Source organism: Colius striatus, chromosome 8 (genome assembly GCF_028858725.1).
Source record: "Colius striatus isolate bColStr4 chromosome 8, bColStr4.1.hap1, whole genome shotgun sequence".
In the NCBI taxonomy this organism is placed as follows: Eukaryota; Metazoa; Chordata; class Aves; order Coliiformes; family Coliidae; genus Colius; species Colius striatus.
The window spans coordinates 6,581,937-6,726,115 of NC_084766.1; the positions used below are offsets into that span (position 1 = coordinate 6,581,937).

Genomic DNA, 144,179 nt, shown 5'->3' on the forward strand with positions numbered 1-144,179 from the left:
TCTGATGTGGAATTGAAGCAGATACTGCAAGACTTATTTTTCTGGAGAGGCAATAATAATAACAACACACATGCAAATTATACCTAAAATTTCCCCGGAAAGGGTTTTTTTGTTTTGTGGAAAATTCTGGGTCGTTGACATTTTGTTTCATCCCATGCTGGAACAGAATGTCGACATAGTGGAACTTCAGGCAAGACAGAACAATGTGTTTCAAGCGGTTTTTTTTGCAACTGTGGTTGTTCCCTAGCTGAGGGCTGCCTGACACTCTGGCCTGGTGCCCAGCTGGCTGGTAGGCACTCTGGAAAGAAGCCAGACAGGCAAGGCAGCTGGTCAGGCAGCGGGAAGTGCCTGCCTGCTTGGCTTCTCAGGAGAATTTTAGCAGAATAAACATGTTCTCAAGGAATATTTTCTATTCTCATGAATCAGCATTTTTATCAGAATATTGTTGATCAGCTTTAGTAATTCACTGTAGAAGCAGGGGAAATAAACTCAGGCTCTGGTCTGGAAAGCTCTAATTTTACTTTCTCACCAATTACCAACCGGGTCTGAATTTAGAAATCTCTGGAGGTTGAAGTACAAAATGCTTTTTTAACAGAGCTGAAGGACTAGATTATTAATTCACATGAATGTGTGCATAAGCTACGGAATAGAGGCATAGGAACCAGATTTTTGGTATGGGAGTTGATTTTTGATCATCCTAATGAGAGCAGAAACAATAACACATGAAACACACTGCAGCATGGAGATTTCATCTGGCTTCTGCAGTGGGGTAAAGAGCCATGACGTGTGAGCTCTTCAGATCCCATGGACCATTGCTGTGTCAATTCCCAGCACAAGTTTTAACCTATAAAATCTTCAGAGGTGTGTGGGATTTCTATTTTTCAGTGACTGATTAACCTCCTCCTAAAACAATAAAGCTTTATCTGATTTTTTTTCCCTCTCTCATTCTATCACTTTTCACATGGATTAGGAATAATTTTAGGGTTTTTTTTCTAGAGGAAATGTAGACCCTATTTTGCAATGTCAAATGCTACATTGGGTAGTATTTATTACTGTTTTATTCATACTGAGCACTAAGAAGTCAGTATGATCCAGTTTGTTTGAGGACTTGACGCAAGTTACTTTGGTCAAATGCCTAACCTTGTGTGTCTACTGCTGCCTCTTCCTTCAGTAATTTCACATACTGAACTTACTCTTCTGGCACCTTGAGCATACTTTAGAAGATTCTTCCATAGACTTATTAATGCTATTAGATGGAAAACCAGTTAATGTGGTTTTTTTCCCAGAACAAAGATGTAACAATTGTTTACTTTAGATGTCTGTTTAGTTTGGTTTAGTGTTTCTAGCAATAACTTCTTTAAAAACAATAACAGATAACAGCACATATTCTTTCCCTGGTATACTTTCTCAACCTTTAGTAGTAACCTCTGTAGGTATTTCCTTTAGTGGAAGTTTTACCTCCTTTAACTGCACTTATATTCATGTAAGAATTTATTTTGAGCTTGTTTGTAATTTAGCTTCCCGAACATAGATGGTTGATGGGATATTATATTTACCTCATAATGAAACATAAAGGTATGGATTAGAGATAGAGAAATCTAGAAGGGCTGATAAGTGTATGTGTGTTAAGAACAGAGAGGGACTTTAAAGTCAAATGCTTACATTCCTGCTGACTGACAGATGATTCTAGCAAGGGAAGCAGAAGTCTTGGTGGCCCTACCAGGGAAGGGAGGAGAAAAGTGCAATACAATTTGAGGAAAAGTTTTTTAATTTCTCCAGTGGTGAATTATTCTATCTGTAGAAGGGCATGTTACTGTTTTGAAACTGGGCTGACTTATATTCTTTCCAAGAAAACTGTCTTATCTTGGTGCCTGAAGTGAAGTACTGGAGGATCTCTTCAGACTGTCAAACCTATGGCAAGAAAATTGTCTTATAAATCAGATAAGCTATTATCTATGTCTCCGTGAAGAGCTACTTACATCCATGTTAAAAGATATGGTTTTTGTCTTTGTCACTACACTCAAGGGTGATGAGATGTAGGAGAAAAAAATCATTAGATTAAGAAGGAGCTGGGGAGAAAATTTAAAACCAATATCCTAAGAGTGACAGGGATATAATTATGAACAATTCCTCACTTGACTTTTTTTTTTTTCTCTTGTTTCTCCATAAAGTTTTAGAATACTCATGTCTATTCTCTTGCCATAAAGAATTTGCAATAAAAGTGAATTTAAAGATTCTGTTTGAGGTTTGTAAACATCTCCATGGAAGTTGCTTCACAGAAGATGTCTGTGGACAAAAAAAATAATTCCACTCTGTGTACACATTTGCTTTATTAAAATTAGTAAATGAAGAAATATTTTGAAACACTTTGGAAGCTTGAGATGGCATTTTAATTTACTGTTCTCTGGGTGGATGATCCCTGGATTGTCCTTTGTTGAATTAACAACAATTGTGGTGATATGATCACGTGGGTGCATATAACCTTTGTATCTTTCTTGCTCCTTCATTTCTCAGCAGCCTTCTTCAAAGAGGAAAGGAGTAGGCATGGATAGCTAGTATAGGTTGTTTGGAAGGCTGGAGCCATGTCACTATCTGGGAATTCAAAGTTCTCCTTCCCACTCTCACAATCTTGAAAGGGCCGTATTTTCCCCAATATTCTTTTCTCCCAGACTAGCCTATTGGGAAATATTCTTGATGTTCAAATACGTACAGTTTCTAAGTGTGCCTTAAAAATACTTGTTGCTGTTCTGGTTTAGCAAGGAGCAGCTTTTGGCTTAGTAACGGGGGAGCGGGTTGCAGTGAAGACCCGGTAAAGAGTTTGCGGACCCTCCCCCGGCTCCTGGGTTCACACCCACCTCCGGCCCGGCTGGGCCAATCTGGCGCCTCTGCGATCACTATTTAGGGGACGGGAATTTGAAATGCGAGGCAGGAGGTGTATGGGTGATACAAGATGGAGGCGACCACGCGGACCCTTCAGCCAGAGGAGGAAGGAAGGAGGAGCAGTAGACCGGAGACCCTTCTGCAAGCCGTGGCGAGAATGCAAGCTGTGCCCCTGAAACCTGTGGAGATCCGTGGCAGGACTGAGAGCCACCAGCAGCTCCATGTGAGTGAGCCCGGACGGGCGAGGGACTTTGTGGGGAGACGGCCATGGCCCAGGCCGTGTTGGAGAGCCTGCACGTCGCAGAGCAGCCCCACACGAGAGGCAGAGAGGAGCTGCAGCCTTTGGAATGGGTGCACGTCAGAGCAGCCCGTGCAGGGCTGCCGTGTGTGTGAGTTACCCCACGGACTTGCAGGGAGGACTGGTGTGGAGTTCACCCGTCCTGAGGAGGGACAGACGGCAGAAGCTATTGGGAGCAGACTGACTGAGACCTCCACTGCCTGCCCCCCCGAACCGTTCAGGGGGGGGGCAAGGTTAAAAACCTCGGGATCAGGGCTCTGAGCCCGGGAAGAGGGGAGGTGTGGCGGGAAGGTGTTCTTAAAAAGGCTGGTTTGACTTTCCATTGATGTATTACTCTGTGTTGTTTCGTTTTGGTTATGTTTTGGTTTTTTTTTTGGGGGGGTATGTTTTAGTTGATGTTGCATTAAATTATTTTCTGTTTTCTTCCCCAAACCGAGTGGCCTGGTCTGTTTTGTCCTGGACCTTAAGCGGCAATTAAGCCCTCCCTGCCCTCGAGCAATTCTCAGCCTCTTCGGTACTTGAGGCTAATCGTGGTCTTTGTTCCTTGATGGGCCTAAACCACGACAGTTGCCAACAACTGTATAATAGAACCTGTGAATAATTTTAACTTGAGCAAAATATAAATGAGCTATGAAGTTCAAAATGTAATCAGTTAAAGGAAATGTAGAAACATGGCATTACTTGGGTGGAAATTACTTGGCTGAATCTCAGAATTTCAGTGCTATGAATGAAATGCAAAGGAAATTGTATGTGTGTAAAGCTAAGGGTAAAAAACAGATCCTACTGGCCCATGACTTATACTGTGCCCTGTGGAGTCGACAAGAAAAATGGGTGCAGAACCCTGACTGAAAACAGATAAGAGGAAAAAAATGATTATCCAAGGATAACCTTAAAACAGGTCAGTGAGATAAGTCGGAAGAGAGCTAGCTGAGTGCAGTCAGGGAGAACATATGTGCTAAAGAGATGACCTGTAGCATGAAAAGCTGCTTAATCATATACTGCTAAACTAACTTCTTTTTTGAGGGATGGAGAACAGGAATAAAATTTACTTTAGTGTAAAGGAGTCAGTGTTGTAAAGTTGTGTACAGGCATGCACCTTTTCATGTGCCCAATTAATCTAACTCTGACACTTAGTGCTTACAGAATAGGTCTGTTTTACCCAGGCTAATGAAGAGCCTGAGCTCCCACGTTCTCTTAATTCCTTATCCAAGGTAAGGGGACACCATCTTTTGGGTTTAAAAACCAGACTTGCAAGTATAGCAACAAATGTACTATTTTCAAGTTTTTCATTGTAAACAAGAGAGGAAACTTGCTGCTTTAAGTCAAGGTTCAGCTTTTTCCATAGCTTTTTAGTAGTTGCAGGAGATGTTGGTTTTTCTAGTATTGTGAAACGTAAAGCTAAACTGTCAAGAGCTGACAAAGCTATGTGCTGACTAAATGTAAGCAGGTAAGTAATGGGACAAATTGTGACACCTTGTTCACAAATTGTGAACTCGATTGAGTTCATTTATGGAAATTAATGAAATCCCTCTGTCTTGCCTGCTCACTGGAGATCTAGCTTTCTGCATTTGTTGTAAGTGCTGTTGGTCTCTAAAGGTAGCTTTGATCATGCAGTTAATATACATCTGAGATAGGTTATGTTTTAGGCGGTGGGTTTGCTTATTTGCTCATGTTCTGTAGTTTTCCAGTACAAGGTGAATTAAAGGAACCCTTCCTCTTTGTCGTGATGTGTGCATGTGAAGTAGGCCATAGTCTCAGCTAAATAGCATTCAGTCTAATTTCCTTGGCTCCCTAAATTTAACTTAAAGAGCTGTCAGTAAGGCAAAAAACAACTACACTCTATAGCAGAGAGAACACTAATTTCCTTTGGCTGAAAAACCCCTTGTATGAGTTATCAGCCAAGTAAATAACAGCTGTGAAAAAAATAAAGCTGTGCACCTGTATGAAAGCATTAGCTCAGTCCTCAACTAGTTCTGAAGGTGGATGTTAAGAGACTGTAGGCACTGACATCAATAAAGCTGGTGGTTGTAAGAGAAGATGCTGGCAGGTGTTGGAGGTAGACTGCAGAATGGTAAGCTGGGTAGCAAGGAAAATGTGGCATTCCCTGATCTCCTACTGTCTGCTGCCTCTGCAGTGAGGCACGGAAGCCTCAGCCCTGGCCACAGCAGTGCACGTAATCCAGTTCTCCATAGGGACTTGTTGCAAAGCCATCTGGCTGGCTGTAGATGTCTTGGCTGGTGTTATAGGTAAGGGCATGGTGATGCGTGACTGAAACCAGATTTGTCTACAGTGAAGAGAGCATCACCAGGTAGAGTCTTGAGATAAGCACTGGCCGCTTTGGACGACCCAGCTGTGTGGTGTGGCTGATGGAGCCAGGAGGTCCCCACAGGGAGTACAGTAGCATGGGAGCCACATGGACAGATAACAAGTAATGAGTCAAAGGCAATCATTGGCCTTTTGTGACTGGTTTCCACCTAAACAGACACAGCATAAGGGTTCTACACTCCAAGCTAAGACTCCTGAGCTTCTAAGGTTTAATTAATGACTGTTGTCTGTGCAGGAAAACTCAAAGGCCTTGTGTGTGACAAATGCTGTTTGAGGTAGATGTATCATGTAGATTTAGAAGGCTACAGTACAAATCTATGTTGTCAGACTTGAAAGGACATTCCTTTCTCCTTTACTTCTGTGGTACAATACCAAAACAAAGAGTATATTTCTGTATTTCTTGAAAAGACAGAGCTTTTGTCTGCAGCTTGTGCTCCACCTGCACCTTTCTTGTCCTTGCTAATTGCTTGTGTGATACCGCCCAACATCTGGGAAAAAGCCATTGTGATAGAAGGATCTTGGCTCTGCACTGTGTAGGAAGATAAGGGTGGCATACGATCTACAGTGCAGTTAAAAAGATTCCTTATTAATATCAGAAGTTTCCAGAATGAGCACTATCTGAAGCTTTTATAATACTCAGTATTAGTGTCAATCCTGTTGTGCATTTGACCCATTTTATAACTTCATGGAGATGTAAAGAAGATGGAAGCTGATTGCGTAATGGTGTCAGGGATGTGTTTGGCTATTTCTATGCAGTACACAATAGCTCATACTGGAAACAGGATTATTTTGATGTCTGACACACATTTTGAAAAACTGTGGCCTTACAAGATCTGTCAGTGCTTAATACAAGTAATACATTGCTGTAAAACAGGATCTATATTTCAGATCTCTGCTCCAAAACCTGAGTTGCTCAGCAAATCTTTATTAGCACATCACTTTATGGATAACTATGAAGTGTTACTTTTGTGCTCATTTCCAATAGCGCAAGAATGATTAGATTTTAAAGGTATGTAGACAGGTATAAGTGTCCTAACACTCTTGAAAACTTGATTTGGTTATTTTATATTCATTGTGTTGACCTAGTGTTACCTGTGGTGGATGAATAGGTTTGAGCTCTGCTGCACAAGTGGATTGGTATTGAAGTGGGGCATGCAGGGAGGAATGGAATGCAGCTTGAGTTCTGCAGAGGACTTGCTTCTTGGGCCTCCCAGTAGCTATTCTCTGCTAGCAGTGTAAGAAGGTGATTATATCAAATAATACTGTTAGAAGATGCAAGCCTATTACAGATGACACCTTGGGAAAACCCTGGCTGCATTAATGAAATTCGATACAGCAGTTAATACATGTTCAGTTGTAAAGCATTTTAGTCAAAGATCATGTCTACAATAGCTCCAGCTTATGCAGGATAATATGAGTAACTTCTATCTTGGGCATGTTTCTGGGCTGAATATTGCAATAAGGTTTTCATGCACAAGCTTATGTTTATATAATGCTGACAGACTTTTTTGAGAATATCAGGTTCAAAAGTCATTGCAGGTCCTTTCATTTTCCTGGAAGAAATGCTTTGAAACATTAGAAATTATCTATGTTAATTTTTTATTTCAAAACATAGAGCGTATGGGAGAGGATCTGGGGAAAGGAAAAAAGGAAATATTTAATAAAAGGAGGAAGTGTCTGTGAATAAGTCATAAGGTACTTTTGCTGTGGTGAGTTTGTGAATTTTGGTCTAAGTGGTTTGTGACTGCGGTGTTGGGTTTTCTTTCCTGTTGGTCTACTTTTCGTGCACAACTAGGTTAAAGAATGATAAAAAGCTTTTGATGCAAAAGTTTTGGGGTGCTATTCAACATATGGGTTTAATAGTGCTGATTCTAAATGCTTCTGATATTTCTTACTATCTTAGAAGCAAAATGTTCTCTAACTTGTGACGTGGATTAGTGTCTCTTAAATGGGTTGAAATGACGCTGAGAGGGTTTGAGGAGTTAGCTCAAAAACATGCTGTTTGGGACTGTCTCCCCTTCTTCTGCCCATATAGGTCAGGATAAAGTATTGACTTTGCAGCAGTCCAGATTCTAGTTCTACAGAACAAGGGATGGCTGATTTCCATTAGGTACTGGAAAACAATGAGCTTTGACTCCAATTTATTTAAGTGCATCTGACATAATGCTTTAGAAATCTATAAGGAAAAAAAAAAAGCTTGAATTAAAAGCAGTAGCTGTGTGATTTCCCTGTGGTATTGGTGTGTTAAGGATGTATAATGCAATTGAAGCCAACGGCACGATGCTTGGGAATGAAAACTGCACAGACAAGGAGTTTGTAACATTGTTGAGGCCAGCCTTAGTTGAAAGGAAGGTAACACAACTTACATCTAGAACTTGTCTGTTGGGTTTTTTTTTTACATAATTTTACCTGAATGCATGTTTCTTTTGAAAAGGAAAGTTTGATAAATGTACTTAGAAGTGTATGGGTTTGTTTGTAATTTATTATTCTCCTGTCCAAATTTTCATACTTGGAGAGCGGAAACAGTGCTGTGTGACCAAATGCGTGTTATAAAGAGCACTAACAAAAGTGCAAATAAAAACTTTGGGGCTGAATCAGTCAATATCTCAAAAGAAAAAGCCTTCTGAATGTTTGGAAGCAGGACAGGTACACATAAATGATGTACAGGTAGGAGGAGAAACAATCTACCGAGTTCAGTTGTATGCACCTGGATTACAATAGAAAGTCAGTCCTGCAGAAATAATTCTGTACAAATAGAGCTGATTTAGCCAGAAACAATACCTGGCTTAGTCAGCCTACATTTTGTGTCCATCTCTCTGGCTGATTCATGTGCTTCCAAATTAAATTTTGACCTGCTTTTTTTAACAATGTCCCAAAACTTCTGAGATGTTTAACTTCTCTTGAAGAATTATTTAATTGACTAGGAAGGTAATTACTCTAAATGGCTGCTCAGTTGTCATACTCCACTTACAAGATAGATTGCTTCACCTTTAAATGTCTTGAGCCAAGATTAGTTCCTCTGATGTCATGAGGTCTAATTTTGGAGTAAGTTCCCATCATGTGAATGCCTGTGGAAAACTTACCCTTTGATCCAGTTACGTGATACCTTTGAATGACTTGGAGAATAACAGAAACTAAAATCTCAGGTATATTTTCAATCCAGTATGATTGTTGTTCCTTTCCCAAGGAGGGATTGAAAGACTTACACTCCAACTTTACCTAGGCTAAGAGCTGAGTCAGAGATATGTATTCAAAGGCTCGACCACTTAAATGCAGCTCCAGTCTGTTCCTTAGTGCTTGACAAAGTAGAATAGCATGCAGAGGCCTATGTGAGCAGCTTTGCTTCATATGTTTTGTATCAATAGAGAACAATGAATTTCAGTTCCCTTCAAAATTCTTAAATTCATAAGGACTGATAATTTTACAGTGCTCTAAGTTTATTTTTCATTGCCATTCTCAGAATTTACTAGTGTTCTTTAAACAAACCTTAATTTTCATGTGATTCTATTGTTGGCAATGAGACACAGGATTTCAGGTCACCCGTAGTACTGCATTTATCATGTAACGTCATTTCTATATTTAAATGATCCTAAATGATCACATACATTTACAGTTCCTATACAAGAGAAAATTAATCACATGTTAGTTAGAGATCATATCTATCTGTAGTTAGCAAGAGCTTTACTTACCCATAAAAGCTGTAGCTCTCCAGAATGGGGGAAAATAGAGTAACTGATCTGTACTGTGAGCCTTTGTCCTTCACAGCTAGCAAGCTGTGAATAAGGGGGGATATTTTAGAGCTTTCAAGCTGATGAGCAGCACACAGCATGCTCATTCTCTTCTCCTTCTGTCTTTTTCTGTGACCCTGCTCTTCAAATGCATCTAATACTCCATAATTACTTAATCCTCTGTCACTACTTGTGTTTCCAGTTCTTAGATGTCATTAACAGAAATGGAAACACAGTAATTATCATGCTGAACCTTTCAGATCTTCAAAACAATTTGTATTGAAGTTCGTTCTACTGTCATTCAGAATAGTGATTGCTGAGTCTAATAAGTGACAGATTTCCAAGAAAGACCAGACCCCTCATTGACATCTAGGTACACCAGCCATGTTTAAAAATGTTTGACCCTTAGAAGATACTTCTGAAGTTTAGCCAAACCACACTGGTGCCTGAATCTTACCTGGTGGGCACTAAGAGCTTGAGAAAGTGTAGTGCAAACACATTTTACTTTGCTTCTCACTCACCTTCAAGTTTGTATGGCTGGAACATATGGAACATATGGAAGTGTTCTTTTCTCTTCTGTAAAGATAACATTAGAGCCTGCAGCTGCCATCTCTGGCTTACTGTTGTTGATAATTAGCATTTTTTTTGAAACATTCTCCACTTTGTGAAAAAAAACTCCAAAACAGTGCTGGCTTTTAAGCAATAGTGTAAAAAATGTGCATTTTTCCTGTTGCCTTTTTCAACTCTCTTTATTGGAGAGCTGAACCTCTAACAAATCAGAGCCAATTACAGGATTGCTTATGAAGCATGTGCAGTGTTCTGTTTAGGATGCATTACAACCTGCTAATTTGCTGCAGGATGAGTTAGAGGAAGCATTGCTTGCCAGTTAATACTATTTAAAGATTGTTTCAATAAGCAGATTGAGCTTTCCTGTGTGGTGCTGCCTGGCTGTGGCTGTGTATTGTGGTGTTTGTGGTGACAGAGGTGAGCTCCAAGTGTTCTAAACCTTTACTGCACTGTGAAGCTGTAATCACTGTGGTGATTATAACACTACAAGGAGTTAAAATTGCTGACTCTTAAAGATAAAAAGCAATCTGATAATGAGTTTGGAACCTGAGGATCCTGTTAAGGAGGTTGGGACATTTTACTGACTCTCATGCTAGCTAATTAAAAAGCTGGTCCCTTTGGCTGGGTTTACAGTGGGAGAGGGTGAGCTGACTGCTTTCTGGGTATTTTTTTGCAATTGTAATGGCATATTTTGCAAAGTTGCAAATGATTTGAAAAATAGAAGTCCTAAGGTAAAGATTGCTACATTACATCTTACAATGGGGAAAATTGCTTCCCTGTGTGTGAGCTCTTTGCACTGTCATATTGAGAAAAAAATGTCTTCTACAGATACTAGAGAAGTACGGCACGTATTTTTGATTGCTTAAATAAAAGGGGCCAAGATCAGTCACGGAGTAAGCTGCATGTCACCAAGGATGGTGACAGGGATGGAAATCCTGTGCCAAATGAACTGTAATTTTATATGCAAACTAATAGTTACAGAGATGATGGCAAAATAAGAGACCTTTCTGTGTGAGTTAGGGATTGACAAGATGAATTGGTTCTTGGCCACTTTTAGGTACCAAAGGTACTGCTGTTTATTGAGGATAAAGGGTGGATTGAGGCTTAAGCAGCAGTCAACATGGTCAGAGGTGGTGACATTTCTGAAATGTAAGCAAGAGAGGTGAATGTTATCATTTTATGGGCAGACATGGTAAACTGTGAAGCTTCAAAAGAGACAAAATATAGAGGGGACAAATAGGTGATGTTATTGCTGCATTAGGGATTCCAGAAACATTCAACCTCCCCAGGGGCCAGTTTCAGTGTTTGAAGTCAATGGGAATTTTTTCAAAGTAACAATGTGTCAGGCTCATGTGTAGAAAACTGTAATAATGAAAAAATTAACAGCTTTCCTTTGTAGAAGACTGAAGACAGCAAAAGAAACAAAATGAGGTATACAGTAAGTGGGTGAAGACAAGTAAGAAATCACATCAGATAAACTCATCTTCAGTGTCATTCATCATTTTGCTGCAGTGAATACTAATGGGAAAACAGAGGTTCATAATATTGCACAAAGCACTGAGAAGCAGCAGGGATGGAAATCCTGTGCCAAATGAACTGTAATTTTATATGCAAACTAATAGTTACAGAGATGATGGCAAAATAAGACAGTATGGGAATCCAAATTTATAGAACAGCATCATCAAGCCAAAATGCTTTTTCCTGTTTGAATACAGTCCTGCAAACCTGCTATAAGAGGCATTGCGGAAGGCTTTTGCCAATATCTGATGCCAGATGCTGGGTACGGTACAAATGCACAGTCAACAGTATTTGCACTGGGGAAGTTTACAACCAAGATGAAAAATCAGAAACTTTCAACTACCTTGTCAGTAACCTGCTGTGAAGGGTCAGTGACAGAGAAGGAGAGAGGAGACCCAGTGGTGTTTCTCAAGTGAGATTGGCCCAAACTCTGCTCTGGTTGAAGCATTAGCTAATCAGCACAGTTGAGGGGGACAATGTGCTTCATCTGAGACTGACTATGTGCCCGTCTAGCTTCTGAAATAAAGCTAGGTCAGCAGCAGGACCTGAGGTGTGTTTATGCTTCTTCTAGGCATGTTCCAGGACTGACAGAGGTGGAGAAACTATTTTCTCTGCAGAAGCCAATGAGAACTTTCTTTCAGCAAAATGAATTATCTGGACTAAATGGAAGAGTGTTTATTCCTTTCTTAGTTGATGAATTGCTTTCAGTTAAATTAATCGAATATTCTGCATTGTGATGTGTGTTTCACATAAAGGTTCATTTACTGCTTTAATTTTTGCAAGGTGGAAATGTGCTATATTTGATCACCATGGCTTCAAAGAAACCTTTTCCTTTTCAGAAGAAGTGGACTGTGGCTACCCGTGTTGATCTGCGAAGTAAAATGCCAGAACAGCATAAGAAAAAAGACTCTTTACACCAAGGAATATACAGTGCTTCCATATATGGGTTTTTTTTCCTCCTCTGCCTTTGAACACTAGTGAAAGGACATTTTGGTCTGGTTCACAAGTCTGGTACATGCAGTTATTTCAGGAAAATGAAAAGATTTTTTTTTAGAAAAGGAACTATCATCAGCCTACTTGCTCAGCATGAAATTTTTGTAACTGTGATAAAAATAAACCTGACAGAGCAGAAGGGGAAGTGGAGGAGTTAGAGCAGCAGGCAAGCATGTCAGGGAGTAGAGCTAAAGCCTGTGGTTGTGCCTCAGTAAACTTTGTGGGGAAAGAATTGGAAATAAGCTGATCTACAACACTCTGTTAAGATCCACAGCAAGTTTCATTCTCTTTATGGGGGCATATTATCACACAAGGAGTAGCGCATAATGTCCCAGTGGTATGAGATGTGGCTGCAACTCTCCCAGCATGCTGCAGTGCTGCTTTGGCTGTGTAGAGGACATTATTGCTCTCTGCAATTCAGATTACACTTTTGATTTATTAAGAAAATAATTATTTACACTCATTTGTAAAACCAGGAAGGGACCATAGTTAGGTGTCTTCTGCCCAAGATTTCCTGGAAAGAAGCATACATGTCTACTGTGCTCTGGACTTGCTCTACATGCTCCTGTGCATGTTGGACATGACCTGAGCATGCTGTTTGGTTTGGATTTCTTATTTTAAGTTCTCTTTTAACTCCAGTTCTTAGTGGGATACAGATATCCCCAAATCCAGGACAAACTGCTGTTATCTACCTGCTCTAGTTCTAATGGACGTGTTGGAGCCTCGATCTGTGGAGATCTAGGGTCCATGTTTGGAGTTGCAGCAATTTGATTTGGATTGTATTGGGATGTAACTAATGGTCACGTTCTCAAATGAAGTACAAATTTCCCCATGGCAAAAAGGGACTTGGTCAATGAGAGTGTCTAAATTGCTGCTACTTCTTTTCAAGCAGTTTTTACGATTACACTTTCAATATTATGAGAAGAATTTGACCATCAAAACCCCCTCTACCTTCTGTCCTAGAAAAAGGGGATATTTCTTAGTGAATAATGTGTGTAGTGTGAAAAGCTGGTTTGACTACTCAAGTCTGTTTCCTATCCTATCTTTATTACCTGAATGCAGTAGTACTTCAGGGACAGGAGGCTTGTCCTTTTTCTATGTGTTTGTGAAGTACCTAGAGCCTTCAAACCTATTTGTTTTGTCTGCCTTTTTTATGTACCACTTTTTGCTTCCTGTTTTGTGTGGTCCTGGTGCAAGAAAAATATACACACCCCATGGATTTTTATGCTTCTTTTAGTATCGAATAAAAATATCAAATGAAAATGGAAAAGCAGCAGATGCCTGTCAGCTTGAATATCTTCAACTGAGGAAAAACCATTCCCATTATTCTGCCTTTCACTTGACTTGCATTTCAGAGGAGCTTATCTGGAGTTTTTTCTATGGTGGACAGACACCCGAAAGAACTGAGGGCTGTGATTTCTTTATCTTTGGAGGACCAGGAAGAAACCCTCCTTTTTTAAGAAAAGGTAGATGAAAATACCAGTCATTTCAGTCCTCCTATTTAAGATATGCTTCTGGAAGGCAAAGAAATGACTAACAGGAATAGATGTGATAATTTGTGAACCTGGCTGAATTTAACTTTAGGCAGGAAACTCTTGCATGTGAAGATTCAAGTCAGTGATAATGATGTAACGCTCTGGTTTCATATTTTCTATGAGTCACTTTTATGAGGCTCACATACTAACGTATCTCAGAGCTGTCAAAACAGTATTCCTACCCTTGTTTGGTGCTGTAGCAGTGTCGTGGGAGAAATCCAGAGTAGCTCTAAGTCTTAAGCACCATTAGTCTCGGGATGATGGCCAAATATCTGCTGAAGTGCAGCAGCAGCAGTATGCACATAGCATACTGGGTTTGGATTATATTTTGATTTATTAGCTTCAACAATTTAAGGAGTTGTGTTGGAACAAAATGGTTGCTGTGGTTTCACTCAGGAAGGTTGCTCACACTCTTGAGTTTGACTACTAACTTGACAGTCTTGTTCTTCTGTTGTAGTGGACCAACATTTTATTATGATACTATTTCTTGCAGGTGGCTTTGTACAGTGGCTGCCAGTGGAAGTCCCCAGGCTGCTTGAAAGGCTGATGTATAGACTTGCACACATTGCATCTTATCTGCTGTATGATAAGATTTATTTTTTTGCAGTTTTTACTTTAAAGGGGTTAAAACAGGGTTAATATACTTTTTCTCTCTCCCTGGAATATTGAGGCCTGACTAATTAGTGAGTAAACTGACTTGTAGTGAATTAGAAATCTGTGAATTGCATTAAGGTAGTGAAAGGCACACAATTTTAATGTGCATGCTCCAGAGCTCTGCTCAGTGGCGTAGGAACTGTGGATCTGTGTTGTCAAAGGACAAGTATAATTACTAATTAGTGTGCCCTTCTTTTACCTATAAATCAGTATCCTGAATACAGATTAGATTTCCATTCTTTGGGTGTAATGTATAACATAGGTGAAATCCTAGGTTGTCATAGATTCACTGTGAGTTGTTTCATATAAAAAAGAAAGGGAAAAAAAAGAAGGAATATTAACCTTTCTGAAGGTTTCTTAGCTTTGAGGCTGTGAGATGTCATGTGCTTCATAGAATCATAGAATGGTAGTGGTTGGAAGGGACCTTTAGAGATCATCAAATCAAGCCTCCCTGCAGAAACAGGGTCACCTAGATCAGGTTGCATAGGAACATGTCCAGGCGGGTCTTGAAGACCTCCAAGGAAGGAGACCCCACAGCCCCTCTGAGCAGCCTGTGCCAGGGCTCCCTCACCTGAACAGTGAAATAGTTTTGTCTTATATTTAGGTGGAACTTTTTGTGTTCCAGCTTTACCTCATTACCCCTTGTCCTGTTGTTACTATCTACTATAGAAAAAAGGGATGTCTCAACCTCCTGACACCCACCCTTTAGATATTTGTAAATGTTAATAAGATACCCCCTCAGTCTCCTCTTTTCCATGTAACTCACTTTTAAATCCTTTTTCCCCTCTGGACATTGATCAAGAAACTTTCTAAGAGAAAATTAGTGAACTTCCCGATTCTTTTTCACATACCAAAGAATGATTCAATGAATATCAGTGATGATCTGGAGAGGGACTGAGCAAATCCCATGTTTGAGAGAATTGTTCTGCCGCTATGTGTTTGCAAAATATTCTAGGCATCATGTGTTCCAAGAAGATTTTAAATTAGCTATAGATTTTTCATTCTTCCTATCTGGCTTTGTAGAAAGATAATTTGCCTCGTAACATGTGTTACAATGGCAGCTGGCTACACAACACCAACTTTGTTTCATAAAAGTTTTTTGAGGTTTTGACACTTCATCTTCTTCTACACTGGGAAGAATTTGGCTTTGTTTTTGTTTCCACAACCAGAGCTGCTGTACGGGGGTGTCATCTCTGGAACTGAGACCTTGGGATTTCAAGTAGAAGACTGTGCATATACATATGCAGCTAGGCTGGTAAAGCTGGTTTAACAGGCACGTTTACACTTTTCTTCTCCCTTTGCTCTGTTGAGAGTAGATTTTAAATGGGAGTTCATCCAGGTACAACAGTGACTTCAGTATTAGAGCTGGTGCAATGAGAATGTCTCACCTTCAAAGTCAGACCAAGCGCCAGCCACCCTTTCTTAATGAAATGTTTATTGATATGTCTCTGAAATATTTAGACTTTCACAGAACTTTTTTTAGTCAAAACCATTCTGATAATCTCTAATTATTTCCATTCATGTGTAACAGTATGTACAGCACAAAAGGAAAGCTATTCCTGTTCTCTACAATTAGTGCATTTATTGCTGCTGGAAAAGGTTTAAAAGCAGGCATTAGGTTCAGTTGTTTGTACTTTATCTTTGTCAGGCTCACAGAACTCATATGTTTTACTCCAGAATTCAAACAGTACTGTAATAAGTAATATTAGTGAAGTATTCAATATCTTCTATGTCACTTTTTAATTACCTACTGTTATAGAAATCCTGCTGTTCTTTTCGTTTTATAATGGAGATCAGAGGAATTTCCCTGCTGAGATAACTTTTTGGTGTCAATTTTTTCCTTGGGTCCTCTGAGTATTTGAGGCATTGCTTCCTATAATTTTCATTAATAGCAGGGGGGTTTTTTTGGGCTGATTCTCCTTCAGTAGCTCAAGCTGATGCTCAAGAGACAGATTCAAAGCCACTGAACAAATTCTGACTTAAGGTGCTCTATTCTCAGCCCTCTGCCTTATGAGGCAGTGAATATTGTAATATCAAGGGAATGAAAGTAGATAGGTCCTACAGCTCAGCTGTATAGAGGGATCAGAGTCCTTGCTTAGGGATTTTGGAGGATCATTTCAGATAAACTTTGGAGGAACTCTAGAAAATATAGAGAAGTCAATCATATTTATTACTTGTGATACCTTCCTGAAATGAAATACTCTTCTAAATCATTTGAGAAGAATTGTCTATTCTTAAATAGGCATCTAAAGACCAATAAAGCAATGCAGTAGCTTCTTTGTTCAGAGAACCTCTGACTTTGAAGAGCCTGTAAAATGCATTGTAAACACACAAGTTAATTTTCTGCTGGTACACATCAACTTGAAAAAAGGCAAAGGGAGGATATTTGGAAGTATTTGTGATGCTCAGAACTGCTTGTATTCTTGTATGCTTCTGAGATTGTGGATTTTCTTCATCTCATTCTGCTTCAGTGATAAAAAATATGTCATTAGACATAAATTACAAGATTAGGAGTTTTTTTTCTATTAGAGTGGAGTTACATTTTTAATTTTTTACAACACTTGTGTGATAAAGGTGTGAACAGAAACATACCCTCATATATGGTTTTGCTTTTTGAACAGTTAGCAAAGACCACAAAATGTATTTGCTCTGAAGATGATAAGGTCTCATTAATGGCACAGGCTATCTTGTTGAAATATAACAGCTGCAAAATACAATGATAAAGCAGTAATAGAGAACTGTATTTGTGCAGTTCAGCCTGCTGTGGAATTAAAAGACAACTTGTTCGCAATGGGGAAAAGAAGTTTATGAATTTGTGGGAGCCAAATATCGTGGAAGTCTGCATAATTTCTGCATAGTGTCATAATTTCCTCCTATCAGAACCTGTAGTCCTTAAGCCACAAACAGATCCTTCTACTAGAATAGTTTTTCATTGCAGATCCAGATTACAATATTATTTTTGTGGTTAAAGTCTAGGATCTTTCTTTATTAAACAAGGGTGTAGTCTATTTATTTTGGGTTTAGTTTTTGACCCTGTTAGCTCTTCCTTTCTCCTTCTTTTTCCAATATAACCCTGACTTTAAAATGACTTCCTACATCAACCACCCACATCTTCCTGCAGCTTGTTTTTTTTGTTTTTTTTTTTTTTATAAGTGGGCTATTTAGTCCCTGTTCTACATACTGAATATCTGTAGTATCACTTCTAGAGAATGCAAGTATTGCCCATCTTGCTCTATGATGGATTTTATTTCATGAAATCAGTAAGTTTCAATGCAGCATTTTTGTAGTGGAATAACAACAGCTAAAGAAATGTGGTCTCTGAGTATTTCTGTAGAATCATATGGAAAGAAGTTGAAATAGAGAGGAAGAAAACACAATAAATAACAATCTCAAGGACTAAGTCTTCAGTTTAGCTGAGGCAAAGTCTTGGTATTGCCTTGGGGTCTATGGGAAGGGCCTGCAGCAAAGTTGGGGTGGCTCATGTTTCTGTGTATCCTAGAGAAACTTCAAGGTTGTTATATTGCTCTATCTACTTCTTGGCCCAAGGAGACCTGGGTATATGTATCTTTCCTGTAAATAAGCTACCTGTTCTATAGCATTCTGCAACACCTTGTAGCCTGCCTTTCAGCTGCTATATTTGCTTGGTTTTGTGAGCTGTTGTATGGAGCAACAAAATGGGGAGTCCTTTGGAAACTAGCTAAAGTGGTTGTGTGGTCCCAGTGGCTTTGACAGAGCCAGAGTGTAAGAATTTGGCCTGTATTTTGCTATTCCCCTACACATTGCATGATACGCCCATGTACTTACTAGCTTTTTTTTTTTTTTAATGGAAGATGCAGTGTCTGATCCCATTTATTCAGTGACCTGCAAAGCTTTTTAATATTACACATGCTAATGCCATTGATGTTACTCAAGTTGACTATACAGCATAAAGTTTAAGTGTTTGCTCCAGTCTATACTTTTATTAACAGCTGGGCCAACAAAAGGAGGAGACTGCTGGTGACAAATCTGCAAGCAAATCCAATGAATTTTAGAGAAGGATAGAAAACTGCTTTGTTTTCATTTCTATAATAGTTATTGTTGTAAGGATTATTACTTTATATGATCAAAGTAAAGACTAAATAAAATTATCAGCACAAGTACTGCATTACTGCAGTGCCTTCTGGTAGTTTCTTTTTTGTGCCATTTGGTGACAACTCCACTTGGGAGCAGTCTGTCTCACTCTTGGGTGAGTTTATAGATGTGTAGTAAATAAGCCAGAAGGGACTATTAGATCATTTTGATCATCACAGACCATTAAAATTTCACTTCAGTTATCCATGTAGCTTTTGTTCTTAAGGCTGTATATAACAGATCTATGACTTTTCTGCATTCCATAGGAGAAAATAGAGTGGCTTCAGAGGAACTGCTGGGGTACTCTAGCAATGAGAATCCATGACTAATTTAGTATACAAAAAACTGTTATACCAGCAGAGAAAAACTAAAAACTTCCTACTAACCTGAGCCTTCAGCTTCATCTTAGTGTAGGACTAATCTCACTGTGAGACTAATGGTTATCAATATAATTCAATCAAAGGAGCTACCTGTATCCATATGATGTAACCTACTGCATGACTCCATTGAAACTCCCAACAGTATTAACGTGAAAGCTCCCTCCTCTGGTAAATGAATCATATTTCACCAGTAAAATCAGACAGATGAGGTTTTCCATAGTTCAGGCTCTGAGCTGGGTTGCAGTTTATTATGCTAACTATGAGAATAATTCACTGGTGGTCTCACCTTAACTTCCATAAGTTGATCCTGATCTATTTGCCCTCATAAGGAAGAAACGGAACTCTGGGCATCTGCAGTCACTTGTGAGTGACTTTGAACTGGAAACTCTAACCATTACAGGCATGACTATGCTCATCAGTGAAGCATCTTTTGTTAACTGAAGTGCAGCAGCTAACTGAGCTCTACTCCAGATTACTGATCACAACTGACAGCAGTTTCTAGCATTCAACACTTTGCAGGGAGTGGAAGAGGTCTGAACTACTGATGATCTATACAGATAGCAGTGAGACAGTAGAAAAATATGAAACAGGAGTAGTACAGCCAGTATGGATGGCATACTGGCTGTCTGGTGGTAAGATAAAGAGGTACATAATGCTAAGATGGGCACCTTGTTTGGCAATTGAAGATGTGATCCTCTTGAGAGTATGTACGTGGCTTAAGATGACTTACTAAAAGGAAAGACTGACCTGGAACAATAGCCATAACCTGTTTGAATCTATTGTTACTCAAGAATGGCTAGAAAATTTGGCCAACAGATGATAGGTGTCTCTTTGCAGGACCTAGCTTGTATAGTACAGCAGCAGTTTTTACAAAGCGAGAGTTTCTGTAGCAAGAAATTTCTCATCTCCTGAGTGCTTTAGTAATTTTGTGACTGTGTTATATAATGTATGTAATACAATTAAGTGTGTTATCTTAAATTATCTTAATTATCTTAAAGAGTTAAGGGGAATGTAGAGGGTCTCATCTTCCCATTGGGAAGGGGAAAAGTGGTTTACCACAGGGACAGTGCAGTTCTCTGTTGCAGTGGGAGGAGCAGGGATGGATCAGTAGAAATCCCAAATGCAGAAGCTTAGTAGAAAGGAGAAAATAAAAGCACAAAGAACTGCACTATGTGGCATTGGTGGGGAAGAATGAGGTGACTGCCATGACTGAAGATATGACAAGAGATGAGAATGAGTAGAAACACAGCTCCTCCAACTTCCTAACTCTGCCGTAAGACATTGATAAGGACACATGCCTATTGTGAAACTTGGATGTGTCATGATTCTGAAAACAGCTCTGAAGAGTGTATTTTCTGTCAGGTGAATGGAGCACAGACATGAATGCCAGAGCTGCTAAGGCTTGTATTGTGGGCAATACAAGTCAGGGCATTTAATCCAAGTTTTGTGGGTTGAAACTGAAGATGATTAGAGTAACATAAAAAAAAGAAAATCAAGTCTCGACAATTTCCTGAGCTGTTCTTTGTCCCACAGTACCTGATGGGACCAGACAAGGTGTTAAAAAGGCTAGGAAGTAAAAGGGAAGGATTTTCAGAGCACTTTAGGTACTGCTTTTTAAACCTTTTGAACAGCATCTCAGTGTCGAGTCATGGAAAGTACTGAATATGATCTGCAGCAGAATGTTAGGGGCCTTTTGTAGCAGAGGTTTTGCCACCTTAGGAGCTGGGCAGTAAGTGAAGCTGAAAATTAAAGCACTTTACAGAACAATATGATGCCAGAAGCATTTATAGCTTTTTCTACCTGACCCTTGGAAACAAGATAATTCTGACTACTTATGGCGAGTGAAATAGTAAAAAGACCCAACCCAACAAACAAAACAAATGCACAAAAAAACCCACCAGAAACAAAATCCAAAGCAGAAATCTTCAGAAGTTTGTTGATGCAATTCAGAATGGGAAATAGCTTTGTCTAGCTGAGTTGTTGATGAAGTCGGGTAGTCCAAAGGAATCCTATATACTCTGCATGCAGCATATGCTCTGCCTTTTGTAAATCTGTAGGATTTTATTGCTGATAAAGATGACAAGAATAAGAAGTGGCTTAAATGGACAAAATGTTATGCCCTGAAAGCACATCACTGGCATGATGTCACTAAAGCCAGGCTTTGTGTATAAAGCTGATGAGTCATTTAAATGATGAAAAATTTTCCTATCGGTGGCCTTCAGTTGCACTAGTAATCAATTTATCTGCCATAATGCAGTGTCTAATATGATGTGAAGTTGATATGATATGACTGCTGCGTTATACATAATGCAGCTAAATTATACCAGGGAGTATATTAAAGGAAACTAGCTCTCATCTGATACATTTTGCTGCGCTCAGATGGAAAAAGGTGAACTTCCTGAGCATCTTTGTAAGTTAATACATATATCTGAGAGAAGAAACTTACGTAATTTAGAGCATGGTGTCTCTTGGGTAGGTTATTGTAATGAATTTCATTGAAAACATACCAAATGCTGGAATAATTTCATGTAGCAATTAGGTCATGGAATCCGAAAGTCTCTTGGGCTTTGCAGATACACAAAACGAATAATTAATGTACAGGAGAATATTGAATTCCTGCTCAAAGATATGTATCCTGTTGGGATGCAGACAGCTGGGTCTTGGTGTGTGCTGAGAGGCAGAGGAAGAAGAGCAGACTCTGCCAAGTATTCTTTAGGTAGCTGTCTGTGCTTGGAGTTTTGTCCTAGGTTAACAGTTCATTAGAAAGATGAGATAGAGGTAAATCAATAAAAAGGAAAGGTATGTGGAGTCTTAAGGAAAGTCTGTCAGTCAGGAGTTGAAAGGCAAACGGTTCTACTTTGAAGAGTCATGGATGGCCTCCCTCAGCTACAGAGACTTCTGCTGAGAAACAGATGGACTTATGTATTTTGTACTTAAACAGCACAAAGCTGAACTGCAGCATGCAGTGTAAGCACATGCTGCGTTTAATACAGCAAGGTATAATAACATCAGGATCTGACATGAGCAAGGAAGTGTAAATAGGAGAGCAGGGGGCAGTGCATTCTGCATATCTTTTAGAACTAAAAACTTCCTTGGATACTGTTGCCAGTGGGCATTTTAATCTATATTAAAGCTAGATCCCTACAGACACTTAGTGAGCTATAATTGCTTCTTCAGTAGAGATTGCCACCTGTCAACCAAGTACCAACCATTTGGAGCTGAGGGACTGACCTGAAGAGCTTGATTACTGTTTTGTAAATAGAATAGACACTAATTGAATTAGACAGCACAATCCCAGTGAAAGGATGGTGCAGTACCAAGAGCTCTGGTTTGGTTAACTGCAGTGTGTGTCTAAGTGTTTTGCCTTCTTTTTCTGTCCCTCTCCTGTGACATATGTCTCTACAGTGCTTGGCTTACAGGAAACTAGTTGTTACTTGCAAGGCTATGTACCATGTTTTCTCAGATGAAGTCTCTCAAGGAAGCTTGGCTGTCTTTCTCTTTGGTTTACGTTACTAGCTTTCACTCTGAATTATTTTAATGGTGGATGTTTCACTGTCCATTTGAAAAACTTGCCAGCTCTTTGATTTAACCTGCCATTGAGAGCTTATTAACAGCCATAAACATCAAGTATGTAATGTTCTAGTTTGGGTTGCACCTCTGTCCATTTAAATATTAAAACAAGTCTAAACTGAAAAGTTGACAAATTTGTATTAACCTCAGACCTTTGTAACACAGATCAGAATTTCAAATATCTACTGCCAACTTGAAGAAAAAATGGAGTGCTGCCCTTTCTCCCCAACTTCTGAAATGTCTGATAGATGTGCTGAACCATGAAGGCATTACAGGCTCCAGCGTAATCATGTATCCAACAGCTGTAGCACCGAGCACAAAGGGATAGACCTAAAGTAATCTGACTGGGTGGGATCATCACACTGCCAGGCAAAAATAATCACTGATGACACTTCTGAAGGGCAAGTAGTGTTGCAGAGTGCAGATTTAACTTTGGGAGAATGGAGTGATGACACATTGCTCTATTGTCTGCAGCCCTGAACTTGAGATTCTACTTTCTCTGGGTGAGTTCCTGTCCATTTTCTTTCCCTTAAGTCGTTGCTATCTGTGTTTGGGATTGTCTACTTTCTCCAGAGGGCTTAGAAGTAACAGATTTGAATTCTGGAAAAAAAAACCCCACCCAATCTATCTGATGAGACTCCTGCTACTGTAAAGCATTGCACCATTATGCATCAGTATAAGTCATTTTTTCTCAATAATAGGTTTGTAGCTCTTCTGCTGCATTTCACTTCTTTAAGATGAGATTTTAATCTTTCTCATTCCCATTTTGCTATACAGACTTCCAGTTTTCTCTTACTCTGTAACTTTTTCATTATGGCAATATGTTGTAGATATATCAGATTTGAACCAGTCCAGAGGATGACAAACGTGCAAAGTCAGACCATGCTCCAAAACAGTTCATAGCTTCATTTAGTGATACTAGCACTTTATGAGGAGGGAAGGTGTGGAAAAAGATACCCTCATTCTTGCTCTGTGATGTTTTGTAAAGGAAGAGCAGCGACAGTGTAACGATTATTTTGATCCAGCCGCAGATTGTGCTGTTGAGGAGCTTCTCGTTTTAGCCCTTAGAGGGAGCCACAGGCTTGACTATGGAAATGGAGACAAATCAGGCAGGTTTTGTTACAGCTGTGGTAGAGGAGGTGAGGAGGGGAGGGTTCTCACTTGGTTTGGGGTTTGGTGAGTAGGGTTTTTTTAGTTTTTAATTGACAGCAGTGTGCAAAGACACAAGACTAATGTGTTGTGGTGAGTGTGCTAACGTATTTGCTTTACTAGTGACAGATTTGTAGAGTTTGGAAGGCCTCAAAATGTTAATTTTATCCCTTCCACAATTTCAGCTCCCTCCCGCACCTTTCCGTTCCAGATTCCACCTTTTGATGCTGACATAGCAGGACTTGAGAAATTCTGATACTGTTCACCATTTCCTCTTAAAAAAATATGAAAAAAAGACACAAACCACCCAAAAAATGGTTAAGGCCATGGAGTTCAGACTGGAAATCATACGATTACCATATTTTCTGATTAGTTTGTTTCCTAATCAAATCACTTTCTTTGTGGAGAGACGTGTGTTACTTCCTCTCTTTCTTGTAGTATGTAGGTTATGGCAGCTTTTTATGTAAATGACATGGCCAAAGTAGGTTACACGGCTGTGTTGTAAAACGCAAACAACAATGCTGTTCTGCTGGCTCAGCATTCATCAGCATTGCCAGTGACGTATTCAGTTCAGGGAATGGAGGATGCGCGTGCTTGGAAGAAAATGGATGAGGCAATTTGCAAACTTTGGCCAATTAAGCACTTTCCCTTTTCTTAAAAACAAATTAAAAATGTTTCTCTGTGCCTTTTTCTCTTCCTCCCTCCCCCTTCCCCAGTAGATGAATTCTAGTGGCAGTGCTGAGGACTGCTTAGCCAGGAAGATGCTATACCAGAGATGGTGGGACAGTGTGTCTTATCCTAGAAGATACAGTTAAAGATTAAAGGAAACTCCAGACTTAAATTTTAAACATCTCTGAGCTCCTTGCAGAGACTACTACTAATTAGGGCATCAAATTGTGTGGCAGTTACTGTAGGATAATGACTGCCAACGAAGAACTGCATTAATAGCTATCTTTTATTTGTTGCACAGGCTGCTGAGATGCAATGCCTATCTGTAATGATTTCAGCTTAATTTGGACTGTTGAATTAGGGATAACCAAAATGGAAGAGCAATGGAGAGGTCATTGTCTTCTAATCTATTCAAATTATTTCCCAGAAAGTCTGGGAAGATGGTGAATGGCCACAATCAGGAAGTGTGCAGCCTTATTTCAAATGTCCCTGCTCTTCTGAGTCAAGAATTCATTCATATATAGATTTGTTGTTTCTTCAAGGTTGCCTTTTGAGTTCTGGACGTTATAGGTTTTCCAAATTTTCTGAGACATCAGGAGAGTTTGTGATCATTTCCTCATGCTAATTAAGAGTATTAATTTGGAATATTTATGAAAAGGTGAACTATAAAGAGAAACAGGGTCTACTAGATTAGGTCTGTGATTTGTATAGGATGCCACTTAGAATGTTTCATATACAGACAACAGTCTTACTGAGGTAGCCAAGAGAGAAGTAGCCTGAGATAGCCAGGAGAGAAGCAAGACCAGTCTTCAGCGAAGAGAAAAAATCATCTTGTTGCAGACAGACCCTAGTATAGGGTCTAGGTATAGGTTTAGAACTGGAAAGGCTTTTCTCAGTTATGCAAGGAATATTTTAACCTCTCATTTTTTCACTTCAACTACAGCAAGTGAATATTTCCTTTGAATTTTTGATTGTCATACATCTGTTTTCTGTTGGATGTTGGTTTATGTCACAGTATTCCTTTATCTTCATTATTTCCCCTTTACATTTCTGCAGTTTCTATTTTGGGGTTACTGCAATCCAAAGGAGAGAAACTTCATCAGAGGAAGTTGATCAGGTTTGTTGTTGTGATTAGATGAAAACACTTCCACATGTGACTTTTAATAATAGCAGTAATAAAAATCCACAGAGATTAATTCCACTTGATCATTTTGATTCTGTTGTCAAGTATTTTTAGTGAACAATCTTCAGGCAGTGGATTGTTTATGAAGCATCTCTTTGCTCTTGCTATTTTTGTTGTGTGATCACTCATTGAACATTACCAGTAGACCCCTGAAAATTTGTTTGTATGCTGTCTTATATGTTGTATCTCCATCCTGATTTACTTTGGCAGCTAAATGCAGTTCAGAAATGGTTCTTTTTATCATGCTTAAATGCACATAATCCTCGATGAAGAGTTTGTTCTTTACACTGTGATAGCTTCTGATCAGGATTTGATTTCTGTTCTGTGAAGTCAGGTAAAATGAAATAAGAAAGATGACAAATAGGTAGAACAGCAAAACTGCTTGCCCTGAAGCCTTTGCAAAGGTGAGTCTTTTTCAATTAGCGCCAAAATGCAGAGCCACAGCTCTAATGTAATTGAATAAAAGCAGAGAAACAAAGGCCAGGTCCCTCAGGCTCTCCTCTTTCTATACCTGACCAAATAAAATAGACACAAATAAAATAGACCAAATAAAGCAGTAACAAAGTCTTCCTTACCCTTGTCTTTTTTTTTTTTCCCTGCCAAACTGTATTTCTTAAAAAGAAAAACAAACAAAAAAAAAACCCAACAAACTCAAAGCATTTTATTTTTGGAGACAAAATCTGTCCATGAGACATCCTGAATTGCAGAGCAGCATGCACGTGAGCTGAGCTCTATAAAGCCCAAACATGATGGGTTCTGAAATTCACTTCAGCTGAAGGTATCCTTCATGCTTGTAGGTGATGCAACTTCTTCTCTTGAAATTAAGTTTAGATCAGATGTGTTTTCAGCCTAGGTTGATAGTATTTTGCATATCTCCAAAGAATGTTACATGAATAGGTGTGTAACAGTGTATTTTTTGGATATGAGGATCAATCATCTCCCCAGAGCTCATTGAAAACAGGCTATGGAATCCAGAGGCAGGGGTTTTGTTTTACAGAATTAAGGGGCTGTTGGTCCTGGTGCTGAAATAATATGATTTTGCTAAAACTCAGTTACAGAGTGAAAAGCCAAAATTACTTGAAGGGTGATATTGTAACTGTTTCCAGCCACAAAGTGGAAAACAGTAGGACTCAGTCTGCATGAACTGCTGAGAACGTACTCTTGTTTAATTAATATTAATTTACTATTTATAAAGTGATAACAAGATTCTTGTGGCTTTTGTTACATCTGCTTTTAATTTTAGAGGCATCTTAATCCGCTTTCTCTGTGATAATATTTGCCAACATCAGGTAAGTAGGACCTCTATGACCTACCCTATTGAGATTAGTCAACAGGCTAGGCTGGGGATTAATATGCAAACTCGTTTCTCCTCTTATCAAAAGAGATCGGTTCACAAAGTGACATAGATATTGTTGGTGTAGATGATACCTTTAACCATGATATCACTTTAAACCCCTGGGCAGCACTTACACACTTGGGAGTGTATTGCTGCAGGACAGAACCACTTGAGCTGAAAGCCTGAGTCTTTCTCTACATTGAATTTCCTCCTGCTCAGGGGAGCAAAGCTGATGGATTAGTGAAGAAGCCCTTATTTTTACTGGCTTGTAGTCAGGAGCACTGAAGTGACTTTTCTTTCTCCTGGCCTTTGCATTTTTTTTTTTTTTTCATTATCCTTCTCTGTTCCTCCTCCTTCCTTTCATTTGACACCTGTCCCTACCTTTAGAGGATGAGATAAGCAGGGAGCTCTGTCCCTGTAAGAGAAGAGGAGCAGAATATGCCCACACAAAGAAGGCCAGAGCAAGAATCAAACCTCTCCTGGGCTGGCAGGTGTGGGAGAGCTCTTTTGCTGCAGGTAGCCTTCTGGAGTGCTGTCAGGGTTTTGTCATTGTAGTGAGTATAATTGGAAGCAAGTTTATCTTTCTTTAAATTGAAAAAAATTGTTTTGGGGTCATCATGCTGCAGCAAATTTTGCGTGATATGTATATTGACCCTGAGCTCCTGGCAGAGCTGAACGAAGAGCAAAAGCAGATCTTGTTCTACAAAATGAGAGAAGAGCAGCTGAGGCGCTGGAAGGAGAGGGAAGAAAAAGCACGACTGGAGGAGGCTGTGCTGAGAAAGACAGCGAGGCGCAACCAGAGTAAGATTTGTGACCTCCTTCTATACTTAAGAGTTGGGGATGGTGGGCATGCAACTGGCTATGGTGCAGCTGGAAGAGATGACAAGGAAGAGTGTCAGCTGTTGCCATAGGCAAAAAGACAATCTGGGGCAGCAACAGTGCCATCTTCCTGCTCATTTTGCAAATCTGGTCCTTCCTACAGGGGAACAGCTTACCGGGAGTAAGGGGAGTCATTTTGAAGTGCCTCTTTGAGTCAGGAGTCACTGCTTCTATTTTCTCAGTGGTAACAGATGTACCATGACCAAGTTTCTCCTCCACTCCTGACACTTTTTGCTTCACCCTTAGTCAGGCAAAAGCAGTCTTGCCTGTGCTGTCAAGGTTTCTTGACTTGGCATTAAATATTTCCAAGTGGCTGGCATAGGAGAGAAATTCATGAATTTGAGCCTGTTCTGGAGAGCCATTTTTTAATAAAATGTGATATCAGAACAACCATAAGCTATGAGTCTAGATTTCCAAGTGTACTAGTAAACACTCTTTAAAGATTATGCCTAGGGACTAGGATAATAGTGGGGCATGCATGCATGTGTATATATACATATATATATATAAACACTCCATTAAAGCCAAACAAGAAAAAAACAGCATTGTGTTTTCATGCAATATATAGTTAAACTGTGGAGCTCCTTCCACAGGCTGTTATGGATGCTAAATGTGTGTGTTTACTTGAAGCACAGAAGCAAAATCATGGAAAAACATTAAAAAAACCCAAATTTCATTTTTAAGTGCCTGGTCTTGGATCCAAGTGGTTTGGGATAAACAGAAATACTTATTTCCTTGCACTTTTATCTGAACAAGTGGCTTCCAACTCTTCCCACATTCACAGGGTGAAGTCATTAGGCTGATGCAAGACAGGGAATATTTTTGTCTTGGAAATGTGGTTGCAGTAACTCCTCAACTCAGCAAGGAAATGTCACAGAGATATGTCAAACTCTCATTTGACTGTAAAATGCCAAAGATCCAATCTTTGAATCTATTAAAACTTGAATATTCAAATTTTCTGTGAGTTTTGGGTAGCTGATTTTGAGAAAGCACTCATAGGTTTGGGACTTCGGAGTGTTTGAAGTGCTGCTCATCTTCACACACCTGTGGTAGGAAGCTTTGCTGGAGCACCTCAATACGGACAGATTATTGCATTCAATTGTCAGACTTTGTAGGACTCAGAGGCTCTAAACATTTGAAGAAGTGCCCAATAGAAAACAATTCAAAGACTGTTACTAAAGAAATGTCTCAAAGCAAAACTAGTTTCTGAAATTCACTTGAAGTGAAACAACTCTAAATTACAATGGTAGCCTTAAGGAGAAATGTTCAGAACACCTTAATCAGCTGTAATAGGGGTTTAAAATGTCCTCTCACAGATAGTGAGGTGGACATTGGCAAACTTCATTTTGTTTGATTTTTATTTTCTTCATGAATGGTGCTTTCCTGAGAGAGACAGTGTCAAAATAGCTTCTCTCTCACAGCACAAAAACCTTGTTCCTTTTCATTGATTTGTAGCTGAGAGAAGAAATTAAAAATGCAGTTCAGCTCCACATACCAAAACACTGTATCATTGAGATAATCTGTGTTATGCTCATTCTTTGAATGACAGATGCAGAAAAATCTAACTGCAGAAATATTTATGTGACAATTTGTCGCAGTGTTGACACCTAAATTTCCATATATAAATTACACTTTAAACCTGTTCAGCTTCCTGCTACAGGAGACCATTTTCTGGGTAATTAATTTTCTGATTTATAAAGAATAAGAGAAAGGAGAGCAGCAGAGTAACCTATAGATTATATTTGCTCTTGACAAAAGTATTCACAAATAGACATGGAGCTGAAATTCACAGTAACTTATTACCAATTTACCTTCTTCAATTGCCAATTTAAGGCATTGCTTAGGTTTGACTCTTGCCGCTGTTAGAAACTCTTGCCTTCCTTTAGAATTGTACTAAAAACCTGATCTTATTGACTTTTAGCAGAGAACTATTGGAATTAGATTTGCAAGTCAGGCATTTGGTTCCACTGAAAATGTATTTTGACTTCCATGAGCTGATGTGGGACAGAGTTACAAAAGATAACTTCCACCCTTCAGGCATGCTGGTCATTAACTTATACGTTAGACTTGTACGTACACTTGTAACTGATTTCTACTTTACAGTTCCTTAATATGATAATAAATGATCTATTAATAAGCTCCATTTATTAATGGAGCTCCATTGGATCTAAGCTCCATTTACTATCATTTTCTTGTTTAAAAAAGAGTGAAAAAAGTCAATCAGAAATTATGGATGTATGATAGGAACTACTGTGAAATTTTTTTGCCTATATGACTCAAAGACTCAGACTAGATCACTCTAGATCCTTTCTTATCTTAAAATATGTGATTTGAGGGTTTTTTTTCCACTAAAAGACATTTAGTGTCAACATTTTTTGAACCTTGATGCTGCCTAGTTTTCAGTTTTCGCTGATGTATAGTAAATTTCCGAACATCCTGCCCCTGCTACATGGAGTATTTTTATTCCTGTTTAAAATAGGTGGCTATCAGGAAATTTAGAGCTACCTCAATTACATGTTCTTTATTCCTTTGAAACGGAGAGATTTGAGTGGTTTCATCTGCAAAGTTTTGGTTTTGATCCTCTGCTGAATGACACAGGTTTCATGTTTGTGCTGTTTTATTGAAGCCAAGAGTTACTCTGCCTTTATAAGATCTTTGTAGCCTGATGTATAATAGAACTTCAGTACCTCTAATGTTTCTGAAATTTTCTAGTTGACAGAAAAATGTTTGTGGATGATGTAATATTTGTATGAAATTTTTTTTACTAAATCAGAATTATCTTTGTAGGACAACATTGCAAATCCATCTGTTTTCCTTATACTTTGATGAACTACGTAAGAAAACTTTGCCCCACTTCTTTGAGATAGGATAAAGGGAGATAGAGCGAAAGGAATTGATGGCATGAGCAGTTCTCTAATTAAAATTGCTCCCAAAAGTGCTTGGGTTTGATCTGAGGTCCTATACCCCAACTGGTGCAATTTCCCATCAATTCAAGAGCTTACCTCCAGTGGTACAGGTGAACCCAGCAGCACGACCAAAGGAGTGGATTTGTCAAAACAGAGCAGTGATTATGCATCCAGTTTTGATTTTCTACACTGACTGGAGGGTGAAGATTTCCTGTGGTTTCTGTGAGACAGCACATCTAAACCTTGTACAAGTGTAGAGTCAGGTAGTTAAAAAATGGCATAAGCAGGTCAGATTGGCCTTGTGGCCAATCCGCAGGTTTAGGGAATATTCATTAGTGTGATCATATTTGAATTGTTTGTAAAGTAACTAGCAAAGGTCCAAAGTCTATAGTGATTTTTATGGAAGTACCACTGAATTGTCCATGAATGTCCTATTCAATACTATAAAATTTGCTACTTAGAAAAAAACACAAGTCCAAACTGTGAAATAAGATGTGAGTTGTTGAGAGTCTTTAGGAAGCCAAAGAGTGTAATGGTCTATGTTAACAGTTTATGTGTAATTAATCTTAGTCTTCATTTCTAAAGAAGAAAACATTAGTCTCCTTCAGTAAATACTACATTGTGCCTGCTTTTCCATTTGGATTGTTTGGTTTCATGTGTCTTGAGGAAAGGTTAAAATTGAAATTTGTCAGAATGGATCAATATTGAAAAGATTGTTTCACTTTGGGAGTGAATGAAATGTTTTCAAATTACTCAACCCTTTTATTTTCCTTCCATATTTAAAAACACAGATCAATGTCTAAAAGGGAGAATATATAAACATCATTTCAGAATCAAATATTTCCTTTAGAAGATGTTGAATAAACTTTTCCCATGTTTGTGGTGTTTGTACCTAGCCTACATTTTGACCTTGCCAAAAAATATCAGTAGAATTTGAGCATCATTTGGCTCCCCCCAAAACCGCAGTGTTTACTGATTTTTTTTCAAGGTAAAAAATGCATTTTGTAGCTTTAACTCGTGGTTGTTGGTATCTACTGAAATAACTTCACAAGTGAGTTAGATTCTTGGAGGTCTATCTCCAGTTCATTTGTAAATTACTCCTGGGCAGATCTTTCAGGAAGCCATTTTCTTCGTAATAACATAGGTTGACTTTTTTTTGTTGTTGTGCTGAAATGGCTAAGGGAAGCCTCCTCAAAATTTCAAGATCCCTTTGGGATTTGCTGAGAGTTGACTGATGGGCAGCTTTGCAATTTGCAAAGAAACGGATTTATTTGATTAGATAGGAGCCCTTGAACTGATATAGATGAGCTGAGATTGAGGGAAGGACCTTGCCCCTTTGGATTTTGACTCTGATGCAGTCAGCTGTCAGCATTCCCAAAATGAGGTCTTGAAAGCTATTGAGCATCAGGTAGCTGAAGGACAGCCGTGTGGGAGGGAAGATAATGCTGGTCTGCTGCTGCTTATTCTGACATGCTTATTCTGTTGAGAACTGCAGCTCGTGATGTCCAAACAGGAGCTACTTGTAAACAGTCTTGTTTACCTGTCTTTAACAAGAGTAGCTGAGAGAAAATGAGGTAGGCTTATCAAGGCATGGCTGGAAAAGAATTTCTTTATCTAAATGGCATTTGTGTTAGAGAATAGAGGGAGCTATTTGGAAGCAGGTATTTCAAATATCACAAGGAGATGGTTGGAGTATGCATCAGTGTCACATGGAAGGCCAGTGCGTGGATGTGTGTTTCAATGTGTGTGTCTGAAGGGCAAGTGGATGTACATACAGTGATGTTGTTTTGTATGTTTTTGAACTCAAATACATTCATTGTTTACACTAAGGCCTCTACGCACCCTAGTAATGCTTAGCTAAGATTTTTATCTCCTACAGGGATGTTCTTCTGACAGTGTTCATTGTCTCTTTCTCTGCCTCACTGAATATGGGTCTAACCTGAGGTGTCAGACTTGAGTATTTCTGAAATTTCTGTCTGGATGTGGCCTTGAATCCAGTTCAGATACAACTGAAAAAGTAACAGGAAAATATTAACGAGAATGTCAGCATATAATGTTTTAGGGGACTGAGTCAGCTGATTTTAAGTCATTGGAAAAGTTTAATTGTAGCATTCACAACATGTACATCAACTTGTGATATGAAGGAGTTTTGTTAGTACTGTACCTTGGAGCCAGAACTCAGCTGCTCAGAGCTCGTTTTCACTGTGGCTGCTTACTGAGGTACAATTAGACAGCACCTTCTAAACTGTTCGCTTCTCCAAACCTGGGGCTAGAAAGAGACATCCAACTGCCACATGACCTAAATTTGTACCAGATGGAACAATTCCAGAGGGATTTCTATGCCCTCCTAGGATTAACTGTACGTCTGTGCATTTTAGTCTCATATCTTGGCCTGCAGCTGACTTCTCTATTTCGCAGAAAAGGGACAGCAGAATATTGCTGGCAACCTGGGCCTTATTACGCTGGAGTTTTCTTTTGCATGTGTGTGATCCTTAGCACTCCTGTTCTCTGAAGTATCTGGCATCAGCCACTTTCTTAGAGAGGCTACTGGGTTAATGGGGCTGTTGGCATGGAAAAGCATTCAATTCTGTGTTTCTCTGCAGCATTGTGTTCCTCAGCCTGTCTGGACACAGTGCTGTGAGATGGGCTTTCTTGTACACAGTAGTGCTCAGATAATGATATGAGGTGGTGGCTGTCTGCAAGCTCATAAATACTTGATATGGAAAGAGAGCAGTACTGCAACCAAGGGGAGAATGGGATTCATTCAAACTAATTCAATATTTCCTTGCTGATTTAGCCATTTTTTAGCATAAATGACTAAAACATTCAAGGAGAGAAGGACCAAATTTTGATAGCATGGTTTGGAAGACACGGGAAAATTCGATGTATTCAGTTCAGCAGTGGATTTAGCTACACACTGATTGTGGCTCATTAGCCTTCAGGTCTACTCATGTGCTGCAGTGCTAGAAAATCGCACTGCAGTGTTATAGTTCTCTCTGCTTCTGTGATCCTGTGTACCTGATATATCAAGGGAATCAGTGCGAGCCTGACATACTGTGTTAAGTAGGGGAGTCTGGTGCAGAAAGCGATCCATAGTTCTCTGTTCATTCTGTGACAGAGAACACTTATCTTTCAGCTTTGAGTTTCCAGCAGACCCTGGAGTAGCCATGTAGGCTTGTTTTTGCTTATACTACAACACTGGGAAAACCTAGATGCTTTGTGATAGCTCTGTGTGAGAAACCAAGCCTTGTATATAGCCTTTACTGTTTACAAGAAAGAACAGGGATCAGGCATCAGAAATTAGAGTGCTGTGTTCTTGACTTCATTTTTTAATGAAGAATAAAACCCTAAGAATGATACAGATGTGAGTGATTTTACAACCTTCAGCTTTGGCTGGATGTGTACCTGCATTTTTATACTGTTTACAGTGAGTATCGTTGAAATGGCTAGGCAAGACATTACCTCTGAATTGTACTCACTGTTAGAACAATGTCTTCACAAATGAGTTATGAATGTTACTCCCAATTGAAACCAGGCAAATTAGAAAATTAGATGCAGCAGCATGCCTTGGCCAGGGAGCCAAGGAAGTATCTGGGACATACTAGATAGAGAGCATATAATTGGTACTTTATTCCTATGTTTGTGAGTTCTTTTTGTTTTCCTTTTTGGTTTACAGTATATACAAAACTATAAGCATATGTCATGTATACAGCCCATGAAATGAAATTCACTTATTTTGAGTGTTATGTACAGTTAGCTTTGCTACTTTTGTTAATTACCTCAGTCTTATTTGAGTAACTGTTTCCTCCCTTAATGTTTGCTCTCTTGTAGTCACTCTTCCTTTATTTGATCCTGCAGGGGGATATTGCTGCGTAATTATTTCCATGGTAACAGGCCATAATTCCATAAACAGAAGACTGAGTTTAGTTATATGATAGGGAAGCAGCTGGAGAGCCATGAAGGCTGATTTTTCAGCAATACTGAGATCCTGTAACCCTCATTGATATATTAATGTAAATCAGATAAAACATCAGGAACTGCCACAGCTGAATCCTGCCAGACACCTTGAGAGACACCTGAAGGAATGTGGGAGGGAGAATCCTGCAATCAGCCATGACTCCTGGGTCTCTTTCTGCAGAGCTGCTCTCCCCTCATCTAGCCAGCCAGTTATACTCTCATAGAAGGCTGTCAGGTTGGTCAAGCAGGATTCCCCTTGGTGAATCCCTGTTGAGTCCCCCTGATAACCATCTTTTCCTTCATGTGTTTTGAGAGGGCATCCAGGATGATCTGTTCCATCATCTTTCCAGGGATGGAGGGTGAGACTGACTGGCCTGAAGTTTCCCAGGTCACCTTTCTTGCCTTTTTTGAAGACTGGAGTGACATTGGCCCTTCTGCAGTCCTATGGCACCTCACTTGTCCTCCCTGATAGTTCAAAAATGGTGGCAATAACATTACCATCCAGTTCCATCAGGACTCGTGGGTGCATCCCATCATATCCCATAGATTTGTGGGTGTCCAGCATGCCCAACAGGTCTCTAACCTCGTCCCCATTCACCAAGGGAGAAGGTTTATGACAGTTAATGTTTGGAAAAGTGTATTTTGTCCTTTGAACAGTCTCTCAGAAACATTCATAGTAATTTCCTAGGTTTTCTCCTTAGAAAGAAATTAAACTATGTGTGTGTGTTATATAGAAATATAATTAAAGAAAATACTGATACTGGGTAAACTCAGGCAGCTGAGAACAGCCTAAAGCTCACATTCTCGTTTTCATCCTAATCAATGTGCTTCTTAACACATGTCCTGCAGCTAATGAAACTCTGAAGGGAACCTCATCTACCCTGCAGATCATCAGCCTTCAAGCTTTTGCTGTATAGAAGTCAAAAATAATTTGCTCAGAAAGCCAAGGATAAAACCTCATATAAAACACATTGTGCTTAGAACAAAGCATGCCAGTTACCTAAACTCCAACAGAACAAAAAACCCAGCCCTTCAACTGCCAAAATCTACAAGCTGTGGTTTATCTTTGAATGACAAAAGTACATGGCCGATCAACTTGATAGTCAGCAATGCATGCTCATGCAGCCTATTTCAAAGCTAGAATAAATTCCAGGAGCCTTTTTCTAGCACAGAGAGAGAAAAGAAAATGAGAATTTTCTAAAGAGGAGTCAAAGGATATTTGTATGATTTCAGTGAGTGAGGAACGAGAGTCAGTTGCTATTGCAGAGATCTGTAGCTCCCAAACAAAACTGTGATAGGAAGCTCAGCCTCAGAGAAGCAAGAGTGTTCATGGAAATAGAGTGTTTTGAGAGAGTTGCAGAAAGCTTTGGACGATATTCCATGTTCCTGAGATCAGTGATCTGAATTTACGCTCGACACAGCTTGTAACGTTCCCTGTGACAGAAAGGCAGTCAGGGTTGCCTGACATGCTCCATCATCTCGCTGGGCTGAGTAGGCAGACTGTGGCTAAGTGACAACAGAGCTAGGAGACTTGTCACCAAATCAGGCTTCCAATAGTCCACTGGAGATGGATCACAAATAGGTATTGTCAGAGAGTTAGAGGTGATTGTAATAGAAGCCTGATTTAGCCTTAGCCTTGTATCCAGAAAGGATTCTACCTCCCACATTCCTTCAGGTGTCTCTCAAGGTGTCTGGCAGGGTTCAGCTGTGGCAATAATGATACCCTACCCTGCACCAAGGACTTTTGAAGGGTGGCACAGAGGCCAAGAGCTGCCTGTCATGCCATGCAACACAACTCACAGTTGCACTCCAGCACTGGGTATGAGATTAGTAGTGCTGCTGATAGAAACTAATAATTCTTATAGATGAGAGCCTTGAGTTTGTTATTGGTCTCTAGGATATTGTTTATGCTTTTCATTACAGATTTGGTTGCATACATACAAATAGAAAACATGACTTGGTCTTATTTTTGATTGTGTGTATTTGTATGTGCAAATTTGTGTTGCTGTTGGATTCACAGTTTTCACTCTGATCCTTTTGTGCTGCAAATTTGAGATACCTGATTGTTTTGCATTTGTCTGGAGTAAGGAGCAATATCCAGAGACCAATTTACTACTCTCAAAGCAATACAGATATAGGTTTAGGGGAGCTCCATGGGGGAAGCTACAGGTGAAAAGGACTGCAAGAATTAACATTGACTTCTTGTGGTGCTGAGCTGGAAAAGAGATGGAAAAGACTTGATAAATTATTCAGTGCATTTTCCTGATAAAGCTGTGATTGTTTCTAAACCACTTTAATTTCTACTCTCAATCCAGACTAATTTTGCTGTCCACTACTTCCTAACGGTAATTATTTGCAACCTGACACAGCCTCTCCGGGAAAAAGTACTCAAGAAATATAATTTCTCTTTCCTGACTCTGCACTTGATTTTGTGACTGGGCTCAGAAGCCTGCTTCCAAACCCTATCTCATTGTTTTAGATATAAAGTAATCCCCAGCTCTTCCCAATTTTGTTTCATTTGGAAATATAGTATGCAAAGTAACTTATTTTGGAGAAAAAATTGAAACATCTGAGAAGCATCTTAAGGCAGAATTTATTGTATGATAAACAGCCCTCAATGATGGTAATTCTCTGCTTACAAAGTAGACAACACCTCTTTCCTAAAAATATTAAGGAAAATAATTTTCTGTATTTTCAGCTCAGATCTGGTGATTGGTTCCATACTTTAGAAGTGTCAGCCCAGTATTGTAAGCCTAGAAGAGATGACACTGCCACTGGTGAACTTGATTCTGCAGACTGCAAAGACTTTGTGTGGCAGGAATTCCATTTACACACTACCAGATTCTTATCCCTGAACTGCTTATTTGTTTTCCTGCACACTCATTTTTGAATGTTATTCTGTGCTAAGAAATTGCCAAGTTTAACGGTGAAGTTTTTCAGTAAAACCCATGTTCAACTCTATGGGAACACAGGTTTAAGGCAAGATTTGCATGGGAATAAAAAAATAGAAAGGGTGGTTAGATGTGAAAAAGACTTTCATCTAAAGAAAAACCTGAATAAAGGTACATGTTCTCACATTGAATTGTTTTTAATTGTACATGTGGAGGTCTGCCTGTTTAATGCTGAAGCTTAAATTTGGCAGATTGTTTGATGCTACTGTTATCTTTCAACTTGAACTATGGGTATGTATACAACAGTATACTATGTTGTAGTATAGAGTAGCTAGTGCTTAGCCAACAGTATGTCATACTGATGTTTTCAAAGGAGTTTATACTTCTACCATCTGTAGCTTTAGAAGAGAGACTCATTGTTTTAAAAGGAAGAAAGAGAACAATTTCTCAAGACATGTCTGCAAATCAACAATTTGCTTTATGAGGCTGGGTAGTAATGGGTAAGTTGTGCCTCTGAGAAACATATTAATAATTCTTTGGCACAGAAAACCTGGAAAGAAGCAAATATAAAATTTATCTGGTTACCTGAACAGGTTTTTGAAATTCTCTTTCCATCTGGTAAGCTCATAAATGAGCACAAGTAGAAAAGTTGTCTTTGAATAGTAGAAGTATTTACTATCGACTGGTTATGATACAAATAAACCAACATGAGGCATGTTGTTTGCAGTGTTTTCTTCAAAATATTAAATAAAGGGAAATGACCAGGATATCCATGTTCCTCCCAGGAAAGAGGACATGGGCCACTTTATTATATAGGATCAGTGCTCTTGGAATATCATCCTGTACTTCTCAAGATCCATTACCATGAAAAGCACTACCTTGCAGGCAAATACTGACATGGCCAACTACTGTATCCAAAAAATACAACATAAATGTTGTGCTGACAGGAACATAGAAATGTGCAAATTAGGAATCACAATAAGATATATTCCCATTTGTAACCTGAGACATAGTCTGATAGACTGTGAAAGAGCAGACGCTTTTGAGAGTTGCTGAAGGAAAAGATTGTTAGCTTAAATTTCCACCCCCTTTGAAGTCAGTGCCATTAGGCCAATGCTGGGAATCCATACAAATCACATTTTCAAATTTGATATGGAATATTAGCTTTCATTGAGAGATCTGATATGTTCATTGCCTTCAGTTTGTATTGTCAACACGTACGAATGTGGGTTGGCACTGGCACTACATCCTATCAACAGCCCCGCTTCATTCCCTCCTGTAGTTTTCTCTCTTCAAAAACACTTCAGTGATTGTACTTTGGGAAACTTAATCTGGTTAAATGGATGCTGTCCTATCACAGAACAATAGATAGTTGAAGGCGAGAGGATCTAAGCTACTGCTAGTGGAGAAACGTAAAAAGAGTGGAAGCAATGCTGGGTGTTCAAATAGGTTTCTTTTAACACTCTTGGGGGCATCAGAGAAAAACTACCTAGGAAAATGACTGACTGTCCATTTCTTGATGTTTCCAAAGGACACAACATGCCTTTTAGAAGTGATGTGGTGATGCACTATTTTCTAACTTCAATGTTTGGGTAAAAGGGTGAAATCTAATGGACTGTAATATATGGGAAGTGAGATGAACTGCTGAGCCATCACAGCCTTTTAGTCTGTGTACTTTAAACCTATAGTGCATCTTGGCCATGCCTTTGTGGTGCAGTCTCCAGTCTCAACATCAGTTTCAACAAATAAAACATGAAAATGGATGCATAAGAGGTGTTTCAACCAAGTCCTTATTGTGAACCTCAAAAAATGCATAAACCACGTTTGAGTTACAGGTATAAAAGGAGAATCAAAAGACAAAATCATACACAGTCAGGTAGTGTATATGACCATTAAAATGCATTTAGATACGATCTAATCTAGTGCCCTTTTTAGTCGGTAGAAGTCTTCTAGTTCATTCTTGGACATGAAGGTTCACCAGATGAAGTCTATTTTGCAAACAGCACTGAGGCTTTTTTGGTGTTTTTGATATCACTCTGTCAACCCAGTAACCATAGATTTTTGTACAGTGTCTTTCATGAAAACTGAGCCAGAAACTTAATCCTTTTCAATTGCCTACCTGAACAGAAAAGCCTCTGCAGTGTTGAGTGGTGTGCTCTGAGCATGCAGGCTTTCTGAAACTCCTCCTTCACACAGTATGAGCAGGAAATTCCTGCACTTTTTGCAGGGGTTCCAGTGAAGTCTCTATATGCATAACACTTGCCATTCTCTGTGTGCTTAAGCATAGCTGCTAGTCATATGATGTCATTGGTTATTGCTGTCCTTGTATCTCTTTTATCTTCATCCCTTGCTTATTGAAGCAAGAAAACATACTTTTAATGATTATAAAGGGAGCATAATACCTAAGTTCTGGGAAATGCATGTCAGAATTAATAATGCTTTATTTGTGAGGGGCAGTGAGTCTCTAAAGATTGTGTGATGTGCAGTGTACAAACCCTTGTTTCCCCAACAGGGTAGACTGGCCAAATCTAAATTATCCAAACTTTTAGTAACATTTTATTCTGAGTTGTGACTTCTAAACTTAACGTTTCTAAATTGCAGCTTTCCCATCTTTTTAACTGTATTTAAAGTAAGTATTTGAGCCAGTGTTGATATTTTTGGTTTGTTCTTGATGGCTGTTGCAGGTAACGGCAAACATGTGCAGTGGCTGCGTGGGAAGGATGGTGAGGTCTGGGTCTGGGTTATGGGAGAAGCCCCAGGTGACAAGCCCTATGAACAGATATCAGAGGAGCTCATAGCAGAGCGAGCCAGGCAACAAGCACAGAAGGAGGCAGAAGAACTATGGTGAGGGTTTAAGAATCTGAATTCAGGGTCTGCTTGGCATAATGAGAGACATGGCCTTGTAGAAAGGCAGCAGGTAATGTGGGTAAACTGGTAAGTATGTTCCGTGAACATTTGCTTTCATTTGTTTTGGCAATGTTTCAGCACATGAAAACTTTCCTTTTCATTGAATACTTTCTTTCACAAGAAAAGTGAAGCAGATACTTTTCATTGGGGGAATTTTGCTGAACTTTTGACCGGTTTGTAGATAAATAGAAATGAAACAACCTGGTTTTGAGATGATTAAGTTCAAAATGTTTGCCCAAAATGTGGGGATTTGGTGCATAAAATTTATTGTTTCTATTAATTCTTATCCCAGCAGTTCAGAAACTGGTTACACAAAGTACTATGCTAGTGTTTCCAGCAGGGCCTCTGCCAGTTTTGGGAGAGATTCAAAAGCATTTTGATGCTTGATATTGCCAGGAAGTAGGCCACCTGCCTCCTGCAATTCCTTTTGTAGTGCAGCACTGAAAAGTGTCAGTTCAAATATCAGATTATTCTATATTATTCCTTTTCATGTGAGGTTTTTCTTGCTTACAGTGATTGCATATTTAAGCAGGGATTAAAAGCTTCAACCTGTGCTCTGTGTTCTTTTGACGTTGTCAGTACCAATAAACATCCTAGTGTAAGAATTTGGCAGACATTTGCATTGATATTTGAGGGACAATAAATTCCTGGTCATGCTTTGCTAAACTGACAGAAAAATCTGTTTTCATCCAGAGAAGGAAAAATACAGGTTATGACTCAGAGACATCCAAGTACTTAGAAGGCATTATTACAAATACCAATTTATTGAAAGCTGAAAATGTCTGCTTTCTGGATAGTTTATTCAAATCTGATTTGTGGTAGGACCCTTGTTAAATACATTTTAATTCTCTCCTTATATATTACCATGAAGCATCATGCCAATATTTTGTTGCAAGCAGTGAGCAAGTATTGATCCTTAATTAAAAAAGAATAAAAATTAGTATCTTAAATTCTTTTCATTTTCAAATTCTTTTCTGAAGGAGACAAAAGGAGGCTGAAATCACAAAGAAATTCCGGGATGCTATGGCTCAAGAAAAAGCCAAAATAGTGGCAGAAAAGTGGAAAATAGAAACAGAAGATCGGAAAGCTGCCAAATTGGAGGAAGAAAAAATTCAGGAGGAACTGAAGGTTTGCACAGAGTAATTTAGCTTTTTTAATAGTGTTTTTATACATATTCCAAGTTCTTATCACCTTCAGCGCATGTTTCTTAATAAGCTTAAAAACCCAGAGATGTAATTTTTCATCTTGGAATATACAAATAGCTACATGGTGTTCACCAGAACAGCTGGGTGAGTGATGCAAGAAAAAAATTACATATCGCATTCAAAAGTGTCAGGACAATCAAACTGGTTATTCAGCACACACATTAACAGAATTGTTCAGTCAGCTGTGCTGAGTGAGTCATACTGGGGGAAAGAAATGTACAATTGTGAAATGTCTCATTTTAATTTAGTTTGCTTGAACATATTTTGTGTATTCTGGACTAGTTGTTCACATATTTAACTTGAAAATTCTGTCACTACTTACTTTAAGATAATGAGGGGTTGATCCTTCTCCTACTCAACATGTGGAGACAGTCCAGTTGGCTTTGCTGACGGTTAATTTGCCTGATTTCTATTAACTTCATGAATCTATGAACTCGGACACTGTACATTAGCATTTGTTTGAAATCTTATTTTCTAATTCTCTTGTTGAAAATAACAATGTGAAAGCTAAGCAAGAAAGGAAAGTCTCTGTCTGTCCTTTTTATATTACTTGGAACAAGTTTTTATCTTTATAAAAATGGGAAAAGAAACTATAATTGTTGTAATGTTCAGAGAAATTATCACAGCCCTCTGAGTCTGGGATATGCACTCTATGTCCACACAGGACTGGTGAGGCTGAGTTTCCACAGAGAAAGCCTGTAGCTAAGTACAACTCCTAGAAAATCTGTATCTAGTAACTTCTGTCTACACATCTGTCCCCTGCTGATAGCTTGCTATATTATTTTTCCCTTCACGGGATGGTGATTAAAGGTGTGGAAAGTGTGGATAGACTCTCTCCTTGTCCCTCCCTTGGATGGCAAGAATACTGAAAAACCCAGTGTTAATTTTATGTGGTTTGGTTACAAAGTAGAGGCAGCAAGTTACTTGTCATTCTATAAACTGTTGGCCTGGAACTTTTGGGTGGTTACCTAGCACAAATAGAAGGCAGCTCCTGTTAGCTTCCTCTGCATCAGGCTGCTGGTTTACCTTTGCACAATTGATTTGAATTCACAGGAGAGAATAGGGGCCTTTGGGATTCAGTGTAATGAAACTATACCTTTCAAGTGCTTTATTAATGTATGAATAATGAGCAGAGCACCTGATTAAACACTCTTTCCCTTGCTTGCTGGAAATCAAGGGCCCCTTGGACAAAGTGTGATACACTGCTCACATCTCTCTGGTCAATTTAGAGGTGGGGTAAATGTCCACATGCTCACTGTTACTATTCTGTTTCAAAGAGACATTTTCCAAGTGCAGAGTGAACAACTTGTGAGGCTTTTAGTGGCCATCAGTCAAAGTTTTCTGTTAAAGAAAACAAGCCTTTTGATTGCTGCTAGAATTTAAAAGAGATGGCACCAAATTCTGCTCATTTTCATAGTGATGGAAAGGAAATGTCAGAATGATCTCTGTTCCCAGTCTTGGGAAGTGAACAAGTATCCTCCATCCAACTGTGTGCTTGGTAGGAACAAGAGCTGCACTGCTGAAAGCGGGATGAGAATTTGGTTCAGTTTCTACTTTGAATTTCAAATCCTCACCTTTGGCCAGGATTTCTTTAGCCTTATTCACAAAGTTGCCAACATCTTTATTTTACCAAAGAGACAAACTTTTTCCTCCCCTATGGTTTCCTTTAAATCAAGCTTTTGAAGAGAAAATTTTAAAAAAATTAAATAAAGGGAGCAAAAGTTTAAAGACAAGACTCCAAAACAAACTCTTGGCCTCCAAAAATGAGTTCGGAAACAACATATTCTGCAGTGGTTATTTTTTAAATGCCCCTTTATTGAGTGTTCTCCTGGCATTTGCTATATTAATGTGATGATCTAATTATGCTTCCAGTCTTGGGTCTTCATTTAGGACTCTAATTTGAGATCTGTCAGGAGGGACTTGGACTGACATAAGGTTCCAACAGCAGAGATCCAAATGCAGGATTGATCCCTGGTACTGTAACACCACATCTTTGCTACTCAGAAAAGCAGCTTATCTGTCACCTGGTCTTGAAAGAGCAGATCTTTTACATAGTGCTATAGAACTGAAAAACAGTGAAGACATTTCAAAGACAATCTTAAAGGCTAATTAGAGAGATTTGTTAATTTCTTCATCCACTGCCTTATTTAAGCTCACTTGGCTTTCCTTCTCCTTCCCATTTTACTCTTTTTATTACTACTCCTGTGCAGTGGAAGAAGTAAATGAAATATTTACAAGCTGAACGAGTGGAAAGGTACCTAGACAGGAAAATAGAAAAGTTATGTTTCTGGCATCTCCCTTCAATTACAAAAAGTGAGTAGAACTGAGGTGTGGGGAAAAAAGATGAATTAACAAATCTAATCATGTATGACTGCAATCATTCAAATTACCAAGAAATGTACCTTTCATGAATGATTCAGGGAGTGGAATGAGATGCAGATCAGTTAGCAAGCCCACTTTAACAGGTTTAAAATATTTAATACTTTGGTAATCATTCACCTGTGATGATGACCAGGCCGTGCTTAAAGTGGTCTCCAAATCGGAGTATGAAAAGTTCAGCCTCTGCTAATGCATCATCCCCTTACAGCATTTTGACTTGAGAGACTGAAGCTCTGTCTTTCCTGCTGATGTGTTTAATATCTAACCATATTGTATCACAAACACTCCTTCTAAAACCACTTTTATTCCTCTTGACCTATCACAGGACTTTAGGGCTGTCTGCTGTAGATAAATGATATCTTGCATGTCAAAGTAAACGATGATCCCCGTTTTCCTTTCCAACACTGTTAGGAAAACACTATTGTTTTCCTTGGTGTGTCTTAAGCAGAAATGCCTTTAGTTTATGGTGCTAGAGTATAAAAGTTGACTGCTCTTTTTTTGCAGTTTAAGGACATCATTTCTTTCGTGCACCTATCACAAAGGACAAATAAGAGAGCCAATTACTATCATTAATCTTTCTGCTAATTCACAAAAGCTAGGAGATCAAGGCATAATTTCCTACTGTTATCAGTTGCTGTCATTAAGAGTCTTGAGCAATGTGCAGAGCTAGGACAAATTAAAGGTATGATTATCAGCCAGCTAGTGGCGAGGGGTATCCTCCAGTTACATTTAGCAATAACAGAGATACTCTCTCATCTTGCTCTTCATGTGGTCTACATAAAGCGAGGAAATATTAATAGTTAAAGTACTCTCTGTATGACAACATAAGATATCTGCCAAATTTAATAATATAAGCACAGTTGACAGTTAAGCTAGTTTGCTTCTTAAAAATTCCCTGGGAGATGAAATATGTGTTAATCAAAAGCTGCATATAAACCTTTCTCGGTACTGGATTTTTTTTCATGCATCAGAAATAGTAGGAATTTTGGTGAGAGTGGCACTTAGGGAGAAATAATCCTTATTCTTTTGATGGGCAACAAGAGAGTAACACTGCATTATAATATCCTTCCACAATTTTTTTGTTTGGATGTAAGTTCATGGCCTTTCGTCCCAGTTGGGATTGTGGTGAGTGAAGTGAGCTTTTTTAAAGCATGGATCGAAGAGTTTCTATGGCTGTTTCCATTCTTATCAAAGATGCCCTCGGAGGAGAACAGAATAATTAGTGTTTCAGCTTATGCTTAATAGAAAGAACACACACACTTCAACCCTAGTGACTTGGATGGGCTTTCAACACATTGGAGTGCTTTCCTGTGCCTAAAAGTGCAATGAACCTGATTCTTCAGACAGTTGCTGCCAGGTGTAAGGTGTAGTTTCCTCTGTGACCTGACCTAGGTGGACCTGCTTTAGCAAGGGGGTTAGACTAGATGATCTCTAAAGGTCCCTTTCCAATCTTTACTGTTCTGTGATTCTGTGAGCAGAGTAAAATCACCACTTCTGGTACTGTGGGCTTCTCAGGATATAGCAGTAAGCATTCTATCCTGTGTGAACAAAACTCTTGCAGTAACCCTTCTGTCCTGATCTGAATAAAACTCTTGTCTTCAAGTAAACATCAAACACTTGAGTGGGCCTCTTATCTTTAAGGGCAGATAAACCCTCATCTCTGTGCCAAGAAAACACTGAACTCTTTCCCAAAGGACAGCATATTTAGAATCCAAGAACATGACAACAGCTTATTGCTAGGGTTTGGCACAAAGTTTATTCTGAAAATGTCTCAATTGGGTTCATTCCATTGCAGATACAATAATTCAATAACACTTCATTTTGTTTTCTTTTGCATGGCCACAGTTCAGAAATTCCTTTTTTCTATGCAGCTATCTCTTGAACAAGATTGGGAGTGAGGCAGCTGTTAGTTTCTGCTGGGAATCAGGTCTTCATGTTTTTCTATCCTGCTTCTTCAGAATTATGATACTAATCTGGAAGAAAAATATTTCCAGAATGATTGTTCTGCTGAAGCCACTGTCTTTTTTTTCTGGATCACTAGTAAAAATTAACAAAGCTCTGGTATTTTCCATGGGTATATGGGAAAATCTGAGCCACTGATGAGTATAGTTTATAGTTCAGGAATTCAAGCTGTAAAGGGTGTCTAAAATCCAGAGCCAATCTTTCAGTAGATTGTCACTAGATCTATGGCAAGTTACCCATCAGAGTCTGCTCCAAGCACATGCAATAAATCTCAGATTTCTCCCAATCAAGAACAATCCTGTTGGAAACTTTCAGGTGGGTTTGTGGAGAACTCTGATCTCTGATTTCAGCCTGCTATGTCAGCATGGCTGAGAGCAGGCTGTCCTGGAGCCGAGGATCCTGGGATTTCCAGGTTCCCTTTTTCAGAGCAGGGAGTCCCTAAGGGCTTACATCTGAAGGCATCTGTGCTCTCAGCTCTGTGGCAGGTCTGCCTTGGCTCAAGAGGGATTGCTGCCGGGCCTCAGGAGATTCACAGCAGCTGTGATGCAGCGGATTAGCTGCAGCTCCAAGACACTTCCTGCCAGTCTGAAGCATTGAGGGAATCCCAGGCATCCTTTGCTGCAGAGAGGACTGTTGTAACAAATATGTCTGATAGGTTTTGTCATGAGCAAGACTGCAGTCATTCAGCTGCCCCTAAGACACCCCAGGGAGACCCCATAAGCCACAGTAACCAGAAGCTGACTTTTCCATTGTAACAACAAATCAACTGCTGTATTTTGTCTTCTCCTTCATGTGTTTAAATCTTTCTGCAGCAAAAGCTAAATGCTGACCTGATCTCCTCTCATCTGCATTGGACTGAGGTGTTAGCAACTAACCATGGCTCATATTAAATATTATTTAGAGCTGGCTGTGGTAAAGCTATTAAACATTTACAATAGCAAGTAGCAATGTGGTGAATGCTCAACTGCCAGAGGCTAGATAAGGTCATTTAGTATGTTCAAATCCTCCAGTGGAGTTAAAGCTGGAGAGGATTACTGCTGCCTATTGAATTGCCAGTTGTTGCAGCTGGTTAGTACCTCAAGGCACTTTGCAAGTAAGTACTGAATTGTCACCTTCCTAATTATTCTGGAAGAGCTGAAAGGGTCATGGCACACAGTACAGTCTCCTTCAACTGTCAGGCAGAAGGTGATGTTTGTAGATTATTATATCTCTTCACCTTCAGCTTTGATGTGCAGGATTGTGGTCACTGGGAGAAGCAGACAGACTGATTACTGTGTTCTTCCAATGGAGTAAATGTGAAAAGTTCAAGTGTTGTTCGTTTTAAAGACATTGTTACTCCTACATGACAAAAGAATGACTTTCTTTTCCTGTATCATACTAGCAAGTGTTGTTTCTCCTTACAAAAACCTTTAGGAAGTTATACAATATACTTGCATGTGCATCCATGTGCTAGTTTGAATAAATAGAATTAAAAATATTTCTTCCTTTAAAAAGAAAAATGGTATGAAAAGTTTTGTGAATTCAGAATCAAGCGCCAGTATTAAGCTTTTTGGTGTTGACTCTCTGACTTAAATTTCCCTCTTCTCAATAAAAAAAAGGTAGAATTTTCTTAGTTTCATTAAGAACTGAAACCCTGTCTGAATTGTACCTTTTGGTGTTTGTGAGTCTTTTAGACACTTTCATCATTTTACTGGATATGCTTCAACAATAGCTACACTTACAAAAAAAACCAACAAACCAAGCTCGTGACAAAGCTCTTGTGTGATTCAGGGAAACCGCTGTGAGATTGATCCCACACACACTCCCCACTACCCCATATTAAGTTTACCTTGTGGTTTGAGATGTTGAATAGAAAAGCATTTTGACAAACCAGGATTACCCTGTGTCTGTCCATCTTCCTGAAAGGTGTATTGGATTGTTTTAGGTAATAAAGCCCAAGTGAATAAATGTTCTCCTCATAAGAACATAGATTAGCTGACTGCATACTTTTCCAAGAAGGGAATAGAGTGACCTAAAACATAGAATCCCTAATTCTGTGGGGTATTTAAAAAGATTATTTATTTATTAATCTATTTCTTTATTCTGAAGAAAACAGTGGGCTTTGAAATAAGTGCTTCTTAAAAGCCTCAGCTTCTGAAAAATAATGAACTGTCCACTCAACTAATCGTTTTAGGACTCGGGAGGTAACAATGGGAGGATGATGTTGCAAATAATCAAAGATACTAGAATTAAAATTGACTGAAAAAGAATATTAGGCTTTTTTTTCCTTCTCAGATATAATAAGAGCATCCTAATATATTGTTCATCATGTGTGTTATGGAACTATTATTCACTACACAGGTATGTCACTATTAATACCCAGTATTTCAGGTTTTTTGATTTGTTTTATTATCAAGCAGGCAGATCCTCTGCTGATGTAAACTGGTGGAGTTCAGCCATGGTAATGGAAAACGTTGATTTATGGTACTTAAGGAAATGGAAGAGCGATTGATTTCTTTCAAAAGTTGGAGATTTGCATTTGTTCTGTTTTCCCCCTCTGGAGATGGTGTCACTTGTCACTGCTGAATTGCTTACTTCTTTGCAGTATTTCTGTCATCATTCCTTAACCGTGCTGTTGTGGGATCCACGGCCAGAACAAGCAAACAGTTCCGATTCCTTTTGTTGCCCCTAGCTCTCATGGAGCTTTTAGAGACTGCAAACAGCAATATTGTTTGCTTTGGAAAGATATCTTCTGAAAAGAATTGGAGTTGTCTTCCTTTAATTCCAGTCCTCTGGTTAACAACAGATACCTTCTACAGAACTAGAGAGAACTGGGGTGGAGGGAAGAGTGGAGAAAAGGAAAGGCATTTCCTTCCCCATGGTGGACAAAAGATTTTTTTCTGTTTCACTCACAGACTTTCCAGACATCTGTTTCACCACTGGGGAAACATGTAAGAGTCTCTCTTAGGGACGTTGATCAACAACATTTTTTGGACGTTCATGTTACTATATTTGGGTTGTTTTGATATTTGTGCCCTGACAGGTCTTACTATATGACAGACAACATTCAACTGAGTACTTTTCCAATGTGTTGCAAAAGCACAAACTATTTACTGTAGACAAGTACTAATCAAATAATATATACTTTACTGAATTACTCTAGCTTTTGAATAGTTCAGTCTCTTTAAGCCTAAAAAGAGACTGAATTATATACTTTGATGTAAGTAGCATCTTCAAAGACTGAACAGAGAGTTCCTACATGTAAAAAGAAAAAACTATGCAAGTTACTTTTGGCAAGATTATAAGCAACATCATGACAACTCTGTTTTGCATCTCCGGTAGCTATGGACTGAGTTTGGAGAATAACAGAAGTTGGATTTTGACCACATTTTTTAAACAACTACACTCATATTTGTGGTACTTATTAAAATAGACCATGGATTGTTTTGGTCATACTGTGATGAAAGTTTGTTTTCAAACTTAGAAAGTACACCCTTCCACAAAGTTCTTCCAAAATCTTCCCTAGACCTGCTAATGTAGAAAGGAGAGTTTGGCCAGATTTGATTCAACTGGATGTCAGTTGCGTTAACTCCAGAAATTCTTACTCATAGTTCAACTTATTTTAATAATATGAATAGCACTCCTGAAATTCAGATTTGGGTTTTTGGGGGGTTCAAGTGAACAATTACTTAAATCTGCTTCTTTGCTACTGAAGGAATTTGGGAAAAAATATTAGAAAACAGGTATGGATTCCCATTTTTGCACTAATCAAGCTTCTGTGTTATTGATGATATGTGGAATGCCAGCTGTAGAGGCAATATTTATGAGATTTTCATATCCTTTAATGTCTTCTTGGAAGGGAACTGTTTTGGTACGTTAGTTTTAGCTATGTATTGCACAGTGGCTGCTGTGTGCCCAAGGATCTGGCTTTTCTTCCAGAATGTAATGATCTTGGTATTTGGAAAATGTTATTCTCTGTGTTGGTTATAATGACACATCATGACAGTTGCTAAACTAAGAACACCAGTAAATTAATTACTAAATTCTACAGATTCTGTAGATGATGCTTGAGTGACAGTGATGACTCCAGGCAGAGTACATGTAGACTTAAAGCAAGTGTTATGGATTGTAGGATAGCACAGGCTCTAATGCTACTTGATAAATCATGTTTTCCATATAGATTTTAGATCCTTACTCTTGTGATACCTGTGCACCTCAAAACACACTTTCCTCAGAAATTCCTAAAGGGTATAGGAAGCTCCTATGAGCCTGTTGTGATAGGTGAGAAACACAAAGTTAGAAGAGAAAGTGGTTTGTCCAAGGTAACATAGTGACTCTGTGGGAGGAAGCAACTGAAGCAGCGTCCTAACTTTTGGCCCATTCATCCTCCTTAATGATCTCTGTTTTACTTCATTTTTGTCTAGAAAAGAGAAGAAGAGGAAAGACAAAAGGGTGAAGAACAAATAAGGCAGCAAGAAGAAATCCGAGCAAAAGAGTTATATCTGAGCCTCAAGCAAGCACAGCAGCATAGTCAACACAGCGATGACGACCAGGAATGGGAAGAACAGTGTGAGTAAAATTACCTTCTCAGGATAAACGTATTTCTGAAAGCAAATAAAGGGACCCTTGTAGAATGGAAAAAAAACTGTTGCTTAAAATCTCTTCCACCTAGAATGATGCAAAATGCTGGATTATTTTGCAGGAAATTACCAGTTTATACACAGAAGTTACTGTGAATTTACCAATTTCAGATTTCCTTCTGAATAATGATCCATGTCAATGCCTTTTTGAAAACTTTTCATGTACAGTGGCTGAGAACATGAATTTTTGCCTAATGTAATTAATTAACAGTTTTGGTTCTGGACACAGTTATTTTGACAACTTGTCCTCAGCTATCTCTGAAGAAGCAAAATCTGTCTTCATCTGTATTTTAATTACTTCCATATGTTAATGGGGTCAAGCTATGATATTGGCACTGAAACTCACTTCTTTTCAAAAGATTACAGTCAATAACATTTAGATTGTTGCTCTGAAAAAAATCCTGATGATGATGACTCACTCTATGGAAGTGCAGTTCCTTTTTAGCCACTCTGGAATTCTTTATTCATATCATCATTGTGATCAATTTAAGAACACGTTAGTGATTTTTAAAAAGTTATAAGGAACAGAACAAAGATATGACTGTAGGTATGCATACACATATACTGTAGGTAAGTGAAGCTCTACATTAGGAGTAAATAAGACTTAACAGGTTATTGTGAATGAAATGTAAGTCTGCTCCATCTGGAGTCTATTACATAGTTGGCTTTAGAAGCAGAAAATTTTGTTTGCAACAGGAATGGTGCATTTTTTTTCATATTAAAATTTAAAGAAAACCAAAATATTCATTTCTCACATCTATACTGATTACTCTGCAGAAAAAGGAACTGCAATGATTGCAAAGCTGTAGCTCATGCAAGGTTAGTGTGTTAATTGTATAGAACAGAAAGGTTAATCAACTATCATTAAAAATAGAGTATTAGGGAGCTGATAGTTTGTGTTGCATAAAATACCTTGCAGGAAAAAAATATTGCTGCAGTGTTACTTATTTCCTGATGGAAATAAAAGAAAGGCTTCAAAATATGCAATGAGATTATTTTATGATTTTTGTCATCACTTCAGGCATTCCTGAAGAACAATTACTGAATTCCTATTACCTGGAATTGCTGTGGTAGTGCATCATTCTGTACAATGTGAATTAAATCTATGCACAATACACTGGTGCCATTTTCCAAGTTTAGAGCAGAGTACACTCATTTTCTTCTATCAATAAAACCTCTGTATATTACACTGTCAATAAAGGGAAGGTAATTATTTCCTGGAGAATTATGTAAATCGAGGAGTATATATGTTTATTCAGAAAGGAAAACTGTAGCTTTGTGCATTTTAAGAGCAGAATGAGTTGAGGAAAAATAGCCCTTCAGTTTTGTAGAAAACGAGATATCTTTAGTTAGCATCAGCTGGCAACCTGGCATAGAGGATGGTATTATGCACTTTAGCATTTCTTTGATGATAGATAAGGAAAAGAAACATATTTGAAACCATTTTATTAAAACTATTTAAAAATCCAGCCTATCTTTACACTGAAATTGGCAATAATCAAAAATGCCATAGACACTAGTAAAACTAACTATCGTTTTCTTACTATTTCATTAAAGAAGAAGCTGAGGTTTTAAATTGTTGTTTCTATTCCCTCAAAGAATGCTGGTTGTACATAGATACCAGAAATGCAATAGAGGAATTCTGGGAGAAGGCAGAGAGGAAAGGAATAAACTACAAAAGGTTTTGACCATGATTTCTGTAATGGTCTGTCACAAGGCTTTCGATTGCATTGTATGCTGTTGGATATAACCCACCGTGAGTGTTTTTTCTTGTGTAACCTTTTGAGTATTCTGCATACTCTGAAGCAATTCTATCACTTTCAGTCTGTGCATCTCAGTACCTATAGACCTATCTGCTTGTGATCAAATGGATAATGGACTTCACCTCATGCAGTTCCAAGCTATCTAGCCTGGTCACCAATCTAAGTGCTGCCATGGCAAAACAAAAGCTCAGCACCTTCTCGCTGGCAGCACTACAGTTGGAGTTTGCAGCCTACTATAAATTCTATGCTGCCAGAGTTTATGCTGTTATCAGTAATTCATTTAGCATTAAACTAACTGCAGACTAATGACTAGAGTGTATTCCATCCTTGTTTATCCTCTTATGCTTACCTCAGTGTCTCAGTTTATCCCAGTAGGTTTGAGGGCTTAGAACTGTGTTCCATTAGCGAATGGGTGTGACAACTTAAAGAGACGAAGATGCAGTGTTTAGTGCTTTATCTGAAACCAGTTCCTGGCTGGTTTAGACTATGCTATCAGACTTTGCACTGAGCTTCCTGAGGAATGTTAACGTCTTCCATTCCCTTAACTTTGATGCAGAGGCCAGAATATCCAGCAGACAAGTAACAACAAATATTTGGAAGTGGGAATATGTGAAATTGCTGCCGAATGAAGCACTACCTCAAGTCTACCAAATTTTTCACTTTTGATTTCAGTTCTAGATTTATTTAGTTTTCCTTTTTATGGTAATCAATTCATCTTGTCTTCAAATATTCCTTTGGGACACCAAGAGGAAATTTAGTCAAGTTAGGCAAAGCTTTCCACTTGTCATCTTTTCCAAGCAATATATAAATGCATGAATGCGTAAAAGGATTACAAGCAGATGTAGTGTTAACATCTTTTATCTCTACACACCTGCAATGGAAACAACCATATTGCCCATTAGGAACAAGGCCAGGCTCCTTTGTGTCTTATCTCCTTGAGGTCAGCCCTTCATATTCAATGGAGCTGGGGAGGGTCAGTACTGAAAAGGAACAGCAGTGCTAGAGCAGCTATTGTGGAGAGCAAATGTAGCACTGATATTGATGACACTACTAATTTATTTAGTAGATGGAATTTAGAATGTGATGAGGATTCATCTCTCCTCATCACATTATCCCTCAGCTGTTTATTGCCAAGGCAATAAGCAAAGTGTTGCTAATATTAGCTTCTGTTGTTGGGTTCAGTTTGCGTCTGCTATTTGCCTGATTGTGCCAAATAACAATAAAAGGCTGTAGAACCAACTGTGTTAACTGAAATACATAGTTTTATTGCTGTTTAATGTACTAAATTTCAAATGTACATTGAAATGTACATCTCAAGTAAAACTTGAGAAATCAGTGCTAAAAGGAAAAAAATCATGTAAGAGCAATTATACACTTGGATTTTCATGGATATATGTTGGAGTATTTTAGAGGACAGTTGTGAGTTAATACGTGGAGTTCAGTGTATTTGTTGGCAAATGAGATGATGAATAGTGGAAGAGACTGATTCAAAGAGTGCATTGTTTAAAGGTCTTATTCTTTGGTACCGAGAAGTGAGAACAAAGGTTAAGCTTGGTTAGGGAAGTGTATATATTCTGATTACTGTTTTAACTTTCTATGGGCTGTTCAATTTTGTAAGTTTCTAGAATATTAAATAAACAATATATTTCAGTCTCTAAGTGTGACCTCTCTCTGTGAGAGCAGAAAAGGAATCTGCAAAAAATCAGAATAGCTATAGCAGAAATATTCATCTGAATATTGCAACCGGTATTCTTTAGTACATTACAACCCCCTGCAAACTGCATCAAACAATGAAGTGCTCTGACACCATCTGACCAGTTGTACTCATCTCCAGACAAAAATCATTCCAGTAAAAATGTAAACAGAGTTGATTGACTTGATCTATTCTTATGCCTTTCCCTAAGCAATCACTTTTGGTCTCTGTTGGAAGCAGGATACCAGACTGATTCATTGTAGTTTCTTTTCCATGGTTATTTTTTTTATGTTGCTCTATGTCTATCAAATGATTTCTGTCTGAATTTTTAAAAGAATTTATCTTTGTTTGGTACATGTCTTCCACAGAAATTCAAATGAGTGAGTTTACTGGCAGGGAGCTTTTGATAAAATGCTGAATTTTAAAGTCCGTAGTCTCCAGTTCAGCTATGCATTAACTAAGCAAGTACTCAACCTTAAGTATGTGCTCACTGAACTTCAATAGATCTCAGAGTGTGTTGTTGAATAGGGGTGGAATCATTCACATGTTTTCAGATAGGAAGATTGCTCAACTGGAGCCATATTGCAAAGTATTTGTGGGAAGTCATTTTCCAATTAGGAAATGGAAAAACACTGTGTGATTTGTACAGGCACTCAGCAAATCTGAAGATTGGATTTTATCTATTAAGTAGTACTTTGAATTGCTCATAAATGAGCTTCCAAGAATTATTAACAAGAGTAAAGCTGTAACAAAATAATTTAAAAAGGAGGATGCATATTCACGTGGGGATTTTCTCTGCTTTCACATAGCTCTGACTTCCAAAAGCACAAAATAGATCGTACAAAATGGAGACTTTCTAGTCTTTCACAAATGATATGATCACATTCAGCTGCAGCACAGCACAAATTAATCTTCATCTGTATCAATAGATCTGGTATCATAACTTTGCCAGGACTGCTGATAGGGTTTTCCCAATCCTAAGTGAAAATACAAAAGGCGATCTGGTAACTTCCCTCAAAAGACCAGCTTAGGTTAGCCTAGAGGAATAACAGATCCTTGTAAACTGCTCAAGGTAAACAAGGAGCATCTTTCATATGAGGAAAGGCTGTGGGAACTGGGGCTCTTTAGCCTAGAAAAGAGAAGACTGAGGGGGGATCTTATTAACATTTACAAACATCTAAATGGTGAGTGTCAGGAGGTTGGGACATCCTTTTTTTCTATAGTAGCTAGCAACAGGACAAGGGGTAAGGGGATAAAGCTGGAACACAAAAAGTTCCACTTAAATATAAGAAAAAACTATTTCATTGTTCAGCTGAGGGAGCCCTGGCACAGGCTGCTCAGGGAGGATGTGGAGTCTCCTTTCTTGGAGGTCTTCAAGGCCTGCCTGGACATGTTCCTATGTGACCTGATCTAGGTGACCCTGCTTCTGCAGGGGGGTTGGACTAGATGATCTCTAAAGGTCCCTTCCAATCCCTACCATTCTATGATTCTATGAAGCTGGAATTAAGACCTATAGGATCCTAAGACCTATCATATACTCAAGCTTTGTGGTTTGTTGTTAAAGTCTGTTCACACTGCAAGTTGTGTAGGCAAGTCCAAGCTGACTTGAAGCAATTTCTTTCTAATAATGGCAACAGCATAGTCACAGCTGCACAGAACCTCAATCTTGCTATTTTAACCAGTTTTCCAGAAGGATTTGGTAACCTGTTTTTGGCCTGCTCTGCTGCAGTTACCATCATATAGTCACTTAGCCTATATAAACAACTCAGGCATTTCTACACAAGTTAGTGCCATCAGGGCAGAAGTGTGCTTAATTTTACCAGTGCTGAAGGAAGATGCACCTGTTGTTGGTATCATCAACACCTGAAGAGGAAACTAGTAGTGAAGATGGACTTTTGAGAGCTATAAACATGTTCCTATGTGACCTGATCTAGGTGAACCTGCTTCTGCAGGGGGGTTGGACTTGATCTCTAAAGGTCCTTTCCAACCCCTACCATTCTATGATTCTATGATCTCCTGTGAATTTGAAAAATTCCTCATTTCCCAGTCTTGTCACTCCTGACATGATTCTGTAATCTAAAAGGAAGGTGGAGGAAATGTAAATTATTTTTTATAGTAATTTTTGTTGCTAGATGTATGGACTTGTGGTGATGATTCAGAGATTTTAAGAATGGAAGATATTGTTCAGATATCTAGTCTGTTGAGTGAAAATAGAATCATAAAATGGTAGGGTTGGAAGGGACCTTTAGAGATCATCTAGTCCAATCCCCCTGCAGAAGCAGGTTCACCTAGATCAGGTCGCATGCGGGACACATCCAGGCGGGTCTTGAAGACCTCTAAGGAAAGAGACTCCACAACCCCTCTGGGCAGCCTGTTAATATGACTATTGAATTTACTGCTCTGCACAGGGATCATGCCAAAAGTATATTTACTGTAAAAAGATAGCCAGTCAAGAGGAGTAATCTGTTCCTACCTAAGGTAGTACTAGAAATCCTGATTAGTTCTGTTTTCTTACTGTGAGAAAGGCTATGAAGTGTCCTGAAATACAAGTAATGCAGAATTACTTGTATTGTTTTCACTTGTATTTTTTTTTTTTCTGCCTTGTATTTTATGGCTTTTTTGGACATAGAATATTTGTGCTAGACTTAATCCAGACATTTCTAGTGAGATGGTTGAGAGTCAAAGAGAGAAATATGAATATTCATTAAAACTCCTTCTACAAAAATGTGTCCAGATTTACCTTCAGTCTTTGAGTGACTTGCTCTAGATACATAAATTTGTGGGAGGTATTAGTAGGGGAAGACAGTTTACGTGACACACATCATTTTGTCTGGAGTATAATAGAAAACTCTGTAGATTCTCGACTGCAACAGCTGAATAAATCTTTATCCACGATACTCTTTCTAGTCACCAAAGCCATTTGTCAATGCCAATGATTGATTATTTACCCGATGTAAAGTCTCTTCGTCAGTCACAGAGTTTTAAAAGAAACTTGGGATAGCACAGCAATAGAGATCCACAGTAGGAGCTGTACTAGACAATTCCTAAATGTAGGGGAATGTGAGAGAGAGGTTTCTGGGACTAACTATAAAGGAATGGCATAAGGAGAAAGTCTGGAGTCTAATAATGGTAAAAAAAAAGGATTAAGAAACTCTGTGCATTCCTGTGGCCAGTGACACAGTTCTTTGGATAACTCAGTTGGGAAACTTCAATAAAAATTCTTCACAATGTGAAAGCAATGCCGTTATATAAGTATGTGTATATATATACATATATATATATCTGCATGCATTTAGATATCTTTATCATTCAGCCTTCCCTATCCTGACACATATAGACATGTATGGACATATGCATATTCTGTAAACACACATATATGGATGTGTGGATGGATGGGAGAGGCTGCATGCCATCCATCCTTTCAAAAAGTATGCTGAATGTTAATATTTGACAGTGCAAACTCTGCTACCCTTCCCCGTTGTTTTAGGAAAAGAAATAGTAAAATTTGATGCAGGTTGGGAAAATGTGGTCCAGGTCACTGGCTTCTGATGGCATAGATTTATCAGCTAGCAAAAATACAGTAGGAATGACTATTGAAAAGAATGTCTGTTGCTGAGGAAAGTGAGGCATGAAGATCCTTTGCCTTTTTCATTACTGTGCAGCCTGTACATCAGTAGAAAACAATCTCAGAAAGCTGCAGGCAGTCTGCCCTTGATCTGTATACTGTGATTTTGATAAGCAAGGCCTGGTTTCTATATGTCTCACCAAGCTGCATTGCACTCATCTTCCTTGCTATCTCATGTTGTTGCAAACACAAAGTCCACATTTCAAGCAGCCATTACGGAGGGGCTTTGCAAATCAGAGAACTTTTGCAACTTGAGTTACAAAACTTACTTGAGCCACTGAAGTAGCCTAGTCAGTTGACATTGTCTATCCTTAGAAATAATGACCCATGAGATAGTGAAACCTGTTACTCGTGTTTTCTGTGTTGTACAGTTGTTTATTACTGATTAGCTAAAACTAGAGGGTATGTAGTTTAAGTGAATTGAAACCCTGCTGGTTGTGTATATATGAGGCCTCTATGACTTGTTTATTATGCTGTCTTGATGAGCTTTTAGCCCTATATCTCTTTCTACCTATGATAATATTATATGTCTAAGCTTAAAAGTCTCTTCTCTTTCCATCATTTGCCTAGAGGGTTTGATTTTATTTCATTTTGCTTTGAGTGCTTTTATTTCTTGATTCCATTAAACCTTTTCATCATTTGGACAAATCTATTTATACTTGTGCTTGCTTTAAATCAGGAGTGTAAACCAGAGGCATGCAAATAGCCTAATGAAGTGCAACTGTCTGATATTATGTCATGCATTCCTAGTCACAGGTACAATTACAGTAGAGTAAGAAATAGTGTGTGCAATTTTTGAGTTGAGTATGATCTAAGCCAGGATAGTCATGGCAGGACTGATAATTGTTACTGGAGGCAATAGCTTTCTGCTTTAATATTTGCTTCACTGGATGTTAAAGGTTTGTTTTGCACTGGAATAATTTCCCTGCCTGAAGTTATTTGTGTGTCAAAAATAATAATACAAATGGGTCTTAAGGCACCAAGAAAGAGCTGATAGATGACAATTCTTTGCAGTACAATTCTTGGTGCATTTAGGTTGTACCACTTTAAAGACCAGATTGTTAGCATATTAGTTTTAAAATGAAGAATCTCTAGTGAAAGATGCCTGACCTGCAATTGCTAGAGCCAGCAGTCGCATTTTGGGTTATAGAAATATGTAACTCTGGTCAGTGCCATCAATAGGTGTGTACAGATTCTGGTTATTTATGTGTAATTTCAGATCCTCAAGTGTGAGACAACCCCAGCCATAGCGTCACCATGCCCCTTCCAATGGCTGTTAATTTCCTCATTGTTACTGAAACCATTTTTAGACTCCAATTTTCAAGATAGAGGCTTCTGTTACTTTGGGTACTGTAACAAAGAGAGCAGATGCCTTTCAGAAAGAAAGTAACACTAACAAACGTGTGACCCAAGTGCTAGTTTTTATAACTGTAAATTTTGGGAGTAGTTCCCACAATTCTAGTTATGTGCATAGTTGCAAAGAATGATTTTAAACCCTGACTTAATTTTAAGCATTAGTTAACATTCCTTATTGCAACATAAAACTTGGTGCACTGCCAGTGGAAAAGATGTCCTGAAGCACAATTTCTCTTACTGCAGCCAAAGCAAACATCAGGTGTAACTGCTGAATGTAGAGGCTCAGTTATTGCCAGTAGTGATCAGATCAGTGGCAGCTCAAGTCTGCCATGTTTCTTTTAGCGGTGGGCATGGGCTTGAAGTGTGAGGGAGGTCATCCAGTTAGCCACCTCTTTGATACCACGTTGTCATCTGAATGTTCTTAAAATCATATAAGGAATAAAGATAGTAAGTTATTCTATAAAGAAAGAGGTAAATGGCTGTTTGTATTTCTAAAGGCTCACTTCCCCGCTCTTCCCTGTTCATTCCACCCAGTGCGCCGCTCCAAAGCTGCAGACGAGGAAAGAAGCCACAAAGCCCGTCGGGCCCGGGACGAATACCGCCGGCAATCCTTGCGTGCCATCCAGAAGGGCAGAGTGGCTGGCCTGAGTAATTTGTTCCAGGAGACAAGCCTGAATAAAGATCAGGAGATAAAACTGAACAACAATAGTGCAAATCCTTTGCTGTCTCTCTCTGCAGCATCCAGGTTGGTTTGTACAAGAGTGACTTTGAAATAGTTTTCTGTTGAATTGCTCCCTCTCCAGTCCCCATCACTTCACCAAGCTGCTCTTCAGTTGCTGGAAATTCTCTGTCTGGCTCTTTCACTAGGACCAGAAAAATAATCTTTAAAGAAAAATGAAAATGCATGGAATACTTAATGTAAACTAAATGCTATTTATTTTTCAGACAAATTTCTTCAGTGTTCACACAGAGAGAGACAGATCCTTCATAAGTCAGCGTTAGATTATTAGTCAAGGCTTTTATAGGGAGAAATGAAATGGAGAAATTTCTAGGCAAGTCTTAAGCCTGAAACTGCATGTTGCTTAACAGCTCTTTGAAATGTATACAGAGAGTTGTCATACTCCTAAGTTTCAGCAGTTTAAAGGGTTTTTTCCAGGCAAAATCAAATGTATTTGTGTTCATTAATTTTTCTTCTGACTATTTAGGCAATTCCATGAATTGCAGCAGAGGAAAAGAATCCAAACTGGCAGATAAATGCTAGAAAATTGATCAGTCACTCTATTCTTTTTTTCTGGTTCTTAAACCATTAGTTTAGCTTTATGTGGTGACTAAGGCAATGTGAGCACTGACAAGATGGTAACATCAATGTTAAAAAAACAGAGAATACATAAAAATCCCAACAACCAATATCCAAGCTGAGAAAGGAAAGAGTCCTGTTACATTGGCTTTGTTTGCAGTCAGTGTAGCACCAGAGAGAATCAGACCCGCATTGTTTGGAAATGTGTTCTGCTTTGACAAGTTCTTTACTGTACTGTGTTCACACACAGAAACTCCCTGGTAGGAGTGAACAAAACTCTCAGAGTGAGGAGGAATCAGAATTTCACTGAGAGGGAGCAGGATTTGAAAGTTATCATCAAATCAGCTTATCAAAGAAACAATCTCAGAATTTTTCCAAACTCTTGAGATGGAAGTAATACAAACACTAGTAAAAGTGGCAGATTTTGAAAAGGACAGTCTGAAACTTTGACCTGAAGTTCTGAGCTTTCCAGGTGAGATTATTTACCACAGAATTTCAAGGTGCTGGATGTGATCCTTTTCAAAACGGTCCTAAAGGTAGATGAGAAATATTCTGATCGTTGTCCAGCTCATGTTCAGTACTATTTATTTGTTTTGAAGCTATGCCTATACCACAAAAAACAGGCAGTATTTGTTTTTCTTACCTCTTAAGACTTATCTTTGTCCATATTTTGATTGTAAAGGTATGAAGAAAAAGAAAAGTTCCTTTAAACATGTGCTATAATAATGAATACGAATAAATGTATATAAATCAGCTTCTCACACCTAAGACTGATATGGTTAAGCAGCATCAGATATCTGACTCAAATTTTACTTGGACAGTGAGATGCACAGTATGTTATTTGCCACTAGTGAGAGAGACAATTTTTGCCTCAGGGGAATATGAGCACAGTGTTAAGTTCTTCAGCATGGAGCATTGTACCTATACATTCTACATTGTCTTGACTTCTCTTTTAAAAGTCATATGAAAATGGTATTCCTTTATTTTTAAATGAGATCTCTCTTTCTAATATTTTCTATATAGTTTACAAAGCTTCCATTTGATTTTTTTCCCCTTTACTGTCTGTCTTATTTTGCTCAGTGTTCTCTTTGCACTGAAACTCTTTGGTCTGCTTATTCTCTTTTATCCTTTTGCCTACTGTGGTTTGTTGTCTTTTTATTTTTGTGGTTGTATTTCTTCCTGCCCCTACTGGAGAGGCTCAACAGCAGTAGCTGTATAGAAACTGAGACAGTAATTTTGAGATTTGACCTGGGGCAGAAAGAATGATGAATTTGACAAGTTCTTCAAACTAAACTGAATTAGAGAGAAATTAGTTAAAAAAATGAGAATGGACTGTAGGAGTTTCAGACCTACTGGGTTTCTTGTTTCTTTATAGAAAATACTCAAAACCAGAAACAAGAAACACTGGTGTAGTTTGCGGTTTTTTATATGTCTATAACTGATTTATCATTTTCTACCCTCACTCATGGTTTTATCTTCAAGTTTTAGGATGAATGTTGGTCAAATCTGCTCAGAAGTGTTTGTGTAATTTAGCAGTAACTTACACTCACCAAGGACACCATCACTTGATACCAACTAGAATCAAACTCTAGTTTTAGTAAGACAAATTGAAAGGAAGACACGTTGGTATATCTTCAAGCAGAGAGCATCTGTCTTCTTGCTTTCATTCCTTTGTAAAGAGTACCTTGCTGTCACGAACTGCAGAACCTTGATTGATGTTGAGGGGTTCTTGATTACTTCACAAATTAGTTTAATGCTGTTTGGTGACTTCTGAGCTAACTTTGTAATGTTAGTAATAGTTCTCCATTACATTGTCTAGAAATAGACAACATTAACTGGCAGCACAGGAGTATGTAGCCAGCTACTGTGCTGGGGCACTGTGAAGTGTATGTTTCACCAAATAAAAGTGAAACTACAGTACAAATAGACAAACCTTCATCTGAAGATGAAGATTTGGTAATTTGTGCTAACAAATGACCAAAGTAATTTGAGCAAGTTTGAGCACCCAGAAATCCATTGTAAATCCTCTCTTTGATTGCTATCACCAAGGTAAATGAGACTGTATGATTAATTGGAATGTAGTCATACTTTCATTTGATATAATACACCTTGGACCTTATTTGGGATGATTGACTGGATTTTCCACATATTTTACCTGATTTGCCTCCTACTAGCTAAAATAATCTAAAATGCATAGAAAGTAGTAGAAGCAGTAAGGGAGGCTGGTAAGGAGAGAATTCAAAGAGAACATAAGAGCTTAAACATTTGCCTCTATCATGCTCAGTGGTTTGGATGCACAATCTATTATAGCTGATTCTGATTTAGAATTTCTTGCCCATGAAAAGGAGTACACTAGGCACAAGAATAAATTTTGCTTGTCAAGATGTACATTGGAATAAAAATGAGGTGGAAAAGGAAAGCTGCCTGAAACGTTCCTTGCTTCCTTTGTGGTGAACTGTTTTTCAGTTTAAGTTCTGTGCTTAAGAAATTCAGATTCCATTGCAAGTGTAAAATCAAAATATCCTGGTTTCTGGAAAACCTCAACATAATTTTACAGAGGTTATAATTGATCTGTGAGCTAGACTGAACAGCAGCTGTGCTGACCACTTTGTAGCTGTGTGTTTTGTAAAGATATTAAAAAAACAGATTAATGATAATCTTTTCTCTTGCTTTCATACACTGCTAATCCTCTGTACGACTCTCTTCTGTCATTACTTGCTCTTCAATGCAGTAACATCTGGGAACGTCCTTCTAGACCCTTTTCCCGAGACATCATCATCCGCTGGTTCAAAGAGGAGCAGATCCCTCGCCGTGCTGGATTTGAGAGGAACACCAACAGGATTGCTCAATGGTTTCATGGTAAGGCACTGGTCCTCTATTTCTTATATAACAGAGCTGTAAGCATACACTCAGGAAATAAATCTTGCCAGCTTTCATCACAAAAAGAAACATCTACTGATGTTGTGAAACCCAGTGAAAACAAGATTTTGCATCATTCCTATGATTAGCATAGAATTTTCCTGTTATCATTTTTCTAATTAAGTAGATTAATTTGTGACTCATATCACAAACTTGAGTGGGAATACTTTGGCCAATATATTCTTGCTGTAAAACAGCAATGAGGAATGAGACCTAGATTAGGTGAGGACTCCAAAATGAACTGGCAAATACTGTAGAGATGTGTTATGTGGATGACTGACATTCAAGTTTTTGCTTTACCTGGTCTGCAAGAAGTACTTGAACTCTTGTCTGTCTAATGTCTCTTGTCCTTTCTAAACCAGGGTACTGTTTTTCCTTTTTACTTTCCTTTGAAAACAGAAATTACTGAAAGAGCTTGATTTCTTTCAGAAAGAATTGTGAGTGTATGATTTTAGGCAGCTTTCATGAAATGGGAAAAGCAATTCCTGTTCAGATGCATAATTTTCTGCCATATCTACTGGAGTTCCTAGCATCCCTGAGGCTTTTGCTCTGTATAGCATTTGCTATGCAGATGAATCTTTGAAATCAAATTCACAGGTAAGATAACTGACTTTCATAGATGTTAGCAATCATCTTTATATTCCTTAAACATGTAAAAAAATCTGGATTAACAGCTGACATAAAACTGAGGAACTGGAAAGGCTTTGAAGTTAAATCTCAATATTTTTTTATCACTGTTTTTGGTGAGTCTGATACCTCCCTGTTCAACGCACTGAGCTGAGCCTGTTCTCATTATTCTCTAAACATAAGATGGTGATGTGTGGGTGTTCTAAACTGAACCAAGAAAGGAAGACTTCTGAACAAGTTTAGTGTTTCATATATTCCAGGGTAATTTTTATGATACACGAATCCTTATGTGTTGAAAGACATCAGCAAGCTGCTGTTTTCATAGGATTAATTAGTCAAAGGCACCAAAGTCAGTCATGAATAGCTTGTAAATGCTATGTATTTCCATTTCTTATGAACAGTGGTGCAGACAGGGTATTTTGTTTTCTTACAGAAGACCTTTGGTGTGGTTTCTTTCTGAGAGACAAAGTGATTAAAATTTCATCTGTGGACATTGTTCCAAAGTATTTTCAACCATGATCTTTCCGTTTCGTGCAATGGTAAATGCCTCCCTGCTTGTGGGGAGTCCACATCCGGATTAATTGACATGAGTAGTTATGAACATAATTTAGGCCTTAAGTTAAGAAGACATCTGGGCTTGAGCTATACCTGCTGCAGTCTTTCAAACACCTAACTTCAGTGGTGGTAGGCTTAGGCTGTTAATCACTGCAAGAAATGAGGAATTCGTGATCTTTTCTAGTTTCTCAGATCATGTTGTCCATGCCTTAAGAAACTGTGACTATCCAATGACATTTATAAAAGTGGGCAAGGTACCTCATTTGTTCTCCTCCCACTCAAGGAGCCTGACAAAGATAGTTAAGATCGATTTGCAGCACAAAGCTCCCCATTTTTCTTTGCAGAGATCCACATGAATGCTGCTTTGGTATATAGTGGCTGGGTTAGCTGCTGTAGCTTCTGAGACTCTGATCACACCCAGTGTAATCCTCAGTGAACTGCCTTGTAACTTTCCTGGAGGGGTGGAAGCTAAACATCAGATGCAATAGTCAGTGCTTTGTAGTGTTATGCAGTGTCTGTGTTATGCTCCCTAATGTAGACAAACACAGTAGACAAACTTTGAGGAAAAACAAACAAACAACAATGGAGCAAAATATTAGGAAGTACTGACATAATTTAACTTCTTTTTTTCCTAGAAAAGAACCCTCTTCGTTGAATGGCCCTTCAGTCTAGGGGCAGGGGGAGGTTGAGGTGTGGAAGACAACCTAAAAAGCTTTTAATCCAGCCAAAAATCCTTTTCCCATTCTGTATTTACCTCTTATGAGAAATAAAGATTGCAGCTTCTATATTTAGGATCTTCTGTAGCTGGTTGTTTTGTCTTGAATTCAAGAGAGCAGGACATATAGATATTTATTTTTGTGTATGAACAAGAATATAGCAGAACATAACTGACCTGTATAAGAAATTGGCAATACAGAGGAAAGCCATTCTGCAAAGCCCAGAGTAATGGCTAACCACTTGAGCCAACAGGCAATAATATCATCATCCTTAAGATGGGTGAATGCTTCTGTGGAACCAACTGCTGCCTAATTGTGGTTTAAATCTGGCCAGCAACTGAGCATCGTGCAGCTGCTCGCTCTCTGCTCCCCCCCACCCAATGGGATGGGGATCAGGCAAAAAAAAAAGTAAAACTTTAGAAATAAGAACAGTTTATGAATGAAAAGTATTTCTGAAAGTCTACTAATCTTGAGCGCTTGAGCAGCAGCACTGGGCATATTGACAGAGCTGAACTGTGGGAAGTACATCTTGTAAAGTGCAGCTTGTATGGCAATATTTTCTGAGGGACACATAAATGGTAGTGGTTTGGTTTGAAAAATATCTAACAGCGACTACAGTTTTCTGCTTTGAATACAAAAGCACACTGTTTCTTCTGCTCTTTAGAGAACCTTCCAATCATTCACTAAATGCATGTTAGGAAGATGTAAAGCAAGTGGTGTAAATCCAGTAGTACAGTACAGCCTTTTCAATATTAATGATCTGTTTTCTAATTCACTACTTTATTGTTACCTCACTTTTTCTTCAATTTGATTCTCTGCTGATGTAAACTGAGCCCCAGAGGTCTGGGAGTTTTTTTTTTTCCCTTCTAGAACTATAGTTGATGGGGTACTTTGTTGGAAAAAATGATACAATATCTTGTTAGAGATCACCTGAATTAATTGAGAGCTTCTCTACTGTCTTCCACAAGCCTCAAAAGATGAGTCCAAAAAAGACCTTTATGAAAAGCTTGGTATCTAAAACACCCCATGATTGGGAAACATCTGGAATGGAATCAGAGAATTCCTGACTCAGATGATAAAACCAGATAAGATAAACATTGTCAATTACAATGTACCTGTCACCTTGCACAGATTTGCAGCACAGCTCTGGGCCTTTTATTCATGCAAGCAAATGAAGATGGGGAAGTGTGAAATTAAAAGAGAGTTACAGAATATCAAAATTGATTTAGAACCGTTACCTGGGAAAGATTAAAAATAATCATTTCTGAGATTCAGAAGAGACTATGTCCCCTTCTCTTTATCAAAAAGGTAGATTTCTCTTTTTTTTCTGTTTTTCCAGACTGTTCTCAGAGAGAGAAGGCTGGCAGAGTTGTGACAGGCTGTTTGAATATCTGCAGACTGTGTCGCTTGTGACTGCTGCAGGGATACACCCAGGTCGACACAGGCCGACAGTTATTGAGTAAAACAACTAATACCATGAGTATTAACCATCATTCCTAAGCTGTGTTAGGAATGACTGTTACCTTTGCTGGGAATCTTGTCAGGAAGAACAGATAGGGAACAAGTCTGGACACCAAACATTATCCAGCCCTCCATTAGAGACGAGTCTTGGAACGTTGTGAGGCCTGAGCAGGGAGGAACGCATGGCCCTCACCATCATTGCCCCTTGTCTGTGGTGAAACAGAGCACGGTGGTTTCCAAGCCTACTTAGTCTTGTGCTTTTCATCACTGCTGAATTCAGACACAGAGATGAATGATATTCATATTGTAATGGTAACATAGGATGAATAAAAGCCCTCTGTTGTATTATATAAAAGAGCTGCTAAACACAGAATGAGACAAGTCAGGCTGGAAAATCATTGTCTGGCATTTAAATGACTGATGATACTCTCACTCTGGCTTTGCACCGTAGCCTTTAAATAGCAATAATATTGTATCTTTCCTTTGAAATAATTATGAAGCAGTAACGTTTATAATTCACACATGCACTATACATGAACCAGTTTGTCCTTCCAGTTTTCTGTATTTTCCCTATATGAGTGGATTTACACATAGTTATTAGAGCCATGATCATCTGTTTACTTGCTGTGAGATGGAACACTATTCGTTGTACTTTTGGAATATATTTCTATTAAACAGCTACTGGATGTTCTGATAGAAGTTTTCAAAGATAGTACAGTATCTGCAGTTTAGTATTTAGATCCTGTGCTAGAATCTGGTACTAGATTATGAATGTCTCAAATCAGACCCCTAACATATGGCAAAACCCAAATACTTAATCAGCTCTGATTGAGTTCTCAGCTTCTTCCTTACGAAATGAGAGGCGTTTTGCTGTTTTCTGAGAAATAACATGATCCTTCATATACTAAATAATTCCACTTAGGTCACAATGATTGTTTCAGTCTGTTAGTTCTTCTGAAGTTTTTGGAGTTGTTTTTCTCATGCCATTACAGTTCCAAAGTGTCTACACAGACAGGTTACTAGCAAGCAAGCAGGATAAATGTTTTAGACTCATGGCTCCCCTTGGAAAGGGGCAAAGTATCAAAGTGAGGTAATGTGAGCTGTAAGAAGAAAGGAAGCACAAGAGAGCAGCAGGGAAATTGTAGAATCAGGCAATTGAATAATTAATGTAAATAGGCTAATTGCTAATGTAAAACGAGCTTTCTTTTACAGTACATTGTCCTTCTTGACTACTTTCTAACTGGAAGCTATATTCTAAAGATTAGGCGTGTTCTAAACATAGAAGGCAGCAATTTTTCTGAACATATACTGTAGAAACTAAAAATGAGAGATAGTAAAGAGCATTTGACCACAGAGGGGAAACAAGTGTTAAGGGTTTCATGGAGATGAACAGGTCAGATGCAGTGACCATACAGTGCACTGACAGCCAAAGGCTTAAAAACAAGAAAGAAAAGAGAGTCCTTTCAAGCTTGTGCCAGGCAATTCTTTGCATTTGTGAAGAATATGCACCAACTTTTTAATAGAATTTACTTCCAGGTGAATCTACTAATCTCTTAATGAAAGGAATGTTTTGCTATTGAAAATAAAATTGCGTTATATTCTGAAGACTTCTTACCCCCTTGATTTAAAACACTTCAAGGTTTTCTTCTCCACATGCAACTGTTAGAGCATGACATAGTGAGCAATTATGATCTCATGTAGCAAGCCATGGTGGTAACTTCATGGATTTACCTGTAATTTTACATTCCAGTTCTGTGTTCTGTCTCCTCATCGAGCTGGACTGTGTGTGAGTACATTTCTCTATTACTGCAACTCCTTCAGTCAGCTTTTCTTTATCACATTATATAAAACACAAAGGAGAGCTGTTCCTGAAGGGAGAGCTCTGCTCTTAGTGTTTGGAAATGAAGAATTACTTATAAAACCCAAGTGATGTAAGAGCATGAGTTACTTGGAATAAATTATGTATAAAGGCTTAAACCTGACTCATTTTAAAGAAGAAAACAATGTTAGGAGCAGGTACAAAGCCCTGACAACTACACAGGTTGCTTATGCTAAGACTGGAAGAGATTATAGTGACTGTCTGTGGTGACAAAAGCCGATCCAGAAGGCATTGTTCACCTGTCCAGCAGTCTGAATCTCAGCTATGGTATCCTTCTACATATACTGTAGTCCGTTCCTTACTTGCTGGATCATGCATTCTCTTTTCAGTGTCAACAGTATATGTACTAATTGGTTAGTTTATCCATGCACAATGTGCATTTAATATCAGTCACTACCAGCACAAGACATTCAGCTCATACTGAGTATCTTTAAAGGCTGTATCTGGATTCCTCCTGCACACTCCCTCTAGCCTCCCACAGATGTCCTGTGTATAACCTTGTTAGTCTTGGATGAGATGCTGATATCCTGCATATTGTTAGTCTATAACTGTTTATCAGCCATGCCTCCAGGTCTTGTTCCTTTGCCTGCACAACTACAATAACACGCTTTCCATTTTACAGGCTTCCATGTATTTTCTTCAGCTTATGCTAGACTAAGTTGTATTTATCATTTTATCTGCAGTGTTTTCTGTTTAACTCACAGCAAACACTTGCAGGCGCAAGGTCAGAAAACTTTACTGGTTTCCCAGCAGATGGACCTTCTTACTGGTCCTTCTGTCTTGCTACACTAACTGTTGAAACTGCACTCCTATTGATCCAGCCTCAAGGCAAAAGATTGCAAATTATTAGTTTGACAGCTCCTTTGAAAGAGTGTATTTTCCCTGCTAAGCAAACACAGCTCTCTCAAACAGGGTACCAACAGGTACCATGTGTAGTCATGCAGGGGGAGAAAGCATGTGGCTGGTCAAAGCCATATTACTGGTTTAGCTTAACTCAGTTCACTCAGGATCAAATTCTGACCCTTAAACTGCTTTCATCATAGGAGATAAACAGTAGGAGATGATAAAAAAGCAAAGGGAGGAGATTTCTGCAACTCTGTAGGCTGCTAACCTGTATGTGCAACTTCACCATGTGATGCTGGCATGGAGACAGAATGGGATGGTGTGTGGGAAACAAATTGGCCCTTCCCCTGCAAAAGTTAAGAGAATGACAGCTCCCTTTCTTCCCTCTCTGATTTCAGAAAGGTCGGTTCTTCCTTCTTCTCTTGGCCTTTCATTGAAGAGGACTGTTAAATCACAAACTTGTGAATCTTTTTAAGAGGTAAAACTCCAAAAGAGCTGTGTAGATGAGCATGTTGATTAGCACTCGATCATACACTACCTCTCTATCCAAGATTAGCATCTGTAATATGATACACAATAGTTCTTAATCCACGATAGGGAGGACTCGGTTATATATATATATCTATATTTCCATGGAACATTCTTCCACAGTTGTTGCCACTGCTTCTCACAATTAAACACAGCATGGATCTCTCATGAGTGCATGTGACCATTGTAAATTCATTCCATTATGCCTGATAAAAGGAATCTTTTGTACTTGAAGTGAGCTGCAAACCTTTATAGATATTTCAGTCCAAGATACAAGTAATATTTCATTGCACAGAGCTGCCTCTCCTTTTTTCTCTCTTAACCATACTGGTATTTACAGTATGAGGATGGAATCTTTGAGAGCTAAGGTGGTGGTAGCAACAAATAATTCTGCACACTTGCTGTCTGTGATCCTTGTATGATGTAAAATGGAATGTTTTCATTGATGAAATTTAGCGTAAATGCAAGACTCTTAATTCCAGACTTTGAGTTAGAAATTAAAGGAAAAAAAATCCGTTTGCTTCTGTTTGTAATGTTTTCAGAACATCACATGACGTTGGTCCCTCCGTTGAAGCCACTTCTGGCTTCTCAAACACGTAAATCAGATTATCCTGCTGAGAGTACGAGCCAAACTGCCAGCTTGTGCCCCTTAATTCCAGTGCTGGTAGGAAATGGGGTTATTTAGTGGCTGGTGTTTAGTGGCTTAACTGAGAACTGGGTCAAACCCCAGAGGATGTTCAGAATTGGATCATTGTGAGAGCTGCACGTGGTTACTATACTGCTGCTCATTAGGTGTAAAGTTTTTACTGTCCCAGTGTTACTCCCATTTGACTTTCAACAGTGCTTCAGTGTCTGGTTCACTTTATTGAGTGATTAAAGGTAGCTTTTTCCCCTGAGGAACAGTACACTAAATCAATATGCAAGAGTGCTGCAAGCAGCTGGAAAGCACTGTAATTAACAAAGTTAGCTTAAAGTTCCCAAATCTAGACAAATGTGTGAGATGACAAATTAGTTATCAGTATTATGCCTAGATTTATTTTTTTGAACTGGATTAAAAGAAGGAGAAAGTTTAGTTTCTTATATACTTACAGCAAATACCACAATCAGAAAATTATCTGGAACTGCTATGTTACTTTTAATATGGGCAAATGCTCCAAATAAAGCGCAATATGAATTTGTATCCCTTTAAGAAATAAAAGTTCTAATGATTACTTGATTAAAAAGCATGTAGAAAGATTTCTTCTAAGTTCAGTGATGTCATCTGGAAGGTTCTCATAGATGTAAATAGATTTTGGATTTGACTGCTAAAGTACCTAAAAAATTTCTACTATCTTAAACCTTACACAAATGGAACATATTTGAGGCAAAATCATTTTCCTTCACCTACAAAAGAAATGATCAAGAAAAGCAAAGAATACAGTATATTTTCTGCTTAGTTGTCTGTTGTACAATATTAATTCCAGGGCTCCATGTTAACTGTGACTGTTCTTTTTCATCTTCTATTGAGTGAGCTCTGCTGGCACTGGGATTTACTATTACAGTTGTCAATCAGGTTTATGGAAAATGTATCTTGGCAGTTTCTTCAACACCTATGAGACGTGATAGTGTTCTAGGTAAGCTATAAAATATATGTGCTTTGAAGACCATCATGAGTACATGTGTGTATTTGTATACATATAAAGTTTTCTTGCTTTTTGGAGCTATTAATTTCATTATAAAAAGGAGAAGGGTTGTTACTTTTGAGTGTGGGATGTATTTTTCTTAATAATCAAGTGGGGTTTTTATTATTTAAAAAGAAATTGAGAACACATTCAACTGCTTTTCTTCTAATTCATAATCAAGAATGTTGTAATTAAAGACTCCTGAAAAGTTTTTATACCTTGTACTCACAAATCATTGTGGTGATTGTAGAGCCAATTGTGCTGTGTAATTTTCATTATCAGCTGCTGTCTACTCAGTGTATTCATGATAATGTGTCAAATTGGCTATTACCCATGGACCAATTTTGTAACAATAGTCTGGGTTCTTACTGAAATTAAATTTCACGCCAGGAGCATAGAGCAACCCCCAGCTCAAAAGGTATAAGGAAACATGCAATGGGAAGATTGCAGCTGGAGCTCACTGCACTACACTGTAATTGTGATGCCATTTTGGTTCCTACCCACCTAAATGAGCCTTGAGCTACTTTTCCAGGACCGATGTAGAATAGAACCCAGAATCGAAAAGTCAGCTCTTGTTGCTTATGCAGCTGGAGATCGAACTGGAGGTTTAATGAGTCTTGCTGGGTGCCATGAAGAGTCAAAATCTAACTTCCATATACATGGATAAAAAGCAAATTCAAATTAAAATAGCATGGACACATCAATACAAATCAATATCAATATAGAAAGGCCAATGGAAAGCATTAGCACCTCTGGCAAATTATCAGCTTGTCAGAGGCTGTAATGTGGTCTTTTGTTTAATACCCTGTAACTCAATTGACTTCTCAACATTTCAATGTCCCTTCGCTGGGCAAATGCTCTTACAGTGTGACCACTAAATTAATGAAGTTGCAATCATAATGCATTCCCAGTGTACTGAATGCCAAATCAATACTAGCATAAAGCCACTTAAACTAGCAACGGACCAAGAAGACATCCCTAATCCTCAAAACCAGGAGCAACCTAGCTATTACTTCTGACATGAACCAGTAGTATTACAAAACTTCTCCCACACAACCATACATTTTGTGTTCTGCTGTTCAGGATATTCACATCAACTGACATTTGCATAAACCTGGATGCATATGGAGAGATTTGGAACACACACAAGCAGATTTTGGATTTCTAATAGCCCTTACACACGTTGAAATCTCATTTCTTGTTTGGTATTGATTTGGTACAGTTTCTGCTGCAGAGATGTATCATGTACAGAACTATTTGGATCTATAGAAGTATCAGTGACATCGGCTAGTCTAAAACCAGTTGTCTTCTTTTTCATTGTTCTTCATATGTTCTTCAAAGATGTTTTTATTCAGTTCATCTATATAAATTGGATTAAGATGTGTTTCCTGTTTGCCTAAAGCTGGAATCTATATTTTTCAGTTGCTTTATTGCATCCAAATAAAATATATCAACCCTCTAACAGAGACAGTAAGTTCGGTTTCTAAGTCAAAATTTAAAGTGCTTTTCTTTATCTTAATTCACTAAAATTGTGGAAAAGTTAAGTCTGTGTCAAAGATGTTCTTAAACATTCTTGTTTTTTGTAATAAGGGGGCTGCTTTTGTAAGAGACACATTGAAGGGTTTTATGGCAATGTGGCATGGAAAGAATGCCTGAGAAGGACTCTTTTCTAAGGAAAACATCTTTTTCAAGGAAAGAGAAAGTGACAATGCTGATTTTCTCTGAGTTTCACCCATTAAAAAGCACCGGATTTTATAACATAGCTCATGGCTGAATGCATTGTTTTCTCCTCTTGGAATTTTTCTATGGTTCTTGGAGATGCTGTGATAAAGGCAGGAGTACCCATAAAATGTGGTGATAGATAGGGCTGTTTTGCTTTTGTTTATCTTCTTACAGTCAGTCTCAGCATCTAGTGCAATTAACTCATGATTTAAGAATCTTCTTCTTCATTTTGCTACTTTTCACTTGGCTTGATGAGATTTACCAGTACCTTCCCATTACCTAAGTAATTCATTCCTCTCCTTTCTTTAGTAAATCCAGTGGCTGTTTCATTGGCATTTACTGCTGTGGCAGTAGGCTCGTGGGAAAACTGCACTAGACTTAATGCTGGTGTCTCATACTCCTTTTGATATGAAATCATGGCATATTGCAATTCTCATTCATTTATTACTGCAATTAGTAAGTTTGTCTCAGTTCAGTTTGTATGGACAAAGGTCTGATTTTTTACTTTCTCTCTATTTTCTGTACTCAGTTGCACAATGGAGAAATGGAAATAATGGATCACAAAAGTGATGCCAATTAGATGACTCCACAACATACAAGGCAAAAGCAAATCAGGCTCTAACTACTCTGCCAGATCTTATGTTGATTTATTCTATTGTTTGTTCAGTATAATGTCATAGTTGCAGCCTAGACATGAAGAATTTCATGGGCACTGCATGAAATTCCCTGTTTTCCTCTAGAAGTGCTAGATGCATGACAGAGTATGCAAATGGTGGGGTAACCACAGGGGACTTTTTAAATGAACCTGCATTATTGCCTCTGTTCTGTACAACCTTAACTGTGGCCAGATTTTTAGCAGAGGGCCTGGTTATACAATGGATCCAGTCTGTATTTGGAAACTTAAAGGACTGTATGCCTAAGCATACATGTATTCACACTTCAGAAGCATAAACAATGATTTACCTATCAGTACTGCAAGACTGTAAGTGAAAACCATATGTATTTAATTTTGACATATTGTGGGGTTTTTTTTAATGATGAAATTAAATTTGAAGACAGATAGAAACATCTTACTCCTGAGAAACATCAATATATTCCAGTGTGTGGTACAGCAGCAGAACCTGCTGTTAAAGTGAATAGACCATCTATTTTTTTAGCATTTAATTTTTTTAATTGTGCCTCTGAAATGATTTGTTTTGTAAAGTAAGGCTCATTTTTGAGCTGATAAAATACATGTGTGCTGTTTCAAAGAATTACATGGTTTATCCTTCCAGGCAGAAGTTTTGTGCTTGGCTTGTTGAGATTAAACACTTGTTGATTTGCAAGTGCAAATCATTCTTTCTGGCATTGATTTTCAAAGAAAACCTTGGTGGTTAAATGTATGTATATACTTGAGAGAAGGGAGGAGCAGCAAGCTGATCAAAATCTGATGAGAAGTGTGGTTTTGTTCAAGAGCACACTCTGAGCCTGACGGCACTTTTAGCATTTGCAGTTTTTTCCATACTTATCTTTGACTTGCACAAAGTGGGCAATGGTAACATTTACATGTACTAAGTGAGCAGATGTGTGACGGTTTAAGTTAATGAAGCTGCTTTAGCAGGGGGGTTGGACTAAATAATCTCTAAAGGTTCCTTCCACCTCTACCATTCTGTGATTCTATGAATTTTGATTCCAACACCTTCAGTGTTTAAATTGTCCAGTGGTTGAAGATTTTTGTTCTGCAAACAATTTCTAGTTTTAGATTAATGTTTCTTTAATTTTTTTAAAGGAGCCTTTAATTCAAGAAAGAATCCTCCCCAACCTTACAAACTTTGCTCAGTTTCTCTTTGTTCAGAGCTGTACCTCCCAATTATCCTTCAGTAACTACCTGTCAGCCAGCAATGGGTTTTTTAAAAGCATATCTCTGCAGGGGTGTCGTCCCAGCTAGGGCTACTTTGTAGTAGTGCTGCTCCATGCACTATTCTTGTCTTTGGTCTGTGTGTTTCCCCTGGAGTGTCATCTGTCAGTGCTTCAAAGAGGTTGTAGAAAGCCAGGAAGGGGCTACAAAGAGTCTATCTTTAACCAATTCTTCTACTTTGCCTTTCTACAGATTTCTAAAGCAAACAAAAATCTCACTCTGGTCTTTGTTTGCTTTTGTGCAATTGGCTTGGTAGAAGTTCCGTGTTCTGTGTTTTTTTCATGTCCATGCTGGCCTCAGAAGTATTGAGGAGGAACAAGGACTTATGATGGCTAGTTATGAGAACAGAAATAGATCTCATCCTCTTCTCTCACAGATCAGCTTTCTCAACTTTTTCCTTCATTTAGATCTCATTTGCATACCAAAAGATTTTCTCTCTCATTTTCAAATTCATTTAAGTCTTCCAATTTTACTGAGTAATAACAAGGTGAGTAATATAAACAAGTGAATAAGAAACGTTTGCAAACGTTGCCCACAAGCTGGAATGAATGCAAATGTTTTGTCTGCCTGGAGAAAGGATGGTGAATACTGGCCACTAACCTTATAAAAAATGACCACGCATTTCAATTTTCACATAACACACAGTATCAGTGACTATTGTACCAGAACAAATGTGTTTCTCTTTCCTGGACCAGGATCAGAGCTTAAACCAGCCTCTTCGCTCTACAATGTTTTTACTTTACACCGCTGCATTACTTCTAGCCCAGTCAGGCTGCTCTAGTGAGGTATTTCTGTTTAAGCAAAAGCTTTAAGCTTAAAATAAGGCAAATTTCAATGTTTTGGAAGATGTAGTAAAGTCTTAGTACCTACTTTGCATATAGAACATCACACATCCATCACAGAGGTTTACTGATAGGATCTGCATCATTGGCTTTCTTTATTACACATAATAGAAATCAAAATTCAATCCAGTCCCAGCTGTGTTGTAAAAGAGATGAACATATCTGACAGGGATAGTACTTGTTACAAAGTTCTCAGCTGGCATTAGTGTACTGCTGTTTTCTCAAAGCATGCTTGTTTCTTGTTTTGGAGTTTGCAGATCCTCCCCAGGAATATGCTACTCTGCCATGCTGTTTGCAGGAAATGTCAATTATCTGTAACAGCTTCTAGAATGCTTATATAGAATTATAGAATCATAGAAGGGTAGGGGTTGGAAGGGACCTTTAGAGGTCATCTAGTCCAACCCACCTGCAGAAGCAAGTTCACCTAGATCAGGTCGCATAGGAACATGTCCAGGTGGGTCTTGAAGACCTCCAAGGAAGGAGACTCCACAACCCCTCTGGGCAGCCTGTGCCACTGCTCCGTTACCCTCACAGTGAAGTAGTTTTTTCTTATATTTAAGTGGAACTTTTTGTGTTCCAGCTTCATCCCATTATCCCTTGTCCTGTTGCTAGCTACTATAGAAAAAAGGGATGTCCCAGCCTCCTGACACCCACCCTTTAGATATTTATAAATGTTAGTAAGATCACCTCTCAATCTCCTCCAGACTAAATAGCCCCAGTTCCCACAGCCTTTCCTCATATGAAAGATGTTCCAGTCCCATGATCATCTTGGTGGCCCTGTGCTGGACTCTCTCCAGCACTTCCCTGTCCCTCTTGAGCTGAGAAGCCCAGAACTGGACACAGTACTCCAGATGAGGCCTCACCAGGGCAGAGTAGAGAGGGAGAAGAACCTCCCTTGACCTGCTGGCCACACTCTTCTTGATGCATCCCAGGATGCCATTGGCCTTCTTGGCCACAAGGGCACATTGCTGGCTCATATTTAGCTTATTATCAATCAGGACTCCCAGGTCTCTCTCTGCAGAGCTGCTCTTCAGCAGTTCGACCCCCAGCCTGTACTGGTGCATGGGGTTGTTCCTTCCCAGATGCAGGACTCTGCACTTGTCCTTGTTGAACCTCATGAGGTTCCTCTCTGCCCAACTCTCAAGCCAGTTGAGATCCCGCTGAATGGCAGCACAGCCTTCTTGGGAATCAGCCAGTCCTCCCAGTTTGGTGTCATCAGTGAACTTGCTGAGGGTACACTCTGTCCCCTCATCCAGGTCGCTGATGAAGATGTTGAACAAGACTGGCCCCAGAACCGATCCCTGTGGAACTCCACTGGCCACAGGCCTCCAACTCGATTGTGTGCCATTGATCACCTCCCTCTGGGCTCTGTCATTCAGCCAGCTCTCGATCCACCTCACTGTCCACTCATCCCAAAAGGGTTTACTGATTTGTTTTGTTTTTAACCCCTGCTTTCTTATTTTCCAGTAATTTTATCAGCAAAGAAAAAAAATCATCGTTGTTAAGCCTATTTGTACTGTTTCTGTAAGGCTTTCTGTAAGGCTTCCTATTTGGGTGCTTGGAACTTCCCTGTTTTTGATCTTCCATCAACTTTACCAGAACATAAAGGTTTTCAACTTTAGTCAGTGAAAACAATACAAAGTTAAATCTTCTTGCCTCTAGATTTCTGCTGATCATACGAGGTAAACCACACACACAGAGAGAGTAGTCTGAGAAACCACTGAAAAGGAAAGATTTAACTATTCCATTATTTCAATTGAGCTTCTCTCCAGAAGCTGCTGAGATGAGAAGAGTAAACTCACTAAAGTCAAATGGTAATAAGAGAGGTTTAATGCAGAGATTTCAGGTCAAAAGAGCCTATCTCTAAAGAAAAAAAATCAGGAAATATGTATATAAGATGAAAGGTTAAAGGTCTTTCTCTCTAACTTTTCTCCCCTGACAGGTGACAAGTCATGTTCAAAGAGAAGAGAGTTTGAAATCTTTGTTTTCCTTCTGACTAATGCATTCTGTAGGCTGATCTGAAAGGATGAGAAGAAAGAAAGAAAGAAAACACTCTGCTTTGAGGAGACATTAACAGGAAAATGTATAGTTCTATTACAGCAGTGGTGTATTCAGGGAAGTCACGCAACCACCTGTCTTTTATGTGCCACTCTGCTGATTAGGGAGGATGGGGTAAATATTTTGACAGTGAGTTTTTACAGTATGTGATAGTTTGGATATAGAATGAATTTTAAAGGAGTCAATTAAAGGGTATATTTTCTGCAGAGTACATAGGGAATTAACTGAGCCACACTGGAAACAATGGATGTAGCACATGTGATTTTCTGTAAACCTGAAGAAAAATACCCATTATAACTGTATTACTCAGACAGGATTTTCACAGATTCCCAGGGAAGTAAGTCACCCATTTCCTTCAGAATTTCAGTAGATTTTTAATTACTTTAAGGAATCTCAGCCTTGGGGAATTAAGAAAGCTTTTGAAGTCTGAGTTTTCTGGTTTTTTTCCCTTAGAACTGCTTTATCCTGTCAGAACAGAGATGAACCCATATTATTAAAAAGACAAAAAAGAAAAGAAAAGAAACCCAACTTTACAGACCTATATTTTTACATGTTACTTTTCCTTGATAATTGCCGTGAAGTTTTCGGCTCTTGGCCTGAAAAACCAGACTCGAAGTCTGTAAACTAGGCTTGAAGCCTGAAAACAGACTCTAAGTCTGAAAAACCCAGACTCGAAGCCTGAAACCAGGCTCGAAGCCTGAAAAACCCAGGCTCAAAGCCTGAAACCAGGCTCGAAGCCTGAAACCAGACTCTAAGTCTGAAAAACCCAGGCTCAAAGCCTGAAAAACCCAGGCTCGAAGCCTGAAAAACCAGCTCCAAGCCTACTTCATGCGGCGATCAACCCAGGGTCCAATTCTCAGCTGGGTGGGAAGAAATCAGTCCTACTCAATGTGAGTGATAGCAGAAAGCTTCTTCTTTATTGAGAGCAGGCTCTAACTTATATACACAGCAGCTTCAAAGCTAGCTCAGCAACAGCAGCTAATAGATTACATTCTTATGTTCATCCTACTTGCGGTTTCTGCGATAAGCAAGCTCCCTCACATTTTCCCATCTTGTTTTTCTCCAAAGTTGTTTTCCACCTTGAGCTGTTAGCTCGTTAGCTGAAAACAGCCCGACCTTGAAGGAGCAGAAAGCGGCCTGCTGTCTACATGACAGCAACTGCTTTAACCATGGCTCTGACTCTGGTCTTGATTGTGCATTAAATTCATATAACTAGAACTCAGATTGCCTTGTCCCAACAGGCCTAACATTATACCCTGGGATCCATGTCCATGCTCCCTCATTTTTTCTCCACAGATAATTTCTCCTGTGTACAGAGGCTTAAGATAGTCTTATGCACTACATAAGCCTGTTTAGGGCATGGTGCATCTTTGCATGAAGGATCTCTTACTTATCAGAAACCAATCATTCCTCTGGTCCTTGGTTTCCTACACATGTCTATATGTGGCCCAGAGCAGATTTTCCACAGTGAGCAAGGCCCACTGGGGAGGCAGTTGAGGTTCACTGATGTGGTGTTTCCCAGTTCTGTGTATATCTGAAGTGTACCTGGATGGCTACAAATGAGAGAAATGGGGAAGAATGGATAATGGATTCTTGCTCACCTTTCAGCAGCACTGATTCAGCTGTATCTTGAGTAGCTTACTGCATCACTTCTGAGCTTCCACAAGAGAAAAGGTGGTGAATGTGGAACAAAGAAAAGTTTCTCCAGAGGCTCCCTGACCAGTGTTATTTCATGTTGCTTCTGTAGCCCAGAGAGGAGACTGGCCCCATGCTGACCACTGAGTACTCAGCTAACAAATCTGTGACATGGCTTGTGTATTTCAAATGTGCAGTTTGGCTGATGAATTCTACACACATCCCAGCTTTGCTTCCCATTGCAGTTCTATGCAGACAGGAAGGTTTCCATTTATTTACTCATATTTTAGGTTTTACTTTTTGTGACCTGTTGCACATATTTTCTCGGTTATCAGCACAGAGGCCTGTAGCCCCTTATTTAGTAACATTTATGGGTACTCTGCTATTTACTAGGACTTAAATCGGGTTACCAATATGCAGCACAGCATGAAATATCTGCTTTCTCACCAGCTGTAAGCAGGGAAAGTCTTTCATAGGAACTCAGCAGTACTTGGTTCTTTGGCTCTTTCCATGACACCAGTGGCTAGGTTTTGGAAAGACCTACAACCTGTCATTGTGCTGTTTTATTGGTGTGGGTTTCAGATTGGATTTGACCTTTTCTTTTTTTTTTTAAACTTGGCCATTTATTTTGATGCCTAAACAGGAACAGAACTCTTTTGAAGATCTAGCCCCATGTGAGTTTATCTGCATTAACAGCAGATGGTGAATAGCTTCAACAGCTTTGTTTCTATTACCAGTCATCTTTGATTTACTTCCTTGCTTTGCTTTTCACTCCTTATTGTCTCTGTTCCAAAACAGCAGAGGCAGAGCTGATATCCTTCAGCCACAGCTTTTCTCACACACTCTTCTTTCACTATTTGTTTTCTTGCACTATCAAAAAAAAAAGTATTGTGACCAACAGGAAGGAGGAGGAAGAAACCTTATTGAGAGTGGCACACTGTAAGATCCTATTGCTGCAAATGTTTGTGCACGTGTTTAATTGTGCATGCTACTCCTGCTGTAAAGGCAGGAGAAAGGACAAGGTATAACCTAGGTATTTATGTTATCCTTTTATCCTTTTACTGTTTCAGGTGCAGATCACACCAGAAACCACCATAAGAGTGGTTTCTGAATACCGTAACAATGTTCTTTAAATGATATATGACATCAGTAGTCTCAAGGATAACATATTCAGTTTAGACATCATAGTTTTGTAGATGAATTGTGTCTTTCCCAATGAACAACTTAAGAGTCCACATGCAGACTTGCACCTGTGTCAGAGAATTGGAAAAGTCAACCTGAGGAAACTGTTGCTTTAAGTGATGAAGAAACTGCTTTTCCTTGAGAGCATAAACTGCAGCTGCTCTAGTTTTTGCACAGCAGGGAAGCAATCGCTTCATCTTCCCTGCTTTCATGCTTTTGATCTTTCTGAGTGGCTGAAGGAGCTGGATTTTTCACCTTCTCCTAGACTAGAGCTGGTTGCTAGTGTCACACACTCAAACATTTTTTTCCAGATTTTACTGTCCCACTTTATTATAGGACCTAAAAAAAGTCTGATTTATTCAAAACCTTAGTTCCCCAGCTTCAGTTTTCATCTTGACTCATCTTTGTTCCTCATGTGTATCTTCCTTCACTGTGGGGTCTGAAATCTCTGACTCCCTCTTGGGTTCATAGACTAGTGTTCTTACCAGCTGTTCTTGCACTTTCCTGACAGGGGTTTGTGTTAATGCTGGCATGCTACCACAGGCTGTCAGCTCTTCCTAAACCATGCTGGCTGCACTTGCATCAATCCCTTCAGAATTTGTTGACTTTCCTGGTTATTTCTTTAAAAACTAATTGCCTTTTCTTGTATTTTGGTCTCAAGAAATCAACTACATAATTGTTATTGTTACAATGATATAGGCAGAAAAAAAAATGAAACTCTCCCCTCCTCAAACTGGAACTTTTCTCTTTTGATTAAAAATACCAGGACCCTAAAATCTGTTCTATACAACTTTATTTTTGTGGAGGAATGGTTAAGGGAGAATGGACATGGATCCCAGGGTATAATGTTAGGCCTGTTGGGACAAGGCAATCTGAGTTCTAGTTATATGAATTTAATGCACAATCAAGACCAGAGTCAGAGCCATGGTTAAAGCAGTTGCTGTCATGTAGACAGCAGGCCGCTTTCTGCTCCTTCAAGGTCGGGCTGTTTTCAGCTAACGAGCTAACAGCTCAAGGTGGAAAACAACTTTGGAGAAAAACAAGATGGGAAAATGTGAGGGAGCTTGCTTATCGCAGAAACCGCAAGTAGGATGAACATAAGAATGTAATCTATTAGCTGCTGTTGCTGAGCTAGCTTTGAAGCTGCTGTGTATATAAGTTAGAGCCTGCTCTCAATAAAGAAGAAGCTTTCTGCTATCACTCACATTGAGTAGGACTGATTTCTTCCCACCCAGCTGAGAATTGGACCCTGGGTTGATCGCCGCATGAAGTAGGCTTGGAGCTGGTTTTTCAGGCTTCGAGCCTGGGTTTTTCAGGCTTTGAGCCTGGGTTTTTCAGACTTAGAGTCTGGTTTCAGGCTTCGAGCCTGGTTTCAGGCTTTGAGCCTGGGTTTTTCAGACTTAGAGCCTGGTTTCAGGCTTCGAGCCTGGTTTCAGGCTTTGAGCCTGGGTTTTTCAGGCTTCGAGTCTGGTTTCAGGCTTCGAGCCTGGGTTTTTCAGACTTAGAGTCTGGTTTCAGGCTTCGAGCCTGGTTTGCAGACTTCGAGTCTGGTTTTTCAGACTTAGAGTCTGGTTTCAGGCTTCGAGCCTGGTTTGCAGACTTCGAGTCTGGTTTTTCAGGCCAAGAGCCGAAAACTTCGCGGCATATTTTCAGGCTCCTATAGTGATTTGTTCTGAAATTTGTTTCAGATTTTTTTAAAGTGGGATATGATCCAACATTTTGACCCTCAGGTCTCACAGAGAGGAAATCTATCTGGTAGTTTTTGGAAAATTCACTTGGTTATGTCCCTTGGGAAAACATTTTATTCCAAAGGAGGATAGCTATTAGCAAACTGATCCTAACCCATGTGCCATTTTTATCACCGTCTTTCAAATGACTGTTTAGATCTGGCTGTGTATAGTTGGACAAATACAGTCCTTTAGATTATTTGGGAGCTCACTGCTAATTCCTCATTATTCCTCGTGTTTACTCATGTATTTATTGTTTACACTTGCTCTGGGTGTAATGTGTCTGAATGACCTCTAGCATGGGAATTATTCATGTAATGATTGCCAGGAATATTTCTATTCCTATGGTGGTGGTTTAATCCCATTTAAAACAAAAGAGATACTGGTATTGGCTTCTCTCTGATTTGGATCTTGCTCCAAGTTTTGATTGGTAACTTAAATCACATACTTCCCTGGTTAGATGCCTTAAGTTGTGTAAACAGGATGTGTCTCTTTCCTCTTCATTACCTGTGAATATTCATAATTATTCAACAAATCAATTCTGTATGAAATGGAAGGCTTTTCATCATGGTCACGAAACACTTTTGGCATGAATGCTCTCATTAATATATTTATTCATGCCAGTATTTGTGATGCTTTTGCTCTGTGAGTAAAACCTCATGTGCTAGAGTGTTTGACATCAAGCTAATGGAAAAATATGTAGAGAGAAAACATCAGCTAAGTAAATGGGTTTTGTTGCAGAAGGTTGAATGGATGCTTTTGGGCTGTGGCTGTACCTGCTGTCCCTCTGTTCTTAGTCAATGATGTATGCTTATGAAAAACATAATCATAATTAAAGGCCAAATTATCTTTATATATTCAGATAATTATTGCACATGGTACATTAGAGTACTGGTAGATTACCACAATGAACATGACATAGCTTTACCTGTATAATCTAAAAAGTAGTTTTGGGCTTGTAGTATACAGTCTTGCTTTGTTGACCAAGTTTCTCAGCTTTTCTAGTTCGGATTCATGCTTGTTGTGGCATTCTCTCAGCAAATACTTATGTATTTCATCTCTTGAGTTTCACTTAAGGATGTATGTAGGACAGTGCTGAGAGAAGAGGGGGAAACTGAAGTGTTGTTGCAAAATGTTTCAGGATTGCATTTTCTACTATGGAGGATGCTGTAAACTCCTTAGCTGTGCACACTAAATTCATAATGGGCTCTCGAGTTCTCATATGAGCTTAATATACTCAAAATGTTAGGATGTTCATTTTCCTATTTGGAAGATTGGTGGCAGTAAAAAGAACATAATTACAACAAAAATGTTAAGACTTGACAATCATTTACGAATTACAGGCACTGTATTTAAAGATGAAGCTGTTAATTAGGAACCTGACAGTTAATGATGAACAACTTATGATTGGAAATAACTGTCTTCCAGAAAGTTATTCTCTTGCTAAGAATCCAAAATGTTAACATGTATAAGCTTTGCAAAACTATGTTTAAAGTGGATAGGTAGATGAATGCAGAGGATTTGGGGGGTAGGGAAATAAAACTCAAGCCAGCTGACAGGGTTTCCACACTTTCAAGAGGAGTTACAGTTTTGATCCTCTCCCAGTCAAAGCCCTAATGCTCTTTTAGTATTTGTTATAGACAAAATCAGTTTGTATCCTCTGAAGGAAGTGATTTGGCATAACAGGTAGAAGATGTGAATGTCATTAGGGTAGCTTACTGCTGTCCAAACATGCTATTGTGTATTTGGTCACGTGACGAGTTAAAATGATGATACTGATGATAGATTGATTAATTGCAAGGTGTTTATTTAAATGAATGATTTGCAAAGTTGTGCTTGTATGAAAAGGGTAGTGCTTTTGACAGGGTACTGCTTTACACCAAGTGAAGGTCTTCTCTTTTTTCCTTTTTTTAAGAGATTAGCAAGAATTAGAGAGACAGGAAATTAGCTTTCAAAGCATCAGTAGTTTCTTTCCTGGACAATATTTCCATTTAATATCCTAACTAGCACAAATGAGAGCACCTTTAATTCCAACCCTCTTACTAGATCCTTGGGAAACCAACATTTCTTGACTTTAGTTCAAACAATTTAAAATGTTCAGGTAGGGGTCTCACAGATGCTGTTTATTTCGCTACAGACAGGAGTGAGCAGTGCCGTTATTTTTTTAGTTGTCTTGAGAACAGTATAACGCTTTTTAAAGGGTGGAGGGAGACCATTGCTGCAGTTACCACCCACTGAAGAACTGAATCAGTGAAAAATAAAATAACTGAGAGGCAGATAGAGGGAGGAGATGGTGAGGAGAGACGGTTTCTCATGAGCTCTTAACAGAATCATGAGAGAAAAAGGGAAGAAGGCAGATGCTTGATAAATTATTACATCATCTTTGGCAGAAAAAAAAGGAATTAAACCAGAAAAGAGCTTGTCTGAGAGCAATGTAGCATTTCTCACCTACTCAATGATATAAAGCACCTAGAACAAAAATAAAGTTTGGCAAAGAAGACACATCATGTGGAAGCCAGCAGTGTTTTAGCTACTGGTAAAGTTGAGAGCAGGTAAATGGTTTGTTCAGCATGAAACTAATGGCTGCTAAGCGAATTATGTGTCACATCTCTGAGACTGATGGTCATTCAAACCCTAGAAGTATCCTAAGAATAATGTTCACCATATAATGCAAACACTTTTTTTACAACTCTCTTCTTTAATAAACCCTCTTGTTTTTATAGGTGCTAGATCATCTCGGCCACCTCATTCCCTGGCAGGGCTGCCTAACAATTCAGACACTGCTTAGAGAAGGGGTAGTTGTAACACCACCCAGTTCCTATCCCAAAAGTTACCAGCATGGTTTCAATCTAGAATTACAGTATAAATATTGATTATTGGAATTAATGTACTATTTGCTGGTGGATGGAGCTGTTTTTCCTTTCCTGTATAGTTTATATGCTCTGGCTTATCTACATGCATTTCTAGCAGAGATTTGCCAGGGAAGCAGACATCATCACCATCAATAAAGCCTTTGATTGTATATTTAAATTAACCAAAAAAAAAACCCAAATGAGAGCAGACTAGATATTTGTTGTAAGAAATAGCATGATTTCAGAATCAATCTTGGTGTAATTCTTGTCACGTGGCACCTGGTATTGGGATCTAGTGACACAACTTCACTTTAATATGCCATATCATGTGGACTCATATTAGTACTCTCTTTTCATTTGAACAATTCAAGAATTTTTAACACTTCATGATGGAACTCATAAATAAAACTGTGTATAGCCTTGCAAAGTGCAATAATTGCCACTGTTGACTGAACAGTTCCATGCTGTTTCTAAACAAACGCATGTTTGCTGCCTGTTTTGCATGTCTGATGCAAAGATAATGTAATATCCTCCAGAAAAGTGAACTATACATCATTCAGCAGAGTATATACATGTGTATGTTTGCTCTTAATACTGAGTATATTTCAGTAGGGATCTCCGAGCCCCACTCAGATCAAACCATTGTGTTCATTATTGCACCGAGTAAAACTGTAGAACAAACCCATTGCCTCAAATGAAAGAAGGCGACACTTTTCTCTCTTTCCTAATGTCACACAGTACTTGTACACAGATCTCAGTCCCTTCCTGTGTCTCCCAGAAGCATAATTTTCCATGTGAGCTTAACTAGATCTTCTCAAACATTGGTCTTTCAGGTAGGCTTTTCCTTGTGTGAATTGGTAATCCCTGGGCTATGGTTATTGTCACACCAAAACAATGTGGCTTTTCAGTACTTGGGCTCCATGGAATTCTCATTCAGACGTGTGTTGGATTCTACAATGACAAGCAGTTCCATTAAATACTACATGTAATGTTTTGAGAAAGTTTAGCTTCCCAAGGAGTAACTTTGGAACATGCTCATATATTATTTATTGACATTTGTGCCTTGTTCACATTCAGAATGGCCTAATTCAACATCTGTTCCTGATTAAAGTGAGCATCTGGTATTTCACAGATAATTATGAGGCATGAGCTTACTGTCCTCTAGGCCTAGGAGACAAATTTGAACTAGGCTCTCTAGCTGAATCATAGAATCATTACTGTTGGAAAAGACCTTTAAGAATGAGTCTGATCACTCACCTCACACTGCCAAGCCCATCACTAACCCATGTCCCTCAGCACCTCAGCTATTCATCTTTTAAATACCTTCAGGGATGGGGACTCCACCACTTCCCTGGGCAGCCCATTCCAATACTTAACGACCCTCTTGGTGAAAATGTTCTTCCTAATCTCCAATCTAAACCTACCCTGGTGCAACTTGAGTCCATTTCCTTGTGTCCTATCATTCATTACTGGGGAGAAGAGACCAACCTCCATCTCCCTACAGCTCCCTTTCACATAGTTGTACAGAGTGATCATGTCTCGCCTCAGCCTTCTCTTTTCCAGACTTAACACCCCCAGGACCCTCAGCTGTTTCCTATCAGACTTGTGCTCCAGACCCTTCCCCAGCTCTGGTGCCTGTCTCTGGACACGCACTAGCCCCTCAGTGTTTTCTTGCAGTGAGAGGCCCAACACTGAACACAGTATTCAAGGTGTTTAAACAGTTGTAAGGCTGTTTAAACAGTCAGCAGCATTGCAATACCATTGCAAATAACAGCAATGTGTTGCAACGTCAAATTGCAATGCCACACCATGCTGTCTTCTGCTAAATGATTACTTGTACAGAGTTTGCTGGTCTGATAGGCCAGTTGTGTTTATGCACTTTGAAAAAGCAGTAAGGATGGAAAAAGCAATTCTTAATCAGAAAGTTGAGAAGCATACCCAACTCCTTTAGCTACCTTCAGAAGCAAATGGCAGAAGTGTAGTCTCCATAGCTCTAACTCCTCCTATAAACATTTCAGTCTCGGGAAGTTGAATTTGAATTTCACCCCTGCTCTTCACTGACTGCATCTGACTATTCTGACAGACCTGTTATCTGCATAACCACAGTCATTTTTTTTCTTGCCAGGTATTATCAGCCGTCAGGAGGCAGAAGAGTTGTTGATGAATAAATCTGAAGGAACGTTCCTGGTGCGAGTCAGTGAGAAGATCTGGGGCTACGCCTTGTCTTATCGCCAGCAAAGTGGCTTCAAACACTTCCTGGTTGATGCTTCAGGGGATTTCTATAGCTTCTTGGGGGTAGATCCAAACCGACATGCAACACTGACAGATCTTATTGATTTTCACAAGGTAACACTTGCTAGGTAGAGATCAATAGCTGAGTGGAATGGATGAATAATTTAAAGAGGAACTATGCAATTTGATGTCATACTGGAAAGTAGAAGTAACCATAGCGAGGAAAAGAATATACATGTGTGTTTTATGGTCAGCCTAGCTGTAAGATGTATAGCTTGTATCTTTTCTTGCAGTGAATCAGAAGGCTTTTCCTCTTCTTGCAAATGCTTCAGCATTTATTTGTGTCCCTTTCTAAGCAGGTTTGTATGCTGTGCATGCTCTTCTGGGCTAAAAGTTGACTAATAAGGGCTGACAGAGCTAACACTTTTAAGCCTGTTTGCTGTGCAGAATTGGATTGGAAATATCATAGAAATGTCTTTCACTGAAATTTTATCATTTTTCAGCCTTTGATGTGAAGACTGTAATGTGCAAAAGTAAAGGAAGTGGGGCCTTGCAGTAGAGAAGGGAACACAGAGGGAATCTTGGGGATGTGTTGATGTTGGATGATGTCATTATCCAAAACAATCTCACAATTTACTACTCATCTTTGAGCTCTCATCTTATGAGCCCCCCCTCTCACCAACCCTTCTTCCTCTATCCCACTTTTTATTGCTGAGCCTGAAATTACATGGTAGGGAATATTCTTTAGGCCAGTTTTAGTCAACCAACTGGGCTGAGTCCCCTCCCAGCTTCTGGCTTATCCTCAGCCTACTCGCTGTCAGCAGGGGCTGAGAGGGAAAAAGAGAAAGCCTTGATGCTGTGCCTGCACTGATCAGCAATAGGCCAAAATCTGAGTGTGTTAGTGACAGTATTTTAGCCACAAATTCAAAACTCATCACAATAAGCAAACTCCATCCCAGCCAGACAGTACAAGTGGGAAGAGTCTAACTAGGGCCTTGTCAGGGAAAGAAAAGCCCACAGACAACATCTCAAATGCAGATTATCAGGCATGGGGTGTGGGAGCTCTAGCTAAAGTAGATCCGCCGCCCTCCTGGAGAGGGGTGATAGTGACAGCCACTTCCAACCATCTCAGCTCCAGCTGTGTTCCTATATTTTCATCACAGCTCATTTTTGGCAATTGTTGTACTAGAAATACATCTATTTACAGGCTGCAGTAGGGCACTTGTCAGAAGCAGAATGGCTTTTAGTTCCTGACATTTGAAAAAGAAAGAAGTTTTCTTAGGTGTCCCCTGGTAATAGTTAGCAACTCCCCCTGTAGCCAGCCTATCAGAGAAACTGGTTCACTTTTAATGTCACCACACAATTCTCTTTTAACTGGCTAGCTGTATTAAAACTGGTCTCTTTGGAGATCACTTCAGGAGGCATCTCATCCTGTCTCTCGCGTGGTTTTCTCAGAAGCTTTACTGCCTGCCCTTTCTGGTGAAGCACGTTGTCAAATGTCTCAAAGCTTTCTGGTTACCAGCTCTGCAATCTGATTGTAAATGGTTGAACTGAGAGAGGCTTTTTCATGCAGCTATTACTGTATTGTTTGGAGAAGTGTCTGCTTCCTCAGGACTATTTTTGTCAAGAGTATACTTCCCCATCCCAAAAGTAGCACAGACTTCTCTTTGAGGGTACTTTTCAGTTTTAGCAGGGCTGGCATAACTGGGGTAACTTCTTTTTTTAGTTACATTTATTCATCTAAAACTGATTCATTCTGATGTAAAGAAAAAATTAAGAAGAGGTAACTCCAGCAACTCAACTGGCATAAAAGGGAATGGAAACCATTAGCTGGAAGAACGTCTTACAGAAGAGGATGTGACTGTGCATTTTCTCTTATTACTATTCACATTTAACTACTGTGTGTAAAGCAGCAATAAAATATCCAAGATAACTGCTAGATCTTTGTATTTACTTCCTCATAACCTTCTCCAAAAATTTAAATTGAGCATTTAAATTGAACAGCAACTTTCTGAACTTACTCTCAGTCTGATGCAGTGATTAAGAAGGGACCACAAGTGGGAGCCTGCACGTGTTTTGAGGAAATCAGGCACCAAATTTCTATTAAATTTCAATAGAAACTAGGTAAGATTTGAAACTGTTAGGCCCATATATGGATCCATAACTTGCACCTAAACATTCGGATGAAGGATTGATATTTTAGAAAATATAATTCTGAATTCTGGCTTGTTTTGGTATAGCTATAAATCTTAAGTTTCTACAGAAAGAACAATTAACTATCTTTACTGTAGGAAAAAGTGCAAGGACCAAGTTCTCTACTTTTGCAGTAAGGTTTTTTTTTTTTGTGTTAATCTTGGCCATCAATTACTGGAATGACAGACATGGCATGAGGGTATTTAATTAATGCCAATCATCTCTCCATCACCAGTCAGAAAGCTGTTACTGCAGTGTGTGAGCATTCAACATTGAGCTCTTGCTTGGTCTTCCTGGGGAAGCTTCTTTCATCCCAATGACTACGGAAGTAGCAGAGTAGGGTTGGCACATGCCTCTTAAATTAACCCTTGAGAACTTTATTGTACAGGCATTTGTAGCGGTTTTTCTTAAGTAGTGCGGCAACTTACAGGAAAGTACAAGTCACAGCCTTCTTTGTACACTGACTGGTTTCACTAATCAGCACTAGTTATTACTGTGTATGAGGTAAAACATGAAGAAAATGGATAGTTGAAAGGATCCTTTTGGTGATCTGTACTTATTTTATCAAGTGTTTACTCGTTATTGCTTACCCATTACAGTGGAGTGGTGGTCATTATAGCTATCAGTTGCTTTTCCTAGAACATAGGTAAAGGCATAGACATCTATAAATGACATTTTAATTGGGTTTGTCTTTCTAGGAAGAAATCATCACATCCTCAGGTGGGGAGCTACTACTGGAGCCATGTGGACAGCAGACGAATCCACCGGACTATAGCCCTTTATTTGAATAACTGATCCAAGACTAACAGGAATGCACTCTGGATAGCTGTAGTAATAGATGGCTATAAAAGCAATCACTGAAAAGCAGTTAACAAACTTCCAAAGCCACTGGTCTTGTGGCCAAAAAGTGTTCTCATTAGAAGGCCCAAAATATTTCTCTTTTTGCATCTGAATTATCATCATTATTCTTATTGCTAACATTTTAAAGGTGAGAAATTACTGGCAAATTACAAATGAGGACTATTTCCAGATATTTTTCCAGGGGCTGTGGCCAATTGCACTGAATGCTAAGATCTATCTTAATTTCCTTAATGTCTGAGATTGAAAATGCAAACTACAGCACGAAGTGTGGGTGGGAGGTATTCTTAGAGTATTGTATGAAGTACCAATATAGGTAAACAGGTTGTTTTTTTTCCAAAGCAAGGTTTGTCACTTTCTGCTGACGATCTCAGTGGTGCAGTTTTGATAACAAGGGAAGCAATCTTAAAAGTGTTCTTCTGCAGTTTGTGATTGCTTAAATGGTTAGATGTAGCTGGAAATTTATCGTTGTGCTTTTGAATTCAGGCCTATAAAGTTCATTGCAGCACAGACAGAATAAGGTCATTCACATTTGACTTACAATTTCATGCAGCCCAACAGCCTTGGAAAAAAATTTTTACTCCTGTACAGGAAGTGGTCAGTTAGTTCTTTCTAAACTAGTTATTTCAATGAACACAGGTTGATCTGCAGCAATACTTCTTCCTGTCGCTGGCCTTTTCACGTTTTCTGCTTTTTCATGTGCAAAGTACATACTGGAGATTCCTAGCATTGTTATAGGACAAGATATTCTTAGCTAAGCTATGAATGAAGGTGGGGGTGGCATGTTTATCCACCAACAAGGTACAGCTAATTACATTATCAACGTGCTATTTCATGCTTAAAAGAAGATACACACAATGTGTTCTCGATCCATTTGCTATACTTACTAAACCCCATGAAAACAGACTTGTAGCCTAGATCTATGGAGCAATTGCTTAGTGTTTGGACTATACAACAATCTCATCACAGGAGTTAATTTGCCCTCCAGAAATTTGTGTCTTAGCAGTCCTTGCAGTCTGGATAGAACTGTTACTGTCACCTTCCAGTGCTCCTGGCTCTGGCCAGATAGAAATTGCTGGGTATAGAAGTGTCCTTTTCAGGTTCAAATGTTTATTTTGCAGGGAAATGTTTCAAATAACAATTCTGTATGCAACTCGTTTGTTTCAAGAGTGAAGTGGAACATGGAGAAGGCTGTTGTGTATCTATTGGTTAGTCTCCTAGTCTTGCCTTTAGTAGGCAGTTTCTTGGTACTTTTTTCCTATGTGATGTATATTTTGAGATGTAAAGTTGACTGATCCTTATGTGTTACTGTGCCTCGACAGTTAATTTTTTTCCTTGGAAACCTCTGAACTCAGAGAAGAGACACACTGAGTGTATTTCTGTACACTACTGCTTTGGGCAATCTCTGATTTCCTTCCAAATCCCAGTGTGGACTTCCCTTCTGAACCCCATCTCTCCTCAAATAGCCATTTCTCTTGGTTCACTATTACCTTCTATGTTTTGGTCTAGATGGTAAGCTCATCTGTGAAAAGAAACTTGTCTTGTCCAAGCCTATATAGCACACTATACATTGAAGCTGCTACAATAATAATAAATACCTTTGTAAAAATAGCAACAATTTTATCATAATTAATTCTACAGGTATCCCATATTAAGGTACATGTTTTTGCACACAAACTTCATTGCTGTTAAGGAACATGTTCATTCTTGATGTTGTTTTTTTGTATGATTTAATCCATCAATGTTTGTGACCCACAAAAAGAAGAATCTAATGAACATTTCACAGAGACTTAGCTGGACATTTTCCATATTAATCACTTGGGACACTGGCTCAGGAGGTTTTAAACAGTTGCTGTTAGCAGCTCATAACAAAGCAAATCAGGACACAGCAAATAAGCAATGGTTATTAACTGCAGCAGCTGTTCTTAGTGTGCAGTGCTCAGGTAAGGTGACAGCTGGGCTTTTCACAGCATGTCGGCTGACAGAGGTGGGACGTTCTTTAGCTATCTGTCTGATATCTTGAGAAACAAAGTGACTTGGCAGCTAGAGAAAAGGTCAAGATACCCAAGTGGTCTTGGAATTTGTTGAAGTGCCTGCAGGCCACCAGTGTCTGGATTTTTGAAATGCAATACAGCTCTTCAATTCTGAATGTAGTAACAGTTGTGTAGGCTTTAAGTAGGATCAGTAGTCTCCATTAAATAAGAGAATCCTAGTATGTGTAACCCAGTATGAGAACACATGTTGTACACATCTATACAGACATTGAATCCAGCTACCAGAATGTAGAGCTTCAGCACAGAGTAATTCACTGTCCTTCAAATATAAACTCTGCAAAATAATCACTGAGTATTTTGCTGTTTTTCAATACAGCATTCTCTTAAGTGCAATCTGCCTTCTCCAAAGAGCGCCAGTATCTACCATCTACTTCCTCTAAGAAACTAACTCTGTTCTTGCTCTCTCTAATATGGGCATGTCAAGAACCATCTCAGCCTCAGATTATTCACAGCTGCACATGTTCTATCACAGAACGGGACCCCTGTATTAAAGGAGAATGGAAAAGGACCTTTCAAAGTGAAAAAAAATGTAGGTATCCTCCTAGACTTACCTCTGAGGCCAGAAAGCAGCAGCCAGCTGTGTAGGACTCAGGGTCTAAAGGTGACACTGAGTAATTAAGGAGGTATTTAGACACTTAGACATATTTGCAGATTAATGTTTTGCCTTCCTGGACTGTAAAAAACAAATAAAAAAAGGCATGAACTGCTGCCTCCTTGGAAAAGGTGCTACACACAGTAGAGAAGAAGACACGCAATTTCATTCCCAAAGTTTCCAGATTACTCAAGATTACCCATTGTGCACAATTCTGTGAATGTTTATAGACAGGATATGGAAGAACTTGTTCCATAAGAAAGCTGATAAGAAACCTTGGACATACTACCTCTTCAATTTTCATGTCCTCTTGTGATGTAATTAGCATTACAGCAGCATCGTGGTTTTCACTTCAGAGCACATTTCCTACCTTAAACTTTCTAAGTTTTCTGTCTGTGTTCCATCCATTTCTCATTCTAGGTTTTACCTGGCTTTAAAATAAATCCCTTGTAAGTTCCCCTGCAAATGAAATTACTTATAAAACTGCAATTTCATCTGAGGGTTTTATTATGCTAATAAATGTCAGGATTCTCAAGTAAAGGAATTGCTTGGTTTTTTTTTTCGCCCCATAGCCCCACAGAAATGATGACAAATAGCCAGCCTGTTCGTAGTTATCAGGGGAGAAAAACTCAACAACACATAAGCAGAAGCAGCAGCAATAAAACACAGTACAACTTAACTGAAGATAAAACTTGAAGGAAACAAAAGGAAATCATAGCAAGCAGAAATTAAGAACAGAAGCTTTCCTTGGTTGAGATGTGCTGCTGCAGCCAAATACACTTGAGGGCTGTGGGTGAAGTACAAGTGTGAGGCTGTTTTCTAAGCTAACAAAGGCTTCTTGTTGCCTTCCAGAAAATAAATGGACTATGAAACGGTAACCATTTAGTAGGAAGAGGGAAAGCAGTGAAGGAGTAAATGTGGAGAATGAAGAAAATAAGAAAGAGGGAAGTGTACTTATCCCACTATTTTGAATGCATTGTGGATTTTTGCACCCTTGGGAGGAAGACTGTGCACTTGCTCCCTCCCTTTCACTCTGCAAGTCTCCCAGATTTCAACTTTGAGCTAAATCTACCTTGGACTGCAATTTTATAGTCTCAGTCTGCAGGAGCTGGGCTGGTCCATACTGCAGCCTTGAATGCTGCACCTGCTTCACGCTGTCTGCCTCTGCATTTAGTGCTGTCTGATGCTGTTCATCACTGTGTACAAAATCTTTTTAGTGGTGGAGTTTCACTGTCTGTAATGGCTAGCTTTATTCTATTACACAATGACCTTCAAGAATTGCTTTCTGATCTGTTTTTCTAGTGGTAGCTATTGTTGAGTTGTGAGAGGTGGATGCTATGGATTTTCATTATAAGATTTCCTGTCAATATTTCTTGTCAATGAGACCACCGGGAATGCACTGAGAGACCTATTATGGTAATTCTGTTTCATAAAGAAAAAACGCTACAGCAATAAGGAAAACTTTTAAACTTTTAAATGAGTTGAGCTTTTCTTCATAACCATTTCACAGCAATAAACCATTGCATAAGAAGGTCCCGAGCTTGTTTGCAGGTATCTTTGAAACAGCAGCTCTTGAGGATTTACTCTTGCTTCTTTGCGGATCCACATACGCATCTGTTCTTTCTACTTTTGTTTTCATCTGTTATTGTAGATAGACATCTCCAATTTAATACTATTCTCTAAAAGAGAGCAAAAACCAAGCAAAGCAATTGACAGCAATTATGGATGAGATTTTCAAGGTTCCTCAAAGAATGCAGATGCCAGTCTATTACTTTGTACAACTACTGGACTGAAATAATTGCATAGTATGAGTATTTACCTGTCAGTTTTATCAAAGGATAATCCAGGGTAACTATTAAGTACTAAATCTCTACTATACTGAACTGAGTACTGAGCAGAAGAAGATACCTCCTGCCTCAAGAAAGAGGTATCTAAAAATTTTATTTATAACAGAGATTGTTTTCAGAGTAGAAACTGTTTCCAAAGACCAGCTTCAGAGTGAGAAATTCCACTAGTTTTCAATGACTTTGAATCAAATTAATAAAACCTATTTCTCTGCTGAGGTGAGCCAAGATTAATACACTGACTACAGTAAAACAATTCAGTTTTGTATGAGCTAGGAATCCACTTCTGCTCATTCTTCCCCTGAGTCCCCACAGACCTGAATATAGAACATTAATGGAGTTAAAGCACATTTCACTGCAGTCTAAGTTCTTCTCTTGATGTAATGCCACAATACAAACCTGGTCTCAGGTGAAATGTGCTAATTCACAGTAGGAGAAATTTCTCTCTTCCTTTTTATGACTGAATTTATTTGCATAATTTACAGGTTGGAGTTTATTTTTCAACGATTTGCAGGGGCTGAATTTCTGTTCTCATTTCGTATGCCTTTGGTTTAAGATTCTTTTTTACCTTCTCAAGGGGATAGGGTTAGTGACCTCCATGAAGAAATAATGTGTCCCTGGCTGGACTATCCATTGCAGAATGAGGTGTTTGCACTTGACCCGAGATGTGTTTCCCGAGATGAGTCTTCTTGATACACAGTGTCTGATGATAATGCTGAGTAATTGACTTTTATAGCTAATTTCTTGCCATGCTGTGTGAAACCTTGTCTTCAAATATTTGTTTACTGCTAGTGATTAGTCCTGTAGTTTGTATATTTACATTATGACCCATAGCTAATGCAAATTTTCTGCCAGGCTGGCGCCTTCAATGAGTTTGGCTTCTTCTCTCTTGAAATTTCTTCCAGTAGTTTTAAATGAAGGTAAAATAATTTTAAGGTATCTTTATTAAGCATCATTAAGTGATTTTTCATATGGAAGAGAAATAATATTAAAAGAGTTTGGATATTTAGTTTGGTCCTAATTGTATTCATTTGATCTGGGTATGAAGAAAACACTTAATGTGTTAATGTCTCCTTTAAAGTTTAGCTGCCATTTCTCCTGTTCTCAGTTTTAATGAGAACTGTATGTGAGAGAAGGTCATACATGTACGTGCAATGGAGACAAAGGAGAGGAAGTAGGAGTGCCTTATTTTATTTGTTGTAACAGCAGGCAAAGTCTCAGATTAAGCGCTTCCTGAGAAGCAGTGTTTTTCCTGCTTAGCATTTGGAGAATCTAGGCTGAGACTTCCAGCAAAGGGCCACCAAGATGCTGAGGGGACTGGAGCATCTCTCTTATGAGGAAAAGCTGCAGGACCTGGGGCTGTTCAGCCTGGAGGACACTGAGAGGAAACCTTACCAACGCTTACAAATACCTGTAGAGTGGATGTCAAGAGAATGGGGCCACATTTTTTCCTCCGGAGGCCAGTGACAGGACAAGGAGTAATGGGCACAAGCTGAAACACAGCAAGTTCAACATGAACATAAGGAGAAACAAGAGTGTGAGGGAGCCCTGGCACAGGCTTCCCAGGGAGTCTCGTTCTCTGGAGTTCTTCAAAACTCACTTGGGTAAGTTCCTGCTAGAGGGGAACCTGCTTTAGCAGGGGTGTGATCTCTAGAGGTCCTTCTAGCCCCCACCAGTCTGTGATTCTGTGTGATACTTTTCTCTTATTCAGTAGCAATAGGAAGGTATTCATACTGGGTGTGAAACAGGCCCAAATGGAATTGAATGAGTTAACATTGAATGAGTAACATCTAGTAACATGGACTAGAAATCAGTATGTAGAGATGGGAGTGATCGCAAACTCTTGTTTGGTAGAAGTTAGTGCTTTTGATTATACAATTGTCATTAATGGTCGATGCGTGTAAAGATATGGCCAATCTTAGTGCAATTCCTATTCCACAAACAGTTCTCATTAACGCTTTGACTGCCTGAAAGTCAGAAATACTTCTTTTAGGAGTTAATATGGATTGTTGTATGATATTTGGGACAGAGAATTTTCAAATGTGTTATGCATCACTATCAGGAATATGAGAATGTAGAAGCTAAACGCTGCTTACCACATAAAACATAACAAACTTCTCAGTGTAATTTTTATAGCACTTAAAGAGCCAACAAAGAATACAACTATCCCCAGTTAAAATCCCATCTTGTAGGGAATGCCATCAATAATGGAAATGAGAAAATGTCTTCTCATCTAGGAGTTTAAGCTTAATAATGGACTTAAATGTTACAGCAAATCATTTCAGAACTGTACTCTGAACATTGCTGTCCAATTAGTAAGACAGCCTGTTGCACTTAGATTTGTTCTTGGTTCTCAGACTCATCTTGCTTGTGACAGATAATGAGAAGAAAGTTTTTAGTAAGTCATTCAAATCCAGCTTTATGGAAGATGTACTAAAGTATCTATTTCATTATCATTTTTACCATTAACATTCTCAGGGAATCCCAGAAAGAAATGAAAATAGCTAAGAGCAATGACTAAAAGCATACTGTTCTGGTCTGACTGCTAGACAATTTTGTTATCTTTTATGTGCTGCCCTGACAGCATGCTGGTTCATTCATTTTGAATTTCAGTGTGCTATGTGCTACATTGGAACCTAGCTACGTTCTTTAATAACAGCACAGTAAAGAGCTATGCATGTGAGCAAGCTTTTCTACGGGATGGAAATGTTCCCTGAATTCCCATGCTGAGCCCCTACAACATCCACTGGAGTTGATGTGGCAATCCTTCATTGACAAACATTAGATTTTTTTGTAATCACTTTTCACTTCCCCCAGATAGAAATTGGGCCCCTCTAAGGTCTTCCATTGATACTTTTTTCATGGAGAAACGTTCTGTTTTTCAAATGCAAAGCTTCATGAAATTCTTTCAATTTTTTTAGAGTAAAAAAGATTTAAAGTATCTAAAGTTGTTTTTAATTGCAGAAAATATGAAAAGTATACACAAAGTTAACTAAAAAAAAACCTCTTTTTTTTTCTTTTATTCAGCCCTAAAGGAAAATGTGCTGCAGTAGGCTCCAAAGTCAATACAGATATTCAATATTTTTGACATTTCATTAGGGATCCATTCTCTCCCTTAATGCTAATTTCCTTTTAAGGGAGAATGGAAATACCCAGGGAACAGTTATTCAAAATGTCAAGCCCATTAAATATCTGATTTGACAACTGAAATAAATTTATGAAGATTTTAATAAGACCACAGAGTATGTTTTTCTCCAGAAAAAAAAAAACCAAAAAACAAGCTAGAAAGATGGGTGAGTTCAGATGAAAAGAACTGATGTATATTGTTCATAATTCTGAATATTTTGTGTTTACATGCTTGGAACCTTACAGTATGATTTCCATTTATACACCACTAAAAAGTATGAGCACTGAAATATTAATTTAAATGGAATAATAAATAACATAACATTAAATCTGCTATTCCATTTTCTCAGAAAAAAAGCTAATTCTATCAGCCCTATAGTTATGTAAAAGTCTAAGCCTATTCATGAACTTTAACAGGGGAAAAAAAAGATCTAATTTTCCAAATTGTCATAGTGACTAATCACAACAGCAATCTCCTGAAGATCTCTGATTAAGAAATGCAAAATTCTGACTTATGTGTTCAAATACCAAATGGAAACAATCGCAATGAACCAATTACATGCAAATGTGAAACATCACATATAATATCTATTGTCATGTAGCAAAAATCTATAGCTGGGACTCTAGTTGTTCACTTTGAGATGGACTAGAAATTTTTACTTCATCCAGAGTTCCAGGTTAGTGCAGTTTCAGCTCCCGATGAAAATCATTGGTTATTTGAGGAGACGTGGGGTCAGGAGAGAATGGGAAAACTTTTGAAACCTTGAAATATTTCCATGATAGGAAGAAAATACTTCCCCATTCCCACCCTAGATAAGAGTCAGTTTGCAAAGGTAAAAAAGGAGAAAGAGGAAATTGCCATCTTTTTCCTATTGGTGAGTAGACATCTAGGCAATTTGTTGATGTCACCGAAAAGTAAGTGGGGAATAAGGATTTCACAGCCGGGTCATTTTTTATTCATTTTGTTCTACAGCACCACACACACAGTTAGTTGTGAAGTGCTAACCCATCTGTTCTCTAAAGTTGCTCAAATCCAATGGACTAAAAATATTCTGTCTGCCAAGGAGACAGTCAAGGTGATTTGAAAAGGCTCGGATGTTTTCACTTTGGGCCACGGTCTGCAATAAATTAAGATGTATCAGGGCTTTTTTTTTTTTAACTCTCTTCTTTCTCTAGACTTATTAATAATGAACCAAATTCACAACAATCAAGGAGAAACCTGCCTGCTGGCTAATATTCTGTTTGCAATACTGCGCCTGCACCTGCCCATGGTGTTAAAATTCATTTCAGGTTACACCTTAGTAATTGATGATCACTTGCCGTATCCCTTTATAAAGCTTTTTTATCAATGTCTTTGGTGGTTCATTTTGTATCAGCAGCAAATCAATGAAATTTTAATGGAGCAGAGTGCTCTACTTGAGACTGAATTAATGTTGCTATACCTATTTCAATATCAAGTGAAGTTTTCAAAGTCTAGAGGATATTAGTTTTTCAGATTTTTTTCTTTGCTACCTTTGTTTCTGCACAATGGTGGCATCGTTGTGATCAGCTGTAATAAAGATTAAATGCACGAATGAACTTAAACATTAGCTATGTGCTGTGAGAGGAAAATGTGGAATTCGAAGTCGATAGTGAGATCCTTGCAAATGTAAATGCCACAGAGATGTAACAGGGAACACAGTAACTCCTAGAATACTAGCTGGGAAGTCAGGGATGATCTTAAGTTGTTTTAAAATGTCCAAGGTAATGCAGTAATTAACCATGCACGAGGAAGTACAAGGTCATGAATGGAGTTCCCTTCTTTAAAACTGCAGTAGGAACATGTATTGTTGTTAGCAAAATCTCCCAGTGCTATAGGAATAGTATCAGCTACCTCAGAACAGCCTGTGAACACTGAGGGAGTACTGGAGGTTTCAGTGCATAAATCCTGCCAGTTCACGTCTATCAGAAATTGAGAAACCTAGAGATCTTGAGAAGCTCTAACTCTTACATCGTCTTGGAGCTATCTCTACAGCAAAGCAGCTGAACTAATGTATTCCCTCACAAATTATTTCTTTGTAGTCCTCTAAGCCTTGTGAACTAATTATGTGGTGTTTCACCTTATTTTTTCACTACTATAGATGACTAAAAAGCCATATAACAACAGCAAATTGCTTCCACTCAAGTTTAAATAGACTGGGAGAAAATACAACCCTTTTTTCTGACAATTTAGCTCAAGGCTTGTGCTGCAAGTTGCATACAATTTCACTGATAGCTGGAGCTGAGGCTGTGTGTTGTCATTGGGCACACCTAGTAGGTGGCACTGGCAATGTTCCCTGTCACAGCCCTGGGAACAGGCTCAGAGACTTGAGGGAGCTCCGTGCATAAAACCGGAGAGCAGAATCACCATACGGCCTTAGCATGATGCAAGGCAGCCAGGTGTCCTAGAGACGTCCTTGAAGCTGGGTTTCAGGTGCTACAGCTGTTCTATCTGATGAGCAGCCCCGCCAACGGCGCACCTGTGCTGGCCCGTCCCACTTGCAGGCGGCCGCCGGCTGCCTCGGCTGAAAAGGGCGGGAAGCCGCCGCCCCCTCCTGCCATCCCTCAGGCGTTTCCTCCCTCAGCCGCTTCCTCAGCCCCAGAGGTGCCTGTCCCACACGTAGCAGTCCCACCGCCAGTACGTTCTGCAAAATGCCTTTCCAGAATGAGATGGTTGGAGTTTATGCCTCATACCTGGCAATTTTGAGCCATTAAAAAAAAAAAAAAAAAAAAAAACCCACACAAAAAAGAAAAAACCCACAACCCTTTGCAAATTAGATAACCAGCAAACAAACAGTATGGCTTGCTTTGCATTGGATAAAATTCATGAACTCAATATATATTCTCCAGAGCTGCTCTGGATTCATCACCTGGCTTTGCTTTTGCTGAACTTGCTCCTTTTCTCCTTCTCCTCTGGCCTGGGTTTCTCAAGTGAGGCTGCTGGATGGAGGCAAAGCCACCTGGCCCAGCCTTGTCACCATGTGGGTTTGGGGCTGCTAGGATAGCAGGAGGAGCTGGCAGCTACAGCAGCTGCAGAGGAGGATGTGGAATGTGTTCACTGTGGCACAGTTTGCTCATCAGTGCTCCAGAGTGAAGACTTGGATGTTGAGGGCTTAATCTTACAGTTTTAATGAAGGAAATATGCAATAGCAATTTTCATCTGCCCAAAGCCTCCTATTTGGAGAAATGCAGGCCTGAGTGATAAAAACTTTTTCCATGGGTTGATTCCTATCCAGCTGAACACAGTGGATAATTTACAGATTGACAAGATAAAACTGGCTGTAGGAAATACATGGAGGAATGCTTTGAGGATTTTTCATGTGCTGAAGAGGACTTACTAGTTGTGCTACATGTAGCTGGACAGTAGAAGCGGGAAGACTGGAAGGAAGGAAGCTGCTATATTGCCTCCAAAAACAATGGGAATACCCTCTTTTCCAGTGGTATTAATCTGATAGAGGTGGACTGGTAATTAAAATGGATTTTGATGTTGTTGTTATTTGGCTAAGCTTCCCAGAATTGACAGGGTAACAGCGCTGGGATGCAAGAAGGATATTGGCTGATTTTTGAAACAGGAAATAAAGCATATCAGTCTCTGAGATTGTAAATTTAAATCTTATCACTAACGCTTTTCTCCATACAGCACTAAACACAATTTCAGATGCAGGAGAGGGAAAACTGAAGACTTATAAATGTCAGAATAAGAAATGTCTAAAATAGAATTGTTATAGTAGAGAAAGTAGGGTGGCAAACAGCTATGCTCTAGTTGATTTGATGTGCTCTGATACAGTCTAGAAACTTTCAAAATCTGAGACCATTTAATACATACTGAAGTGATGTTCCATAATAAAGCTTTTGCAAAATAAGGAATGTTGTAAATAGCTACCAATATTACAGCGATGCCTGGTTTTCACAAATAAATTATTTTGTTTTGACGTCTTTTTCTAAAGTAATCTCAATACACACCATTTCACTGTAGAAGAACAAATTAGAGAAACGCGAAACAAAGTTCAGATGAAATGTTTGTGCTTAGACATTTTGTGGGTATTTTCTATGGTAATTTAGTTTTCAACAGACCAAGGAGTCAAACAGATAAAATAAATGGTAGATGTCTGATATTGTAGTTTTAGTTGATTAGAAGCAACAGGTAAAAGATGAATAATCTTTTATCCTCATTCTGCACGACATTACACATGGTTAAAGAGCCACTTCATGATAACAAATAAAGGAAGATACTTTTAACTCAGAATGGAAGAACTGTAGAATTGTAGAATAATGTGAGGTTTTAGAGCGCCTCTGGAAATCATGATTGTAATACAATTTGAGGATGGCTTCTTCTGGACTTGTGTGGACTTTTTCCTCTTTTTAAATCTTTCAGTATCTGGGATTTTTTTGTGTTTCCTCCAGTCACCACACTCTTTGGAGCACTGCAATTCACTAATCACTCACCAAGGCATTTTCAGGTCCTTCTTTGTGTTATTACTGTTTTCTTACAGATTGTCATTCCCAGAGATCATCTTTCAGTAAAGTTTTTGCCACACACTTTGTGGTTTGGGTTTGGATTTTTTTTTTTTTTTGAAGTCTTAGATTACAGCAGAGATGTCAGAACTCATTATGTGTGAATGTGGGCAGAGGTTCTGCTGAAAGAGACTGAAAAGTATTTTGCAGAAGGGAATTGTTGCTCATGTTCCATTTTTGTAGCATTATTATAGAGCTACAGAGGGTTTTTTTGCTGATGGGTTTGTTTGTTTAAACATGTATTTGTTGGGATAACAGAGGATTTGTTGAAGACTTCATTTTAGCCTAGACAGCTGGAGTTTCTTCTTGAAGTTTGATATTTCACATTGACTGTTGCTGCATGTCTGATAAAATGCTGTTGAGCTGAGTTTTATAACAGCTAAAGATATGACTGAGAAACTGTCTGAGGTGTTGGGAGGTATATAAAGGAAATAATAAAACCAACCCACTCCTAACCAAGGAGTGTAAGGAAATAATTCATCACTATTGACAGCAGGAAAATGAATAAATATTGCAATAGATATGTGCCTACCTTATTCATTTATCTTAGCATCTGAGTGACAACCTGTCTCAGGAAAGGTAGTAGACCAGTATTGTTAACTTCCTTGATGGAGATCTTTCCTTTCAGGCAATGAATTTGTGGTGTGAAATCAACATCTTGTTTATTGTTTTTCTTGCATTCTTTCTAAAGGAGTGTGCATAATATCGTATATGATGTTTTTAAAAAAGAATAATAATCAAAAAGGTCTTGATTGTACGTCCAGAACTGGGCTCGAAAATTCACATTTTGGCACCACACTAGAAGAATGCTCTCAGTCTACCTAACTTCATATGTACAATGTATATTCACGATATTGGAAAAATTACAACTCAATATAGATGCAAAATGATAAACTTGGAGCCTGTGTTGAGGCACAGGAAGTTCTGACTGTTGTTGTCTGTTTAGACACACATTAGAAGAGTCTCTTGTCAAAAATAATCATAAGACTATAAAAAAGTCCAATGGATCATGTTTTTTGGGACAATGAACAGATAGTTGTAGCACAACTCAGCCTATGAACTAATTCAGTGTTTCTACTTGATTCTTCTTGTTGCTCAGTTTTGCAAGTCTAGCATCTTCTGCTTCTTTTCAGAGACATAGATATCTTTCCCTCTTGATTTCTAGCTCTTGCTTTTTTTATTTTTACCTTTTTTTTTTTGTTGTTTGTTTTAACAGTCTAGTGTTTGCTGGTGAGTTGTAGCCACTTGAGTGCACCATTAAAGTGTGCTTGAAGCATTCCTTTGACAACTGTGCCGGAGCAGTTATTGTAGAAAAAGCAGAGGTAAAGAAGTCAGATAAACAATTTAGTTAAACAAAGGGGGAAAAAAATCAGGCAAACTGAATTTATTCTGGTTTTGTATGTAACAGTACCAGAACTCTTGGAAGTTTCAGAAAAGCTCAGTGCCTCCACTTCCAGTCTCCCCTTAGGCTCTCCTAAGTTCCTGATTCTTACTAGTTTTGAACTGAGTACTAAAAGAATGTTCTGTTAATGCCTGTCTGATACAAAACTCCTGGGAATCCATGCAACTCTGCTTTTATCTTCATTTTTCAACTTGTTAAGTGTCTGATATAAAGAGATATATAAAGAATGTGAGTCTCAAAAGAAGACCCTTCTAATAAATAAATAATAAAGCCAATGAACCCTGAAGTCTTCTATGAAACAAGTTCAGATATCTGAACTCTTGTATTTCATATGAAAACATCTGAACTTTCTGAGAACAGCCAATCCCTAATGAAAATGTCCTTATGTATGTTTTAATCTATCCTGTTACTTTGGATGATAAGTCCTTTAATAACTCTTCAGAATACGTCAAAATGTCATGCTATGCCAAACGCCTACATTTTTCCCTCTGGATCCTAGCTTAAAAATGAGCTCTGTACAGTAGGAGATCATTTTGGATTACAGAGCAACTTCTCAAAATGTCAGTGGTAAATAGTCAGCAAATCCCTAATTATCAATAAAATGGCACTGGTATTCAGTAAAAAGGCATTTGTAATATTTTCAAATCCATATCTTCACAAACCTTTTATCTTATAGAAATCCTGCCAGCACCAAGCAAAATACAGTTTAGTACATGAGAGGACTTTGGGGGTTTTGCATGCCTAATAAACTTGAGTGAAGATTTTGGAAACTCTTTCTGGACAAGGGACTTTGATTTTAATAGTATTTTAAGCGAAACCATTTAAAGATGTTTTTAATTCCCCATCTTTCATCACTGCAATAGATATAAAATCCTTTAGTATGTATTCAGATACCATTAATTTTCTGAATAAGAGTCTGATATTGTTTATGAAATTGCCTTGCTCTGAATACTAGCTTGAATGTCACTAAATCTTGTTGAGGGTTTTGGTCTCGGATTTGTGTTTCGTTATTTGTATACACATATTCCTTAAAAGCTCTTTGTCTTGTGTGACGTGAAAAAAATTCCTCTGTAGTGTTACTTGTGTGGAAATTGTACCTCTGTAGGCCTAAAGCCAGTATTTCTTTGATGTAAGTCAACTGTGAAATTCCCATTGACTCATTGGCAGGAGAGTTAGACCCACAGGACAAGCAGAAAAAAGTAAACAAGTCAGTGGAAAAAAAATGCTGTGAAAATTTTATACCATCAGAGAACACATGGAGATGTTCAAGACAAAAAGTGTGGGCATAGTGATAGGTGTTGGCTTTGGACTGAAGAGCGCAAGCTCCTTCAGCTGCAGTGCTGGGCTTTCAGTACTGTGTTACTGTACAGTTCATCTTGTTTCTGTTGGTTTTAAGACTGGAAGGATGAATTTAACTTCATGCTTTTGACAACCTGCTGAGGTTTCCTGGCGATTAGGTACCTGGTGATCCTATTAATGTAAAACAGCTCATTCTACAGTAACTTCTATAACTCATCAGCCTGATCTGAGCTGTCCTTGAAAAAATGATTCACAAGACCATGTCTAGGTATCTGTTTGCATGCTACTAGACAGTTAGTCACATGTGATGTGTTAGGAGAGCTCTTAAAATATAACTCATTAAAAAAATAAGTTTACCAGGAGATAAGTGAATCTGTAAAATTTTTGCCAAAAAGTAGCAATGAAAATGGTCTTGTAAAATGCATCTGCTATACCTTAGATGTTGTTGCTTACAAGTAAACATTTTTTCAGTAACATTCACTATTAGGTCTTCAAATAGAGATGTTTTTGATAGGAAAATGCCCTCGAATTTTTGGCTAAGTTTCACTTTCAGAAATAATCCAGTCCAAGTAAAAGAGTGACACAAATGTGTGTCAAAGTCATTCTCATATGCTAAAAAATTTTAAAATCAGACTCATGAATAGTAGCTAAGTTTCAAACATATACATTCCTTTTTTAATATCATATTACTCACATGCTCATGACAAGAGTTTGTAGACCTCTGATTGTCTTCACTAAAGTCTTGACTGCCTGTGTAGCTTTTCTTTGTTGAACTTGTGGTTTCTGAAAATATTTTATGATTCTTTCTCCAGCTTCTTTTTCCTTCTAAACTGCCAACTGTGGTCCAATAATTCAGCAATTGGCAACGTTGGCAGTTAGTGGATTGCATAGTTGAATCTCAAAGCACTTTTTCAGCAAGGAGTACAGATTAGACTACTATAGTGGTATGCCTCATTTAACACTTGAGCAGAGTTGGAAGTCACTAGGACTGAACTTACTTGAATAAATCCATCCAAAGGGAGACAGAATGTGCAAGCTCCAGAGGATAATCTAGACACACTTCAACACGTAGAAATCAGAGCTTTAAGATACAAAAATGGGGCTGTAAGGGCTGGTGATCATCACAACAGCACCTCTAATGTAAAAGCAAGTGAATGAATGTCAAGTAGTTTCCGTGGTCTATGCCTTGGGTGTTGTGACTCTAAAGAACATAATCCTCAGCTTCACTTCATTCCCTACATGTGGTTTTATATTATTTTCTTCCCTTGACGTTGTCTAGCGCTCAAGTCCTACCAGGTTAAAATTCAGCCCTATTCAGAAGAGTAGCACACAGCCAACATAGATCTTAAGTAATGTTTTGAAGCTCCTGAGTGGCTGTGCAAGGGCAGTTGGTATACTGGGAATAACTGTAATGGTAGCTCACCCTGAGCACTTGCTTCCACAACTGGTAGAACAGGGCAGTTGGGTGGGGGCTAGCAACAGAAATGGAAGGAGCATTTGCTACGTGATAGGCTGCATTCCACTGAAGGTCCACCACAGCAGTAAGTTAATGATGGAACAACTTCAAGCTAAACACTGAATAGTTCAAAGCAAAATGTTAGGTGCCAAAAGTTTGCTGAGAAGGCTTTTCTAATGTTACACAAACAGTACATTGAGTTTATGAAAAGGTATACAGTGCCTGGAGAAGAGAAGGGTAATTAAAATGCCATTAAAACTGATGTAAAGAGAAGAGCTTTGAAAACCTGACTCCCTCAGAAGTTCAGCGTATCTAACTTCTTTCTTTTGAGCCTGGTGTACAGAATCTGAAAATGAGAATAAAGTCTAAATAGTCTTATCCACACAGACATGAGTGAACCCTTTTGCTTTGCATATTCCTGCTGCAAGCAGACGAGAATGTATTCCTCCTGTGCTCAGAGATCTGAAGTCGGTGAGCATAGTGCTGAGTCAAACTAATAATCCCTCAACTGAGTGAGTATATGTTAACACAGCTCCAACACTGTGCAAATCATTAAGCCTAGCTCATCATTTTTGCTCCTCAACTTGATGATCATCTGACTTGTAATGCTGGAATCAGGAGCAAATTTGAAGAAAGAAGTGAGAGATCTTGCCTGAGTTGCTTCATTTTACTTTCTCTTCCTTTTTTGAAAGTGCATCAGCGTGCAACTTGATTTTGTTCAACTTGGCACAATTCCACAGTGATGGTTATTCTCAACTCTCTGCTTTAGCCTTCTTCTAAAAAACCCCTTTTTTATATATGATAGTATTTATTCAAATGTTCAAGAGGTTTAGTTACTAGGGTAAACGTGCTGAATGGGGATTGTCTTGCTCACACAATCTCAGTACTTTGGGTAGTCGACACATCATTTAAAACAGTATTTTATTGAACCAAGCTGCCAGATCAATTTTTTTCACCATTTATTCCTAGAATAATAGGAGATCTCTGACTGTGACTGTGTCATTCCCTTGTAGCTGGCTTAGTTTTGTAAAATATATATTGGAATAGAACCTTTCCTATAAGGTGGGGAACCCCCTGATACAATATTCGGCCAAGATTTGACAAGAGTGCATAACTCATCATAAATATATAATGAGAGTAGTTTTGATATGCATGGGGTCAAGTTGGTTGCATTCTGCTTTTGTCTGAACATTCACATTTAAACACTTCTCAGGGTTTGGCAGATCCTGCCAACCTAAAATGTTTTAGATCCCACTAAAATTGGAAGAGAGATAAAATCCTTCTTAGGTAGTGTGTCATTGCATGAGACCCAAGTACTGAAATGGCAGTGAGTTCACTTGCTCATCACCCTTCTACTTGGGAGACAGGCAGGCAACACACTCTTTTAAAATGAATATTTTAGTAGTATTTGATATTTTGGCTTGCATATAGTGTTATGCCTTTGAAATTAGAGCCAGAGAATATGGACAAAAAATGACTTGTTTTGTCAAAACAGTAACCATTTATGAACTGGGATGATTATATGCTCTTCCAAGAAATGTAACAGACAAATCTGATCATCCTGGCAAACAACACTCTGTAGCTCATGTATCTCAGTGTGTATATTTCATGCATAGTCTTGGTTGGGAACATACTACAGCCAGCCCAACTTTTCAAATATGATGATTAATTTTACATTGTCTTGTTTTGTTACTTACAGACATTTCATAACATTTTGTATTTGCTAGTGCTTTGCAGAACATATCCCTTTGAAGGAACTCAGGCGAAAAATTGAGGCATTTAAAATCATTAGTCATTTTTGAACAATCTGTCTTTCCTTGTTATTTGATAAGATCCTTCTCAACAGTTCTTGATTAGAGCTTCTAAGGGAGATTAAGGGTCCGGAATACAGTTATCAACAAGAATGTGCAATTGATCGTCTTCATTTTGGTGGATACTTTTTATGTATGTTAAATATAGTACACAGATGTGATGTTGTAAGCCACCAAAGCAAGAGAATCTAGCTCCTATGTGGCCTACCACCATCTTTTTGAGAAGGTATGGGGATGTGTTGCCAAAACAGTAAATGCTGTTCCTGGTCCAGTGATATGTAGAAAAGGGGTTGGCTATGCAGGAACAAAAATGTGCCTGCAAAGGACAGGAGTGTTAAGAAATACATCAGCCCCTTCTTGGCCAACACCCTTTCAAGTGGATGTGAAGCCATTGGAGGATACGAGCTGCTAGAGCCCTGGTACTCACGTGAGAGGGATGATAAGTGCCATTTTGCCTCACCAGTCCATTGGTATCTCTATTGGTTGATGCAAATTTAGGACCTCCCTCCTTTGATGGGAATGCGTGGGGAACTTCAATGCATGGTAAAAAGCCTCACAGACTTAAAAGAAGTGGAAGGAAAATCCGTGATAGCAAGTTCTTTGGCAGTAATTCATCTAGGAATCAGGCAAAAGTTCTTGTTCTTTTTTCATGATTTGTTGCTACTGCTTCCTCTCTTTTACATTATCACTGCAAAGAGTTGTCCTGTAAGTTTTCAAGGTCTCCAGGTTAAGTGGTCATCCAGGTAATGAGGAAACTCATTTCTTTTTTTCACTAAGACTGTGATGGACTAAAAAGAAATTATTTTCCTTTTGATATCTTAAATTCATTTCAATATTTGAACATTTTGTTAAAAATGTGAAAGATTACCCAGACTTTGACAATTGTGATGATTATCAAAACCAGTCAACTATGTGAAGACCATTGAGAGCTGGCTTATAACAAGAACTTGAATTTCAGTCTCCTGCATTAGGTTGCTGCATAATAATTAGTAGGCTATTGGCTATCTTGGATAAAAGCTTTTTCTCTGCTCCTCTCTTTTTTGGTTTTGTTTTCAGAGGAACTGAATTTTTTTGATCAATTAATCTTCAAAATACACCTTGTAGCCTTCTTGCTGTGCCACCAGCACTGGATGAAGACATCAAAAATAGATTTGTTGTTTGTGTGGGGTTTTTTGTTTGTCTGTGATATAGTCTTCTGACTTACTTTCTCCCAGAACTTGAGCAAGAGATTCCTAACTGAGAAAACCTGGGCTGATCACAGAATCTTAAGGGTTGGAAGTGACCTTGAAAGATTGATCAAGTTAATCAAGGATTAACTGAAGGTTGATTGGCAATGGAGGGTGATGAAAGTAATTCATGTGATCAAGGAACATATGTTCGTAATCTTATTTATATATTGTAAGTGAATATTTGCAGAGACAGTAAGTTTACTAAGCATCCCTAAATTTTGGGAATATGTTTGTGATAGACCACAGCACTGTAAAGGCTAAATTACAGACATAATGGCTTGAATAGCATAGTGTTATTAATCACATTTACTGATTAAGAAAATTGCACTGTTCCCCCAAAATATCATTAGAGAGAATTTATACAGCATTGATATTTCCACGAGAAATCAACATTAAAAGCAATGTTTTTTCCTCTTAATACAAGTAATTAAATAGGAAAAAAACCCCACCATCAGCACTGGCTTTGATGGGTTTCAAACATATGATACTAATGGACATAATTAATCAGGGTTTACAAAAGGGCACATCCACTGTGAATGCTTTGTCTTTTTTTTTACAAGATTCAACTGCAAAACACCAGGCAGATTTGATGTATTTATTTTGAACAGCAGAAAATAGTTACATAGAAAAAGTTACTCAAATTCTTTCACTGCCTTAAGCTTAAAAAAGCAAGCAAATAAGCTTCTTACAGTTAAAATGTCTATTTAGGAGTGGCATATGTATTAATGAGTCAAAGATTTCTATTGTCTGATATTCTCATTGTGGGGCTAAATGAGTATATAATGTCCACAGTTAACATATGTGAAAGTAGGTAGTCTGAGTGCAAACAGGTGATGATCAATACAATTTATGCAGCTCAGGGACCATCTGGGCTTTAAGTTAAGAGGGAGAAACAACTGCTTGATATGTTGACCGTGAAACTGCAAATATCAGTATTGTACAATATTTTTCCATATTTAGTTTTCTGTCTTTTAGTGAAAGAACACATACAAATCTCAGGAATGTAACATCTGAAAGAGGTCTTTTTATCTAGCTCATCACCTTTCAATGAGATAGGATTAATGAGATGTGTTTGTCCTTCATTGGCTAAATGGTTACAGAACTTCTCTGACCACTGTAATAATAAACACAGAAACACTCTGAATTAGGAAATTTCTTTCATTATTTATCAGAAATATCTCCTGCAACTAAAATTTGTTTCTCCATTTCCTTCTCCCAGTGAGACTGGAGAACAACTTATCACCTAAAGCATTTTTACCAATCTTCATGCTGGAGAGCTGTTGTCATGTTACCTGTAAGATTTCTCTTCTCTAGACTAACCCTACCTCATTCCTACAGCTTTTTCTTTCAGTTCACATTTTAAAAACCTGTTATTACTCTTAATGTTCTCTTCAGGATTCAGTAACTTGTTTTTGTCTGCCTTAAGTAGACTGGCCAAACTGCAGTCAGTGTTCTAGCTGAGCTCTCACTAGGAAGACAAAAAACAGAGCAATTTACTCCATTCCAGATTTATAATATACCTGTTAGTACAGTTCAGAATAAATTCCCTGTATGGTTGACACTTATTTGGGCTTAATCTTAACAACCAGACTCTTTCCTGACATAATCTGATTGTTTGTTTCTCTTCTTTGTAATTATGCTCTTTATTTCCCCTTGCTATGGACAATGCTTTGCACTGGCCCTAACTGAATTTATCTTACTGACTTTAAACCATTTTTCTGACTTACCAGGGTCATTTAAAATTATCATCCCACCTGCAGAATGCTTGCAGATTCTCCTAGTATGATGTCATGTGTGAATCTTGTGTGTTTATTTCATGACTCAATTTACAGATATTATGGCTTTAATATTTTTTTTTTTTTTAAAAAAAGTAAATCTCAGGACAAACCTCTGAAAGGCCTCACGTAAAGTCTTAGTCTGGTCATCGGTCATCAACTATTAGTTTTTGAGATTATTATTGTGCTTGCCATGCTGCAAATATTTCCAGTTTATTATAATGTCACAGTATCAAATACATCTCTAAAACTGAGGTGTGGCACGTCTACTGCTTAATCTTGTTCATTAAGCTATCTAGAAGGAAATTCAGTTGCTCTAAGATCTTTTTGATAGGACTGGACAATCATGGAGGGGGTTATTTTATTTACTTAGCACTATTCTCAGAATGCTTAGCAACTCTTCCAAGATCTTCCTGGGCATCAGATTAGGCATGGTGATCTGTGATTCTCAGATATTCCTTTACTCTTTTGAAAATAGGTATTATCTTCTCCTTTTGCTTTTGTAATGTCAGTCATACTTTTCCCTAAAAATCAGGATCAGTTTCTGATTTTGAGGCACAAGTGTGTACATCAGTGTTTCTGGAGGAGCTCCTTCCAGATGCAATTTTATTCACCTTGCAGGCTCATCGTATTTCTCTCCTAGCTGTCCCTAGCTAGATGTGCAAGCATGCGTTCAGACACTCCCAGAAATTTTAATGTGAAAGAACCAACTTCAGAAAAAGCAGAATAAAGCCTACTGAACAATATAGCATTTTCAAAAACTATTTCACAATATCAATGTTTTTGAAATATACATAAAGGAATATTATTAGAGATGGAAAAGTACCCTGTAAAATGGATGTGTGACATGCTAAGGTTCCACTTTAAGCATAGATGTAAATGAACATGCAAAGTACAGAACGTTGGATAATTATTTTTCTTCATTTCCACATCATAAATTTGAGGGAAATTAACAGAAATATCTCAGAAAAATGTGAGCTATGAGTGTGACTACTAGACAGTCAGAGCTCCTTCACAGGGATAAGAGCATGCAGAAAACATTGGAGACTGTTAGCAGAGGAAGGACATAATCCCAGCCTGAATTATCTAATTGCAGTAATAGAAGATTTTTCACTTTTAAGCAAAATTAATATGTACAAGTGAATAAAGTCAGAGCAAAGGCATAAGAAAATGATCAGTATCATTTAGCCTGCTTCAGTTATTTGGTGAAAATGATTCAAGCATAGCTAAATATTCAGGGTGGACAGTGGAAAACTGTTAAGCATCGATATGTAAAACATATCTCTGAATTCTATGCAAGGACAATTACAAATCGAGGTCTTGCATAAGATCTCAAGCAAACACTGGGATCAACACCATTCAACCGGGACTGCCATTCTAAAGCTCTCTTCTTGATGTTTTCATGTGCTGATGCACATCAACTCAAAGACTAGTTGAATAGAGGAGATTTTTTTTAATGTATGAAAATTGTGAATAACAGCAGTTATTATTTTGTCAGAATGGTGAGAAAGTATGCCCTTAAGAAACTCTGGCAAGAACCCTGTGGCTTGATTATTGCAGGTGAAATGTATCAGTTAAAAGTGTGCAGATCTTGGTCAATGTATTTTGGTTTTTTTCAGAGATACTTCTGAGCACTGCCTCACTTTCAGTGATAAGTCTGAGACTGCTACAAGGTTAGACAAAAGACTCTAAAAGCAGGATTTATTTTGAAGTAATCTAAATGACTAATTAGGTGATCAATACACAGCTTGGAGCAAGACATCTAGAAGTAGCCAGGACTCTATTCCAAATGGAGAACTCAGTTGGAGTCTCACAACAGAACAGTTTTGCAAATCCTCAAACTGAAGTGTCAACCCTTCTGTGCAAGTTGCCCAGCTTCTGTAGAATCAGTTGAATTGTATCAGTGTACACCAGCTGAGGATTTCTCCTGTGGACTTGTAACAACAAAAGCATGGACAGCAAGATAAGCAAAACTAGTATGCCAGGTTTCCTTTCTGGGAGCTACAATTTATCTGGGAATTAAGTTTTAGCATTATAGGGGAGAAAAAAGACATTTAAACATGAAAATAATTAATGAACATTAAGCAGCAATTAAAGCAAACTTAAAAGTGGATAATCATGCCTTTCACTAGTAGTTCAGATATAATATGTTATTGTTTGCCTTTCAGAATGCTCAGTCAAAAGGAACGAATTAAGAAAGGAAACCAAGATAATAGCCTCCTACTTTAATTGTAAATACCGATTTCTACATCAAAGGCTGTATTTCTGCTTTTAATACTAAGCAGAGAATGTTTTGAGGATTTAATATTTTTTCCCAAGCCTATGTTTTTAACTCCAGCATTCCAAAACCAATTCCACTCTCCCAATATGTGGTCTTTCATCACACTGTTAACTTTGAGAAAAGTCTTCCCAACATTTCAGAAATTCTTTAATAGAATAAATGGCTACAGCTATAATAACTGGTACTTCTAGCCCACGGGGGTTCATGTTTCTGACAGCTGAGGAGCAAACATCTTTTTCTGTGTTGAAAGAGAGGAATGACATGTTCAAGCTGTGGTATATTTTATTGCCTGAGACTTCATCATGTTCATTAGGCCTTGAAATTAAAGTTTTGTGTAAAACTGAATGTGCTTCTACTAAGAATTGCCTGGGTAGATGAAGAGCATAGTTGAAATAAAGATGCCTTTTTTGGTAATATTGAAAGTTATAAAGCCACATATGTTGAATCTTTAGGTTAAGTCAAAATCTACAGTTCTCTGAAACACTAACATGGCCTTAGAGATGCTGGATCGGTATGATAATTAACAAGATTTTTTTTTTTTTTGTTATTACAGCTTGCTAAACATTCAGTATAAGCCAAATAAGTGATCATTCAAAATGATGCCTACAGACTAATAACATTCAAGTTAGTTTTTTGGTTATTGAATTGGGAAATTGTAGAGATGCACCGTGAAAATACGGAAAATAAGTAAATTGTGCTATCTCAGCTGACATTAAATCTCTGAAATGGTACATTACTTATAAGGATACCTTAAGGAGCTCAGCATATTTTTCTTATATATTGTAGTCATTATGAGTGTTAATTTCTTGGTAAGTTCCTGGTGCCATGCAGCTGTTGATACTGTTGTGGAACCTGGGTATTTCCTTTCCCATATTGTTGAAGCACATACTTAGAAACACCTCTTAAAAAGTTAATGCTACTGCAGCACAGTAGCCACATAGAGAGACAGCTTTATGCTTCTTCTGCTGGGGCTGGAACTTGAGAAGGCTACTCAAGCTATTTTTCTCCATTTCATCTGGCTCTGATAGCCATGGTTAAGGGTCAAGACCCTTAATCAATTCTCTGGGAGTCCTGTGCATCTGATTTCATGCTGCCCTGAGCCCTTCCATAGTGGGTTCTTGCAGTCTCTCATCTACTAGTATTACAATCAAGAATTTTTGTTGGCACCCAGCAAAATGAGGTCAACAGAAGGGGAAAATCTTGTGCTTTTTAGATAATCACTGTTGTAATTCAGTGGACACCTTGCAGGCGTGCAGAAAAAGACACTGAATAGCAGTTAGACAATGCTGCTTATTTTAGAAGTTCAACAAAAGCAAAGTTATAATCTTGAAAAGAAGATATAATAAGCCATTAACATATGCCTATTACCAATTGTTGTGGTTTAAGCCCAGCCAACAACAAAGCACCATGCAGCCAGTCGTTTACCCACCCCCCTTGCTGAAGGATGGCAGAAGCCCCAGTGAGATGCAAGGAGAAAAGATCACCAAGGGGCTTGTGCGTGAGACAAGGGCAGGGAAGGCTCACTGCCCGTTATGGTCCTGGGCAAAACAGACTCAACTATTCAACTGAGGGAAGAAAATGAGTGTAGTGGGTCTGGGATGGTAGTGATTTTCCACAGCAGCTCCTGCAGTGCTGTGCTTACTGTTGATATCAATATTATGACTACCGCTTGCACAACATCAGGGCTGTCCCTCCAGCATTCCTTCCCCCACCTTCACCAATAGCTGTGGGTGGGCATGATCTTGGGAGGGACCATGGCCAGGACAGCTGACCCAGGCTGACCAAGGAGATATTCCATACCATATGACGTCAGCTCAGTAATATAAACTGGGGCAGAGGAGCAGGAAGGGGAGGCGAGATTCATTTCTGGCCTTCCAAAAGCAACCGCTACGCGTACCGAAGCCCTGCTTCTCGGGAGGTGGCCGGACATCGCTGCTGATGGGAAGTAGAGAGTAACAGCTTTATCTGCTTTTGCTTTGCTTCCCGCGCGCGCGGCTTTGCTGCTTCTTTATTAAACTGCTTTTATCTCAACCCACGAGACTCCCATCTTATTTTTCTCCCCTTCCCTGGCTTGCTTCTCGGGAGGTGGGGGATAGAGCGGTGTGGTGGGTACCTGGCATCCAGCCAGGCTCAAACTACCACAGCCCTTTTGGCACCCAACATGGGGTGAGATAATAGCAGATTATGAAGAATTATCTGTATTAGAGGCTGAAGTGAGCTTAACAGGGGACGAATGGGAAAAACACCCCATTGTGACTGGTCCAGAGGCCCCTTGTATTCTTGGCATAGATTACCTCAGGAGAGGGTACTTCAAAGACCCCAAGGGGTATCGATGGGCTTTTGGTATAGCCACTGTAGATACAGAGAAAATCAAACAACTCTCTAGTTTACCTGGCCTCTCAGAAGACCCTTTTGTTGTGGGATTGCTGCAAGTTCAAGAGCAACAGGTACCAATTGCTACCAGGATGGTGCACCGGAGGCAATATTGAAACGAACCAAGATTCCCTGGCTCCCATCCGTGAGTTGATTCATCAACTGGAGGCTCAAGGAGTAATTAGCAAAACTCATTCCCCATTTAATAGTCCCATATGGCCTGTGAAAAAATCTGATGGAGGATGGAGGTTAACAGTAGACTATCGTGGCCTGAATGAAATGACACCACCACTGAGTGCTGCTGTACCAGACATGTTAGAGCTCCAGTATGAACTGGAGTCAAAAGCAGTAAAGTGGTATGCTACGACTGACATCGCTAATGCATTTTTCTCAATTCCATTGGCAGCAGAGTGCAGGCCACAATTTGCCTTCACATCGAGAGGTGTCCAATATACCTGGAATCGATTGCCCCAGGGGTGGAAACATAGTCGTACTATTTGTCATGGTCTAATCCAAACTGTGCTGGAAATGGGTGGTGCCCCTGAACATTTACAGTACATTGATGATATAATTGTATGGGGCAAGAAGGCAGAAGAAGTGTTTGAGAAAGGGAAAAGAATAATACAGATTCTCCTAGAAGTTTTTGCTGTAAAAAGAAACAAAGTAAAGGGACCTGCACAAGAGATACAGTTTTTGGGCATAAAATGGCAAGATGTGCTTCGGCGTGTGCCTATGGATGTTGTGAACAAAATAGCGACTATGTCTCAACCAACTAATAAGAAAGAAACACAAGCTTTCCTGGGCCTTGTGGGATTCTGGAGGATGCATATCCCAGGTTATAGTCAGCTTGTGAGCCCTCTTTTTAGAGTAACCAGAAAGAAGAACTGTTTTGAGTGGGGCCTTGAGCAACAACAAGCTTTTCAACAAATTAAACAGGAAATAGCTCATGCAGTTGCTCTTGGGCCCATCCGTACAGGACCAGATGTGCAGAATATCCTCTACACTGCCGCTGGAGAGCATGGTCTCACCTGGAGCCTCTGGCAGAAAACATCTGGAGAAACCCGAGGTCGACCATTAGGGTTTTGGAGCCGAGGATATCGAGGATCAGAAGCCCACTACACCCCAACTGAAAAAGAAATACTAGCAGCATATAAGGGACTTCGAGCTGCTTCAGAAGTCATTGGCACAGAAGCTCATCTCCTCTTGGCACCACGTCTGCCTGTGTTACACTGGATGTTCAAAGGGAAAACCCCTTCTATACATCATGCAACCAGCGCTACATGGAGTAAGTGGATGGCGTTGATTACACAACGATCTCGGCTGGGGAAATCTAATCGCCCAGGAATCCTGGAAGAAATCATGGACTGGCCAGAAGGCAGAGATTTTGGAGCATTGCCTGAGGAAGTAGCTCGTGCCCAAGAGGCACCACCATATAATGAACTATCAGAAGATGAGAGGCATTATGCTTTGTTTACTGATGGATCCTGCCGCGTGGTAGGAAATCATCGTAAGTGGAAAGCTGCTGTGTGGAGTCCCACACGACGAGTTGTTGAGGCCACTGAAGGACAAGGTGAGTCAAGTCAGTTTGCTGAAGTGAAAGCCATCCAACTAGCTCTAAAGATTGCAGAACAAGAGAAGTGGCCAGTACTCTATACTGACTCCTGGATGGTGGCTAATGCTCTATGGGGATGGCTACAGCAATGGAAGAAGACCAACTGGCAGCGCAAGGGTAAACCCATCTGGGCTGCTGCATTATGGCAAGACATTGCTGCTCGGGTGGAAAATATGACTCTGAAAGTACGCCATGTAGATGCTCACATGCCAAAAAGCAGTGCCAATGAAGAACAATGGAACAACCAACAGGTAGACAAAGCTGCCAAAATTGAAGTAGCTCAGGTAGACCTAGACTGGGAACGTAAAGGTGAGCTATTTATAGCTTGATGGGCCCACGAAACATCAGCATATCTGGGAAGAGATGCAACATATAGATGGGCTCGTGATCGAGGGGTGGACTTGACCATGGAAGCCATTACACAGGTCACCCACGAATGTGAAACATGTGCTGCAATCAAGCGAGCCACATGAATCAAGTCTCACTGGAACAGAGGCCGATGGCTGGGTTTTCAATATGGTGAGGCCTGGCAAATTGGCTATGTTGGACCACTACCACGAACACATCAAGGCAAGCGTTATATACTCACCATGGTGGAAGCAACTACCGGTTGGTTGGAAACATACCCTGTAAACCATGCCACTGTCCGAAATACTGTCTTGGGTCTTGAAAGGCAAGTTTTGTGGTGACACAGCACTCCAGAAAGAATTGAATCAGATAATGGAACTCATTTTCTAAATAATCTCATAAACTCCTGGGCAAAGAAACATGGCATTGAGTGGATATACCACATCCCCTATCACCCACAAGCCTCTGGAAAGATTGAGATATATAACGGATTACTAAAGACCATGTTGAGAGCACTGGGCAATGGGGCATGGAAGCAGTGGGATAAAAATTTAGCAGAAGCCCCTTGGCTGGTTAACAGCAGAGGTTTAACTAACTGTCCTGGTCCTGCCCAAACAAAACCACTGCATACTGTGGGAGGAGATAAGGTCCCTGTAGTGCACCCAGGGAAATGGCTGGGGAAGGCAGTATGGGTTGCACCTCCCATGGGAAAGGGCAAACCCATTCGTGGGATTGGCTTTGCTCAAGGGCCTGGGTGTACTTGGTGGGTGATGACAAAGGATGGGGAAACTCGATGTGTACCTCAAGGAGACTTAACCTTGGGGGAAAAATAACCTGTTATGTGAGTTATCTGTTGTAGATGAACTTCGCAAGAAAAAACGGACAAGTGAACAAACCAAGCTGGTGCCCAACACTGAACATACTGTTTCCCCTGGCCTGGATATCCATCTTGATGGATGAGACAGAAGTTATGGCCTGCTCCAGTGAACATCTACAGAGGATGAAAGATATAACAATGTTGTTTGTTTGTTTGATGCAAGATGGAATACAAGAATGATGTTTGTTGAAGAGTGGGGGTACTGGTTAATGAGAGTATATAAGAATGTATATGGGTTGTTAAGATGGTTTGTCTGGGCATGACATAAATGGTATGGAATAAGGGGTGGAGACTGTAGTGGGTCTGGGATGGTAGTGATTTTCCACAGCAGCTCCTGCAGTGCTGTGCTTACTGTTGATATCAATATTATGACTACTGCTCGCACAGTATCAGGGCTGTCCCTCCAGCATTCCTTCCCCCACCTTCACCAATAGCTGTGGGTGGGCATGATCTTGGGAGGGACCATGGCCAGGACAGCTGACCCAGGCTGACCAAGGAGATATTCCATACCATATGACGTCAGCTCAGTAATATAAACTGGGGCAGAGGAGCAGGAAGGGGAGGCGAGATTCATTTCTGGCCTTCCAAAAGTAACTGCTACGCGTACTGAAGCCCTGCTTCTCGGGAGATGGCCGGACATCGCTGCTGATGGGAAGTAGAGAGCTAAGAGAGTTAAGCTTTTGCTTTGCTTCCCGCGCGCGTGACTTTGCTGCTTCTTTATTAAAGTGCTTTTATCTCAACCCACGAGACTCCTATCTTATTTTCTCCTCTTCCCTGGCTTGCTGAGGATGTGGGGGATAGAACGGTGTGGTGGGCACCTGGCATCCAGCCAGGGTCAAACTACCACAATGAGATGAGAGAGAAACAACAGACAGAAAGCAAAAACTGAGAGAAGCATGATGAGAAAAATACAATCAGCATTTTAAGACCTCCTTCTCCTGACCCTCCCTTCTTCCCAGGCTCAACTACCTCTTCCCCTCTCAGCAGCACAGGGGCTAAGGGAATGAGAGACGTGGTCAATCCATCTCAAACACTCTCTGCTGCTTCTCAGAGGAGAACTGGCTCTAATTCTTCCCCTGCTCCAATGCAGGATCCCTCCCATGGGATACAGGCTTTAACTAACCTCTCTGGCATGAGTCCTCCCCAAGGGCTGTTGACTGGGGTGTGCAGGGAGAACATTGTATTTTGATACATGTGAAATTCCTAGTGAGAGCATGTTCCTGATCAGATTTCTCAGGACACCATGACCTAGAATGACATATAAACTAGAAAGTGAGTTATTTCTATTCTGTCCCCTTAGTATGACAGGGTTAGTAGAAGCACTGAGTCTTTGCGACTACATACCAAGGTGCTCTTATCTTGGCTCGCTCTGTCTCCACATCTAATAATACTTTAAACTATTGTCGTTGGCACCTCTTTGGGTTGGATCTGGATAACTTTTTAATATAAAAGAGCATCTGGCTTTATAGGTATAGCAATAAGAGCTGGACTTGCTGTTGTTTTCCAGAGCCTTTGTTTTGGTCTCTTCATCCATTATTTTTTTAAATATTACAATGTTTTGTTGTTGTTGTCCATGAAATCACTGGCTGATCAGAAATAGATGAAAGTGTTATAGGTGAATGAAACATCCACCACCTCTCTACGCAACCTGTTCCAGTGTTTCACCAGCCTCATTGTAAAAAGTATCTTCCTTATATCCAATCTAAATCTACCCTCTTTCAATTTAAGGTCATCACTCCTTGTCCAATCACTATGTGCCCCTATAAAAGAGTCCCTCTCTGGCTTTCTTGTAGGCTTCCTTTATGTACTGGAAGGCTGCTGGAAGGTTTTCCTGGAGCCTTCTTTTCTCCAGGTTGAATAACCCCAGCTCTATCAGCCCGTCTTCAAACAAGAGGTGCTCCAGCCCTCTAATCATCTTCATGGCCTTCCTGTGGACTCATTTCAACAAGTTTTCTGGTGCTTGAAAACATCCTTTCCTGTTTCTGAGTGGATGTGGTGCTATTGTGAAATACGTCCAGCTGCAAAGACGATTTAGATCTTCGGTTCAGTATTTGCCCTTTGTCACTGCATGACCTTAACTGTAAGAATTCGCTTTAGAATTTTAGCAGGAAAGCTGTGTTAACTGGTGTGGAAGCTGAGCAATGTTGATGTGGATTGAGATCTTTTGATGTGAAAATACAAGCATTCACTTACAGAAGGAGAAATGTACTCAATTTTATAAGCTTGACAGTGGCAACTATGTGTCTTCTTTGCTTCCTTCCATTCCCTTCCTGTGTATCTCTGAAAGAGCCTATTGCTTGAACTGCTAGCATTTACTCATACAGGATGACAAAAGCCTGATTAAACTGAGAAAGGAGATCATATTAAGAACAAACAAAGAGTGAATTGAAGATGGATCCTTTAAGCCTGCTGTTGTAATGTGAGGAAGAGACTGTTGGCACCTTCAAAATCTGCGACTTATTTGTACCTCAGTTGAGGTTGATTTTTAGACAACTGCCAGACAGATGCTGTCTTCCTTTGTGTTTATTCGTCTCTAAACGAGAATGAAACCCGGCCGGGGGAAGAGAACCTAAGTGCGACACGTTATGCAAAGCAGCACTGTGGAAAGATCCGATCCTGAGCAGTGCAGACGATATAAAATGAGACTGGCTTGAAAGAGTCACTGGCCTCGGAGGCACAGATGCCTCGAACTTTTTCTCAGCAGGTGGCACTATTGAGCTGATGTTAGCAGAGCTGGTGCGTCACTAGGTTTCTCTCTCCCCCCGTCATTTTTTGGTTGTTGTTAAATTATTTTAATATCATGGTGATGTATTCTGTATGTGCCTCAAACTGCAAGTCATGACAGGGTGGTGTTGTACCACTTTAAGTGCCGAGGGCAGCAAAACCACAAGGTTTCTCACATTGTTCCCGCTGGAAGTCCATCTCTTTCTGCTAGTATAATAAAACCTGCTCTGATTGTGAGTAGAGCCTATTTGTATTAGGTTTGTAATTACTAATTCTGTTCTCTAGTTGAAATAAATTGCATGCATATTGATAGCATACGTAATGGCACAGCAGAATTCTGGACAGAGTTTAATATGACTAAAGTCCTCTCAGCATCTTGTCCTGTGTTCCAAATGCAAAATATATCCTATATGGTAAACCTACATGGTCTTTATGAATGTTGGCAGCAGCCTTGTAAGTAAGATAGTCGCTTCAAATGCTTACAACTGGAGTTTTAGTATTCTTAAGTCAATAAGTATTCTTAAGTAAATTCATGCATCCTCATTTATGTGCATAACACTTCTCAAGTAAAATGTATGTTCCACAAGGCAATTAATGTGTTTATGTTCATCATTTCCACATGGAGGTTACCTCCACTGTTTTTTATGTAGATCACATCCACTCTGGAGTTCCTGTGACACACTACAATATAGATATGTCTACATTATTCCTATGCTCTCTTAGCCTCAATCTTTAGTAGTAAAACCAGATTTCCTCCAGACATCCAGTCCTCTGAGCTGGAAGACAGGGACAGAGAACAGAACGAAGCTCCCATAATCCAAGAGGAAATAGTTCTTGCTACAGCACTTAGACACACACAAGTCTCTGGGGCTGTCTGGGATCCATGGAAGGGGACTACAGGCCTGTCAGCCTGACGTCTGTGCCGATGAAGGCTGTGGAGCAAATATTCTGGACTACCATCATGTGACATGTATTGGACAACCGGGTGATCAGGTATAAGGTGTGATAAAGCATGGCTTTATGAAATGAAGGTCCCAGCTTGACTAACTTGATCTCCTTCTATGACAAAATAATCCACTTAGTGGACGAGGGAAAGGCTTCAGATGTGGTCTACCTAACCCCACGCACCTGTACAGGCTGGGAGCTGACCTGCTGGAGAGCGGACCTGCAGAGAGAGACTTGGGAGTCCTGGTTGACAATAAACTAACCATGAGCCAGCAATGTGCCCTCATAAGCAAGATGTCCAATGACATCCTGGGATGCATTGAGAAAAATGTGGCTAGCAGGTCTCCTCCCCCTCTACTCTGCCCTGATGAGGCCTCATCTGGAGTCCTGTGTCCAGTTCTGGGCTCCCTAGCTCAAGAGGGATAGGAAACCTCTGGAGAGTCCAGCACAGGGCCACCAAGTTCATCAGAGGACTGGAACATCTTCCTTATGAGGAAAGACTGCGGGTTCTGGGGCTATTCAGCCTGGAAGAGACTTGGGAGGGGATCTCATTAATGCTTAAAAGTATTTAAAAGGTGTATATCAAGAGGATAGGCCAACACTTTTTTCTGTAGTGTCCAGTGATAGGACTTGGGATAATGAACAAAAACTGGAAAGAAAAACACTGAGGTCCTGGAGCATGTCCAAAGAAAGGTCTAGAGTGCAAGTCTTATGAGGAATAGCTGAAGGAACTGGAGTTGATTAGTCTGAAGAAGTTATTTTCAGGAAAAAACCTGAAAGGAGGTTGTGGCAAGGTGGGTGTTGGGCTCTCCTTCCAGGTAGCAATTGACAGGAGAAGAGGAAATGGCCTCAAGTTGCACCAGGAAAGGTTTAGATTGGTGATTAGGAAACATTTCTTCTCTAAAACGGTTGTCAGGCATTGGAAGAGGCTGCCCAGGGAACTGGCTGAATCACCATTTCTGGAGGTATTCAAAAGAAGTGTAGATGTGGTGCTTAGGGACGTGGTTTGCTGGTGGATATGGCAGTGCTATGTTAATGGTTGAACCTGATAATCTTATAGATCTTTTCCAAACTAAACATTTTTCTGATTCTATATATTCTGATGTGTTATACATTATTTTTACACCTTTTTTTCTGCAAATGTCAGCTACGTTCAATAAAGTGAAGCAAGTGCACATTGCGTATTATCTGTTCAGTTTTGCTTGACTTTATGAAAGTAAGAAGTCAAAAGTGACTAAGAGTGCGTGCAGTTTTGATTGTAGTCTATCCATAGCTACTTGAAAACATGGATGTGGTCATGATATATTAAAAATGCATTATGGAGAGCTGAAATAATGATGACTACTTTAGCAAGGATCTTGAGATTTTGTTCTATCATGAACAAAAACAGAAACTATCCATTGACCAATCAGTTACTGCCTGGGTTTTTCACTTTCTGAAAGATGGAGCATGTTTCTTTACTCATAACTTCTGAGACACTAGCAGCTTCTCAGGCAGGTGTTCCATCTAACTGCAGATTCAAAAGATATAGGTGTTTTGGAGCACATGTTTCAGCAACATCTGATATGGCTAATGATGGGTGATTGCTTCAGCAACTGAGTTGCTACTGGAATATCAGACTTTATCTTCTCTTAAGACCAGTAAGATATAATCAAACTGCAGAGATGATGCCCAGAGGTATGAAACATGACATGTTTCAAGGATCTGTCTCCAAACCTTTGTTGCTCAAAGGACATGTCAAGCCTTTAGACAAAATTGCTTCCTAATACAGCCTAGCATATAACGCACAGCTGTGTATCCTGTACCCTATGGAGTGTAGTCTCTGCTCTGGAGAATTGCTTACCATTGCCATCTGGAAGCATACAAATTATTTTGTTCTTAGTTTTGCTGAGGGGAGGTCATTCAAGACGTCTTTATCAACATGTACATAAATACATGTTCCCTGCCCAGACAGGCTTACAATGCATTGTCGCAAGGACACAAAAATTGTTTGATGCAAGTGACAGTGATGCTATAGGTATGTAAAGAATGTAGTGGTTTGTATGTAGTGGAATGTAAGAGTTTGCCTACTTTATATTACTACTGAAGACTGTCATTGCAGCAAGCCTCTTCCAATTGTCTCACTTGTTGCAAACTGCATCTGGTCCGTGGTAAGCCCAGTTTACTGGATTTAGTATGAATATGTCTCAAACTTTACATTTTGGTCATCCTGTGCTCTTATTTGTCCCATGCTGACCTTGCAACTGCAACACACACACCCTTCATAATCATAGTGCTTGATTTACTTCAGTTCCCCTTCAGTCAGGCTTCCAGCAGAGTAGCTGCTCCGCTTATGCTTCTGAGTTCAGGAACATATTTTGCTCTCTGTTTTTGAACAAACTTGAGCATATTACACCTCTTTTGTCATCTTTATATGAACTGCCTGCAAACGGGCAAACAGACTGTACAAGTATAAATAAAGTGTAATGCAAAACAAATCATATTTTCCAATTTTTGTTTGTCTATTGTTTGTGGTTTATTTTATTTTGGGGAAGAGGTTGCCTGATTTTGTTTTATTTAAAAAAAAAAGTCCTTGATGAAAAAAATGTCTTAGGACATGTTTGTATGTGCAATGCATGTCTTGGGAATTTGGCAGTTTGTGTGGGTTTGCTGAGATGTTTGCCAGCCTCAGAAAAGAAATTGTTATTTCCTGTATTACCAGTGGTCAGTGAGGAGAGGGTGTGTGTCACCTTCAAATCCTTTTGTTCACAGGATATTTTTTCCCCTCAAGCAATTAAAATGTAACGATGATAGCAGTGCTGGTATGTATGTGGGTTGAGATTTCAAATTCCTTTTTGAAAAAAAGTCTCAGAACATCAAATCACTTCCCACTCTTTAGCTGTGTCATCCTGACATCTGCTTTTGGGCAATTTATTAATTCAAATTTATACACAGAGAAACTGAGGTACACATTGTTAGAATAAACATACTAACTCTGCATTATTTCAGAAAACCGCAGCTGTCTACAGCCAAGGTTTGGGAATGTATCAAAGGAGACATTTCTATTAGACCTGTGGTTCACATGCAGCTACACAGAAACAGAAATTTTCTCTGGGAGTGATCTTTAGTGAGCATTAAGTCCAAGCTTCTGCTTAAAATACGTTTTGGCCAAGAGTAGATCAGGATAATTGAGGTTTGTCGATCTGAGTCTCAAAAAACCTATAAAGCTGGAGATTCTTCAGCCTCTTTGGTCACCTGTTCAAGTGCTGTACCGTCCTTCTATGAAAATGTTTTTCTCCCGTTCAGCCTGTGCTTGCAGATGTGCAATTTGTAACTGTGTTAAAGAATTAAGAAAGGAGTGATGCCTGGCAGAGGTATCTGTTGGCCCTCCTATTGTAGAGAAAGAAGTTCTGTAAAAATTGCCTCTCCTTTGGCTACTAAAAAGGACACTTGAAGATCCGTGAGTGCTTAAGCTTAGACAGTTTTTGTACACTTGTCTATCTGATGAAAAAAGTAAACAAACTTTCAGGCTGTTTGGAGAAAAAAAATTAAAAGAAATATCAGGCGAAAATACAGAAAAGCTATTTCTCCATTGTCCAGTCATAAATGTAAGTCTGCCAGAACAATAAAGTTGTCTAGTGTCAGAATAATAATAAAGTTATCCTGCTTGGTCTTCCCTCATTTCTAAATAAGATTAATATCACTGCTATTTATATTTTCATGACCACATACCTTGTTAAGTGTCATGGAATGAATCCACTCTGAGCCCTATTTAATGTACCATAAACCATCTAAAGAACTTGGAGGGACCAAATTTGAGAGGTTCAGACATGGCGCCATTTATTTATCTATTCAGCAGCCCAGTGAAGAATGCTCTGTTGTTCTTAGTCCAGTAGCTGCAAACCCATTTGATTGCAAAACGGCAGGTAAGATGATATGGAAATGACCCTCATACATACTACATACAGCACAGACGGCCCCCTGCTACTGAAGAAGTGGACAAGCGGCAGATTTTGACAATTAACTGCAGGTGTAGAATTAATATGACTGGCTAGGAAGTTTCAGAAAGAGATGTCCTTAGAAGAAGTGCTATTGGAAAGAGGGGAAATAAAGAAGACAGGATGCTCTCATGCTTCACTCCATTGAACCTTTAACAGCAACTCACCCCCACCGAGCATGAGTGGTGCATCTGAAGTATATTCTCCTACTGGTTCCCCTTGTTAATTGTACTTAAATGGTCTACTGTTGAGGTCCATTTAAACATTGAAATGATTCCACTCTGAGGTCAAATTAAGTCTTAAGTTATTGAATTTTTGACACCAATAAGTGACAAGTTATAAAATAGAGCTAACTTATAGAGTAATTTTCTGGATGATTTGAACGGACTATATCGAGCTAAGAAACACTAGTGTTGTCTCAAATAAATCACTATCAGTGGGAGCATTTATGACTTATTTTTGATCTCTCGAAGTGATACTATGTGATACATAGTGATACTATGTTGTATTGTCTCAGAAAGAGGTAGTGAGCAGATATGGTATATTACAATATGGTACTAATTTTTATCTATGTTCTACAGGGAAATAGGTAAGCTACCCATACTGTTTTCTTCACCCATGAGAGTTCCTTTCTTAAATGGCACAGCTTTTCTGCCCAGGGCAACTGAGTTCTCCATTCTCTTTGTGGAAACCTGCGCAGTTCTGTTTTGGTTGAAGACCATGAAAAAAAATGCCTGAGCAGAGGTTTACGTAAGAAAGCTTTCTTTTGGCAACCTCATGACAGAGCATTTCCCTCATTCCTCCTTTCCTCCTCTGGCTTACTAATATGTTGACTTTCATAAGACATGGCTGCCAAGAGTAGTGTATGATGCCAAAGAGAAATTACTGAAGGATATTAAGAGTTCTCAACTTCTGCCCTTTTGATCAGTAGTTACCTAAACTATATGAGACTATTTTATCCCTGACTGGAAAAATTATTGGATCGCTTTATTAGTTGTGGATGGTGAATATGAACTCTGTATGAGTCTATTTTATCTAAAAAGGTGAGATTGCTTGAGAAACATAGATGTTAAAGTGGGTAGAGAAGAGCAAGCTTTGAGACAAATTATGGTAGGAGGTTTAAGAGAGTCCTTGGACATTTATAGTGGAAATTGGCAAGAAGTGAGGGACTTTCTTTGCTACAGATATGAATGATAGTGAAATTCTGAATGATAGTGAAGTTCCAGTACTCATACGCTTGAAAAGAGTGTTGAACATCTTCTAACAATGAAAAAAACATCTAAACCCAAAACCCCTGTGAATATGAATTAGAGATTATTCTTTATGGAGAGTCACAAAAGAAGTCAGACTGACTAATTAACCTACAGGGAAGACTGAGAGATGGCCGTCATTGCAATGTATGTGTATTTTCAAAATAAAAAAGAACTTTGTAGGAAAAGACTGTTTCATGGAGAATAACTTAATGAAATTGGATGTCAGGAAGCTAAAGTCTGAATGTAAAATAACTCTAAAATGCAAACTTCTAGCTCTGAGATAGTATTTCACTGTCCTTGTATAAGGACCCAATATATTTTGGTAAGCAGTTACTAACTCAGAACAGATGAAAATATAGTATAGTCCCCATGGAAAAAGCAAGGGGCATGCCAGAAGATATGTTGCGTTTTCTACATTCCAGTGTGTAATTTATGTGTTGCATAATTGTAGGTGTTTATCATGGGGCAACTACTGTTTCCATCAGTTAATTTAATAGTTCACTTTTGTATAAAATTGAGAAAATTATATTTTTCCATCTGACCCTAATGAGCAGTGACTTTGCAAAGATGGTCTCATTTCAGCCTAGTTTGCAATTCAATGAAGTTAAAATACATGTGGGTTGAGAGGATTTAGAGGGAATTATTACTGACTTCCTGGTTTGTTTATCCATGGAAGCTGAAGCAACATTTCTGAGTCTAAATCAGAGGTCAATGTAGGACCTCCCCCTTATCAGTCTGAAGACAATATGGGGTCATCAGACCCTGCCATGCTACCAGATATGAGAACATGAGGAACTCGGAGGCACTCCTCCTTAGTGTTTTAACACAATAAAATAATTCTGTTTACATGACTGTCTTCTCCAGTGACTAGCAACAGTGCATAATAAATCACCTAAATTATACGTAGAGAGTCTTACTGTTCTATAATTGCTGCAATAGAGTGTTTTGTGTGCTGTGATTGCTTTCTACCATGCTCATTTCCCTTGGAAGGCGTTGAACCTCTTACCCAAACACATTTTCACCCTGTACTGGGTTTCCTAGGCTGCAGAGTAGACAATACTTTTAAAGGAGTGGAGGTCAGGAGAGGGAATCAGAGTGAAAACTTGAATACTGAGAAACATTTAATAGGTTGTCTCACCAAGAGTAATGCAGTATCAATCTGAGCAATAGCTAGGCCTTCTTAAGATTATTTCTTTCCTGTTCTTTCTATGAATTCTGGACCAGCAGGCAAGGTGAAAGCTTAACTAGAGTGCTTTACTTCAGAGATGCTCATAGGCAGTGGAGCGTGCCAGACTTTATTGGAATTTGAAGCTGCAGATAATGGCATTTTCTGCCATTCTGATTCTCCTCCTAGTCAAACAGTAAATTTACTATCTAATCACAAGTTGCCTTGTCAGTCTAAACAGTAATGCAGGGCTTCAGTGCATAAGATAATCCAACAAGAATGACAGCCAGTAACATTACTCTTTCATTATGGACAGAAGCCTTTGAGCTTTCAGAATTAGTGGCCTTATATTCTTTGGGGCCTCCTAGGTGTATGGGTCCCAGTTATACATGGCAATCAGAAAGGTGGTCAACTACTGCTTTCCAAGGCTAAATGGTGAAACTGAGCATTGATAGAGAGAAAAACAAACTATTGTGATTGCTCTGCAATGGCTTCATCTGAGGCAATAAGCCTCATTCTTCCCTTTTGCTTTGGGTAGTTGCATGTAAAAATGCTGTAATCCATCTGGACAGAGTTCATGGTCCATGACCCAGCAAGTATTCTCTGTCCACTGATGTCCACTGTAACATTTTGTATTCTCTTGCCACAATTTTAAGCAGACACAGAAGATCATCAGCTCCAGAGAATGAGACTGATGGTGTTTCTGACAGTTATTATTGACCTTTTAATTTTGTGCAGTATGCATCTTCAGGGACACCCTCAGGATACAATGCTATTTTAAAACACCATCAATATGAAAAACCTACAAAGGACACAAATACAAACTTAAATCAGAGATGTTGTAAACAATTCATGTACAGGCAGATGCAGAATGGATATACTCAGTGTTGGATGCCCTATACTTTTTGGTTGTATATATTATTCCTTTTGCATGGTTGCTCTCAAATGTAAGATTACTGAAGTAATTTATAAAGTGCACTTTTAGTGATTAACACAAATATTTAGGGGGAATAGTAAGCACTATAAGTAAGAATGAATTCTGCTGAGAACAATAACTTTGAACTTGTTCATTGCTTATACATGCTATCTGTAATATTAATTCCTTGAGATAAGGTGTGCTAATCTAGATGTTGAATAAAATGGCCTAACATATGGGACAACCGAATCTTATTAATCTAGAAGTCTATTCAGCTAACTGGGAATCAGGATTTGATATTGTTTTCCTGTTTCTGACACAACCTTTCTGGGTAACTTGACACAAATTGCTTCATCTTTTTTTTTTTTTTTTTTTTTATTACAGATAGAAGAATTTCATTGAATGATAGAGTCATTTTGGTTGGAAAAGATGATCAAGTCCAACCACTCACCCCACACTGGCAAGCCCACCACTGACCCATGTCCCTTAGCACCTCAGTTATGCATCTTTTAAATATCTCCAGGGATGGGGACTCCACCACCTCCCTGGGCAGACTGGGATAGTGGTTAACAACTCTCTTGATGTAAGAGTTTTTCCTAATCTCCAATCTAAACCTCCCCGGCACAACTTGAGGCCATTTCCTCATGTCCTGTCATTCATTACTTGGGAGAAGAAACTGATCCCCACATCACTACACCTCCTCTCAGGTAGCTGTAGAGAGTGCTCATATCTCCCTTTAACCTCCTCCAGACTAAACATCCCCAGATCCCTCAGCAGGTCCCCATCAGGTTTGTGCTCCAGACCTTTCTCCAGCTTCATTGCTCATCTCTGGACGTGCTCCTTAATGTCTTTCTTGTATCAATGTCTTGACTTTACAACTATTCACTGTAGTTTAACCTAGACATTTTTGAAAAGTACTTCAAAATATATGAAATTAATTATTTTAATTAAGGATAATATAACTGTAGATATTTAAAGATAGTAATACAATACAGGCTATGATGATTTGGACCCTCATTGGCCCAAATTTTAGAAGATTGCATAGCAAACTCTAGAGGATTAACTTTTAATACAATGACAAGTTAGTTTCTGTCATAGGAAATAAATCAAGGCTTTAACAAAGCTGACACGTCTTACAAGACTAATGTTTGCATGACAAGAACTAGGAACAACGAGAAAAATAAACACCACTGGAAAACTGATTTATGAGACCTGTTTTTAAACCTACCCAGATGTTCTAATCAAAAGCTATTAACTGAGTCTGTTACCCTAAAATTAACTGCGGAGAAGGATAAAACTTTCAGTACGAGATTGTAGCCATTTATATTGACGTGCTTAAGTACAGCAAAAAGAAACTCATTATCTAGAAAGGGAGGTCTAGTGGTTAAGACCTAAGGTACAATTTTAAACTATTCATAATTGGTCAGATGACCCATCCTTTAGATAAATAACACGAAAGATCTGACTTTGAACAAAAAAAAAAAGGCCAAGTAATCGATGAGAAAAATAGTATCTAACAATTTAAGTCACTTTACACTTTTATTCTTGTGTCTGTATTGGTATTCATTTTAAAAATTAAATGTGAGCTGAAATAATTTTCTTTTGTGATATTAATGCTCAAAAAAAGAGAAACTTTAAAGAATCAGAAAGAAAAGTTTTTGTAGCCTAGGAGAACTGGCACAGATAAATGTAGAAACTAGTCTGGGTCCATTATCGTCTGGTTTGCAAAAAAGTAGTTATGGACTCTTATCAACTTATTTATGTGTGTCTTTTCTGCCTAGTAACAGAATTACATGGTTACTTGAGCTATGTGCTATTCAGGTGCTTGAAAGAGCTTTGGAAGGGTAAGTGGTTTCTGGCATTGTAATTAGTAAGTTGTGCAGGGTGTTTTTTACTTCAACATGTTATGGTCTTTTTAGGGTGGATACACACTACTGGATGAAGGTCTAACATATTCTGGTAATTTTCGCTTTCTAGACTGCCACTCTCACAGCCCATAAGATCTTTCATATTTTTTCTCTGAACTAGCTTACCAAGTACAAAGTATGACTCTTTCCATAAGTGTGATATAAAATGAATAATGGCAAGGTTGGGTGCACCTCAATAAACTTCCTTGAGCAACGCATATTAAAAAATGGTAAAAATTGTTCTCCATTTTTTTGCAAAGTATTTCCTGATCTGATGCTGAATCTCTGTTTCCATTGGTCTATGTGTGAAGAGCCATCTACCCTTGTGTAACTGGCTGATTTGTAAGAAAACTACTTATAGGCTTGGTCTGAACAGTTTAGATATGAAACACATTACTATGTTAGAGCTTCAAAAATTTTTGCCTCTGGGAAAATATTGACACTTGGTCAGTTTACTTTCATAATACTTTGAACTTTTCTTATTCTAGATTTTTTGAAGAGCTTGCATTGACAAAACCAGCTATACTGTGCAAGCCTTGGGAGCAAAGTTCATATAGATAAATTACATTCATATAAACTTTATCAATGGCTAAACTGCAAAGTGTAAGCTATTATCACATTTTCATAACAGGTAATGCAGAATGACAACTGAGGTAATTTATAAGAAATAAGCTCCTCCATTAGAATCCCTGTGACAGGATCCAGCCAAATTGTCTACTCGACATGTTAAATATTTCCAGTTTTTGTTGTGGTTTTTATTCGTCCAATAAGAACATCAGTTATGTGGGGGGAAAAAACTACCTTCAGTATGTGTGGGAAGCCTGCTTCTCAAAAGTTCATGTTTGATTTGTTGTCATTGATCCAGTTTTATGGGATAGTCAATATAGGAGAAGCAAAGAAACCATGCAGTTTTTCATAGTCTAGAATGACTGACGTTATTAATGTCTGGCTTCTACTTGCTAGTCACTGCTTATGTTTTCTGTCACTGTCTGTTAAATTCATATGGATTGGCAGACTATGATTCTTTTCCTGTACTCCAGTTGCTTAAGGGTCAAAATAACTCCTTTAACTAATCATAGAACATTAAAATGGTTCACTATAATTCAGTACACCGAAATATCCCGTCCTGTACTATTTACAATTTATCTAAGAGGCCAAATGTGTCATGACAAATTGACCACTTGACAGTTTCTCTTTACCTTGTAATGCAGCATATAATATTGTCAAATGTTAATGCATCTTTTCAAACATTTTTGCCCCTTTTGTTACAGAAGGGACATGCTTTGAAGGCTCATCCCTTCACTGAGTGGATTCAGTAGGAATGAAAGTTCAACAAGAGCAGCTGCTAAATGGGATGAAGATTTATGTTAATTATTTATAAATTAGTTGTGTGGAAAAGAAGGTGGTATCAATGGTAAAAAGCAGTTTCTCACAGCCTCCCATCCTACTCAAACTATGTAACAGTGACATTTGCAAATAGAACCATTGGGCTAAATGGTATAAAGATTTGGGGCTTAACTATTGTTTAACATTTAGAAATGTTCAAGCCACTTCACTGAGAGAGGGCAGCCTAAAAGTTCTCTCTTCATAATCAGTACTTTTTAACCAAGCATATAGCATATAGAAGAGTCCAGGAACAAGAGCTAGACTGGAGAAAGGAAATGGGGTAAAAAAACCCCTCTCAAGGTGAAGGAACATAAGATCATGACACTTGGTAACATTTCTGGAGGTAGTGATGTGTTTTCATCTTTGTAGATGCTGTTGGTTCTCCTTCACTTTACTGGTGTAAATCAGCTTGAGATACTTTAAGTACTAGAAGATCAGGCTGCATTTTTCATGGACTCACTGTAGTCATTTCAATAATAGCAAACTCTTCAGCTATTCAAATAAATACCCTGCATGATTCTACTGCAATTATATGATAACCTGTCATAAATCATAAATATCCATCTATATAGCATTAAAATGTCTCGTCTACAGAATTTCTTAATCTTGGAGATTTGCGTGAGAGTACTTAATTCATGTAGATTTAATTCATGTAGAAGGAAATATTTATTTATACTGGGTAGCTCAAAATTGTTTGACCGCTTGCTGCAAATACATGAACAATGATTACTACCCTGTAACATTAGGGAAAGCAAACTTTTCACATTATGAAAAGAAAAAACCCATAAAAACATCACTCAGTTTGCTTTTCAGTTTCAAGAACACAAAGCGCTATATTAACTTCCCTGGAGATGGAGTGTGTAGCCTGTATAATATGCCTTTGTTAAGAGATTGAAGACAAATAAGTCACTTCCTAGCAGTATTTGTGGTGTATCTGCAGAGCTGCTGCTACTCCTCTAGAGAAATTATAGTAGTCCCAAATACTTGATTTTTTTTTAACAAAAGCTAGATAGATTTCTTTTTCATTCATATTTTTGAAAGCCTTTACTGTTTTAAAGATTCCTCTATCACCTCAAAACCTAACTTTACTTTTTTTAGATTGATATTAGCTCAGAATGACATGCTTCTAAGTCCAAGCACTTCCAAGGAAAACAAACTCAGCATTGCAGGACCTGGATAAGAGGTGTGGCATGTAGTCATGCAAGAAAGCAAGGAGTGAATAGACAAAACCAGGCATTTATCTCTCTGACATGTTGAGCAAAATAGGCATGGTAAAAGCCACGTTCCATTAGTACAGTTCTGTACAGTATATCCCTTCAAGAACAAGAAGTCAGGCCATTACTCTCACTGTTTATTTCTCAGTTTACTCTCAAAATGCTGAGTCTATCCATAAGATTTGTAAGATATCAAACAGCTGTTCAGGCTGTTCTGTCATAGCTTCAAAAAGCTATGAAGATAATTTTACTTAAAAATAAATCATTTAGTTGAGGAAGGTGGAAAAAGGGTGTCTGTCTGAGAAAGTAAGAAAAAAAAAAAAGGCTTGCCGAGAATATATGAAACTTCTCATTAAAGTTTGAAACAATGATAATGCTCACTGGCATGGCTCACAAGAAATGTCGGAAACCTACAGAACTGGCCCACATTTAATTACTTACTTTTTTACTGTCTGGGTGTTTATATGAGCTCTTCTTTTGTTGGGAAGGAACAGTGGAAACAATGTTTTTTAACCTGTCAGTACTGGTTTTGAGAAAGGTGTGCTTATCAACTAGTTTTTCTTTCTTTTCTCCGCAGGACTGACATAAAACAGGTCTCTAGAGTTTAGATACTGCTGTTTTTTCTGTTTCTCTTTCTTTGGAGATGTTCTAATTTCACCTTCTTAGATTCAGATTTTTCACTTAATTGGGAATTTTATTTTCTTTAGGTAAGAAAATATAAGATATTTTATAAGATTTAAAAAAAATATTATTGGTACATTGTTCCTAATTGTTTGGCCTTTGTTTTGAGTGATTCAGATTATAAATCCACTTTGTATCCCACCTCCTATGAACATCCCTTTGTGAACTGATACAGCTGAAAACAACATAGTCATTTTTGCTACTGTGGTCTGACTTCTGGCAAGCAACGAGAGATTAATTTCAGGTTGCTTGCCAAGGTATCCTTACTCTGGAGTTGAGTGATTGATTGTATCTTCTGTGTATTGTCTCCTAAATAGAAGGTTCTGTGGGTAATTTATTTGTGTTGTTACTTCCCACTGAATAGTAGTCTTGCTCATTAATAGATATTATCTTAGGGGTTTACAAACTGCTTTTCTTCACAGCATGTAGGGAAGCTTCTGCCTGTGTAATTTTATTGAAGTGTGTGGTATGGTACACCTGGGTTACTAGGGTAGTGGAGCATGCTGTTACTTGATTTGATGTAAAGGAGCAGGGTGTGAAGTAGAAAAGAGTTGAGAGGTGAGTGTGAGTGGCTGTGATCATGGAGTGTTAGAATGAGAGCACTGGGGTGTAGGGGTAGGGAGAATGGAATTAGTGCCTCTGAATTGCTTTGAAACTGCTTGACTAATAACCAGCTCAATTTATAAGGCTGATAAGTGGCTTTCTACCTTCTGTCAGAATACTATGAGTGAATAGAAACTGTTTCAGTGCCATGAGGGAGAGACATTTGTCTTGTTCTCAATGAATTTATGTTTCTAGTAGAAATATCTACACATGCATATATGCACACATGTAATTATATGTACATGCCTTCAGTATTTGTCCATAATAAAGTAAATCCTTTTCTAAGAATCCCGTGTTATATTGGGACCACTCTAAAGGACTATCAGCTTCTAGCAGTGAACCTATTGACAGTATTCTGAATTAAATTCTCTAATCTCTCAAAACATTCCAAATGAAATTACCTCGTCTCCCTTTCAGTCAGCACATTTTTTCCCACCTTAAAAGACAAGTGCCATTAGGACTAAAGGCTCATACAGTATAAAATTACCATTACAGTAAAAATTAAAATGTTTATTCTGAGATGAATAACTATCCCAAGCCTAACTTCAGCTTAGAGCATTGATTACACACCTGCTGCCAACCCCATGCTAAATAAGGACTAGTGTTGTGGGTATGGCTGTAACTTTAACTTACCAGTTCTACAGTGGTTTTGTACCTGATGTGTATTTAGGCCCTTTGTCTAGTAGTATATAGAAGAGCATGACGTAAGAATCACATACGGTGACAAAAATCAAGGTAAATAAGTTAATAAGTTCCATGTGATTTAAAGTACTCAGTGTTTCAGAAATGAATTGTCAGTGAAATGTTCAAAGATTGACTTGAGATCTATAAAACTGGAGAGAAAAAGGAATCCCCTTTCTTTCCTCAGCTTCAGCACTTTTTTCTCACACTTCAATCTTCCATTAATACATTATGATTCAAAATTATTACCATTGCTAAATATTTCATTCAACCAGCTAAAATCTTGGACTTACATGATTTAATATATTTTTACCTGGAAAGGAGAAATCAGTGGTTGCATCACATGCTGGGAGACCAGCAGGTAGTATTGTTCTTTGTGTACCACAGTTTACTTAGAAATACCTTTCCTATATTGAAACCATTATTTTCACCATTGGAAAAATCAGATGTCTTTTTGTGTTGTGCCCCCTCACTTGTTCCCGAGTAGTGGGTAAATGCAGAGCAATACAAAAGTGCTGCTATATATTTTTTATATTAGTTTTTCAAGTTAAAACAGGGAGGCATGGAAGATGAAGAAGCACTTCAAAACCTTAGCTAAAACTAAGTCAGTCTTAACATATTTATGAGTGATCAAGTGGAGCTAGATTTAATTTATAATGATCATACCATTATCTTAAGAAAAAAAAATCCTACTTTGCATTCAGGGAAATGATTGATTATTTGCTGTCTGGATCTGTCTTGTGACAGGAAGAAAAATAACCCCAAATTCCTCCTCCCAAAATCGTTCTCTTTTTCAAGAATTTACTCTTTTAGTTCCATCTTACTCAGGTACTGTCAAAAAATTGGCTAGAAAACATTTTTTTCCAGAAATGTAATTGAAAAGGACATCTCATTTGCAGATGAATTATGTCACTGAATACATTAGGGAAATATACAGCAGCAAAATCACTAAAGGAACATGTATAATGAAGAGATCATGAGCAAGTTCTAGAGTGATATCTGTTTGTAAATTTATGTGTTACAAGCTTTAAACAGGGAACAAATTTCCATCTCAGTCAAACCTGTGGTACCTTTTTGATTTCAAAAGTATTCTTGAGGCCTACAGATGACAAAAAGATTTTACCTCGTTGCTAGTAACTTCCCAGACAGGTTCAAAAAGACATAGAGTTCACAAGGGTGACAAGAAGTTGAACATTGTAACATTGAACGTGTGCACTTCTGCTTGGGCACCGAATTGAAAAGTCGGAATGAACACGTTTTAAGGTGACAGATTCAGAGCTGCCTGTAACTATCAAAAGTAATGCAATTTTTGCCTATATAATCTAAGAAGTTTGTGATTTTTTTTAGAAAATTTATAATTTTAGAGACAACTCTTAAAGCTTTTCCAAGCCAAACTCAGCTTTTGTTTTTATCAGTAAAAAGCAAAAAGGACTCATTGAAAACACAATTTTCTTTCTGCTGCTCTCCTATACAAGTGAATTTTTTTGTCAGTGCTCATGAAATGTACCACTTAGTTTTTCCAAGATTTGAAGAAACTATTTAATTTCAATGCTAATTAGCAAATGATGCTTAGTTGGAATAACAATGGATATCCAACTTTATTCTCTTTCTTAACTGATCCAGGATGCAAGCTTTATTGTAAAGCTTTATTGAAAACACATCCAATATCCTGTCCTGCTGCAGTGCCACAGCTTGCTCATTTTATAAGTTGTATGTGACATATATACACAGATTTTTCATACCTTTATACACCCCTTCTGAAACTGTTCCACAGGGATAAGGTGAGAAGGACTCTTAGATTTTGTGTTTGGGAAAATGTTGAGCTTGAGGAGAAAAAGCTGTGATATTCTTCGTTTTTATAATACTCTGTGCTGATGTTCTGGTTTAGCAAGGAGCAGCTTTTGGCTTAGTAACAGGGGGAGCGGGTTGCAGTGAAGACCCGGTAAAGAGTTTGCGGACCCTCCGCCGGCTCCTGGGTTCACACCCACCTCCGGCCCGGCTGGGCCAATCTGGCGCCTCTGTGATCACTGTTTAGGGGACGGGAATTTGAAATGCGAGGCAGGAGGTGTAAGAGGGATACAAGATGGAGGCGACCACGCGGACCCTTCGGCCAGAGAAGGAGGAAGGAAGGAGAAGCAGTAGACCGGAGACCCTTCTGCAAGCCGTGGCGAGAATGCAAGCTGTGCCCCTGAAACCTATGGAGATCCGTGGCAGGACTGAGAGCCACCAGCAGCTCCATGTGAGTGAGCCCGGACGGGCGAGGGACTGTGTGGGGAGACGGCCATGGCCCAGGCCGTGCTGGAGAGCCTGCGGGCCCCAGAGCAGCCCCACACGAGAGGCAGAGAGGAGCTGCAGCCTTTGGACTGGGTGCACGTCGGAGCAGCCCGTGCAGGGCTGCCATGTGTGTGAGCTACCCCACGGACTTGCAGGGAGGACTGGTGTGGAGTTGGCCCGTCCTGAGGAGGGACGAACGGCAGAAGCTATTGGGAGCAGACTGACTGAGACCTCCACTGCCTGCCCCTCCGAACCGTTCAGGGGGGGGCAAGGTAAAAACCCCGGGATCAGGGCTCTGAGCCCGGGAAGAGGGGAGGTGTGGCGGGAAGGTGTTCTTAAAAAGGCTGGTTGGACTCTTCATTGACGTATTCCTCTGTGTTGTTTCGTTTTGGTTATGTTTTGGGTTTTTGTGGGTATGTTTTAGTTGATGTTGCATTAAATTATTTTCTGGGTTTTTTTTCTTCCCCAAACCGAGTAGCCTGGTCTGCTTTGTCCTGAACCTTAAGCGGCAATTAAGCCCTCCCAGCCCTTGAGCAATTCTCAGCCTCCTCGGTACTCGAGGCTAATCGTGGTCTTTTGTTCCCTGATGGGCCTAAACCACGACAGCTGAGTAGAAGATGTATTTTTTTAGAAGACAGTAACAAAAGAATTTAATCACACATCATAACATTAATTCAAATGAGCACTTAAGGAAGAGACATATCAGAGAAACGATTGCTGTCTTTGACTGGAACCTACCGACAAATGTTGGCCAGGAATTACATTTACTCCTTTCTCTGCCTGGTGTAGATGGGCAATTTAGTCACATTACACATTACCCAGGCTTCCTCCAGAGCTGAAATGAAAGGTCTCAACAAGAAGTTATGGGAGAAAATGGAATGATGGATGAGAGAGAAGAAGACACATGGTCTCAGAAAAGAGGTTACAAGAGGACAAAATGGACATATAAAATGTTATATTCTCCAAGTTAGTTTGTAAAATGATTGGTTTCTGCAGAGTAGCTGTTTCTCTTTCAAGTGACTGCCTCAGGCCTCAAGGTGCTGGTCACAATTGGTATATTCAGCACCATCAGCAAGAGGCATTTTCAAATAACAAAGAGCAATATTCAACTTCTTGCCTTCCTTTTCTCAAAGGAAAATTTCCAACAGATCCTGAAACATCAGTGCAAAGTTTATGGCATCTCTGCATTTCTTAGAATGCTCGTAGTAATTATTAATGGTGTTCATTGATTTGGGAATCTGAATGCTGTATTTGTGTACTTAAATGTAGTTCTTTAGTAATGAACTCTTATTTAAAACCTGATATTTGTTTCTCAGACACTATTATGTTCTCTGGACAAATAGAAAGTCTGAGAAGTCATAAAAAAAATTAATACACAGGTTATTGCCAATTTGAGCTCTGAGACCTGAAGATTGTCCTAAAAACCAAAGACAAATGCTTTCAGTGTAAGCTGTATACAGTAGCACAAAGGCAACCCAACAGAATGAGGAGTGAAGAAGGATATTGATGTGACAATGGAAAATCCCTTTATAGCCAAGAGGAAGCATGCTTCACTACCATAAGATTACTAATAATTTATCCCTTGCTTTGTTGTCTGTATATATTGATAGATATTTCTTTATATAAACTTTTTTTTGGGAAATAAATAGATTGCAATGTAATTAAGGAAAAAAACACAGCACAGTTCACTGATATTTCAGCTCACATGGAGAGTGAGCAGAAAAAGCCAGGATCCCTGTCAGTGATAAGCAATGTATTGCTCCCATAAGATCTCACAAGGTGTAAGAAACTTAATCAACACAAACTGTCCTTAAATTAATTCATTAAAATATATCAGTTATGAATTAATGTACATTACAACTTTTGCCTCTCAAAAAACTACCCTTAGATACTAGGGTTCCAACACTGTTCCTCCAACATTTATCTTGTCAACTTTCTCGTTTATCAGTGGTAGAGTTAAGATAAACATAAATAAGGAAGGATTAGTGGTTTGCAACTCAGTCTCTGTTGTCTCCTCATTCAGATGGGATTACAGGCCACTGCATTATGTTGGAGAGAACATATATAAAATAACTATCTCCTGTCTAGAGGAAATGTCTGTATTTCATGAAGATAAGATTTAGCTATGTGAACAATGATTAAGTGGGCTTAGTAGCAACAAATTTCATACACCTAAAGTCTTTGTACTTACAAATAAAGATCTTTTGGTGAAACTTGAAGGATATATTACATTAATATTTTGCTGAAAGGTGAGAAAATGAACAAATAATTGATTCAAAACTGCATTTAATTAGGTGTTATCCATATTTGTTTTGCCTTTTAGTGATAACTTGGTTTCAGACATTGTATTCAACTTTTTGTTTTGAAATTTTCATCTTTGTCTTTTTCAAGTTGTTTCCTGATGTGTCATTTTCCTGAGATAGTACGACAGTAAATAAAAATATTCACAGTAACACTACTGCAGTTAATTGTTTGAGAATTAAATATTTCACAAATGTAATAACTGGGTTGTTGACAGTTTTTCGTCCTTCATAAAACAATTGAAATATCTATCAATATATACAGACAACAAAGCAAGGGATAAATAGTCATCTTTCCTCAGATACAAAGCTAAGTGAAATCAAGAACTTTTCCACTTTTTTTCCCATTGATGGCCGTGTTCAACAGATGCAGTTCGAGTCATGCCTGAGTTTGGTATTCATTTTAATGATTTCTTAAAATAACTGCATTATTTGCACTAGTTTATTGAGATAACTGCATGACATGTTTTTATCTGCCCATCATTCTTAGCTCCTTAGAAGGATATTTGCTGTTTCTTCTTTTATGTAAATTTTGCTTCAAATCTATCAACCCCTTTTATAATGGGTTATGTCTGTCTTGGGTTATATTAGGAGCAGATGGAAGTATTTCTTTTTAGGACATATTAAAATAAATGGTCAGATTTATATCCTATCAAAGAATACTGTTTTCTTGGAGCTTACATGTTTGAATATGCAATGAATAGTGTTTCTTTGTTCACATTTGAGTCAATGCTTTCTAAAGAAGTCTAAGAACAGTGTTGAGAGATTAATTCTTACTTAACAACTTCTGAGCCTTCTAAAGGCTCCAGACCGACATGTGAAAATATGGAGTTACTGCAGCGATCTGGGAGCCTGCAGCTTCAGCAGGCAGTGTCAGACTTGAACGAGGAACAGAGGCAAGACAACCAGGTCTAACTAGCAACAGAATGTGAAACTTTCTTGAAAAAGAATATGGTGATTTCACTATTTATTTCAGTAACACTGTAATTTCATATCAAGTTTTGGTTCATCAGACTATCCTAAAGTGTAGTTAACTGACCCTTCGAATTCTAATCCTTCAGAGGCTTTTTTTGCCCAAATGATAAAGAAAAATTACATGGTCTGAACTGAAAAAAGTGTGTAGAAATAAAGTGCAAGAGTGTAATGCTCTTCATTTCCTTTTAAGGAATTGGCTTTCATTGCAGAGAAGGACGAGAAGAAACATTACTGGGATAATTTAGTGTTAAGTAAGAAAATGTGCAAATGGCATAAAGGAAAATGGTATTTTTCTTTGTGTTCAGTGTAACAAGCACTTTGAATCTAATTCATCACATCATTTAAGAAGGGGTGTTCTTCAGTCCAAAGTTTAATTTTTAGATCACGAGCTGGTCATAAGTCTGTCCTGATCTGGCAACACATGCTTAGTTGTGAGGAAATAACTTCTGCTCACTTCTCAAACCACAGATTCTAACACTAAGTCCCACTACCTCAGCTGCCCAGGTAACCTCTTTCATGTTTCCAGCAGGAGCAGCCAAGGCCAAGTACAGATCCAGTTTTGGTGCCTTGGTGGCTCCATTAGCATTGCCACTGAGTACTGCCTCCTAGCATGCTTTTATCCATTTTGTGGATGAATAAAGAGACTTGGTCATTGGAGCAGGGTGCCTGAAATGACAGCAGTCAGGCCCTTTATGGTGTATGAGACATGCTAATAGTTAACAGGAATATGCATCTTGAATGGACTATAACTAATTTAATTTAAATTAGGTTTTAATTTATTTTAATATCCTGTAGTTGGAAGGGAGCCACGAGGATCATCAAGTCTAACTCTTGACTTCACAAAGAGCAAACTAAAAGTTCAATCATACATCTATGAATGTTGTCCAAATGCTTCTTGAAAGTTGACAGGCTTGGGGCCATGACCACTTACTTCCCTGAGGAGCTTATTCCAGTGCTTGACCACCATCTCAGTGAAGAACTTTTTTCCGATACCTAATCTGAGCTTACCCTGATGCAGCTATAAGCCATTAACTCATGTTCCTAGCAACACACACCAGGGATATCACCTCTCTCCCCACACCCACTCATGAGGAAGTTGTAGAGAACACTGAGGTCACCCCTCAGGCTCTTCTTCTCTAAGCTGGGCAAAACTAGTATCCTCATTCTAGTCTTTTCATCATCTTTATTGCTTTTAATAATTTTATGTACAGCATTGGAGGGGGAATAAGGAATTAGCCCTATCCATCTGATAAAGAAGCAGCGGCTTCCTTACGTTAATTTAGGCCTTGCTTCTAACATCTATAATGTCACATATGGTTTTTCAGCATTAAAGGTATTGATAAGTCGTATTTCAGATTAACTGTGAATGATATGTAGAAAAAGCTTCACACTTCTTAAAATCTCATTATGATGAAAGTAATATTTTGTTTATTGTCCCAGTCTAAACCAGACTATTTCTTAAATCATATGAAATTTATACAAGAAACAGATTTTGTGAGAAGGAAATGTTTATGTTAATTAGGAAAGCCATTAAAATAATTTCTGAAAAAATTTTTAGCTGCAATGAGACTGACACACAGTGGAAATTTTCAGGGTACTTTTATTTAGAAACTTCAGGAAGGATCTTCAGGTCAAAAAGACAGTGGGATTTAAAAGTCTGTAGTGTTTGGGAATCCTTTTGAAAAAGTACGAAAGTAAATACATTTTCAAAAATGGAATGTATGTTCAATGAATTGATATATTAACTATGTGTGATAAAATCTTATTTCTCCATTTATTTTTTACCTTGGTGTGTATTGACAGAGCCCCAAGGCAGCAGAAACATATTTCAAATTTGGGTATCTA

General features: G+C 38.8%; 1 protein-coding gene across 2 annotated transcripts; it reads left to right on the forward strand.

Annotated features, from left to right (window-relative positions):
• The first annotated feature begins 27,512 nt into the window (after nt 1-27,512).
• On the forward strand, nt 27,513-90,654 carry SH2D4B (SH2 domain containing 4B). 2 transcript variants are annotated; one of them, XM_062001621.1, is made up of 8 exons: nt 27,513-27,696; nt 40,213-40,372; nt 41,416-41,563; nt 50,385-50,529; nt 59,572-59,782; nt 63,066-63,193; nt 87,564-87,784; nt 90,562-90,654. In XM_062001621.1, exons 1-8 carry the CDS (start codon nt 27,513-27,515, stop codon nt 90,652-90,654), a joined length of 1,290 nt encoding a protein of 429 aa, XP_061857605.1. The 2 variants fall into 2 exon arrangements, with proteins under 2 accessions (XP_061857605.1, XP_061857606.1); XM_062001622.1 differs by having other exon boundaries at nt 59,572-59,755; nt 63,033-63,193.
• The last annotated feature ends 53,525 nt before the right edge of the window (nt 90,655-144,179 follow it).

Coding starts and splice junctions, on each gene's coding strand:
- SH2D4B (XM_062001622.1), top strand. CDS start 27,513: ATGCTGCAGCAAATTTTGCGTGATATGTATATTGACCCTGAGCTCCTG. Junction 41,564..50,384: donor AAATTCAGGAGGAACTGAAG/GTTTGCACAGAG, acceptor ATTTTTGTCTAG/AAAAGAGAAGAAGAGGAAAG. Junction 59,756..63,032: donor AACAACAATAGTGCAAATCC/TTTGCTGTCTCT, acceptor TCCTCTGTACGA/CTCTCTTCTGTCATTACTTG.